Raw genomic sequence first — 129,639 nt, 5'->3', positions numbered from 1 at the left:
TACCGGTCGACCTTTAGTGTGGCGACCTACTTACCAGCTAACGATGCTATTTATTGGCACAGGAAAGGGAGTCAGAACGGAACATAATGAGGGGCTCATTTATTGCACAGAATGCTGGGAGATTAAGGCGACATTTGTGGAAGTGAAGAGTAACCTGCACAGATGAGACGGCTGAAGGCGGCCAGTCTATGCGGAGCAGCGGTCCAGGCAGAAGACTGCGCACACCAGGCGCCAAAGTAGTATAACACTACAATTCCCGGCGCTGGTAATATAGCTAGAAAGGGTTAATCAATACCTGATGCTAGTAACTGAGGATCTAGTTAGGAAGGATCTCTAGAAGATTTACAAGAAAAACAACAATCACTGCGCTGGTATATTTTGTGTTAGTAGCGGCGCAGCTCGCAGTGGCTCCGACACGTCCGCACTAGACTTTACCTAGATAAGAACACTCCAGCACAGCCCCGTTACTCCCCCTCAGACAGAAGAGCATATAATCAGCATCTCGTGTAGCGGCAAATGCTCGATGCAAGGGTGAGCGCAGTGCGAAAACACGCTACGCAGACTGGCACGCGTTCAATGGAGAGTCAGCCCCACTAGGTCTATTTTGCTGTTATCACCCAAAATAGTACACAAAAATAGATGTATATACAGACAACGGGCCTGATTCACTTCTGATCGCAATATTGTGTACGCACGAAGGTCAACTGCGATAGCAAGCTAATCCACTACGATCACAATACAAACGCAGCACTACATAAGGACGCTCACTTTACCTTATACACATCCGTAATGTTTAGCAGAATAGAGAAACCATCAGTAACATGGAGTACCATCACATCATCACACACACTTACACAGGCTCTGACCTTACTCAGGAATTACTAACCTCATCACACGCAGTGATTACACAAGACTGAGAAACCATCAGTAACATGGAGTACCATCACAGCCTCACACACACTTACACAGGCTCTGACCTTACTCAGGAATTACTAACCTCATCACACGCAGTGATTACACAAGACTGAGAAACCATCAGTAACATGGAGTACAATCACATCCTCACACACACTTACACAGGCTCTGACATTACTCAGGAATTACTAACCTCATCACACACAGTGACTACACAAGACTGAGAGACCATCAGTAACATGGAGTACCATCACATCCTCACACACACTTACACAGGCTCTGACCTTACTCAGGAATTACTAACCTCATCACACACAGTGATTACACAAGACTGAGATACCATCAGTAACATGGAGTACCATCACAGCCTCACACACACTTACACAGGCTCTGACCTTACTCAGGAATTACTAACCTCATCACACACAGTGATTACACAAGACTGAGATACCATCAGTAACATGGAGTACCATCACAGCCTCACACACACTTACACAGCTCTGACCTTACTCAGGAATTACTAACCTCATCACACGCAGTGATTACACAAGACTGAGATACCATCAGTAACATGGAGTACCATCACAGCCTCACACACACTTACACAGGCTCTGACCTTACTCAGGAATTACTAACCTCATCACACACAGTGATTACACAAGACTGAGATACCATCAATAACATGGAGTACCATCACAGCCTCACACACACTTACACAGGCTCTGACCTTACTCAGGAATTACTAACCTCATCACACACAGTGACTACACAAGGCTGAGATACCATCAGTAACATGGAGTACCATCACAGCCTCACACACACTTACACAGGCTCTGACCTTACTCAGGAATTACTAACCTCATCACACACAGTGATTACACAAGACTGAGAGACCATCAGTAACATGGAGTACCATCACGTCCTCACACACACTTACACAGGCTCTGACCTTACTCAGGAATTACTAACCTCATCACACACAGTGATTACACAAGACTGAGATACCATCAGTAACATGGAGTACCATCACATCCTCACACACTTACACAGGCTCTGACCTTACTCAGGAATTACTAACCTCATCACACACAGTGATTACACAAGACTGAGAAACCATCAGTAACATGGAGTACCATCATATCCTCACACACACTAACACAGGCTCTGACCTTACTCAGGAATTACTAACCTCATCTCACACAGTGACTACACAAGACTGAGACACCATCAGTAACATGGAGTACCATCACATCCTCACACACACTTACACAGGCTCTGACCTTACTCAGGAATTACTAACCTCATCACACACAGTGACTACACAAGACTGAGACACCATCAGTAACATGGAGTACCATCACAACCTCACACACACTTACACAGGCTCTGACCTTACTCAGGAATTACTAACCTCATCACACACAGTGACTACACAAGACTGAGACACCATCAGTAACATGGAGTACCATCACATCCTCACACACACTTACACAGGCTCTGACATTACTCAGGAATTACTAACCTCATCACACACAGTGATTACACAAGACTGAGAGACCATCAGTAACATGGAGTACCATCACATCCTCACACACATTTACACAGGCTCTGACATTACTCAGGAATTACTAACCTCATCACACACAGTGATTACACAAGACTGAGAGACCATCAGTAACATGGAGTACCATCACATCCTCACACACACTTACACAGGCTCTGACCTTACTCAGGAATTACTAACCTCATCACACGCAGTGATAACACAAGACTGAGACACCATCAGTAACATGGAGTACAATCACATCCTCACACACACTTACACAGGCTCTGACCTTACTCAGGAATTACTAACATCATCACACACAGTGATTACACAGGACTGAGACACCATCAGTAACATGGAGTACAATCACATCCTCACACACACTTACACAGGCTCTGACCTTACTCAGGAATTACTAACATCATCACACACAGTGATTACACAGTACTGAGACACCATCAGTAACATGGAGTACCATCACAGCCTCACACACACTTACACAGGCTCTGACCTTACTCAGGAATTACTAACCTCATCACACACAGTGATTACACAAGACTGAGATACCATCAGTAACATGGAGAACCATCACATCCTCACACACACTTACACAGGCTCTGACCTTACTCAGGAATTACTAATCTCATCACACACAGTGATTACACAAGACTGAGACACCATCAGTAACATGGAGTACCATCACAGCCTCACACACACTTACACAGGCTCTGACCTTACTCAGGAATTACTAACCTCATCACACGCAGTGATTACACAAGACTGAGACACCATCAGTAACATGGAGTACCATCACATCCTCACACACACTTACACAGGCTCTGACCTTACTCAGGAATTACTAACCTCATCACACACAGTGACTACACAAGTCTGAGATACCATCAGTAACATGGAGTACCATCACAACCTCACACACACTTACACAGGCTCTGACCTTACTCAGGAATTACTAACCTCATCACACACAGTGACTACACAAGTCTGAGATACCATCAGTAACATGGAGTACCATCACAGCCTCACACACACTTACACAGGCTCTGACCTTACTCAGGAATTACTAACCTCATCACACACAGTGATTACACAAGACTGAGACACCATCAGTAACATGGAGTACCATCACATCATCACACACACTTACACAGGCTCTGACCTTACTCAGGAATTACTAACCTCATCACACACAGTGACTACACAAGACTGAGAGACCATCAGTAACATGGAGTACCATCACATCCTCACACACACTTACACAGGCTCTGACATTACTCAGGAATTACTAACCTCATCACACACAGTGATTACACAAGACTGAGAGACCATCAGTAACATGGAGTACCATCACATCCTCACACACACTTACACAGGCTCTGACATTACTCAGGAATTACTAACCTCATCACACGCAGTGATTACACAAGACTGAGAGACCATCAGTAACATGGAGTACCATCACATCCTCACACACACTTACACAGGCTCTGACATTACTCAGGAATTACTAACCTCATCACACACAGTGATTACACAAGACTGAGAGACCATCAGTAACATGGAGTACCATCACATCCTCACACACACTTACACAGGCTCTGACCTTACTCAGGAATTACTAACCTCATCACACGCAGTGATTACACAAGACTGAGATACCATCAGTAACATGGAGTACCATCACAGCCTCACACACACTTACACAGGCTCTGACCTTACTCAGGAATTACTAACCTCATCACACACAGTGATTACACAAGACTGAGAAACCATCAGTAACATGGAGTACCATCACAGCCTCACACACACTTACACAGGCTCTGACCTTACTCAGGTATTACTAACCTCATCACACACAGTGATTACACAAGACTGAGACACCATCAGTAACATGGAGTACCATCACAGCCTCACACACACTTACACAGGCTCTGACCTTACTCAGGTATTACTAACATCATCACACACAGTGACTACACAAGACTGAGACACCATCAGTAACATGGAGTACCATCACATCCTCACACACACTTACACAGGCTCTGACATTACTCAGGAATTACTAACCTCATCACACACAGTGACTACACAAGACTGAGACACCATCAGTAACATGGAGTACCATCACAGCCTCACACACACTTACACAGGCTCTGACCTTACTCAGGAATTACTAACCTCATCACACACAGTGATTACACAAGACTGAGACACCATCAGTAACATGGAGTACCATCACATCCTCACACACACTTACACAGGCTCTGACATTACTCAGGAATTACTAACCTCATCACACACAGTGACTACACAAGACTGAGACACCATCAGTAACATGGAGTACCATCACATCCTCACACACACTTACACAGGCTCTGACATTACTCAGGAATTACTAACCTCATCACACACAGTGACTACACAAGACTGAGACACCATCAGTAACATGGAGTACCATCACATCCTCACACACACTTACACAGGCTCTGACATTACTCAGGAATTACTAACCTCATCACACACAGTGATTACACAAGACTGAGAGACCATCAGTAACATGGAGTACCATCACATCCTCACACACATTTACACAGGCTCTGACATTACTCAGGAATTACTAACCTCATCACACACAGTGATTACACAAGACTGAGAGACCATCAGTAACATGGAGTACCATCACATCCTCACACACACTTACACAGGCTCTGACCTTACTCAGGAATTACTAACCTCATCACACGCAGTGATTACACAAGACTGAGATACCATCAGTAACATGGAGTACCATCACATCCTCACACACACTTACACAGGCTCTGACCTTACTCAGTAATTACTAACCTCATCACACACAGTGACTACACAAGACTGAGACACCATCAGTAACATGGAGTACCATCACATCCTCACACACACTTACACAGGCTCTGACCTTACTCAGTAATTACTAACCTCATCACACACAGTGATTACACAAGACTGAGAAGCCATCAGTAACATGGAGTACAATCACATCCTCACACACACTTACACAGGCTCTGACCTTACTCAGGAATTACTAACATCATCACACACAGTGATTACACAGGACTGAGACACCATCAGTAACATGGAGTACCATCACAGCCTCACACACACTTACACAGGCTCTGACCTTACTCAGGAATTACTAATCTCATCACACACAGTGATTACACAAGACTGAGACACCATCAGTAACATGGAGTACCCTCACATCCTCACACACACTTACACAGGCTCTGACCTTACTCAGGAATTACTAACCTCATCACACACAGTGATTACACAAGACTGAGAGACCATCAGTAACATGGAGTACCATCACAGCCTCACACACACTTACACAGGCTCTGACCTTACTCAGGGATTACTAACCTCATCACACGCACTGATTACACAAGACTGAGATACCATCAGTAACATGGAGTACCATCACATCCTCACACACACTTACACAGGCTCTGACCTTACTCAGTAATTACTAACCTCATCACACACAGTAATTACACAAGACTGAGAAACCATCAGTAACATGGAGTACCATCACAGCCTCACACACACTTACACAGGCTCTGACCTTACTCTGGAATTACTAACCTCATCACACACAGTGATTACACAAGACTGAGAGACCATCAGTAACATGGAGTACCATCACATCCTCACACACTTACACAGGCTCTGACCTTACTCAGGAATTACTAACCTCATCACACACAGTGATTACACAAGACTGAGATACCATCAGTAACATGGAGTACCATCACAGCCTCACACACACTTACACAGGCTCTGACCTTACTCAGGAATTACTAACCTCATCACACACAGTGATTACACAAGACTGAGATACCATCAGTAACATGGAGTACCCTCACATCCTCACACACACTTACACAGGCTCAGACCTTACTCAGGAATTACTAACCTCATCACACACAGTGATTACACAAGACTGAGACACCATCAGTAACATGGAGTACCATCACAGCATCACACACACTTACACAGGCTCTGACCTTACTCAGGAATTACTAACCTCATCACACGCAGTGATTACACAAGACTGAGATACCATCAGTAACATGGAGTACCATCACATCCTCACACACACTTACACAGGCTCTGACCTTACTCAGGAATTACTAACCTCATCACACACAGTAATTACACAAGACTGAGAAACCATCAGTAACATGGAGTACCATCACAGCCTCACACACACTTACACAGGCTGTGACCTTACTCAGGAATTACTAACATTATCACACACAGTGATTACACAAGACTGAGATACCATCAGTAACATGGAGTACCATCACAGCCTCACACTTACACAGGCTCTGACCTTACTCAGGAATTACTAATCTCATCACACACAGTGATTACACAAGACTGAGACACCATCAGTAACATGGAGTACCATCACAGCCTCACACTTACACAGGCTCTGACCTTACTCAGGAATTACTAACCTCATCACACACAGTGATTACACAAGACTGAGATACCATCAGTAACATGGAGTACCATCACAGCCTCACACACACTTACACAGGCTCTGACCTTACTCAGGAATTACTAACCTCATCACACGCAGTGATTACACAAGACTGAGACACCATCAGTAACATGGAGTACCATCGCATCCTCACACACACTTACACAGGCTCTGACCTTACTCAGGAATTACTAACCTCATCACACACAGTGATTACACAAGACTGAGACACCATCAGTAACATGGAGTACCATCACATCCTCACACACACTTACACAGGCTCTGACCTTACTCAGGAATTACTAACCTCATCACACACAGTGACTACACAAGATTGAGATACCATCAGTAACATGGAGTACCATCAGAGCCTCACACACACTTACACAGGCTCTGACCTTACTCAGGAATTACTAACCTCATCACACGCAGTGACTACACAAGACTGAGATACCATCAGTAACATGGAGTACCATCACATCCTCACACACACTTACACAGGCTCTGACCTTACTCAGGAATTACTAACCTCATCACACACAGTGATTATACAAGACTGAGACACCATCAGTAACATGGAGTACCATCGCATCCTCACACACACTTACACAGGCTCTGACCTTACTCAGGAATTACTAACCTCATCACACACAGTGATTACACAAGACTGAGACACCATCAGTAACATGGAGTACCATCACATCCTCACACACACTTACACAGGCTCTGACCTTACTCAGGAATTACTAACCTCATCACACACAGTGACTACACAAGATTGAGATACCATCAGTAACATGGAGTACCATCAGAGCCTCACACACACTTACACAGGCTCTGACCTTACTCAGGAATTACTAACCTCATCACACGCAGTGACTACACAAGACTGAGATACCATCAGTAACATGGAGTACCATCACATCCTCACACACACTTACACAGGCTCTGACCTTACTCAGGAATTACTAACCTCATCACACACAGTGATTATACAAGACTGAGACACCATCAGTAACATGGAGTACCATCACATCCTCACACACACTTACACAGGCTCTGACCTTACTCAGGAATTACTAACCTCATCACACACAGTGATTACACAAGACTGAGACACCATCAGTAACATGGAGTACTATCACAGCCTCACACACACTTACACAGGCTCTGACCTTACTCAGGAATTACTAACCTCATCACACACAGTGATTACACAATATGAGACACCATCAGTAACATGGAGTACCATCACAGCCTCACACACACTTACACAGGCTCTGACCTTACTCAGGAATTACTAACCTCATCACACACAGTGATTACACAAGACTGAGATACCATCAGTAACATGGAGTACCATCACATCCTCACACACACTTACACAGGCTCTGACCTTACTCAGGAATTACTAACCTCATCACACACAGTGACTACACAAGACTGAGATACCATCAGTAACATGGAGTACCATCACATCCTCACACACACTTACACAGGCTCTGACCTTACTCAGGAATTACTAACCTCATCACACACAGTGACTACACAAGACTGAGAAACCACCAGTAACATGGAGTACCATCACATCCTCACACACACTTACACAGGCTCTGACCTTACCCAGGAATTACTAACCTCATCACACACAGTGACTACACAAGACTGAGACACCATCAGTAACATGGAATACCATCACATCCTCACACACACTTACACAGGCTCTGACCTTACTCAGGGATTACTAACCTCATCACACGCACTGATTACACAAGACTGAGATACCATCAGTAACATGGAGTACCATCACAGCCTCACACACACTTACACAGGCTCTGACCTTACTCAGGAATTACTAACCTCATCACACACAGTGATTACACAATACTGAGATACCATCAGTAACATGGAGTACCATCACATCCTCACACACACTTACACAGGCTCTGACCTTACTCAGGAATTACTAACCTCATCACACACAGTGATTACACAAGACTGAGACACCATCAGTAACATGGAGTACCATCACAGCATCACACACACTTACACAGGCTCTGACCTTACTCAGGAATTACTAACCTCATCACACGCAGTGATTACACAAGACTGAGATACCATCAGTAACATGGAGTACCATCACATCCTCACACACACTTACACAGGCTCTGACCTTACTCAGGAATTACTAACCTCATCACACACAGTGACTACACAAGACTGAGATACCATCAGTAACATGGAGTACCATCACATCCTCACACACACTTACACAGGCTCTGACCTTACTCAGGAATTACTAACCTCATCACACACAGTGATTACACAAGACTGAGACACCATCAGTATCATGGAGTATTATCACATCCTCACACACACTTACACAGGCTCTGACCTTACTCAGGAATTACTAACCTCATCACACACAGTGATTACACAATACTGAGAAACCATCAGTAACATGGAGTACCATCACAGCATCACACACACTTACACAGGCTCTGACCTTACTCAGGAATTACTAACCTCATCACACACAGTGACTACACAAGACTGAGATACCATCAGTAACATGGAGTACCATCACAGCCTCACACACACTTACACAGGCTCTGACCTTACTCAGGAATTACTAACCTCATCACACACAGTGACTACACAAGACTGAGTGACCATCAGTAACATGGAGTACCATCACATCCTCACACACACTTACACAGGCTCTGACCTTACTCAGGAATTACTAACCTCATCATACGCAGTGATTACACAAGACTGAGAGACCATCAGTAACATGGAGTACCATCACAGCCTCACACACACTTACACAGGCTCTGACCTTACTCAGGAATTACTAACCTCATCACACGCAGTGATTACACAGGACTGAGATACCATCAGTAACATGGAGTACCATCACATCCTCACACACACTTACACAGGCTCTGACCTTACTCAGGAATTACTAACCTCATCACACACAGTGACTACACAAGACTGAGATACCATCAGTAACATGGAGTACCATCACATCCTCACACACACTTACACAGGCTCTGACCTTACTCAGGAATTACTAACCTCATCACACACAGTAATTACACAAGACTGAGAAACCATCAGTAACATGGAGTACAATCACATCCTCACACACACTTACACAGGCTCTGACCTTACTCAGGAATTACTAACATCATCACACACAGTGATTACACAGGACTGAGACACCATCAGTAACATGGAGTACCATCACAGCCTCACACACACTTACACAGGCTCTGACCTTACTCAGGAATTACTAACCTCATCACACACAGTGATTACACAAGACTGAGACACCATCAGTAACATGGAGTACCATCACAGCCTCACACTTACACAGGCTCTGACCTTACTCAGGAATTACTAACCTCATCACACACAGTGACTACACAAGACTGAGACACCATCAGTAACATGGAGTACCATCGCATCCTCACACACACTTACACAGGCTCTGACCTTACTCAGGAATTACTAACCTCATCACACACAGTGACTACACAAGACTGAGACACCATCAGTAACATGGAGTACCATCGCATCCTCACACACACTTACACAGGCTCTGACCTTACTCAGGAATTACTAACCTCATCACACACAGTGATTACACAATACTGAGAAACCATCAGTAACATGGAGTACCATCACAGCATCACACACACTTACACAGGCTCTGACCTTACTCAGGAATTACTAACCTCATCACACACAGTGACTACACAAGACTGAGATACCATCAGTAACATGGAGTACCATCACATCCTCACACACACTTACACAGGCTCTGACCTTACTCAGGGATTACTAACCTCATCACACGCAGTGATTACACAAGACTGAGATACCATCAGTAACATGGAGTACCATCACAGCCTCACACACACTTACACAGGTTCTGACCTTACTCAGGAATTACTAACCTCATCACACACAGTGATTACACAAGACTGAGACACCATCAGTAACATGGAGTACCATCACATCCTCACACACACTTACACAGGCTCTGACCTTACTCAGGAATTACTAACCTCATCACACACAGTGATTACACAAGACTGAGAGACCATCAGTAACATGGAGTACCATCACATCCTCACACACACTTACACAGGCTCTGACCTTACTCAGGAATTACTAACCTCATCACACGCAGTGATTACACAAGACTGAGATACCATCAGTAACATGGAGTACCATCACAGCATCACACACACTTACACAGGCTCTGACCTTACTCAGGAATTACTAACCTCATCACACACAGTGACTACACAAGACTGAGACACCATCAGTAACATGGAGTACCATCACATCCTCACATACACTTACACAGGCTCTGACCTTACTCAGGAATTACTATAACCTCATCACACACAGTGATTACACAAGACTGAGATACCATCAGTAACATGGAGTACCATCACAGCCTCACACACACTTACACAGGCTCTGACCTTACTCAGGAATTACTAACCTCATCACACACAGTGATTACACAAGACTGAGACACCATCAGTAACATGGAGAACCATCACAGCCTCACACACACTTACACAGGGTCTGACCTTACTCAGGAATTACTATAACCTCATCACACACAGTGATTACACAAGACTGAGACACCATCAGTAACATGGAGTACCATCACATCCTCACACACACTTACACAGGCTCTGACCTTACTCAGGAATTACTAATCTCATCACACACAGTGATTACACAAGACTGAGATACCATCAGTAACATGGAGTAACATCACAGCATCACACACACTTACACAGGCTCTGACCTTACTCAGGAATTACTAACAACCACGCACGCCATCAGACCTCACAATGTGTATGGCATCACAGTGGCTAATTTATGAACGCCCCTGCAACGGCGTACGAACGCACTGGCGCGCCTGCTTTCCCCTCCCCCTCACCAGCCATAAATGGCACTTCCTGTCAATCACTCTGCGAGGGGTCTGAAGTCCGGATCGCAATGGCTAGTTTGCGCACTGCGACGCATACGCAAAATGCAACAATCAGCCGACTGAGTGCGTATTAGCAACTGCGTTCTTGCTGAATCAGGCCCAGTGATGGATTCCAATCTATGAATGTAACATTACAGCATGTTGGGATTACAAATTGCCGTATCTCAGTAGTAATGGACTCACATTCGCCGTCTGTGAACGATGTCTATGTAATCCTCCGACCGAGCATAGTACCCATCCGTACTCAATGCACCCCAAAAGTTAGACCACAGATCCTGAATGCGGCTCACCATGGGGGCAATGACTGACCTGGGAATCAGAAACACACCCGTCAGCATGGTCTCAGCTGTAAGTGAGGGCGTCAGACATACGTTATGTACGGGCAGAGAGGTCCGATCGCTACGTACTTGTTTTGTTCTATGAGGCTCCGTAGAATGCTGGAATTTTTCAGAACCACCTGGACATCGATGGAGAAGTAATACTCACAGTGTGGGTCCTGGCGGCACATATCCCTGGGAAGGACAGGAAATGTCAGAGACCTGCTCAACACGCTCAGGAGACGGGACCAAGACTGCAACCTCTCATTATACCAAACTTTTCTGCTCGTCTGCCAAGACACCACTGGGTCTAGGCCCATTAATGGCTCACGTGAGGGGACAGCAGGCCGTCCTTAGAAATGTGCCACAATTGTGTGTTTGACTTTTTTTTACATTGGCAGACGTGTCCTGGCGCCCAACTGGTAAGTGCAAATGCGAAGTATTAGTTGAGACCTGGGGCCAAATGTATTAGGGTGAGAGTGTAGGAAATGTGAGAGTTTAGCAGTAACCTCTCACATTGGTCCAGTTTTATCTTCAAAATGGAAAATATCTGGATGAGATTTTAAATCGTGAGAGTTTTTGGAGTCTAAAAACATGCGAGTTTGTATGTTCTGGGGATCTATTACATTGGGGGAGCTTGTATGTTCTGGGGATCTATTACATTGGGGGAGTTTGTATGTTCTCAGACTATTACATTGGACGAGTTTGTATGTTCTCAGACTATTACATTGGACGAGTTTGTATGTTCTCAGACTATTACATTGGACGAGTTTGTATGTTCTCTGACTCTATTACATTGGGCGAGTTTCCATGTTCTCTGTCTCTATTACATTGGGTGAGTTTGTATGTTCTCTGTCTCTATTACATTGGGGGAGTTTCCATGTTCTCTATCTCTATTACATTGGGGGAGTTTCCATGTTCTCGGGCTCTATTACATTGGGGGAGTTTCCATGTTCTCTATCTCTATTACATTGGGGGAGTTTCCATGTTCTCGGGCTCTATTACATTGGGCGAGTTTCCATGTTCTCTGTCTCTATTACATTGGGCGAGTTTCCATGTTCTCGGGCTCTATTACATTGGGCGAGTTTCCATGTTCTCTGTCTCTATTACATTGGGGGAGTTTCCATGTTCTCAGGCTCTATTACATTGGGCGAGTTTCCATGTTCTCTGTCTCTATTACATTGGGCGAGTTTCCATGTTCTCTGTCTCTATTACATTGGGCGAGTTTCCATGTTCTCAGGCTCTATTACATTGGGCGAGTTTAAAAAGTATGAGAGGTTACTGCTAAAGTCACATTTTCTAAACGCTCACCCTATTACATTTTTCCCCCGGTCCGCGACATCTTACACAGGCTCTGACCTTACTCAGGAATTACTAACAACCACGCACGCCATCAGACCTCACAATGTGTATGGCATCACAGTGGCTAATTTATGAACGCCCCTGCAACGGCGTACGAACGCATACAAATAATTGTGCACCAATCCACACAGAAAGGAACACCCCTAAATATGACCCCTCCATTATCTCATATCAGTAATATCAAATCACGAGATTAAATCTTATAGATGCTCTGCAAATGTAGACCCATTGATGCGTTGCCCCGTATGTCGCACCCTCGCTCCGTCCGTCTTCCCCTATTGGCCGGTACAAACGTCTGCTCCTCCGCAAATGCAGGTGCACTGCGGCCCCAGAGAGAACTTTGGGTTGTGTCTGGGCTGTACATTGCTTAGTAAGTAAGGGCCAGGGTGTGTGGAATACTTTTACAGGGGTTCCCAAAAGCAGACGACCCCCTTTAATGACCGGAAATAAAAGCAGAAAAAGGAGAACGATAAAACGATATTCTGCTAAAGAGAAATGTGCTACGTTTTATGCAACGGCGATGAGGATTCCCCCTTACTGGAATTGTGAATTCAGCAGGGCACAAATCCTGCAACACACATGTGCCCTTAGGTTAGGCATAAAATACCTATAAACATGTCAAATGTTAAAACGTACATTCCAGCATTACGGGCGTCTGCAAAATTAGAGGTCTGGTCCGTCCCCGGTGTCTTCACAGCGTTGTACTCCGAGCTGTGCTCCTGCAGGAATCTCTCCACGTGCCGCTGGTGATGAGGCTCCTGGGTGCAGAGGACACAACGGGTTATAGATTGCCCCCTCGCATCTCCACGGTACACAGACCGGGCACAGCCTATGTGCCATCTCATCACCACCTGAGCGGTGGGTCATCTCTACTGCAAGGACGTTCTACTTACATGGTTGGCGATGTAAAGCTGGACCCGGCTCTTTGGATACTGCAGGTTATGGAGTCGTTTGAAGAACTCAGAAACAAATGGAGTTGGCTGCTCGATGAAGATGCCAACTACAACCAGCGGGAAGGAGTCATCGGTCTACCAAAACCCAAGGACAGAAGCGTGTTAGGGCCGGGGTTCCTGGGCAGTCTATGGGAGTTGGTGAGATGTACGGAGAATGGAGGGGACTAAAGTGCAGAGGTGGACAGAAAAGGACTAAACTTTTATATCTAGAAAATAAGGAATATCATCAAATACTGAGGCTCAGCTGGCATCACCCAGGAATAAACCCGGATCTTCATTTCAGGATACAGTAACAGCTTTGTCTTGTACAAAGTACCACCTGAAGCCTCATGTGAATGTATATGCCTTAATGTACAGTACATATATTACCTTGTATTTGCCGTGTGTGTAAGTGCAATGCGACTCCACGAGCGCCGTGCACAGCAGTCAGCCTCCCGCGGTCATATCCTTATACATTCATTCTCTCTGACCTGTAATCACCCCTATACACTAATAGGTGACAATACAGCCGCCTCCTGCTATGCAGCACATGGAGAGGACAAGCGAAAGCTACAGCAGGACAACTGCGGCTCCACTAGAGACCAGGGGGATTTATCTCAGCAAGCAGACTTTGGTGCAAATACGCATAAAAAAAAAAATCTATATCTAAATCCACACATATAATATATAAATATATATTATATGTGTGTGTGTGTATATATATATAGATATTTATTTTTTTTAATAAAGAAATAACTATGTTACCTCTTTAGTAATAGGATATATAAAGAGCGAACAGTAGGTGACAGTAATGACAGGTAACCAGAAATCCGGCTGTTATACCTTCAGTCCTGCCAGGCTTCTCAGGCCTTCTTCACATATGACGCAGCCGGTCTCAAAGGTCCACACGCGGGGGACGTAATTTCCCAGGTAGTTCATAAGAAGCTGAGAAGAGAAGAATGAGAGCTCAGTACAGAGGGACGGGCAGAGGTCAGACAGTAACATACGCTTATCACACAGCACAATACCATTACTGTACAGAGGGACGGGCAGGGATCAGACAGTAACATACGCTTATCACACAGTACAATACTCCATTACTGTACAGAGGGACGGGCAGAGGTCAGACAGTAACATACGCTTATCACACAGCACAATACTCCATTACTGTACAGAGGGACGGGCAGGGGTCAGACAGTAACATACGCTTATCACACAGTACAATACTCCATTACTGTACAGAGGGATGGGCAGGGATCAGACAGTAACATACGCTTATCACACAGCACAATACTCCATTACTGTACAGAGGGTCAGACAGTAACATACGCTTATCACACAGTACAATACTCCATTACTGTACAGAGGGACGGGCAGGGGTCAGACAGTAACATACGCTTATCACACAGTACAATACTCCATTACTGTACAGAGGGTCAGACAGTAACATACGCTTATCACACAGTACAATACTCCATTACTGTACAGAGAGACGGGCAGGGGTCAGACAGTAACATACGCTTATCACACAGTACAATACTCCATTACTGTACAGAGGGACGGGCAGGGGTCAGACAGTAACATACGCTTATCACACAGTACAATACTCCATTACTGTACAGAGGGATGGGCAGGGATCAGACAGTAATATACGCTTATCACACAGCACAATACTCCATTACTGTACAGAGGGTCAGACAGTAACATACGCTTATCACACAGTACAATACTCCATTACTGTACAGAGGGACGGGCAGGGGTCAGACAGTAACATACGCTTATCACACAGTACAATACTCCATTACTGTACAGAGGGACGGGCAGGGGTCAGACAGTAACATACGCTTATCACACAGCACAATACTCCATTACTGTACAGAGGGACGGGCAGAGGTCAGACAGTAACATACACTTATCACACAGCACAATACTCCATTACTGTACAGAGGGACGGTCAGGGGACAGACAGTAACATACGCTTATCACACAGCACAATACTCCATTACTGTACAGAGGGACGGTCAGGGGACAGACAGTAACATACGCTTATCACACAGCACAATACTCCATTACTGTACAGAGGGACGGTCAGGGGTCAGACAGTAACATACGCTTATCACACAGCACAATACTCCATTACTGTACAGAGGGACGGGCAGGGGTCAGACAGTAACATACGCTTATCACACAGCACAATACTCCATTACTGTACAGAGGGACGGTCAGGGGTCAGACAGTAACATACGCTTATCACACAGTACAATACTCCATTACTGTACAGAGGGACGGTCAGGGGTCAGACAGTAACATACGCTTATCACACAGTACAATACTCCATTACTGTACAGAGGGACGGTCAGGGGTCAGACAGTAACATACGCTTATCACACAGTACAATACTCCATTACTGTACAGAGGGACGGGCAGGGGACAGACAGTAACATACGCTTATCACACAGCACAATACTCCATTACTATACAGAGGGACGGTCAGGGGTCAGACAGTAACATACGCTTATCACACAGTACAATACTCCATTACTGTACAGAGGGACGGGCAGAGGTCAGACAGTAACATACGCTTATCACACAGTACAATACTCCATTACTGTACAGAGGGACGGGCAGAGGTCAGACAGTAACATACGCTTATCACACAGTACAATACTCCATTACTGTACACAGGGACGGGCAGAGGTCAGACAGTAACATACGCTTATCACACAGTACAATGCTCCATTACTGTACAGAGGGACGGGCAGAGGTCAGACAGTAACATACGCTTATCACACAGCACAATACTCCATTACTGTACACAGGGACGGTCAGGGGTCAGACAGTAACATACGCTTATCACACAGTACAATGCTCCATTACTGTACAGAGGGACGGTCAGGGGTCAGACAGTAACATACGCTCATCACACAGTACAAGCCACCATTACTGTACAGAGGGACGGGCAGAGGTCAGACAGTAACATACGCTTATCACACAGTACAATACTCCATTACTGTACACAGGGACGGGCAGAGGTCAGACAGTAACATACGCTTATCACACAGTACAATGCTCCATTACTGTACAGAGGGACGGGCAGAGGTCAGACAGTAACATACGCTTATCACACAGCACAATACTCCATTACTGTACACAGGGACGGTCAGGGGTCAGACAGTAACATACGCTTATCACACAGTACAATACTCCATTACTGTACAGAGGGACGGGCAGAGGTCAGACAGTAACATACGCTTATCACACAGTACAATGCTCCATTACTGTACAGAGGGACGGGCAGAGGTCAGACAGTAACATACGCTTATCACACAGCACAATACTCCATTACTGTACACAGGGACGGTCAGGGGTCAGACAGTAACATACGCTTATCACACAGTACAATACTCCATTACTGTACACAAGGACGGGCAGAGGTCAGACAGTAACATACGCTTATCACACAGTACAATGCTCCATTACTGTACAGAGGGACGGGCAGGGGTCAGACAGTAACATACGCTTATCACACAGTACAATACTCCATTACTGTACAGAGGGATGGGCAGGGATCAGACAGTAACATACGCTTATCACACAGCACAATACTCCATTACTGTACAGAGGGTCAGACAGTAACATACGCTTATCACACAGTACAATACTCCATTACTGTACAGAGGGACGGGCAGGGGTCAGACAGTAACATACGCTTATCACACAGTACAATACTCCATTACTGTACAGAGGGTCAGACAGTAACATACGCTTATCACACAGTACAATACTCCATTACTGTACAGAGGGACGGGCAGGGGTCAGACAGTAACATACGCTTATCACACAGTACAATACTCCATTACTGTACAGAGGGACGGGCAGGGGTCAGACAGTAACATACGCTTATCACACAGTACAATACTCCATTACTGTACAGAGGGATGGGCAGGGATCAGACAGTAATATACGCTTATCACACAGCACAATACTCCATTACTGTACAGAGGGTCAGACAGTAACATACGCTTATCACACAGTACAATACTCCATTACTGTACAGAGGGACGGGCAGGGGTCAGACAGTAACATACGCTTATCACACAGTACAATACTCCATTACTGTACAGAGGGACGGGCAGGGGTCAGACAGTAACATACGCTTATCACACAGCACAATACTCCATTACTGTACAGAGGGACGGGCAGAGGTCAGACAGTAACATACACTTATCACACAGCACAATACTCCATTACTGTACAGAGGGACGGTCAGGGGACAGACAGTAACATACGCTTATCACACAGCACAATACTCCATTACTGTACAGAGGGACGGTCAGGGGACAGACAGTAACATACGCTTATCACACAGCACAATACTCCATTACTGTACAGAGGGACGGTCAGGGGTCAGACAGTAACATACGCTTATCACACAGCACAATACTCCATTACTGTACAGAGGGACGGTCAGGGGTCAGACAGTAACATACGCTTATCACACAGCACAATACTCCATTACTGTACAGAGGGACGGTCAGGGGTCAGACAGTAACATACGCTTATCACACAGTACAATACTCCATTACTGTACAGAGGGACGGTCAGGGGTCAGACAGTAACATACGCTTATCACACAGTACAATACTCCATTACTGTACAGAGGGACGGTCAGGGGTCAGACAGTAACATACGCTTATCACACAGTACAATACTCCATTACTGTACAGAGGGACGGGCAGGGGACAGACAGTAACATACGCTTATCACACAGCACAATACTCCATTACTATACAGAGGGACGGTCAGGGGTCAGACAGTAACATACGCTTATCACACAGTACAATACTCCATTACTGTACAGAGGGACGGGCAGAGGTCAGACAGTAACATACGCTTATCACACAGTACAATACTCCATTACTGTACAGAGGGACGGGCAGAGGTCAGACAGTAACATACGCTTATCACACAGTACAATACTCCATTACTGTACACAGGGACGGGCAGAGGTCAGACAGTAACATACGCTTATCACACAGTACAATGCTCCATTACTGTACAGAGGGACGGGCAGAGGTCAGACAGTAACATACGCTTATCACACAGCACAATACTCCATTACTGTACACAGGGACGGTCAGGGGTCAGACAGTAACATACGCTTATCACACAGTACAATGCTCCATTACTGTACAGAGGGACGGTCAGGGGTCAGACAGTAACATACGCTCATCACACAGTACAAGCCACCATTACTGTACAGAGGGACGGGCAGAGGTCAGACAGTAACATACGCTTATCACACAGTACAATACTCCATTACTGTACACAGGGACGGGCAGAGGTCAGACAGTAACATACGCTTATCACACAGTACAATGCTCCATTACTGTACAGAGGGACGGGCAGAGGTCAGACAGTAACATACGCTTATCACACAGCACAATACTCCATTACTGTACACAGGGACGGTCAGGGGTCAGACAGTAACATACGCTTATCACACAGTACAATACTCCATTACTGTACAGAGGGACGGGCAGAGGTCAGACAGTAACATACGCTTATCACACAGTACAATGCTCCATTACTGTACAGAGGGACGGGCAGAGGTCAGACAGTAACATACGCTTATCACACAGCACAATACTCCATTACTGTACACAGGGACGGTCAGGGGTCAGACAGTAACATACGCTTATCACACAGTACAATACTCCATTACTGTACACAGGGACGGGCAGAGGTCAGACAGTAACATACGCTTATCACACAGTACAATGCTCCATTACTGTACAGAGGGACGGGCAGAGGTCAGACAGTAACATACGCTTATCACACAGCACAATACTCCATTACTGTACACAGGGACGGTCAGGGGTCAGACAGTAACATACGCTTATCACACAGTACAATACTCCATTACTGTACAGAGGGACGGGCAGGGGACAGACAGTAACATACGCTTATCACACAGCACAATACTCCATTACTGTACAGAGGGACGGGCAGAGGTCAGACAGTAACATACGCTTATCACACAGCACAATACCATTACTGTACACAGGGACGGTCAGGGGTCAGACAGTAACATACGCTTATCACACAGTACAATGCTCCATTACTGTACAGAGGGACGGTCAGGGGTCAGACAGTAACATACGCTTATCACACAGTACAAGCCACCATTACTGTACAGAGGGACGGGCAGAGGTCAGACAGTAACATACGCTTATCACACAGTACAATACTCCATTACTGTACACAGGGACGGGCAGAGGTCAGACAGTAACATACGCTTATCACACAGTACAATACTCCATTACTGTACAGAGTGACGGGCAGAGGTCAGACAGTAACATACGCTTATCACACAGCACAATACTCCATTACTGTACACAGGGACGGTCAGGGGTCAGACAGTAACATACGCTTATCACACAGTACAATACTCCATTACTGTACAGAGGGACGGGCAGGGGACAGACAGTAACATACGCTTATCACACAGCACAATACTCCATTACTGTACAGAGGGACGGGCAGAGGTCAGACAGTAACATACGCTTATCACACAGTACAATGCTCCATGCTCTTTCTAAAGCATTTCACAGATATAAAAGGTTCTATCTGACATCCATCTAGTATCTTTCTCCTTTCTAGACCTGAGGCCAGCGGTTATTGTAGAACTACATTTCACTGCTGCTTGTATGGCAGGGCATGCTGGAACATGTAGTTCCACAACACATGGAGAGTCACTGCCTAGGGCTGGACCAGACTATTAATCAGCATTTACAAGTATTTCTCACAATAGCTGGAATATCTCTGGTGATGCCAGCAAATTGGCAGGTGGCCCTATCTGGAGGGCGATGCAGGCGTAGCCGCCGCGACGCCCCGCCCAGGCGCTGACGCCGCGACGTCCCGCCCAGGCGCTGACGCCGCGACGCCCAGTCGCTGACGGCGCGCCCAGGCGCTGGCGCCGCAATGCCCCGCCCAGGCGCTGCAGTGAAGAGTTACAGGGAGTCTGGTATACACAGAGTTCTCTATAAACCTGACCCACCAGAGATGGAGAAAAGCAGGAAATACAGGCGCTAGGTAGTCTGACAGAGGATTGGATGCATTGTCTATGTAACAAACGTAAATTCTGTCAGCGTAGTGTTAGAGCTCGGAGGCGGCTCGGTCTCCTTACCTTGGTTGGGCCATTCCCGTTTATTAGCACAGGAAGTGTGTCATAGGCCAGGTTCCGGGCTCTCACTCTCCCGTTCTCAAATTTTAATACCACATCCCCTGGGAGGGAAATAAAGGCTGTTAGGTCACAACGCTACAGGAAGGAGTGCTAGCCTCCAATCCCCAGGACAGAGACGCGCCTTGTGCCGCAGACATCTGTATTATTGCTCACTATGGAGAACGTTATACTCACCCACCGAGCCGTGGAGATTCTGGAAGATCCGGCATCGGTGATCTATGGTGATGTTAATCTTCTCCTTAATAAGAAAGAAAATATAAAACATGGCAAATCACATTATGGAATGACGTCAGAGACATTTATTAATGAGCACATTATATTCACTGGTGCAGGAACATTTTACTTTTATTACACTTAAAAATCCCCATAGATTGCGCAGTAGGGACAAAGATTGAGATTGCAGAGTTATCGGATTCGTCTTTATTCGCCATTTACCATGTGTAAGACTATACAAACGCACAATGGTACAGAATCGTAATAGCACAATAATGCGGCTATTAGTGGGGAAAATCTGTATTATCTAGAATATGGGAAAACTGGGAGAGTGGTTGAATAACTTAGCTGAAATAGTCCTCAGGAAGCACCACAAGGTATCACTATGTGACCTAGTCCTCAGGAAGCACCACATGGTATCACTAGGTGACCTAGTCCTCAGGAAGCACCACATGGTATCACTAGGTGACCTAGTCCTCAGGAAGCACCACATGGTTTCACTAGGTGATCTAGTCCTCAGGAAGCACCACATGGTCAGGAAGCACCACATGGTATCACTATGTGACCTAGTCCTCAGGAAGCACCACATGGTATCACTAGGTGACCTAGTCCTCAGGAAGCACCACATGGTATCACTAGGTGACCTAGTCCTAAGGAAGCACCACATGGTTTCACTAGGTGATCTAGTCCTCAGGAAGCACCACATGGTATCACTACGTGACATAGTCCTCAGGAAGCACCACATGGTATCACTATGTGACCTAGTCCTCAGGAAGCACCACATGGTATCACTAGGTGACCTAGTCCTAAGGATGCACCACATGGTTTCACTAGGTGATCTAGTCCTCATGAAGCACCTCATGGTATCACTATGTGACCTAGTCCTCAGGAAGCACTACATGGTATCACTATGTGACCTAGTCCTCAGGAAGCACCACATGGTATCACTAGGTGACCTAGTCCTAAGGAAGCACCACATGGTTTCACTAGGTGATCTAGTCCTCAGGAAGCACCACATGGTCAGGAAGCACCACATGGTATCACTATGTGACCTAGTCCTCAGGAAGCACCACATGGTATCACTAGGTGACCTAGTCCTCAGGAAGCACCACATGGTATCACTAGGTGACCTAGTCCTCAGGAAGCACCACATGGTATCACTAGGTGACCTAGTCCTAAGGAAGCACCACATGGTTTCACTAGGTGATCTAGTCCTCAGGAAGCACCACATGGTCAGGAAGCACCACATGGTATCACTAGGTGACCTAGTCCTCAGGAAGCACCACATGGTATCACTAGGTGACCTAGTCCTCAGGAAGGACCACATGGTATCACTAGGTGACCTAGTCCTAAGGATGCACCACATGGTTTCACTAGGTGATCTAGTCCTCAGGAAGCACCACATGGTCAGGAAGCACCACATGGTATCACTAGGTGACCTAGTCCTCAGGAAGCACCACATGGTATCACTAGGTGACATAGTCCTCAGGAAGCACCACATGGTATCACTATGTGACCTAGTCCTCAGGAAGCATCTCATGGTATCACTAGGTGACATAGTCCTCAGGAAGCACCACACGGTATCACTATGTGACCTAGTCCTCATGAAGCACTGTGGAATCCTTTTCCTATACCAAACTATCGCCCTCATTATATGACTGATACTTGTTGAACACTTAGAAATGCTGAATAAGGTTCATTCGGGACTCATCTGGATTTTTCCAAGGCCAGTGGTCACTGAATCACAGCAGCCGCGACGGGTGTAAGGATTAGCCTGGACACCTCACTTACTCTTTTTACTGGGTCTAAGAAGATGTTGGTGTAGAACAGCTGGTCGCTGTCGCCATCGGCCCCACTCCAGTCCGCTGTTAGTTTGTGCAGATGTGCAGCGTAGCCTATAAAAGCTGTGGACGGGAAGGGGAAGAAGTTATAAAATGTTCAGCACCAGAAGCGGTTTGTGAAGTTATACAGTCGTAAAGCAATAAAAATGGGGATTGCTTAAGGGCAGCTGTACACCAGTAACTCTCTAATTACCTACAGCTGCAGCATCTGTCCCTCTCCTTACTGCTGTATAACTCAGCTCTGGCCGTCTAGTATCTGTACTGGGAGCACTGGGGCAGGGAGTGGATCCATGGCAGGTACACGTTACATGTAATACAATGAGGAGGACTAGGGCTGTGTCACCAGAGTTCCCCATCAGGATCCCCGGCCATACCAGAACATTCTCCGGCAAACCCAATCACGTGTCTAATACAGCTTATAGCCATGGGGCCGAGGCGGAGCTGGAAGTAAGTAGTGTGTAATGTATGCGGCTCCCAAACTGGCATATAAATGCGTCTATTACCCTGTATACAGAGCGTCTGCAGTGCGCCCGCTTCCCATCAGTACGCTAACAGCCATCACCAACAGTGTGTACATGCACTACACAGTCAGTAAAGCACATTACTACGCTGTGGCAGTGAGTACACCGTCAGTAAAGCACATTACTACGCTGTGGCAGTGAGTACACCGTCAGTAAAGCACATTACTACGCTGTGGCAGTGAGTATACAGTCAGTAAAGCACATTACTACGCTGTGGCAGCGAGTATACAGTCAGTAAAGCACATTACTACGCTGTGGCAGTGAGTACACAGTCAGTAAAGCACATTACTACGCTGTGGCAGTGAGTACACCGTCAGTAAATCACATTACTACGCTGTGGCAGTGAGTATACAGTCAGTAAATCACATTACTATGCTGTGGCAGTGAGTACACCGTCAGTAAATCACATTACTACGCTGTGGCAGTGAGTACACCGTCAGTAAATCACATTACTACGCTGTGGCAGTGAGTACACCGTCAGTAAATCACATTACTACGCTGTGGCAGTGAGTATACAGTCAGTAAAGCACATTACTACGCTGTGGCAGTGAGTACACCGTCAGTAAATCACATTACTACGCTGTGGCAGTGAGTATACAGTCAGTAAAGCACATTACTACGCTGTGGCAGTGAGTATACAGTCAGTAAATCACATTACTACGCTGTGGCAGTGAGTACACAGTCAGTAAAGCACATTACTACGATGTGGCAGTGAGTACACAGTCAGTAAAGCACATTACTACGCTGTGGCAGTGAGTACACCGTCAGTAAATCACATTACTACGCTGTGGCAGTGAGTATACAGTCAGTAAATCACATTACTACGCTGTGGCAGTGAGTACACCGTCAGTAAATCACATTACTACGCTGTGGCAGTGAGTACACCGTCAGTAAATCACATTACTACGCTGTGGCAGTGAGTATACAGTCAGTAAAGCACATTACTACGCTGTGGCAGTGAGTATACAGTCAGTAAAGCACATTACTACGCTGTGGCAGTGAGTATACAGTCAGTAAAGCACATTACTACGCTGTGGCAGTGAGTATACAGTCAGTAAAGCACATTACTACGCTGTGGCAGTGAGTACACCATCAGTAAAGCACATTACTACGCTGTGGCAGTGAGTATACAGTCAGTAAAGCACATTACTATGCTGTGGCAGTAAGTACACAGTCAGTAAAGCACATTACTATGCTGTGGCAGTAAGTACACAGTCAGTAAAGCACATTACTACGCTGTGGCAGTGAGTATACAGTCAGTAAAGCACATTACTACGCTGTGGCAGCGAGTATACAGTCAGTAAAGCACATTACTACGTTGTGGCAGCGAGTATACAGTCAGTAAAGCACATTACTACGCTGTGGCAGTGAGTATACAGTCAGTAAAGCACATTACTACGCTGTGGCAGTGAGTATACAGTCAGTAAAGCACATTACTACGCTGTGGCAGTGAGTATACAGTCAGTAAAGCACATTACTACGCTGTGGCAGTGAGTATACAGTCAGTAAAGCACATTACTACGCTGTGGCAGTGAGTACACAGTCAGTAAAGCACATTACTACGCTGTGGCAGTGAGTATACAGTCAGTAAAGCACATTACTACGCTGTGGCAGTGAGTATACATGGAGCTGACACTAATCACCTTATCCCCAGCACTTTATTACATGATGAGGAGAAATGCTGATACAGTGTAATTGAGAGAAGTTGTTACCGGATGACATCAGCTATTTCCCATCAGGGATCATAAACAGGACGTATAATAATGAGCTCCTGACATCCATACATATAATAAATCTGATTACAGGGGGTTGTGCGTCAGCTCTGTACAAGTCAGGACCTGAACCTTTACAATGAGTTACTGTTACATCTCTGCATTTTCCCTGTGAGCTGTAATGTGCGATACCAATAAATCTGCTATTAATCAGTAGTGACAGAGAGCAGACTGCGGACAGGGCCGGACTACGGACTGTGATGGCCCCTCCGGACCAGGGTCATCCCCTACATAGGCCAACTTATTACCGACTCCGTCCTTCCAACAAGGCTGTAACGCAGGGGTATGCAACATACGGCACTCTGGTGGTGTGGAACTACACATCCCAGCATGCTCTGACAACAAGGAGAAGTGCAGAGAGCTGGGCACCACCAAGTGTCACTGTGAGACAGCGGCTCCAGATTCATGTGGGACAAGGTTACTGCCAGATACCATGAGACACTGACAGCGGGTACAGCCAGGGGCACTAATGTTACCATGCCAGAGATAAGCAGCGTACAGTAATGCCTCCTGCTGGTGGGGCCCCTAGGCTGCAGCCCCTAAATCTGGTCTGATTGTGGGAAGCTGCTCTCTTACTGATGAGAATTATCAATGTATTTCCCCCGCGCATCACTCCTAGGACACGGCTTCCAACATCTGGTAAGGCTTCAAGGTGAACACTTAGATAGAAGGCCTAATTATAATATTCATACATCATTTTTATTATAAGATGTGTTTTCATGTTAATTAAAGCTGTATTGTAGGGTATCAGGAGGTTATAATAACTGTCCTTATTATCAATCACAGCCGTACCTGAGGACCCCAGGAAGCGTTTGCCCTCTCTCACGGATGGGTACTTGGCCTCGAAGCGTCTCTCCGGATAAGCCACGGCTTCCGCAGAGAAAACCACTTTACTTTTAGCTTGCTTGAATTTCTTGAGAAGCTCAGCCGGGCCCGAGGCAAACACAGTATCATAGCTTCAATAAAGGCAAACACAGTATCACAGCTTCAATAAAGGCAAACACAGTATCATAGCTTCAATAAAGGCAAACACAGTATCACAGCTTCAATAAAGGCAAACACAGTATCATAGCTTCAATAAAGGCAAACACAGTATCATAGCTTCAATAAAGGCAAACACAGTATCACAGCTTCAATAAAGGCAAACACAGTATCACAGCTTCAATAAAGACAAACACAGTATCACAGCTTCAATAAAGGCAAACACAGTATCACAGCTTCAATAAAGGCAAACACAGTATCACAGCTTCAATAAAGACAAACACAGTATCACAGCTTCAATAAAGGCAAACACAGTATCACAGCTTCAATAAAGGCAAACACAGTATCACAGCTTCAATAAAGGCAAACACAGTATCACAGCTTCAATAAAGACAAACACAGTATCACAGCTTCAATAAAGGCAAACACAGTATCACAGCTTCAATAAAGGCAAACACAGTATCATAGCTTCAATAAAGGCAAACACAGTATCACAGCTTCAATAAAGGCAAACACAGTATCATAGCTTCAATAAAGGCAAACACAGTATCATAGCTTCAATAAAGGCAAACACAGTATCATAGCTTCAATAAAGACAAACACAGTATCACAGCTTCAATAAAGGCAAACACAGTATCACAGCTTCAATAAAGACAAACACAGTATCATAGCTTCAATAAAGGCAAACGCAGTATCACAGCTTCAATAAAGACAAACACAGTATCACAGCTTCAATAAAGGCAAACACAGTATCACAGCTTCAATACAGGCAAACGCAGTATCACAGCTTCAATAGAGGCAAACACAGTATCATAGCTTCAATAAAGACCAGTAAGAATGACTGTGCAATGTGTGATCATGTTTAATCCTTCTCAGACAGACCGGAACGCCCCAGGTCACCAGCGGTTCCTGCCCTCCCCGAGACAAATGAAGAGTGAGCTCACTATCGCCTATTCAGTGCCTACAAACCAGTGACATAACTGAGGCACACGTTTCTTACTAATAGTCACCAATCAGAGATTTGATTTCATTTACTAAATTCCTACTGAAAGAGAACAGTTCAAGTCAGATTGGTTGCTATCGGATACAGCATCATTTGCGCTGTCTGCTGCGGCGGGTCAGAGCACGGAGTGGCCGTGTGAGCGCCGCCATGAGCCGCAGCATACGCTGTAGCTATTGTGTCCCAGTGTAGTGTAAGTCACCGTGCGTTACCGATACCTGTCTGTGAAGAGGATGACGAGATCTTCGTTATCTGCGTATTGCTCCAGAGCGACCTTTAGCAGCTGCACTCTCTGCCCGTCTCCGTGCCAGTCTTCCCCGAGGCCCAGCACCTACAGTCATATGAGAGAAGAAGCCGTAAGTGACGAGTATACACTCAGGGTCTGGTGCTGAGGGTGCGCCCGTCTCTGGAGCGTATCTTGCATGTTTTCTCATAGCGCGTTTGCCGGAACCAGGCTACGCAAGTACAGGCAATGCAGAATACTGCGCTTTTCAATCGTCTCTCCATTTGCGGCTGAAGGGGCGTAGCTGGGCGGGCGTTCTTACTAAGGCAAAGCTCGGTCAGGGTGAGCCGGAGGAACTGTGGGCTCTGCAGAGATGTGCGTATGCATTCTCAGACATATTCCCTGCGCCTAGGATAGGACCGATGCACCGATGGCGATAAAGGATAACAAGCGTGCGGGTAGGGTTGGTGCAGTCGCATAGATTCGTACAACACTACACACGGGCGAATACCCACATGTGAGAATAATGTGACGGCATAATTAGTTATGTACACTGCAGTTATCACATACATAATATTCAGCTTAGTAACATACAGCCATATACAAGCATCAGCTGAACCTCACAATGCGCAACGCGAACATTATATTCATTCAAAACATAACTGATAGCGATCGTATTCTATCACCGGCAGGGAAATGACTGATAGCGATCTATCACCAGCAGGGAAATGACTGATAGCGATCTATCACCAGCAGGGAAATGACTGATAGCGATCTATCACCAGCAGGGAAATGACTGATAGCGATCTATCACCAGCAGGGAAATGACTGATAGCGATCTATCACCAGCAGGGAAATGACTGATAGCGATCTATCACCAGCAGGGAAATGACTGATAGCGATCTATCACCAGCAGGGAAATGACTGATAGCGATCTATCACCAGCAGGGAAATGACTGATAGCGATCTATCACCAGCAGGGAAATGACTGATAGCGATCTATCACCAGCAGGGAAATGACGACTGATAGCGATCTATCACCAGCAGGGAAATTACTGATAGCGATCTATCACCAGCAGGGAAATGACGACTGATAGCGATCTATCACCAGCAGGGAAATTACTGATAGCGATCTATCACCAGCAGGGAAATGACTGATAGCGATCTATCACCAGCAGGGAAATGACTGATAGCGATCTATCACCAGCAGGGAAATGACTGATAGCGATCGTATTCTATCACCAGCAGGGAAATGACTGATAGCGATCTATCACCAGCAGGGAAATGACTGATAGCGATCGTATTCTATCACCAGCAGGGAAATGACTGACAGCGATCTATCACCAGCAGGGAAATGACTGATAGCGATCGTATTCTATCACCAGCAGGGAAATGACTGAGAGCGATCTATCACCAGCAGGGAAATGACTGATAGCGATCTATCACCAGCGGGCAAATGACTGATAGCGATCTATCACCAGCAGGGAAATGACTGATAGCGATCTATCACCAGCAGGGAAATGACTGATAGCGATCTATCACCAGCAGGGAAATTACTGATAGCGATCTATCACCAGCAGGGAAATGACTGATAGCGATCGTATTCTATCACCAGCAGGGAAATGACTGATAGCGATCTATCACCAGCAGGGAAATGACTGATAGCGATCTATCACCAGCGGGCAAATGACTGATAGCGATCTATCACCAGCGGGCAAATGACTGATAGCGATCTATCACCAGCAGGGAAATGACTGATAGCGATCTATCACCAGCAGGGAAATGACTGATAGCGATCTATCACCAGCAGGGAAATGACTGATAGCGATCTATCACCAGCAGGGAAATGACTGATAGCGATCTATCACCAGCAGGGAAATGACTGATAGCGATCTATCACCAGCAGGGAAATGACTGATAGCGATCTATCACCAGCAGGGAAATGACTGATAGCGATCTATCACCAGCAGGGAAACGACTGATAGCGATCTATCACCAGCAGGGAAATGACTGATAGCGATCATATTCTATCACCAGCAGGGAAATGACTGATGGTGGGTTAATAACGTGACAGACAGAGCAGACATCCCCTAGGAATCCACAGCAACCAATCGGAAACTCGCTTTCAGCAGCACGTAAACCAAAGCGGATACTTGATTGGCTGCTGCAGTATCAATGCTATTAGCTTAGCGTTATTAAGCCCTATGTGTTATACATATCACGGAGGACGATAATGACTGCACAATAATGGACGCCTGAGCTCCGCCGTTGCGCAGTGTCACTTTGGGCTAAGAGGAATTTCTGCCCGTTTCCTCCCGGAGTATTTCCTGTGTGAGATTTGGAATTCCTGGCTGGGACGCCCTCAGGGGCCACAGGCGTCTCACACACCTTCACTTTGTAGTTGAAGCATTGCAGTGATCTGTGGAATCGTCTGAAGCCGTCAGTCTCCTCCGTGGCTGTGGTTATTACTAAGAGGTTATCTGAGCAAAGAGAGAGTAAAACAGTCGCTATTATTACGCCAAACACACAAAACACAGACACACACACACACACACACACACAAGACACACACACACACAAGATACACACACACACGATACACACAAGACACACACACAAGATACACACACACAAAAGACACACACACACACACACAAGACACACACACACACACACAAGACACACACACACACAAGACACACAAGACACACACACACACACAAGACACACAAGACACACACACACACACACACACAAGACACACACACACACACAAGACACACACACACACACACAAGACACACACACACACACACAAGACACACACACACACACAAGACACACACACACACACACAAGACACACACACACACACAAGACACACACACACACACAAGACACACACACACACAAGACACACACACACACACAAGACACACACACACACAAGACACACACACACACAAGACACACACACAAGACACACACACAAGACACACACACACACAGATACACACACACACACAGATACACACACACACACAGATACACACACACACACAGATACACACACACACAGATACACACACACACAGATACACACACACACAGATACACACACACACACAAGATACACACACACACGACGCACGCACACACACACGCACACACAAGACACACGCACACACAAGACACACAAGACACACGCACACACAAGACACACGCACACACAAGACACACGCACACACAAGACACACGCACACACAAGACACACGCACACACAAGACACACGCACACACAAGACACACGCACACACAAGACACATGCACACTGCTACAATGACGCAGCCCACGACTTGCAGGCGGCCATGTTGCGGGCTCAACAAATAAACTGATAAAGATGAGGTCATCATGTTTCAGTGCACAAGCGCCTCTCAGGTGCGCACATTACCAGTGACCTGCACACCGCGGCCATGGAAACGGGACAGAACAGGAAGTGGGTGTGTATGTATAATGGGATTGGAGGGGGCTGATGTGCATACAGCCTGCATAGAATTACTTCTGTTATTATTGTCCCTGTATAGGCCGTTATCTAGTGTTCTCTATGCAATAAGGTGTAGCCAATCGGATAACTAGAAATCTCACAGCATGACCATGGGGGAGGCCGCGACTTGTCCAATCGTATTGTGTTATACTGGGTACACACCATACGATTTAACGTCCGATATATCGTCCCAAAGCGGACGAATGATATATCGTATAGTCTGTACATCCGATCCATCGTTCAACGACACGTCCCGTCTGCTGTGCATCAGATGGGACAATTCAATGGATGACATAGTGTAGTTACTCGCAGCAATACAATAGTGTGAGGAGGAGAACAGAGACCGCAGGAAGCCACAGACAGAGTTATATAGCGGGAGGAGCAGGGACCCCAGCAGCACAGAGTATATCAGGAGATGAGGGATGTGTCAGTGAGGACAGGGCTGCATGTGCTATAGATGTACCACCGCCATATTTGTGTTATAAGGGCCATTCAGGACGATGATAACAGAAGGGTTAAACAAAATGCTTTATTCTTTATATAAAGTAATGAATTGTTTTAAATGTTGCAATTATTAATATTAAGTGATAAAGATTAATACATGATTGGGACTCCCATAAGAAATGACTTAAATATATGCAAATAGCAACATTTTACAAAATAAACCCAGAAATACATCACATCTATTACAAAAAGTATACGTCTGAGACACGGACCCTGGTGTGTGTGTGATAGAGGATTATTAGACTATGAGCTGGAATGGTGCTGGGACTGGTGTGAATGATTGAATATTCTCTGTAAGGTGCTGTATAGTTGGTTGGAGCTACACGTAAATGATTATCCCTGTGCTGCACTGTGAGAATGGACTGTGCAGTGACGGGGTAACCTGCGTGCAGGCTAGTGTCAGAGCTCCCTGCAGTGACCTGCGTGCAGGCTAGTGTCAGAGCTCCCTGCAGTGACCTGTGTGCAGGCTAGTGTCAGAGCTCCCTGCAGAGACGGGGTAACCTGCGTGCAGGCTAGTGTCAGAGCTCCCTGCAGTGACCTGCATGCAGGCTAGTGTCAGAGCTCCCTGCAGTGACGGGGTAACCTGTGTGCAGGCTAGTGTCAGAGCTCCCTGCAGTGGCCTGTGTGCAGGCTAGTGTCAGAGCTCCCTGTAGTGACCTGTGTGCAGGCTAGTGTCAGAGCTCCCTGTAGTGACCTGTCTGCAGGCTAGTGTCAGAGCTCCCTGCAGTGACGGGGTAACCTGTGTGCAGGCTAGTGTCAGAGCTCCCTGCAGTGACCTGCGTGCAGGCTACTGTCAGAGCTCCCTGCAGTGACCTGTGTGCAGGATAGTGTCAGAGCTCCCTGCAGTGACGGGGTAACCTGTGTGCAGGCTAGTGTCAGAGCTCCCTGCAGTGACCTGCGTGCAGGCTAGTGTCAGAGCTCCCTGCAGTGACCTGCGTGCAGGCTAGTGTCAGAGCTCCCTGCAGTGACCTGCGTGCAGGCTAGTGTCAGAGCTCCCTGCAGTGACCTGCGTGCAGGCTAGTGTCAGAGCTCCCTGCAGTGACCTGCGTGCAGGCTAGTGTCAGAGCTCCCTGCAGTGACGGGGTAACCTGCGTGCAGGCTAGTGTCAGAGCTCCCTGCAGTGACGGGGTAACCTGCGTGCAGGCTAGTGTCAGAGCTCCCTGCAGTGACGGGGTAACCTGCGTGCAGGCTAGTGTCAGAGCTCCCTGCAGTGACGGGGTAACCTGCGTGCAGGCTAGTGTCAGAGCTCCCTGCAGTGATGGGGTAACCTGCGTGCAGGCTAGTGTCAGAGCTCCCTGCAGTGACCTGCGTGCAGGCTAGTGTCAGAGCTCCCTGCAGTGACCTGCGTGCAGGCTAGTGTCAGAGCTCCCTGCAGTGACCTGCGTGCAGGCTAGTGTCAGAGCTCCCTGCAGTGACCTGCGTGCAGGCTAGTGTCAGAGCTCCCTGCAGTGACGGGGTAATGTGTGCAGGCTAGTGTCAGAGCTCCCTGCAGTGACCTGTGTGCAGGCTAGTGTCAGAGCTCCCTGCAGTGACGGGGTAACCTGTGTGCAGGCTAGTGTCAGAGCTCCCTGCAGTGACGGGGTAACCTGTGTGCAAGCTAGTGTCAGAGCTCCCTGCAGTGACGGGGTAACCTGTGTGCAGGCTAGTGTCAGAGCTCCCTGCAGTGACCTGCGTGCAGGCTAGTGTCAGAGCTCCCTGCAGTGACCTGCGTGCAGGCTAGTGTCAGAGCTCCCTGCAGTGACGGGGTAACCTGTGTGCAAGCTAGTGTCAGAGCTCCCTGCAGTGACGGGGTAACCTGTGTGCAGGCTAGTGTCAGAGCTCCCTGCAGTGACCTGCGTGCAGGCTAGTGTCAGAGCTCCCTGCAGTGACCTGCGTGCAGGCTAGTGTCAGAGCTCCCTGCAGTGACCTGCGTGCAGGCTAGTGTCAGAGCTCCCTGCAGTGACCTGCGTGCAGGCTAGTGTCAGAGCTCCCTGCAGTGACCTGCGTGCAGGCTAGTGTCAGAGCTCCCTGCAGTGACCTGCGTGCAGGCTAGTGTCAGAGCTCCCTGCAGTGACCTGCGTGCAGGCTAGTGTCAGAGCTCCCTGCAGTGACCTGCGTGCAGGCTAGTGTCAGAGCTCCCTGCAGTGACCTGCGTGCAGGCTAGTGTCAGAGCTCCCTGGAGTGACCTGCGTACAGGCTAGTGTCAGAGCTCCCTGCAGTGACCTGCGTGCAGGCTAGTGTCAGAGCTCCCTGCAGTGACCTGCGTGCAGGCTAGTGTCAGAGCTCCCTGCAGTGACCTGCGTGCAGGCTAGTGTCAGAGCTCCCTGCAGTGACCTGCGTGCAGGCTAGTGTCAGAGCTCCCTGCAGTGACCTGCGTGCAGGCTAGTGTCAGAGCTCCCTGCAGTGACCTGCGTGCAGGCTAGTGTCAGAGCTCCCTGCAGTGACCTGCGTGCAGGCTAGTGTCAGAGCTCCCTGCAGTGACGGGGTAATGTGTGCAGGCTAGTGTCAGAGCTCCCTGCAGTGACCTGTGTGCAGGCTAGTGTCAGAGCTCCCTGCAGTGACGGGGTAACCTGTGTGCAGGCTAGTGTCAGAGCTCCCTGCAGTGACGGGGTAACCTGTGTGCAAGCTAGTGTCAGAGCTCCCTGCAGTGACGGTGTAACCTGTGTGCAGGCTAGTGTCAGAGCTCCCTGCAGTGACCTGCGTGCAGGCTAGTGTCAGAGCTCCCTGCAGTGACCTGCGTGCAGGCTAGTGTCAGAGCTCCCTGCAGTGACCTGCGTGCAGGCTAGTGTCAGAGCTCCCTGCAGTGACCTGTGTGCAGGCTAGTGTCAGAGCTCCCTGCAGTGACGGGGTAACCTGTGTGCAAGCTAGTGTCAGAGCTCCCTGCAGTGACGGGGTAACCTGTGTGCAGGCTAGTGTCAGAGCTCCCTGCAGTGACGGGGTAACCTGCGTGCAGGCTAGTGTCAGAGCTACCTGCAGTGACCTGCGTGCAGGCTAGTGTCAGAGCTCCCTGCAGTGACCTGCGTGCAGGCTAGTGTCAGAGCTCCCTGCAGTGACCTGCGTGCAGGCTAGTGTCAGAGCTCCCTGCAGTGACGGGGTAACCTGTGTGCAGGCTAGTGTCAGAGCTCCCTGCAGTGACGGGGTAACCAGTGTGCAGGCTAGTGTCAGAGCTCCCTGCAGTGACGGGGTAACCAGTGTGCAGGCTAGTGTCAGAGCTCCCTGCAGTGACGGGGTAACCAGTGTGCAGGCTAGTGTCAGAGCTCCCTGCAGTGACGGGGTAACCAGTGTGCAGGCTAGTGTCAGAGCTCCCTGCAGTGACGGGGTAACCAGTGTGCAGGCTAGTGTCAGAGCTCCCTGCAGTGACGGGGTAACCAGTGTGCAGGCTAGTGTCAGAGCTCCCTGCAGTGACGGGGTAACCAGTGTGCAGGCTAGTGTCAGAGCTCCCTGCAGTGACGGGGTAACCAGTGTGCAGGCTAGTGTCAGAGCTCCCTGCAGTGACCTGCGTGCAGGCTAGTGTCAGAGCTCCCTGCAGTGACCTGCGTGCAGGCTAGTGTCAGAGCTCCCTGCAGTGACCTGCGTGCAGGCTAGTGTCAGAGCTCCCTGCAGTGACCTGCGTGCAGGCTAGTGTCAGAGCTCCCTGCAGTGACCTGCGTGCAGGCTAGTGTCAGAGCTCCCTGCAGTGACCTGCGTGCAGGCTAGTGTCAGAGCTCCCTGCAGTGACCTGCGTGCAGGCTAGTGTCAGAGCTCCCTGCAGTGACCTGCGTGCAGGCTAGTGTCAGAGCTCCCTGCAGTGACCTGCGTGCAGGCTAGTGTCAGAGCTCCCTGCAGTGACCTGCGTGCAGGCTAGTGTCAGAGCTCCCTGCAGTGACCTGCGTGCAGGCTAGTGTCAGAGCTCCCTGCAGTGACCTGCGTGCAGGCTAGTGTCAGAGCTCCCTGCAGTGACCTGCGTGCAGGCTAGTGTCAGAGCTCCCTGCAGTGACCTGCGTGCAGGCTAGTGTCAGAGCTCCCTGCAGTGACCTGCGTGCAGGCTAGTGTCAGAGCTCCCTGCAGTGACCTGCGTGCAGGCTAGTGTCAGAGCTCCCTGCAGTGACCTGCGTGCAGGCTAGTGTCAGAGCTCCCTGCAGTGACCTGCGTGCAGGCTAGTGTCAGAGCTCCCTGCAGTGACCTGCGTGCAGGCTAGTGTCAGAGCTCCCTGCAGTGACCTGCGTGCAGGCTAGTGTCAGAGCTCCCTGCAGTGACCTGCGTGCAGGCTAGTGTCAGAGCTCCCTGCAGTGACCTGCGTGCAGGCTAGTGTCAGAGCTCCCTGCAGTGACCTGCGTGCAGGCTAGTGTCAGAGCTCCCTGCAGTGACCTGCGTGCAGGCTAGTGTCAGAGCTCCCTGCAGTGACCTGCGTGCAGGCTAGTGTCAGAGCTCCCTGCAGTGACCTGCGTGCAGGCTAGTGTCAGAGCTCCCTGCAGTGACCTGCGTGCAGGCTAGTGTCAGAGCTCCCTGCAGTGACCTGTGTGCAGGCTAGTGTCAGAGCTCCCTGCAGTGACCTGTGTGCAGGCTAGTGTCAGAGCTCCCTGCAGTGACCTGTGTGCAGGCTAGTGTCAGAGCTCCCTGCAGTGACCTGTGTGCAGGCTAGTGTCAGAGCTCCCTGCAGTGACCTGTGTGCAGGCTAGTGTCAGAGCTCCCTGCAGTGACGGGGTAACCTGTGTGCAGGCTAGTGTCAGAGCTCCCTGCAGTGACCTGTGTGCAGGCTAGTGTCAGAGCTCCCTGCAGTGACCTGCGTGCAGGCTAGTGTCAGAGCTCCCTGCAGTGACCTGCGTGCAGGCTAGTGTCAGAGCTCCCTGCAGTGACCTGTGTGCAGGCTAGTGTCAGAGCTCCCTGCAGTGACCTGTGTGCAGGCTAGTGTCAGAGCTCCCTGCAGTGACCTGTGTGCAGGCTAGTGTCAGAGCTCCCTGCAGTGACCTGTGTGCAGGCTAGTGTCAGAGCTCCCTGCAGTGACGGGGTAACCTGTGTGCAGGCTAGTGTCAGAGCTCCCTGCAGTGACGGGGTAACCTGCGTGCAGGCTAGTGTCAGAGCTCCCTGCAGTGACGGGGTAACCTGCGTGCAGGCTAGTGTCAGAGCTCCCTGCAGTGACGGGGTAACCTGCGAGCAGGCTAGTGTCAGAGCTCCCTGCAGTGATGGGGTAACCTGCGTGCAGGCTAGTGTCAGAGTTCCCTGCAGTGACCTGCGTGCAGGCTAGTGTCAGAGCTCCCTGCAGTGACCTGCGTGCAGGCTAGTGTCAGAGCTCCCTGCAGTGACCTGCGTGCAGGCTAGTGTCAGAGCTCCCTGCAGTGACCTGCGTGCAGGCTAGTGTCAGAGCTCCCTGCAGTGACCTGCGTGCAGGCTAGTGTCAGAGCTCCCTGCAGTGACCTGCGTGCAGGCTAGTGTCAGAGCTCCCTGCAGTGACGGGGTAATGTGTGCAGGCTAGTGTCAGAGCTCCCTGCAGTGACCTGTGTGCAGGCTAGTGTCAGAGCTCCCTGCAGTGACGGGGTAACCTGTGTGCAGGCTAGTGTCAGAGCTCCCTGCAGTGACGGGGTAACCTGTGTGCAAGCTAGTGTCAGAGCTCCCTGCAGTGACGGGGTAACCTGTGTGCAGGCTAGTGTCAGAGCTCCCTGCAGTGACCTGCGTGCAGGCTAGTGTCAGAGCTCCCTGCAGTGACCTGCGTGCAGGCTAGTGTCAGAGCTCCCTGCAGTGACCTGCGTGCAGGCTAGTGTCAGAGCTCCCTGCAGTGACGGGGTAACCTGTGTGCAGGCTAGTGTCAGAGCTCCCTGCAGTGACGGGGTAACCTGTGTGCAAGCTAGTGTCAGAGCTCCCTGCAGTGACGGGGTAACCTGTGTGCAGGCTAGTGTCAGAGCTCCCTGCAGTGACGGGGTAACCTGTGTGCAGGCTAGTGTCAGAGCTCCCTGCAGTGACCTGCGTGCAGGCTAGTGTCAGAGCTCCCTGCAGTGACCTGCGTGCAGGCTAGTGTCAGAGCTCCCTGCAGTGACCTGTGTGCAGGCTAGTGTCAGAGCTCCCTGCAGTGACCTGTGTGCAGGCTAGTGTCAGAGCTCCCTGCAGTGACGGGGTAACCTGTGTGCAGGCTAGTGTCAGAGCTCCCTGCAGTGACGGGGTAACCTGTGTGCAGGCTAGCGTCAGAGCTCCCTGCAGTGACCTGCGTGCAGGCTAGTGTCAGAGCTCCCTGCAGTGACCTGCGTGCAGGCTAGTGTCAGAGCTCCCTGCAGTGACCTGCGTGCAGGCTAGTGTCAGAGCTCCCTGCAGTGACCTGCGTGCAGGCTAGTGTCAGAGCTCCCTGCAGTGACCTGCGTGCAGGCTAGTGTCAGAGCTCCCTGCAGTGACCTGCGTGCAGGCTAGTGTCAGAGCTCCCTGCAGTGACCTGCGTGCAGGCTAGTGTCAGAGCTCCCTGCAGTGACCTGCGTGCAGGCTAGTGTCAGAGCTCCCTGCAGTGACCTGCGTGCAGGCTAGTGTCAGAGCACCCTGCAGTGACCTGCGTGCAGGCTAGTGTCAGAGCTCCCTGCAGTGACCTGCGTGCAGGCTAGTGTCAGAGCTCCCTGCAGTGACCTGCGTGCAGGCTAGTGTCAGAGCTCCCTGCAGTGACCTGCGTGCAGGCTAGTGTCAGAGCTCCCTGCAGTGACCTGCGTGCAGGCTAGTGTCAGAGCTCCCTGCAGTGACCTGCGTGCAGGCTAGTGTCAGAGCTCCCTGCAGTGACCTGCGTGCAGGCTAGTGTCAGAGCTCCCTGCAGTGACCTGCGTGCAGGCTAGTGTCAGAGCTCCCTGCAGTGACCTGCGTGCAGGCTAGTGTCAGAGCTCCCTGCAGTGACCTGCGTGCAGGCTAGTGTCAGAGCTCCCTGCAGTGACCTGCGTGCAGGCTAGTGTCAGAGCTCCCTGCAGTGACCTGCGTGCAGGCTAGTGTCAGAGCTCCCTGCAGTGACCTGTGTGCAGGCTAGTGTCAGAGCTCCCTGCAGTGACCTGTGTGCAGGCTAGTGTCAGAGCTCCCTGCAGTGACCTGTGTGCAGGCTAGTGTCAGAGCTCCCTGCAGTGACCTGTGTGCAGGCTAGTGTCAGAGCTCCCTGCAGTGACCTGTGTGCAGGCTAGTGTCAGAGCTCCCTGCAGTGACCTGTGTGCAGGCTAGTGTCAGAGCTCCCTGCAGTGACCTGTGTGCAGGCTAGTGTCAGAGCTCCCTGCAGTGACCTGTGTGCAGGCTAGTGTCAGAGCTCCCTGCAGTGACCTGTGTGCAGGCTAGTGTCAGAGCTCCCTGCAGTGACGGGGTAACCTGCGTGCAGGCTAGTGTCAGAGCTCCCTGCAGTGACGGGGTAACCTGCGTGCAGGCTAGTGTCAGAGCTCCCTGCAGTGACGGGGTAACCTGCGTGCAGGCTAGTGTCAGAGCTCCCTGCAGTGACCTGTGTGCAGGCTAGTGTCAGAGCTCCCTGCAGTGACCTGTGTGCAGGCTAGTGTCAGAGCTCCCTGCAGTGACCTGTGTGCAGGCTAGTGTCAGAGCTCCCTGCAGTGACCTGTGTGCAGGCTAGTGTCAGAGCTCCCTGCAGTGACCTGTGTGCAGGCTAGTGTCAGAGCTCCCTGCAGTGACCTGTGTGCAGGCTAGTGTCAGAGCTCCCTGCAGTGACCTGTGTGCAGGCTAGTGTCAGAGCTCCCTGCAGTGACCTGTGTGCAGGCTAGTGTCAGAGCTCCCTGCAGTGACGGGGTAACCTGTGTGCAGGCTAGTGTCAGAGCTCCCTGCACTGACCTGTGTGCAGGCTAGTGTCAGAGCTCCCTGCAGTCACCTGCGTGCAGGCTAGTGTCAGAGCTCCCTGCAGTGACCTGCGTGCAGGCTAGTGTCAGAGCTCCCTGCAGTGACCTGTGTGCAGGCTAGTGTCAGAGCTCCCTGCAGTGACGGGGTAACCTGTGTGCAGGCTAGTGTCAGAGCTCCCTGCAGTGACCTGTGTGCAGGCTAGTGTCTGAGCTCCCTGCAGTGACCTGTGTGCAGGCTAGTGTCAGAGCTCCCTGCAGTGACCTGTGTGCAGGCTAGTGTCAGAGCTCCCTGCAGTGACGGGGTAACCTGTGTGCAGGCTAGTGTCAGAGCTCCCTGCAGTGACGGGGTAACCTGTGTGCAGGCTAGTGTCAGAGCTCCCTGCAGTAACCTGTGTGCAGGCTAGTTTCAGAGCTCCCTGCAGTGACGGGGTAACCTGTGTGCAGGCTAGTGTCAGAGCTCCCTGCAGTGACGGGGTAACCTGTGTGCAGGCTAGTGTCAGAGCTCCCTGCAGTGACGGGGTAACCTGTGTGCAGGCTAGTGTCAGAGCTCCCTGCAGTGACGGGGTAACCTGTGTGCAGGCTAGTGTCAGAGCTCCCTGCAGTAACCTGTGTGCAGGCTAGTGTCAGAGCTCCCTGCAGTGACCTGCGTGCAGGCTAGTGTCAGAGCTCCCTGCAGTGACCTGTGTGCAGGCTAGTGTCAGAGTTCCCTGCAGTGACCTGTGTGCAGGCTAGTGTCAGAGCTCCCTGCAGTGACGAGGTAATGTGTGCAGGCTAGTGTCAGAGCTCCCTGCAGTGACCTGTGTTCAGGCTAGTGTCAGAGCTCCCTGCAGTGACCTGTGTGCAGGCTAGTGTCAGAGCTCCCTGCAGTGACCTGTGTGCAGGCTAGTGTCAGAGCTCCCTGCAGTGACGGGGTAACCTGTGTGCAGGCTAGTGTCAGAGCTCCCTGCAGTGACCTGTGTGCAGGCTAGTGTCAGAGCTCCCTGCAGTGACCTGTGTGCAGGCTAGTGTCAGAGCTCCCTGCAGTGACTTGTCTGCAGGCTAGTGTCAGAGCTCCCTGCAGTGACGGGGTAACCGGTGTGCAGGCTAGTGTCAGAGCTCCCTGCAGTGACGGGGTAACCTGTGTGCAGGCTAGTGTCAGAGCTCCCTGCAGTGACGGGGTAACCTGTGTGCAGGCTAGTGTCAGAGCTCCCTGCAGTGACCTGTGTGCAGACTAGTGTCAGAGCTCCCTGCAGTGACCTGTGTGCAGGCTAGTGTCAGAGCTCCCTGCAGTGACCTGTGTGCAGGCTAGTGTCAGAGCTCCCTGCAGTGACGGGTAACCTGCGTGCAGGCTAGTGTCAGAGCTCCCTGCAGTGACCTGTGTGCAGGCTAGTGTCAGAGCTCCCTGCAGTGACGGGGTAACCTGCGTGCAGGCGAGTTTCAGAGCTCCCTGCAGTGCCGGGGTAACCTGTGTGCAGGCTAGTGTCAGAGCTCCCTGCATTGACGGGGTAACCTGTGTGCAGGCTAGTGTCAGAGCTCCCTGTAGTGACCTGTGTGCAGGCTAGAGTCAGAGCTCCCTGCAGTGACGGGGTAACCTGTGTGCAGGCTAGTGTCAGAGCTCCCTGTAGTGACCTGGGTGCAGGCTAGTGTCAGAGCTCCCTGCAGCGACCTGTGTGCAGGCTAGTGTCAGAGCTCCCTGCAGTGACGGGGTAACCTGTGTGCAGGCTAGTGTCAGAGCTCCCTGCAGTGACCTGTGTGCAGGCTAGAGTCAGAGCTCCCTGCAGTGACGGGGTAACCTGTGTGCAGGCTAGTGTCAGAGCTCCCTGTAGTGACCTGGGTGCAGGCTAGTGTCAGAGCTCCCTGCAGTGACCTGCGTGCAGGCTAGTGTCAGAGCTCCCTGCAGTGACCTGCGTGCAGGCTAGTGTCAGAGCTCCCTGCAGTGACCTGCGTGCAGGCTAGGGTCAGAGCTCCCTGCAGTGACCTGCGTGCAGGCTAGTGTCAGAGCTCCCTGCAGTGACCTGCGTGCAGGCTAGTGTCAGAGCTCCCTGCAGTGACCTGCGTGCAGGCTAGTGTCAGAGCTCCCTGCAGTGACCTGCGTGCAGGCTAGTGTCAGAGCTCCCTGCAGTGACCTGCGTGCAGGCTAGTGTCAGAGCTCCCTGCAGTGACCTGCGTGCAGGCTAGTGTCAGAGCTCCCTGCAGTGACCTGCGTGCAGGCTAGTGTCAGAGCTCCCTGCAGTGACCTGCGTGCAGGCTAGTGTCAGAGCTCCCTGCAGTGACCTGCGTGCAGGCTAGTGTCAGAGCTCCCTGCAGTGACCTGTGTGCAGGCTAGTGTCAGAGCTCCCTGCAGTGACCTGTGTGCAGGCTAGTGTCAGAGCTCCCTGCAGTGACCTGTGTGCAGGCTAGTGTCAGAGCTCCCTGCAGTGACCTGTGTGCAGGCTAGTGTCAGAGCTCCCTGCAGTGACCTGTGTGCAGGCTAGTGTCAGAGCTCCCTGCAGTGACCTGTGTGCAGGCTAGTGTCAGAGCTCCCTGCAGTGACCTGTGTGCAGGCTAGTGTCAGAGCTCCCTGCAGTGACCTGTGTGCAGGCTAGTGTCAGAGCTCCCTGCAGTGACCTGTGTGCAGGCTAGTGTCAGAGCTCCCTGCAGTGACCTGCGTGCAGGCTAGTGTCAGAGCTCCCTGCAGTGACCTGCGTGCAGGCTAGTGTCAGAGCTCCCTGCAGTGACCTGTGTGCAGGCTAGTGTCAGAGCTCCCTGCAGTGACCTGCGTGCAGGCTAGTGTCAGAGCTCCCTGCAGTGACCTGTGTGCAGGCTAGTGTCAGAGCTCCCTGCAGTGACGGGGTAACCTGTGTGCAGGCTAGTGTCAGAGCTCCCTGCAGTGACGGGGTAACCTGCGTGCAGGCTAGTGTCAGAGCTCCCTGCAGTGACGGGGTAACCTGCGTGCAGGCTAGTGTCAGAGCTCCCTGCAGTGACGGGGTAACCTGCGAGCAGGCTAGTGTCAGAGCTCCCTGCAGTGATGGGGTAACCTGCGTGCAGGCTAGTGTCAGAGTTCCCTGCAGTGACCTGCGTGCAGGCTAGTGTCAGAGCTCCCTGCAGTGACCTGCGTGCAGGCTAGTGTCAGAGCTCCCTGCAGTGACCTGCGTGCAGGCTAGTGTCAGAGCTCCCTGCAGTGACCTGCGTGCAGGCTAGTGTCAGAGCTCCCTGCAGTGACCTGCGTGCAGGCTAGTGTCAGAGCTCCCTGCAGTGACGGGGTAATGTGTGCAGGCTAGTGTCAGAGCTCCCTGCAGTGACCTGTGTGCAGGCTAGTGTCAGAGCTCCCTGCAGTGACGGGGTAACCTGTGTGCAGGCTAGTGTCAGAGCTCCCTGCAGTGACGGGGTAACCTGTGTGCAAGCTAGTGTCAGAGCTCCCTGCAGTGACGGGGTAACCTGTGTGCAGGCTAGTGTCAGAGCTCCCTGCAGTGACCTGCGTGCAGGCTAGTGTCAGAGCTCCCTGCAGTGACCTGCGTGCAGGCTAGTGTCAGAGCTCCCTGCAGTGACCTGCGTGCAGGCTAGTGTCAGAGCTCCCTGCAGTGACGGGGTAACCTGTGTGCAGGCTAGTGTCAGAGCTCCCTGCAGTGACGGGGTAACCTGTGTGCAAGCTAGTGTCAGAGCTCCCTGCAGTGACGGGGTAACCTGTGTGCAGGCTAGTGTCAGAGCTCCCTGCAGTGACGGGGTAACCTGTGTGCAGGCTAGTGTCAGAGCTCCCTGCAGTGACCTGCGTGCAGGCTAGTGTCAGAGCTCCCTGCAGTGACCTGCGTGCAGGCTAGTGTCAGAGCTCCCTGCAGTGACCTGCGTGCAGGCTAGTGTCAGAGCTCCCTGCAGTGACCTGTGTGCAGGCTAGTGTCAGAGCTCCCTGCAGTGACGGGGTAACCTGTGTGCAGGCTAGTGTCAGAGCTCCCTGCAGTGACGGGGTAACCTGTGTGCAGGCTAGTGTCAGAGCTCCCTGCAGTGACCTGCGTGCAGGCTAGTGTCAGAGCTCCCTGCAGTGACCTGCGTGCAGGCTAGTGTCAGAGCTCCCTGCAGTGACCTGCGTGCAGGCTAGTGTCAGAGCTCCCTGCAGTGACCTGCGTGCAGGCTAGTGTCAGAGCTCCCTGCAGTGACCTGCGTGCAGGCTAGTGTCAGAGCTCCCTGCAGTGACCTGCGTGCAGGCTAGTGTCAGAGCTCCCTGCAGTGACCTGCGTGCAGGCTAGTGTCAGAGCTCCCTGCAGTGACCTGCGTGCAGGCTAGTGTCAGAGCTCCCTGCAGTGACCTGCGTGCAGGCTAGTGTCAGAGCTCCCTGCAGTGACCTGCGTGCAGGCTAGTGTCAGAGCTCCCTGCAGTGACCTGCGTGCAGGCTAGTGTCAGAGCTCCCTGCAGTGACCTGCGTGCAGGCTAGTGTCAGAGCTCCCTGCAGTGACCTGCGTGCAGGCTAGTGTCAGAGCTCCCTGCAGTGACCTGCGTGCAGGCTAGTGTCAGAGCTCCCTGCAGTGACCTGCGTGCAGGCTAGTGTCAGAGCTCCCTGCAGTGACCTGTGTGCAGGCTAGTGTCAGAGCTCCCTGCAGTGACGGGGGTAACCTGCGTGCAGGCTAGTGTCAGAGCTCCCTGCAGTGACGGGGGTAACCTGCGTGCAGGCTAGTGTCAGAGCTCCCTGCAGTGACGGGGTAACCTGTGTGCAGGCTAGTGTCAGAGCTCCCTGCAGTGACCTGTGTGCAGGCTAGTGTCAGAGCTCCCTGCAGTGACCTGTGTGCAGGCTAGTGTCAGAGCTCCCTGCAGTGACCTGTGTGCAGGCTAGTGTCAGAGCTCCCTGCAGTGACCTGTGTGCAGGCTAGTGTCAGAGCTCCCTGCAGTGACGGGGTAACCTGCGTGCAGGCTAGTGTCAGAGCTCCCTGCAGTGACGGGGTAACCTGTGTGCAGGCTAGTGTCAGAGCTCCCTGCAGTGACGGGGTAACCTGTGTGCAGGCTAGTGTCAGAGCTCCCTGCAGTGACCTGTGTGCAGGCTAGTGTCTGAGCTCCCTGCAGTGACCTGTGTGCAGGCTAGTGTCAGAGCTCCCTGCAGTGACCTGTGTGCAGGCTAGTGTCAGAGCTCCCTGCAGTGACGGGGTAACCTGTGTGCAGGCTAGTGTCAGAGCTCCCTGCAGTGACGGGGTAACCTGTGTGCAGGCTAGTGTCAGAGCTCCCTGCAGTAACCTGTGTGCAGGCTAGTTTCAGAGCTCCCTGCAGTGACGGGGTAACCTGTGTGCAGGCTAGTGTCAGAGCTCCCTGCAGTGACGGGGTAACCTGTGTGCAGGCTAGTGTCAGAGCTCCCTGCAGTGACGGGGTAACCTGTGTGCAGGCTAGTGTCAGAGCTCCCTGCAGTGACGGGGTAACCTGTGTGCAGGCTAGTGTCAGAGCTCCCTGCAGTAACCTGTGTGCAGGCTAGTGTCAGAGCTCCCTGCAGTGACCTGCGTGCAGGCTAGTGTCAGAGCTCCCTGCAGTGACCTGTGTGCAGGCTAGTGTCAGAGTTCCCTGCAGTGACCTGTGTGCAGGCTAGTGTCAGAGCTCCCTGCAGTGACGAGGTAATGTGTGCAGGCTAGTGTCAGAGCTCCCTGCAGTGACCTGTGTTCAGGCTAGTGTCAGAGCTCCCTGCAGAGACATGTGTGCAGGCTAGTGTCAGAGCTCCCTGCAGTGACCTGTGTGCAGGCTAGTGTCAGAGCTCCCTGCAGTGACCTGCGTGCAGGCTAGTGTCAGAGCTCCCTGCAGTGACCTGCGTGCAGGCTAGTGTCAGAGCTCCCTGCAGTGACCTGCGTGCAGGCTAGTGTCAGAGCTCCCTGCAGTGACCTGCGTGCAGGCTAGTGTCAGAGCTCCCTGCAGTGACCTGCGTGCAGGCTAGTGTCAGAGCTCCCTGCAGTGACCTGCGTGCAGGCTAGTGTCAGAGCTCCCTGCAGTGACCTGCGTGCAGGCTAGTGTCAGAGCTCCCTGCAGTGACCTGCGTGCAGGCTAGTGTCAGAGCTCCCTGCAGTGACCTGCGTGCAGGCTAGTGTCAGAGCTCCCTGCAGTGACCTGTGTGCAGGCTAGTGTCAGAGCTCCCTGCAGTGACGGGGTAACCTGCGTGCAGGCTAGTGTCAGAGCTCCCTGCAGTGACGGGGTAACCTGCGTGCAGGCTAGTGTCAGAGCTCCCTGCAGTGACGGGGTAACCTGTGTGCAGGCTAGTGTCAGAGCTCCCTGCAGTGACCTGTGTGCAGGCTAGTGTCAGAGCTCCCTGCAGTGACCTGTGTGCAGGCTAGTGTCAGAGCTCCCTGCAGTGACCTGTGTGCAGGCTAGTGTCAGAGCTCCCTGCAGTGACCTGTGTGCAGGCTAGTGTCAGAGCTCCCTGCAGTGACGGGGTAACCTGCGTGCAGGCTAGTGTCAGAGCTCCCTGCAGTGACGGGGTAACCTGTGTGCAGGCTAGTGTCAGAGCTCCCTGCAGTGACGGGGTAACCTGTGTGCAGGCTAGTGTCAGAGCTCCCTGCAGTGACCTGTGTGCAGGCTAGTGTCTGAGCTCCCTGCAGTGACCTGTGTGCAGGCTAGTGTCAGAGCTCCCTGCAGTGACCTGTGTGCAGGCTAGTGTCAGAGCTCCCTGCAGTGACGGGGTAACCTGTGTGCAGGCTAGTGTCAGAGCTCCCTGCAGTGACGGGGTAACCTGTGTGCAGGCTAGTGTCAGAGCTCCCTGCAGTAACCTGTGTGCAGGCTAGTTTCAGAGCTCCCTGCAGTGACGGGGTAACCTGTGTGCAGGCTAGTGTCAGAGCTCCCTGCAGTGACGGGGTAACCTGTGTGCAGGCTAGTGTCAGAGCTCCCTGCAGTGACGGGGTAACCTGTGTGCAGGCTAGTGTCAGAGCTCCCTGCAGTGACGGGGTAACCTGTGTGCAGGCTAGTGTCAGAGCTCCCTGCAGTAACCTGTGTGCAGGCTAGTGTCAGAGCTCCCTGCAGTGACCTGCGTGCAGGCTAGTGTCAGAGCTCCCTGCAGTGACCTGTGTGCAGGCTAGTGTCAGAGTTCCCTGCAGTGACCTGTGTGCAGGCTAGTGTCAGAGCTCCCTGCAGTGACGAGGTAATGTGTGCAGGCTAGTGTCAGAGCTCCCTGCAGTGACCTGTGTTCAGGCTAGTGTCAGAGCTCCCTGCAGAGACCTGTGTGCAGGCTAGTGTCAGAGCTCCCTGCAGTGACCTGTGTGCAGGCTAGTGTCAGAGCTCCCTGCAGTGACGGGGTAACCTGTGTGCAGGCTAGTGTCAGAGCTCCCTGCAGTGACCTGTGTGCAGGCTAGTGTCAGAGCTCCCTGCAGTGACCTGTGTGCAGGCTAGTGTCAGAGCTCCCTGCAGTGCCCTGTCTGCAGGCTAGTGTCAGAGCTCCCTGCAGTGACGGGGTAACCGGTGTGCAGGCTAGTGTCAGAGCTCCCTGCAGTGACGGGGTAACCTGTGTGCAGGCTAGTGTCAGAGCTCCCTGCAGTGACGGGGTAACCTGTGTGCAGGCTAGTGTCAGAGCTCCCTGCAGTGACCTGTGTGCAGACTAGTGTCAGAGCTCCCTGCAGTGACCTGTGTGCAGGCTAGTGTCAGAGCTCCCTGCAGTGACCTGTGTGCAGGCTAGTGTCAGAGCTCCCTGCAGTGACGGGTAACCTGCGTGCAGGCTAGTGTCAGAGCTCCCTGCAGTGACCTGTGTGCAGGCTAGTGTCAGAGCTCCCTGCAGTGACGGGGTAACCTGCGTGCAGGCGAGTTTCAGAGCTCCCTGCAGTGCCGGGGTAACCTGTGTGCAGGCTAGTGTCAGAGCTCCCTGCATTGACGGGGTAACCTGTGTGCAGGCTAGTGTCAGAGCTCCCTGTAGTGACCTGTGTGCAGGCTAGAGTCAGAGCTCCCTGCAGTGACGGGGTAACCTGTGTGCAGGCTAGTGTCAGAGCTCCCTGTAGTGACCTGGGTGCAGGCTAGTGTCAGAGCTCCCTGCAGCGACCTGTGTGCAGGCTAGTGTCAGAGCTCCCTGCAGTGACGGGGTAACCTGTGTGCAGGCTAGTGTCAGAGCTCCCTGCAGTGACCTGTGTGCAGGCTAGAGTCAGAGCTCCCTGCAGTGACGGGGTAACCTGTGTGCAGGCTAGTGTCAGAGCTCCCTGTAGTGACCTGGGTGCAGGCTAGTGTCAGAGCTCCCTGCAGTGACGGGGTAACCTGTGTGCAGGCTAGTGTCAGAGCTCCCTGCAGTGACCTGTGTGCAGGCTAGTGTCAGAGCTCCCTGCAGTGACCTGCGTGCAGGCTAGTGTCAGAGCTCCCTGCAGTGACCTGCGTGCAGGCTAGTGTCAGAGCTCCCTGCAGTGACCTGCGTGCAGGCTAGTGTCAGAGCTCCCTGCAGTGACCTGCGTGCAGGCTAGTGTCAGAGCTCCCTGCAGTGACGGGGTAACCAGTGTGCAGGCTAGTGTCAGAGCTCCCTGCAGTGACCTGTGTGCAGGCTAGTGTCAGAGCTCCCTGCAGTGACCTGTGTGCAGGCTAGTGTCAGAGCTCCCTGCAGTGACCTGTGTGCAGGCTAGTGTCAGAGCTCCCTGCAGTGACCTGTGTGCAGGCTAGTGTCAGAGCTCCCTGCAGTGACCTGTGTGCAGGCTAGTGTCAGAGCTCCCTGCAGTGACGGGGTAACCTGTGTGCATGGCTAGTGTCAGAGCTCCCTGCAGTGACCTGTGTGCAGGCTAGTGTCAGAGCTCCCTGCAGTGACCTGTGTGCAGGCTAGTGTCAGAGCTCCCTGCAATGACATGTGTGCAGGCTAGTGTCAGAGCTCCCTGCAGTGACGGGGTAACCGGTGTGCAGGCTAGTGTCAGAGCTCCCTGCAGTGACGGGGTAACCTGTGTGCAGGCTAGTGTCAGAGCTCCCTGCAGTAACCTGTGTGCAGGCTAGTGTCAGAGCTCCCTGCAGTGACCTGTGTGCAGGCTAGTGTCAGAGCTCCCTGCAGTGACCTGTGTGCAGGCTAGTGTCAGAGCTCCCTGCAGTGACCTGTGTGCAGGCTAGTGTCAGAGCTCCCTGCAGTGACCTGTGTGCAGGCTAGTGTCAGAGCTCCCTGCAGTGACCTGTGTGCAGGCTAGTGTCAGAGCTCCCTGCAGTGACGGGGTAACCTGCGTGCAGGCTAGTGTCAGAGCTCCCTGCAGTGACCTGTGTGCAGGCTAGTGTCAGAGCTCCCTGCAGTGACCTGTGTGCAGGCTAGTGTCAGAGCTCCCTGCAGTGACCTGTGTGCAGGCTAGTGTCAGAGCTCCCTGCAGTGACCTGTGTGCAGGCTAGTGTCAGAGCTCCCTGCAGTGACCTGTGTGCAGGCTAGTGTCAGAGCTCCCTGCAGTGACCTGTGTGCAGGCTAGTGTCAGAGCTCCCTGCAGTGACGGGGTAACCTGCGTGCAGGCTAGTGTCAGAGCTCCCTGCAGTGACCTGTGTGCAGGCTAGTGTCAGAGCTCCCGGCAGTGACCTGTGTGCAGGCTAGTGTCAGAGCTCCCTGCAGTGACGGGGTAACCTGTGTGCAGGCTAGTGTCAGAGCTCCCTGCAGTGACGGGGTAACCTGTGTGCAGGCTAGTGTCAGAGCTCCATGCAGTGACCTGCGTGCAGGCTAGTGTCAGAGCTCCCTGCAGTGACGGGGTAACCTGTGTGCAGGCTAGTGTCAGAGCTCCCTGCAGTGACCTGTGTGCAGGCTAGTGTCAGAGCTCCCTGCAGTGACCTGCGTGCAGGTTAGTGTCAGAGCTCCCTGCAGTGACCTGTGTGCAGGCTAGTGTCAGAGCTCCCTGCAGTGACGGGGTAACCTGCGTGCAGGCTAGTTTCAGAGCTCCCTGCAGTGACGGGGTAACCTGTGTGCAGGCTAGTGTCAGAGCTCCCTGCAGTGACCTGTGTGCAGGCTGGTGTCAGAGCTCCCTGCAGTGACGGGGTAACCTGCGTGCAGGCTAGTTTCAGAGCTCCCTGCAGTGACCTGTGTGCAGGCTAGTGTCAGAGCTCCCTGCAGTGACCTGTGTGCAGGCTAGTGTCAGAGCTCCCTGCAGTGACGGGGTAACCTGCGTGCAGGCTAGTGTCAGAGCTCCCTGCAGTGACCTGTGTGCAGGCTAGTGTCAGAGCTCCCTGCAGTGACGGGGTAACCTGTGTGCAGGCTAGTGTCAGAGCTCCCTGCAGTGACCTGTGTGCAGGCTAGTGTCAGAGCTCCCTGCAGTGACCTGTGTGCAGGCTAGTGTCAGAGCTCCCTGCAGTGACGGGGTAATGTGTGCAGGCTAGTGTCAGAGCTCCCTGCAGTGACGGGGTAATGTGTGCAGGCTAGTGTCAGAGCTCCCTGCAGTGACCTGTGTGCAGGCTAGTGTCAGAGCTCCCTGCAGTGACGGGGTAACCTGTGTGCAGGCTAGTGTCAGAGCTCCCTGCAGTGACGGGGTAACCTGTGTGCAGGCTAGTGTCAGAGCTCCCTGCAGTGACCTGTGTGCAGGCTAGTGTCAGAGCTCCCAGCAGTGACCTGTGTGCAGGCTAGTGTCAGAGCTCCCTGCAGTGACCTGTGTGCAGGCTAGTGTCAGAGCTCCCTGCAGTGACCTGTGTGCAGGCTAGTGTCAGAGCTCCCTGCAGTGACCTGTGTGCAGGCTAGTGTCAGAGCTCCCTGCAGTGACCTGTGTGCAGGCTAGTGTCAGAGCTCCCTGCAGTGACCTGTGTGCAGGCTAGTGTCAGAGCTCCCTGCAGTGACCTGTGTGCAGGCTAGTGTCAGAGCTCCCTGCAGTGACGGGGTAACCTGTGTGCAGGCTAGTGTCAGAGCTCCCTGCAGTGACGGGGTAACCTGTGTGCAGGCTAGTGTCAGAGCTCCCTGCAGTGACCTGTGTGCAGGCTAGTGTCAGAGCTCCCTGCAGTGACGGGGTAACCTGTGTGCAGGCTAGTGTCAGAGCTCCCTGCAGTGACCTGTGTGCAGGCTAGTGTCAGAGCTCCCTGCAGTGACCTGTGTGCAGGCTAGAGTCAGAGCTCCCTGCAGTGACCTGTGTGCAGGCTAGTGTCAGAGCTCCCTGCAGTGACCTGTGTGCAGGCTAGTGTCAGAGCTCCCTGCAGTGACCTGTGTGCAGGCTAGTGTCAGAGCTCCCTGCAGTGACGGGGTAACCTGTGTGCAGGCTAGTATCAGAGCTCCCTGCAGTGACCTGCGTGCAGGCTAGTGTCAGAGCTCCCTGCAGTGACCTGCGTGCAGGCTAGTGTCAGAGCTCCCTGCAGTGACCTGCGTGCAGGCTAGTGTCAGAGCTCCCTGCAGTGACCTGCGTGCAGGCTAGTGTCAGAGCTCCCTGCAGTGACCTGCGTGCAGGCTAGTGTCAGAGCTCCCTGCAGTGACCTGCGTGCAGGCTAGTGTCAGAGCTCCCTGCAGTGACCTGTGTGCAGGCTAGTGTCAGAGCTCCCTGCAGTGACGGGGTAACCTGTGTGCAGGCTAGTGTCAGAGCTCCCTGCAGTGACCTGTGTGTAGGCTAGTGTCAGAGCTCCCTGCAGTGACCTGTGTGCAGGCTAGTGTCAGAGCTCCCTGCAGTGACCTGTGTGCAGGCTAGTGTCAGAGCTCCCTGCAGTGACCTGTGTGCAGGCTAGTGTCAGAGCTCCCTGCAGTGACCTGTGTGCAGGCTAGTGTCAGAGCTCCCTGCAGTGACCTGTGTGCAGGCTAGTGTCAGAGCTCCCTGCAGTGACCTGTGTGCAGGCTAGTGTCAGAGCTCCCTGCAGTGACCTGTGTGCAGGCTAGTGTCAGAGCTCCCTGCAGTGACCTGTGTGCAGGCTAGTGTCAGAGCTCCCTGCAGTGACCTGTGTGCAGGCTAGTGTCAGAGCTCCCTGCAGTGACCTGTGTGCAGGCTAGTGTCAGAGCTCCCTGCAGTGACGGGGTAATGTGTGCAGGCTAGTGTCAGAGCTCCCTGCAGTGACCTGTGTGCAGGCTAGTGTCAGAGCTCCCTGCAGTGACGGGGTAATGTGTGCAGGCTAGTGTCAGAGTTCCCTGCAGTGACCTGTGTGCAGGCTAGTGTCAGAGCTCCCTGCAGTGACGGGGTAACCTGCGTGCAGGCTAGTGTCAGAGCTCCCTGCAGTGACCTGTGTGCAGGCTAGTGTCAGAGCTCCCTGCAGTGACCTGTGTGCAGGCTAGTGTCAGAGCTCCCTGCAGTGACGGGGTAACCTATGTGCAGGCTAGTGTCAGAGCTCCCTGCAGTGACGGGGTAACCTGTGTGCAGGCTAGTGTCAGAGCTCCCTGCAGTGACCTGCGTGCAGGCTAGTGTCAGAGCTCCCTGCAGTAACGGGGTAACCTGTGTGCAGGCTAGTGTCAGAGCTCCCTGCAGTGACCTGTGTGCAGGCTAGTGTCAGAGCTCCCTGCAGTGATCTGCGTGCAGGCTAGTGTCAGAGCTCCCTGCAGTGACCTGTGTGCAGGCTAGTGTCAGAGCTCCCTGCAGTGACCTGTGTGCAGGCTAGTGTCAGAGCTCCCTGCAGTGACGGGGTAACCTGTGTGCAGGCTAGTGTCAGAGCTCCCTGCAGTGACCTGTGTGCAGGCTAGTGTCAGAGCTCCCTGCAGTGACCTGTGTGCAGGCTAGTGTCAGAGCTCCCTGCAGTGACCTGTGTGCAGGCTAGTGTCAGAGCTCCCTGCAGTGACCTGTGTGCAGGCTAGTGTCAGAGCTCCCTGCAGTGACCTGTGTGCAGGCTAGTGTCAGAGCTCCCTGCAGTGACGGGGTAACCTGTGTGCAGGCTAGTGTCAGAGCTCCCTGCAGTGACCTGCGTGCAGGCTAGTGTCAGAGCTCCCAGCAGTGACCTGAGTGCAGGCTAGTGTCAGAGCTCCCTGCAGTGACCTGAGTGCAGGCTAGTGTCAGAGCTCCCTGCAGTGACCTGAGTGCAGGCTAGTGTCAGAGCTCCCTGCAGTGACCTGTGTGCAGGCTAGTGTCAGAGCTCCCTGCAGTGACCTGTGTGCAGGCTAGTGTCAGAGCTCCCTGCAGTGACCTGTGTGCAGGCTAGTGTCAGAGCTCCCTGCAGTGACCTGTGTGCAGGCTAGTGTCAGAGCTCCCTGCAGTGACCTGTGTGCAGGCTAGTGTCAGAGCTCCCTGCAGTGACCTGTGTGCAGGCTAGTGTCAGAGCTCCCTGCAGTGACCTGTGTGCAGGCTAGTGTCAGAGCTCCCTGCAGTGACCTGTGTGCAGGCTAGTGTCAGAGCTCCCTGCAGTGACCTGTGTGCAGGCTAGTGTCAGAGCTCCCTGCAGTGACCTGTGTGCAGGCTAGTGTCAGAGCTCCCTGCAGTGACCTGTGTGCAGGCTAGTGTCAGAGCTCCCTGCAGTGACGGGGTAACCTGCGTGCAGGCTAGTTTCAGAGCTCCCTGCAGTGACGGGGTAACCTGCGTGCAGGCTAGTGTCAGAGCTCCCTGCAGTGACCTGTGTGCAGGCTGGTGTCAGAGCTCCCTGCAGTGACGGGGTAACCTGCGTGCAGGCTAGTTTCAGAGCTCCCTGCAGTGACCTGCGTGCAGGCTAGTGTCAGAGCTCCCTGCAGTGACCTGTGTGCAGGCTAGTGTCAGAGCTCCCTGCAGTGACGGGGTAACCTGCGTGCAGGCTAGTGTCAGAGCTCCCTGCAGTGACGGGGTAACCTGTGTGCAGGCTAGTGTCAGAGCTCCCTGCAGTGACCTGTGTGCAGGCTAGTGTCAGAGCTCCCTGCAGTGACGGGGTAACCTGTGTGCAGGCTAGTGTCAGAGCTCCCTGCAGTGACCTGTGTGCAGGCTAGTGCCAGAGCTCCCTGCAGTGACCTGTGTGCAGGCTAGTGTCAGAGCTCCCTGCAGTGACCTGTGTGCAGGCTAGTGTCAGAGCTCCCTGCAGTGACCTGTGTGCAGGCTAGTGTCAGAGCTCCCTGCAGTGACCTGTGTGCAGGCTAGTGTCAGAGCTCCCTGCAGTGACCTGTGTGCAGTCTAGTGTCAGAGCTCCCTGCAGTGACGGGGTAACCTGCGTGCAGGCGAGTTTCAGAGCTCCCTGCAGTGACGGGGTAACCTGTGTGCAGGCTAGTGTCAGAGCTCCCTGCAGTGACGGGGTAACCTGTGTGCAGGCTAGTGTCAGAGCTCCCTGCAGTGACCTGCGTGCAGGCTAGTGTCAGAGCTCCCTGCAGTGACCTGCGTGCAGGCTAGTGTCAGAGCTCCCTGCAGTGACCTGCGTGCAGGCTAGTGTCAGAGCTCCCTGCAGTGACCTGCGTGCAGGCTAGTGTCAGAGCTCCCTGCAGTGACGGGGTCACCTGTGTGCAGGCTAGTGTCAGAGCTCCCTGTAGTGACCTGTGTGCAGGCTAGTGTCAGAGCTCCCTGCAGTGACCTGTGTGCAGGCTAGTGTCAGAGCTCCCTGCAGTGACGGGGTAACCTGTGTGCAGGCTAGTGTCAGAGCTCCCTGCAGTGACCTGTGTGCAGGCTAGTGTCAGAGCTCCCTGCAGTGACCTGCGTGCAGGCTAGTGTCAGAGCTCCCTGCAGTGACCTGCGTGCAGGCTAGTGTCAGAGCTCCCTGCAGTGACCTGCGTGCAGGCTAGTGTCAGAGCTCCCTGCAGTGACCTGCGTGCAGGCTAGTGTCAGAGCTCCCTGCAGTGACCTGTGTGCAGGCTAGTGTCAGTGCTCCCTGCAGTGACGGGGTAACCTGTCTGCAGGCTAGTGTCAGAGCTCCCTGCAGTGACGGGGTAACCTGCGTGCAGGCTAGTGTCAGAGCTCCCTGCAGTGACGGGGTAACCTGCGTGCAGGCTAGTGTCAGAGCTCCCTGCAGTGACCTGTGTGCAGGCTAGTGTCAGAGCTCCCTGCAGTTACCTGTGTGCAGGCTAGTGTCAGAGCTCCCTGCAGTGACGAGGTAATGTGTGCAGGCTAGTGTCAGAGCTCCCTGCAGTGACCTGTGTGCAGGCTAGTGTCAGAGCTCCCTGCAGTGACGGGGTAACCTGTGTGCAGGCTAGTGTCAGAGCTCCCTGCAGTGACGGGGTAACCTGTGTGCAGGCTAGTGTCAGAGCTCCCTGCAGTGACCTGTGTGCAGGCTAGTGTCAGAGCTCCCTGCAGTGCCCTGTGTGCAGGCTAGTGTCAGAGCTCCCTGCAGTGACCTGTGTGCAGGCTAGTGTCAGAGCTCCCTGCAGTGACCTGTGTGCAGGCTAGTGTCAGAGCTCCCTGCAGTGACGGGGTAATGTGTGCAGGCTAGTGTCAGAGCTCCCTGCAGTGACGTGTGTGCAGGCTAGTGTCAGAGCTCCCTGCAGTGACGGGGTAACCTGTGTGCAGGCTAGTGTCAGAGCTCCCTGCAGTGACGGGGTAACCTGTGTGCAGGCTAGTGTCAGAGCTCCCTGCAGTGACCTGTGTGCAGGCTAGTGTCAGAGCTCCCTGCAGTGACCTGTGTGCAGGCTAGTGTCAGAGCTCCCTGCAGTGACCTGTGTGCAGGCTAGTGTCAGAGCTCCCTGCAGTGACGGGGTAACCTGCGTGCAGGCTAGTGTCAGAGCTCCCTGCAGTGACCTGTGTGCAGGCTAGAGTCAGAGCTCCCTGTAGTGACCTGTGTGCAGGCTAGTGTCAGAGCTCCCTGCAGTAACCTATGTGCAGGCTAGTGTCAGAGCTCCCTGCAGTGACGGGGTAACCTGCGTGCAGGCTAGTGTCAGAGCTCCCTGCAGTGACCTGCGTGCAGGCTAGTGTCAGAGCTCCCTGCAGTGACGGGGTAACCTGCGTGCAGGCAAGTGTCAGAGCTCCCTGCAGTGACGGGGTAACCTGCGTGCAGGCTAGTGTCAGAGCTCCCTGCAGTGACGGGGTAACCTGCGTGCAGGCTAGTGTCAGAGCTCCCTGCAGTGACGGGGTAACCTGTGTGCAAGCTAGTGTCAGAGCTCCCTGCAGGGACGGGGTAAACTGTGTGCAGGCTAGTGTCAGAGCTCCCTGCAGTGACGGGGTAACCTGTGTGCAGGCTAGTGTCAGAGCTCCCTGCAGTGACCTGTGTGCAGGCTAGTGTCAGAGCTCCCTGCAGTGACCTGTGTGCAGGCTAGTGTCAGAGCTCCCTGCAGTGACCTGTGTGCAGGCTAGTGTCAGAGCTCCCTGCAGTGACCTGTGTGCAGGCTAGTGTCAGAGCTCCCTGCAGTGACCTGTGTGCAGGCTAGTGTCAGAGCTCCCTGCAGTGACCTGTGTGCAGGCTAGTGTCAGAGCTCCCTGCAGTGACCTGTGTGCAGGCTAGTGTCAGAGCTCCCTGCAGTGACCTGCGTGCAGGCTAGTGTCAGAGCTCCCTGCAGTGAGGGGGTAACCTGCGTGCAGGCTAGTGTCAGAGCTCCCTGCAGTGACGGGGTAACCTGTGTGCAGGCTAGTGTCAGAGCTCCCTGCAGGGACGGGGTAACCTGTGTGCAGGCTAGTGTCAGAGCTCCCTGCAGTGACCTGCGTGCAGGCTAGTGTCAGAGCTCCCTGCAGTGACCTGTGTGCAGGCTAGTGTCAGAGCTCCCTGCAGTGACCTGTGTGCAGGCTAGTGTCAGAGCTCCCTGCAGTGACCTGTGTGCAGGCTAGTGTCAGAGCTCCCTGCAGTGACCTGTGTGCAGGCTAGTGTCAGAGCTCCCTGCAGTGACGAGGTAATGTGTGCAGGCTAGTGTCAGAGCTCCCTGCAGTGACCTGTGTGCAGGCTAGTGTCAGAGCTCCCTGCAGTGACGGGGTAACCTGTGTGCAGGCTAGTGTCAGAGCTCCCTGCAGTGACGGGGTAACCTGTGTGCAGACTAGTGTCAGAGCTCCCTGCAGTGACCTGTGTGCAGGCTAGTGTCAGAGCTCCCTGCAGTGACCTGTGTGCAGGCTAGTGTCAGAGCTCCCTGCAGTGACCTGTGTGCAGGCTAGTGTCAGAGCTCCCTGCAGTGACCTGTGTGCAGGCTAGTGTCAGAGCTCCCTGCAGTGACCTGTGTGCAGGCTAGTGTCAGAGCTCCCTGTAGTGACCTGTGTGCAGGCTAGTGTCAGAGCTCCCTGCAGTGACCTGTGTGCAGGCTAGTGTCAGAGCTCCCTGCAGTGACCTGCGTGCAGGCTAGTGTCAGAGCTCCCTGCAGTGACCTGTATGCAGGCTAGTGTCAGAGCTCCCTGCAGTGACGGGGTAACCTGTGTGCAAGCTAGTGTCAGAGCTCCCTGCAGTGACGGGGTAACCTATGTGCAGGCTAGAGTCAGAGCTCCCTGCAGTGACGGGGTAACCTGTGTGCAGGCTAGTGTCAGAGCTCCCTGCAGTGACCTGTGTGTAGGCTAGTGTCAGAGCTCCCTGCAGTGACGGGGTAACCTGCGTGCAGGCGAGTTTCAGAGCTCCCTGCAGTGACGGGGTAACCTGTGTGCAGGCTAGTGTCAGAGCTCCCTGCAGTGACCTGTGTGCAGGCTAGTGTCAGAGCTCCCTGCAGTGACGGGGTAACCTGCGTGCAGGCTAGTGTCAGAGCTCCCTGCAGTGACGGGGTAACCTGTGTGCAGGCTAGTGTCAGAGCTCCCTGCAGTGACGGGGTAACCTGTGTGCAGGCTAGTGTCAGAGCTCCCTGCAGTGACCTGTGTGCAGGCTAGTGCCAGAGCTCCCTGCAGTGACCTGTGTGCAGGCTAGTGTCAGAGCTCCCTGCAGTGACCTGCGTGCAGGCTAGTGTCAGAGCTCCCTGCAGTGACCTGCGTGCAGGCTAGTGTCAGAGCTCCCTGCAGTGACGGGGTAACCTGTGTGCAGGCTAGTGTCAGAGCTCCCTGCAGTGACGGGGTAACCTGTGTGCAGGCTAGTGTCAGAGCTCCCTGCAGTGACGGGGTAACCTGTGTGCAGGCTAGTGTCAGAGCTCCCTGCAGTGACCTGTGTGCAGGCTAGTGTCAGAGCTCCCTGCAGTGACCTGTGTGCAGGCTAGTGTCAGAGCTCCCTGCAGTGACATGCGTGCAGGCTAGTGTCAGAGCTCCCTGCAGTGACATGCGTGCAGGCTAGTGTCAGAGCTCCCTGCAGTGACCTGTGTGCAGGCTAGTGTCAGAGCTCCCTGCAGTGACCTGTGTGCAGGCTAGTGTCAGAGCTCCCTGCAGTGACGGGGTAACCTGTGTGCAGGCTAGTGTCAGAGCTCCCTGTAGTGACCTGGGTGCAGGCTAGTGTCAGAGCTCCCTGCAGTGACCTGTGTGCAGGCTAGTGTCAGAGCTCCCTGCAGTGACGGGGTAACCTGTGTGCAGGCTAGTGTCAGAGCTCCCTGCAGTGACGGGGTAACCTGCGTGCAGGCTAGTGTCAGAGCTCCCTGCAGTGACGGGGTAACCTGCTTGCAGGCTAGTGTCAGAGCTCCCTGCAGTGACCTGTGTGCAGGCTAGTGTCAGAGCTCCCTGCAGTGACATGCGTGCAGGCTAGTGTCAGAGCTCCCTGCAGTGACCTGTGTGCAGGCTAGTGTCAGAGCTCCCTGTAGTAACCTGTGTGCAGGCTAGTGTCAGAGCTCCCTGTAGTAACCTGTGTGCAGGCTAGTGTCAGAGCTCCCTGCAGTGACCTGTGTGCAGGCTAGTGTCAGAGCTCCCTGTAATGACCTGTGTGCAGGCTAGTGTCAGAGCTCCCTGCAGTGACCTGTGTGCAGGCTAGTGTCAGAGCTCCCTGCAGTGACCTGTGTGCAGGCTAGTGTCAGAGCTCCCTGCAGTGACGGGGTAACCTATGTGCAGGCTACTGTCAGAGCTCCCTGCAGTGACGGGGTAATGTGTGCAGGCTAGTGTCAGAGCTCCCTGCAGTGACCTGTGTGCAGGCTAGTGTCAGAGCTCCCTGCAGTGACCTGTGTGCAGGCTAGTGTCAGAGCTCCCTGCAGTGACCTGTGTGCAGGCTAGTGTCAGAGCTCCCTGCAGTGACGGGGTAACCTATGTGCAGGCTAGTGTCAGAGCTCCCTGCAGTGACGGGGTAATGTGTGCAGGCTAGTGTCAGAGCTCCCTGCAGTGACCTGTGTGCAGGCTAGTGTCAGAGCTCCCTGCAGTGACCTGTGTGCAGGCTAGTGTCAGAGCTCCCGGCAGTGACCTGTGTGCAGGCTAGTGTCAGAGTTCCCTGCAGTGACGGGGTAACCTGTGTGCAGGCTAGTGTCAGAGCTCCCGGCAGTGACCTGTGTGCAGGCTAGTGTCAGAGCTCCCTGCAGTGACCTGTGTGCAGGCTAGTGTCAGAGCTCCCTGCAGTGACCTGTGTGCAGGCTAGTGTCAGAGCTCCCTGCAGTGACATGCGTGCAGGCTAGTGTCAGAGCTCCCTGCAGTGACGGGGTAACCTGTGTGCAGGCGAGTTTCAGAGCTCCCTGCAGTGACGGGGTAACCTGTGTGCAGGCTAGTGTCAGAGCTCCCTGCAGTGACGGGGTAACCTGTGTGCAGGCTAGTGTCAGAGCTCCCTGCAGTGACCTGTGTGCAGGCTAGTGTCAGAGCTCCCTGCAGTGACATGCGTGCAGGCTAGTGTCAGAGCTCCCTGCAGTGACATGCGTGCAGGCTAGTGTCAGAGCTCCCTGCAGTGACCTGTGTGCAGGCTAGTGTCAGAGCTCCCTGCAGTGACCTGTGTGCAGGCTAGTGTCAGAGCTCCCTGCAGTGACGGGGTAACCTGTGTGCAGGCTAGTGTCAGAGCTCCCTGTAGTGACCTGGGTGCAGGCTAGTGTCAGAGCTCCCTGCAGTGACCTGTGTGCAGGCTAGTGTCAGAGCTCCCTGCAGTGACGGGGTAACCTGTGTGCAGGCTAGTGTCAGAGCTCCCTGCAGTGACCTGTGTGCAGGCTAGTGTCAGAGCTCCCTGCAGTGACGGGGTAACCTGTGTGCAGGCTAGTGTCAGAGCTCCCTGCAGTGACCTGTGTGCAGGCTAGTGTCAGAACTCCCTGCAGTGACCTGTGTGCAGGCTAGTGTCAGAGCTCCCTGCAGTGACCTGCGAGCAGGCTAGTGTCAGAGCTCCCTGCAGTGACCTGTGTGCAGGCTAGTGTCAGAGCTCCCTGCAGTGACGGGGTAACCTGTGTGCAGGCTAGTGTCAGAGCTCCCTGCAGTGACGGGGTAACCTGTGTGCAGGCTAGTGTCAGAGCTCCCTGCAGTGACGGGGTAACCTGCGTGCAGGCTAGTGTCAGAGCTCCCTGCAGTGACCTGTGTGCAGGCTAGTGTCAGAGCTCCCTGCAGTGACCTGTGTGCAGGCTAGTGTCAGAGCTCCCTGCAGTGACATGCGTGCAGGCTAGTGTCAGAGCTCCCTGCAGTGACCTGTGTGCAGGCTAGTGTCAGAGCTCCCTGTAGTAACCTGTGTGCAGGCTAGTGTCAGAGCTCCCTGTAGTAACCTGTGTGCAGGCTAGTGTCAGAGCTCCCTGCAGTGACCTGTGTGCAGGCTAGTGTCAGAGCTCCCTGTAGTGACCTGTGTGCAGGCTAGTGTCAGAGCTCCCTGCAGTGACCTGTGTGCAGGCTAGTGTCAGAGCTCCCTGCAGTGACCTGTGTGCAGGCTAGTGTCAGAGCTCCCTGCAGTGACGGGGTAACCTATGTGCAGGCTAGTGTCAGAGCTCCCTGCAGTGAAGGGGTAATGTGTGCAGGCTAGTGTCAGAGCTCCCTGCAGTGACCTGTGTGCAGGCTAGTGTCAGAGCGCCCTGCAGTGACCTGTGTGCAGGCTAGTGTCAGAGCGCCCGGCAGTGACCTGTGTGCAGGCTAGTGTCAGAGCTCCCTGCAGTGACGGGGTAACCTGTGTGCAGGCTAGTGTCAGAGCTCCCGGCAGTGACCTGTGTGCAGGCTAGTGTCAGAGCTCCCTGCAGTGACCTGTGTGCAGGCTAGTGTCAGAGCTCCCTGTAGTGACCTGTGTGCAGGCTAGTGTCAGAGCTCCCTGCAGTGACCTGTGTGCAGGCTAGTGTCAGAGCTCCCTGCAGTGACCTGTGTGCAGGCTAGTGTCAGAGCTCCCTGCAGTGACGGGGTAACCTATGTGCAGGCTAGTGTCAGAGCTCCCTGCAGTGACGGGGTAATGTGTGCAGGCTAGTGTCAGAGCTCCCTGCAGTGACCTGTGTGCAGGCTAGTGTCAGAACTCCCTGCAGTGACCTGTGTGCAGGCTAGTGTCAGAACTCCCTGCAGTGACCTGTGTGCAGGCTAGTGTCAGAGCTCCCTGCAGTGACCTGCGTGCAGGCTAGTGTCAGAGCTCCCTGCAGTGACCTGTGTGCAGGCAAGTGTCAGAGCTCCCTGCAGTGACGGGGTAACCTGTGTGCAGGCTAGTGTCAGAGCTCCCTGCAGTGACGGGGTAACCTGTGTGCAGGCTAGTGTCAGAGCTCCCTGCAGTGACGGGGTAACCTGCGTGCAGGCTAGTGTCAGAGCTCCCTGCAGTGACCTGTGTGCAGGCTAGTGTCAGAGCTCCCGGCAGTGACATGCGTGCAGGCTAGTGTCAGAGCTCCCTGCAGTGACATGCGTGCAGGCTAGTGTCAGAGCTCCCTGCAGTGACCTGTGTGCAGGCTAGTGTCAGAGCTCCCTGCAGTGACCTGTGTGCAGGCTAGTGTCAGAGCTCCCTGTAGTAACCTGTGTGCAGGCTAGTGTCAGAGCTCCCTGTAATGACCTGTGTGCAGGCTAGTGTCAGAGCTCCCTGCAGTGACCTGTGTGCAGGCTAGTGTCAGAGCTCCCTGCAGTGACCTGTGTGCAGGCTAGTGTCGGAGCTCCCTGCAGTGACGGGGTAACCTATGTGCAGGCTAGTGTCAGAGCTCCCTGCAGTGACGGGGTAATGTGTGCAGGCTAGTGTCAGAGCTCCCTGTAGTGACATGCGTGCAGGCTAGTGTCAGAGCTCCCTGCAGTGACGGGGTAACCTGTGTGCAGGTGAGTTTCAGAGCTCCCTGCAGTGACGGGGTAACCTGTGTGCAGGCTAGTGTCAGAGCTCCCTGCAGTGACGGGGTAACCTGTGTGCAGGCTAGTGTCAGAGCTCCCTGCAGTGACCTGTGTGCAGGCTAGTGTCAGAGCTCCCTGCAGTGACATGCGTGCAGGCTAGTGTCAGAGCTCCCTGCAGTGACATGCGTGCAGGCTAGTGTCAGAGCTCCCTGCAGTGACATGCGTGCAGGCTAGTGTCAGAGCTCCCTGCAGTGACCTGTGTGCAGGCTAGTGTCAGAGCTCCCTGCAGTGACCTGTGTGCAGGCTAGTGTCAGAACTCCCTGCAGTGACGGGGTAACCTGTGTGCAGGCTAGTGTCAGAGCTCCCTGCAGTGACCTGTGTGCAGGCTAGTGTCAGAGCTCCCTGCAGTGACGGGGTAACCTGTGTGCAGGCTAGTGTCAGAGCTCCCTGCAGTGACCTGTGTGCAGGCTAGTGTCAGAACTCCCTGCAGTGACCTGTGTGCAGGCTAGTATCAGAGCTCCCTGCAGTGACCTGCGAGCAGGCTAGTGTCAGAGCTCCCTGCAGTGACCTGTGTGCAGGCTAGTGTCAGAGCTCCCTGCAGTGACGGGGTAACCTGTGTGCAGGCTAGTGTCAGAGCTCCCTGCAGTGACGGGGTAACCTGTGTGCAGGCTAGTGTCAGAGCTCCCTGCAGTGACCTGTGTGCAGGCTAGTGTCAGAGCTCCCTGCAGTGACGGGGTAACCTGCGTGCAGGCTAGTGTCAGAGCTCCCTGCAGTGACCTGTGTGCAGGCTAGTGTCAGAGCTCCCTGCAGTGACCTGTGTGCAGGCTAGTGTCAGAGCTCCCTGCAGTGACATGCGTGCAGGCTAGTGTCAGAGCTCCCTGCAGTGACCTGTGTGCAGGCTAGTGTCAGAGCTCCCTGTAGTGACCTGTGTGCAGGCTAGTGTCAGAGCTCCCTGTAGTGACCTGTGTGCAGGCTAGTGTCAGAGCTCCCTGCAGTGACCTGTGTGCAGGCTAGTGTCAGAGCTCCCTGCAGTGACATGCGTGCAGGCTAGTGTCAGAGCTCCCTGCAGTGACCTGTGTGCAGGCTAGTGTCAGAGCTCCCTGTAGTAACCTGTGTGCAGGCTAGTGTCAGAGCTCCCTGTAGTAACCTGTGTGCAGGCTAGTGTCAGAGCTCCCTGCAGTGACCTGTGTGCAGGCTAGTGTCAGAGCTCCCTGCAGTGACCTGTGTGCAGGCTAGTGTCAGAGCTCCCTGCAGTGACCTGTGTGCAGGCTAGTGTCAGAGCTCCCTGCAGTGACCTGTGTGCAGGCTAGTGTCAGAGCTCCCTGCAGTGACCTGTGTGCAGGCTAGTGTCAGAGCTCCCTGCAGTGACCTGTGTGCAGGCTAGTGTCAGAGCTCCCTGCAGTGACGAGGTAACCTATGTGCAGGCTAGTGTCAGAGCTCCCTGCAGTGACGGGGTAATGTGTGCAGGCTAGTGTCAGAGCTCCCTGCAGTGACCTGTGTGCAGGCTAGTGTCAGAGCTCCCTGCAGTGACCTGTGTGCAGGCTAGTGTCAGAGCGCCCGGCAGTGACGGGGTAACCTGTGTGCAGGCTAGTGTCAGAGCTCCCGGCAGTGACCTGTGTGCAGGCTAGTGTCAGAGCTCCCTGCAGTGACCTGTGTGCAGGCTAGTGTCAGAGCTCCCTGTAGTGACCTGTGTGCAGGCTAGTGTCAGAGCTCCCTGCAGTGACCTGTGTGCAGGCTAGTGTCAGAGCTCCCTGCAGTGACCTGTGTGCAGGCTAGTGTCAGAGCTCCCTGCAGTGACCTGTGTGCAGGCTAGTGTCAGAGCTCCCTGCAGTGACGGGGTAACCTATGTGCAGGCTAGTGTCAGAGCTCCCTGCAGTGACGGGGTAATGTGTGCAGGCTAGTGTCAGAGCTCCCTGCAGTGACCTGTGTGCAGGCTAGTGTCAGAGCTCCCTGCAGTGACCTGTGTGCAGGCTAGTGTCAGAGCTCCCGGCAGTGACCTGTGTGCAGGCTAGTGTCAGAGCTCCCGGCAGTGACCTGTGTGCAGGCTAGTGTCAGAGCTCCCGGCAGTGACGGGGTAACCTGTGTGCAGGCTAGTGTCAGAGCTCCCTGCAGTGACCTGTGTGCAGGCTAGTGTCAGAGCTCCCTGCAGTGACCTGTGTGCAGGCTAGTGTCAGAGCTCCCTGTAGTGACCTGTGTGCAGGCTAGTGTCAGAGCTCCCTGCAGTGACCTGCGTGCAGGCTAGTGTCAGAGCTCCCTGCAGTGACCTGCGTGCAGGCTAGTGTCAGAGCTCCCTGCAGTGACCTGCGTGCAGGCTAGTGTCAGAGCTCCCTGCAGTGACCTGCGTGCAGGCTAGTGTCAGAGCTCCCTGCAGTGACCTGTGTGCAGGCTAGTGTCAGAGCTCCCTGTAGTGACCTGTGTGCAGGCTAGTGTCAGCGCTCCCTGCAGTGACCTGTGTGCAGGCTAGTGTCAGAGCTCCCTGCAGTGACCTGTGTGCAGGCTAGTGTCAGAGCTCCCTGCAGTGACCTGTGTGCAGGCTAGTGTCAGAGCTCCCTGCAGTGACCTGTGTGCAGGCTAGTGTCAGAGCTCCCTGCAGTGACCTGTGTGCAGGCTAGTGTCAGAGCTCCCGGCAGTGACCTGTGTGCAGGCTAGTGTCAGAGCTCCCTGCAGTGACGGGGTAACCTGTGTGCAGGCTAGTGTCAGAGCTCCCTGCAGTGACCTGTGTGCAGGCTAGTGTCAGAGCTCCCGGCAGTGACCTGTGTGCAGGCTAGTGTCAGAGCTCCCTGCAGTGACGGGGTAACCTGTGTGCAGGCTAGTGTCAGAGATCCCGGCAGTGACCTGTGTGCAGGCTAGTGTCAGAGCTCCCTGCAGTGACCTGTGTGCAGGCTAGTGTCAGAGCTCCCTGTAGTGACCTGTGTGCAGGCTAGTGTCAGAGCTCCCTGCAGTGACCTGCGTGCAGGCTAGTGTCAGAGTTCCCTGCAGTGACCTGTGTGCAGGCTAGTGTCAGAGCTCCCTGCAGTGACCTGCGTGCAGGCTAGTGTCAGAGCTCCCTGCAGTGACCTGTGTGCAGGCTAGTGTCAGAGCTCCCTGCAGTGACCTGTGTGCAGGCTAGTGTCAGAGCTCCCTGCAGTGACGGGGTAACCTATGTGCAGGCTAGTGTCAGAGCTCCCTGCAGTGACGGGGTAACCTGTGTGCAGGCTAGTGTCAGAGCTCCCTGCAGTGACCTGCGTGCAGGCTAGTGTCAGAGCTCCCTGCAGTGACGGGGTAACCTGTGTGCAGGCTAGTGTCAGAGCTCCCTGCAGTGACCTGTGTGCAGGCTAGTGTCAGAGCTCCCTGCAGTGACGGGGTAACCTGTGTGCAGGCTAGTGTCAGAGCTCCCTGCAGTGACGGGGTAATGTGTGCAGGCTAGTGTCAGAGCTCCCTGCAGTGACCTGTGTGCAGGCTGGTGTCAGAGCTCCCTGCAGTGACGGGGTAACCTGCGTGCAGGCTAGTTTCAGAGCTCCCTGCAGTGACCTGCGTGCAGGCTAGTGTCAGAGCTCGCTGCAGTGACCTGCATGCAGGCTAGTGTCAGAGCTCCCAGCAGTGACCTGAGTGCAGGCTAGTGTCAGAGCTCCCAGCAGTGACCTGAGTTCAGGCTAGTGTCAGAGCTCCCTGCAGTGACCTGTGTGCAGGCTAGTGTCAGAGCTCCCTGCAGTGACGGGGTAACCTGCGTGCAGGCTAGTTTCAGAGCTCCCTGCAGTGACGGGGTAACCTGTGTGCAGGCTAGTTTCAGAGCTCCCTGCAGTGACCTGTGTGCAGGCTGGTGTCAGAGCTCCCTGCAGTGACGGGGTAACCTGCTTGCAGGCTAGTGTCAGAGCTCCCTGCAGTGACGGGGTAACCTGTGTGCAGGCTAGTGTCAGAGCTCCCTGCAGTGACCTGTGTGCAGGCTAGTGTCAGAGCTCCCTGCAGTGACGGGGTAACCTGTGTGCAGGCTAGTGTCAGAGCTCCCTGCAGTGACCTGTGTGTAGGCTAGTGTCAGAGCTCCCTGCAGTGACGGGGTAACCTGCGTGCAGGCGAGTTTCAGAGCTCCCTGCAGTGACGGGGTAACCTGTGTGCAGGCTAGTGTCAGAGCTCCCTGCAGTGACCTGTGTGCAGGCTAGTGTCAGAGCTCCCTGCAGTGACCTGTGTGCAGGCTAGTGTCAGAGCTCCCTGCAGTGACCTGTGTGCAGGCTAGTGTCAGAGCTCCCTGCAGTGACCTGCGTGCAGGCTAGTGTCAGAGCTCCCGGCAGTGACCTGTGTGCAGGCTAGTGTCAGAGCTCCCTGCAGTGACCTGAGTGCAGGCTAGTGTCAGAGCTCCCTGCAGTGGCCTGTGTGCAGGCTAGTGTCAGAGCTCCCTGCAGTGACGGGGTAACCTGTGTGCAGGCTAGTGTCAGAGCTCCCTGCAGTGACCTGTGTGCAGGCTAGTGTCAGAGCTCCCTGCAGTGACGGGGTAACCTGCGTGCAGGCTAGTGTCAGAGCTCCCTGCAGTGACGGGGTAACCTGTGTGCAGGCTAGTGTCAGAGCTCCCTGCAGTGACCTGTGTGCAGGCTAGTGTCAGAGCTCCCTGCAGTGACGGGGTAACCTGTGTGCAGGCTAGTGTCAGAGCTCCCTGCAGTGACCTGTGTGCAGGCTAGTGCCAGAGCTCCCTGCAGTGACCTGTGTGCAGGCTAGTGTCAGAGCTCCCTGCAGTGACCTGTGTGTAGGCTAGTGTCAGAGCTCCCTGCAGTGACGGGGTAACCTGCGTGCAGGCGAGTTTCAGAGCTCCCTGCAGTGACGGGGTAACCTGTGTGCAGGCTAGTGTCAGAGCTCCCTGCAGTGACCTGTGTGCAGGCTAGTGTCAGAGCTCCCTGCAGTGACCTGTGTGCAGGCTAGTGTCAGAGCTCCCTGCAGTGACCTGCGTGCAGGCTAGTGTCAGAGCTCCCTGCAGTGACCTGTGTGCAGGCTAGTGTCAGAGCTCCCTGCAGTGACGGGGTAACCTGTGTGCAGGCTAGTGTCAGAGCTCCCTGTAGTGACCTGGGTGCAGGCTAGTGTCAGAGCTCCCTGTAGTGACCTGTGTGCAGGCTAGTGTCAGAGCTCCCTGCAGTGACCTGTGTGCAGGCTAGTGTCAGAGCTCCCTGCAGTGACCTGCGTGCAGGCTAGTGTCAGAGCTCCCTGCAGTGACGGGGTAACCTGTGTGCAGGCGAGTTTCAGAGCTCCCTGCAGTGACAGGGTAACCTGTGTGCAGGCTAGTGTCAGAGCTCCCTGCAGTGACCTGTGTGCAGGCTAGTGTCAGAGCTCCCAGCAAGTGACCTGTGTGCAGGCTAGTGTCAGAGCTCCCTGCAGTGACCTGCGTGCAGGCTAGTGTCAGAGCTCCTGCAGTGACCTGTGTGCAGGCTAGTGTCAGAGCTCCCTGCAGTGACGGGGTAACCTGTGTGCAGGCTAGTGTCAGAGCTCCCTGCAGTGACGGGGTAACCTGCGTGCAGGCTAGTGTCAGAGCTCCCTGCAGTGACGGGGTAACCTGTGTGCAGGCTAGTGTCAGAGCTCCCTGCAGTGACCTGTGTGCAGGCTAGTGTCAGAGCTCCCTGCAGTGACCTGTGTGCAGGCTAGTGTCAGAGCTCCCTGCAGTGACGGGGTAACCTGTCTGCAGGCTAGTGTCAGAGCTCCCTGCAGTGACGGGGTAACCTGCGTGCAGGCTAGTGTCAGAGCTCCCTGCAGTGACGGGGTAACCTGCGTGCAGGCTAGTGTCAGAGCTCCCTGCAGTGACCTGTGTGCAGGCTAGTGTCAGAGCTCCCTGCAGTGACCTGTGTGCAGGCTAGTGTCAGAGCTCCCTGCAGTGACTAGGTAATGTGTGCAGGCTAGTGTCAGAGCTCCCTGCAGTGACCTGTGTGCAGGCTAGTGTCAGAGCTCCCTGCAGTGACGGGGTAACCTGTGTGCAGGCTAGTGTCAGAGCTCCCTGCAGTGACGGGGTAACCAGTGTGCAGGCTAGTGTCAGAGCTCCCTGCAGTGACCTGTGTGCAGGCTAGTGTCAGAGCTCCCTGCAGTGCCCTGTGTGCAGGCTAGTGTCAGAGCTCCCTGCAGTGCCCTGTGTGCAGGCTAGTGTCATAGCTCCCTGCAGTGCCCTGTGTGCAGGCTAGTGTCAGAGCTCCCTGCAGTGACCAGTGTGCAGGCTAGTGTCAGAGCTCCCTGCAGTGACCTGTGTGCAGGCTAGTGTCAGAGCTCCCTGCAGTGACGGGGTAACCTGTGTGCAGGCTAGTGTCAGAGCTCCCTGCAGTGACCTGTGTGCAGGCTAGTGTCAGAGCTCCCTGCAGTGACCTGTGTGCAGGCTAGTGTCAGAGCTCCCTGCAGTGACCTGTGTGCAGGCTAGTGTCAGAGCTCCCTGCAGTGACCTGTGTGCAGGCTAGTGTCAGAGCTCCCTGCAGTGACCTGTGTGCAGGCTAGTGTCAGAGCTCCCTGCAGTGACCTGTGTGCAGGCTAGTGTCAGAGCTCCCTGCAGTGACCTGTGTGCAGGCTAGTGTCAGAGCTCCCTGCAGTGACGGGGTAACCTGTGTGCAGGCTAGTGTCAGAGCTCCCTGCAGTGACCTGTGTGCAGGCTAGTGTCAGAGCTCCCGGCAGTGACCTGTGTGCAGGCTAGTGTCAGAGCTCCCTGCAGTGACGGGGTAACCTGTGTGCAGGCTAGTGTCAGAGATCCCGGCAGTGACCTGTGTGCAGGCTAGTGTCAGAGCTCCCTGCAGTGACCTGTGTGCAGGCTAGTGTCAGAGCTCCCTGTAGTGACCTGTGTGCAGGCTAGTGTCAGAGCTCCCTGCAGTGACCTGCGTGCAGGCTAGTGTCAGAGTTCCCTGCAGTGACCTGTGTGCAGGCTAGTGTCAGAGCTCCCTGCAGTGACCTGCGTGCAGGCTAGTGTCAGAGCTCCCTGCAGTGACCTGTGTGCAGGCTAGTGTCAGAGCTCCCTGCAGTGACCTGTGTGCAGGCTAGTGTCAGAGCTCCCTGCAGTGACGGGGTAACCTATGTGCAGGCTAGTGTCAGAGCTCCCTGCAGTGACGGGGTAACCTGTGTGCAGGCTAGTGTCAGAGCTCCCTGCAGTGACCTGCGTGCAGGCTAGTGTCAGAGCTCCCTGCAGTGACGGGGTAACCTGTGTGCAGGCTAGTGTCAGAGCTCCCTGCAGTGACCTGTGTGCAGGCTAGTGTCAGAGCTCCCTGCAGTGACGGGGTAACCTGTGTGCAGGCTAGTGTCAGAGCTCCCTGCAGTGACGGGGTAATGTGTGCAGGCTAGTGTCAGAGCTCCCTGCAGTGACCTGTGTGCAGGCTGGTGTCAGAGCTCCCTGCAGTGACGGGGTAACCTGCGTGCAGGCTAGTTTCAGAGCTCCCTGCAGTGACCTGCGTGCAGGCTAGTGTCAGAGCTCGCTGCAGTGACCTGCATGCAGGCTAGTGTCAGAGCTCCCAGCAGTGACCTGAGTGCAGGCTAGTGTCAGAGCTCCCAGCAGTGACCTGAGTTCAGGCTAGTGTCAGAGCTCCCTGCAGTGACCTGTGTGCAGGCTAGTGTCAGAGCTCCCTGCAGTGACGGGGTAACCTGCGTGCAGGCTAGTTTCAGAGCTCCCTGCAGTGACGGGGTAACCTGTGTGCAGGCTAGTTTCAGAGCTCCCTGCAGTGACCTGTGTGCAGGCTGGTGTCAGAGCTCCCTGCAGTGACGGGGTAACCTGCGTGCAGGCTAGTGTCAGAGCTCCCTGCAGTGACGGGGTAACCTGTGTGCAGGCTAGTGTCAGAGCTCCCTGCAGTGACCTGTGTGCAGGCTAGTGTCAGAGCTCCCTGCAGTGACGGGGTAACCTGTGTGCAGGCTAGTGTCAGAGCTCCCTGCAGTGACCTGTGTGTAGGCTAGTGTCAGAGCTCCCTGCAGTGACGGGGTAACCTGCGTGCAGGCGAGTTTCAGAGCTCCCTGCAGTGACGGGGTAACCTGTGTGCAGGCTAGTGTCAGAGCTCCCTGCAGTGACCTGTGTGCAGGCTAGTGTCAGAGCTCCCTGCAGTGACCTGTGTGCAGGCTAGTGTCAGAGCTCCCTGCAGTGACCTGTGTGCAGGCTAGTGTCAGAGCTCCCTGCAGTGACCTGCGTGCAGGCTAGTGTCAGAGCTCCCGGCAGTGACCTGTGTGCAGGCTAGTGTCAGAGCTCCCTGCAGTGACCTGAGTGCAGGCTAGTGTCAGAGCTCCCTGCAGTGGCCTGTGTGCAGGCTAGTGTCAGAGCTCCCTGCAGTGACGGGGTAACCTGTGTGCAGGCTAGTGTCAGAGCTCCCTGCAGTGACCTGTGTGCAGGCTAGTGTCAGAGCTCCCTGCAGTGACGGGGTAACCTGCGTGCAGGCTAGTGTCAGAGCTCCCTGCAGTGACGGGGTAACCTGTGTGCAGGCTAGTGTCAGAGCTCCCTGCAGTGACCTGTGTGCAGGCTAGTGTCAGAGCTCCCTGCAGTGACGGGGTAACCTGTGTGCAGGCTAGTGTCAGAGCTCCCTGCAGTGACCTGTGTGCAGGCTAGTGCCAGAGCTCCCTGCAGTGACCTGTGTGCAGGCTAGTGTCAGAGCTCCCTGCAGTGACCTGTGTGTAGGCTAGTGTCAGAGCTCCCTGCAGTGACGGGGTAACCTGCGTGCAGGCGAGTTTCAGAGCTCCCTGCAGTGACGGGGTAACCTGTGTGCAGGCTAGTGTCAGAGCTCCCTGCAGTGACCTGTGTGCAGGCTAGTGTCAGAGCTCCCTGCAGTGACCTGTGTGCAGGCTAGTGTCAGAGCTCCCTGCAGTGACCTGCGTGCAGGCTAGTGTCAGAGCTCCCTGCAGTGACCTGTGTGCAGGCTAGTGTCAGAGCTCCCTGCAGTGACGGGGTAACCTGTGTGCAGGCTAGTGTCAGAGCTCCCTGTAGTGACCTGGGTGCAGGCTAGTGTCAGAGCTCCCTGCAGTGACCTGTGTGCAGGCTAGTGTCAGAGCTCCCTGCAGTGACCTGTGTGCAGGCTAGTGTCAGAGCTCCCTGCAGTGACCTGCGTGCAGGCTAGTGTCAGAGCTCCCTGCAGTGACGGGGTAACCTGTGTGCAGGCGAGTTTCAGAGCTCCCTGCAGTGACAGGGTAACCTGTGTGCAGGCTAGTGTCAGAGCTCCCTGCAGTGACCTGTGTGCAGGCTAGTGTCAGAGCTCCCTGCAGTGACCTGTGTGCAGGCTAGTGTCAGAGCTCCCTGCAGTGACCTGCGTGCAGGCTAGTGTCAGAGCTCCTGCAGTGACCTGTGTGCAGGCTAGTGTCAGAGCTCCCTGCAGTGACGGGGTAACCTGTGTGCAGGCTAGTGTCAGAGCTCCCTGCAGTGACGGGGTAACCTGCGTGCAGGCTAGTGTCAGAGCTCCCTGCAGTGACGGGGTAACCTGTGTGCAGGCTAGTGTCAGAGCTCCCTGCAGTGACCTGTGTGCAGGCTAGTGTCAGAGCTCCCTGCAGTGACCTGTGTGCAGGCTAGTGTCAGAGCTCCCTGCAGTGACGGGGTAACCTGTCTGCAGGCTAGTGTCAGAGCTCCCTGCAGTGACGGGGTAACCTGCGTGCAGGCTAGTGTCAGAGCTCCCTGCAGTGACGGGGTAACCTGCGTGCAGGCTAGTGTCAGAGCTCCCTGCAGTGACCTGTGTGCAGGCTAGTGTCAGAGCTCCCTGCAGTGACCTGTGTGCAGGCTAGTGTCAGAGCTCCCTGCAGTGACTAGGTAATGTGTGCAGGCTAGTGTCAGAGCTCCCTGCAGTGACCTGTGTGCAGGCTAGTGTCAGAGCTCCCTGCAGTGACGGGGTAACCTGTGTGCAGGCTAGTGTCAGAGCTCCCTGCAGTGACGGGGTAACCAGTGTGCAGGCTAGTGTCAGAGCTCCCTGCAGTGACCTGTGTGCAGGCTAGTGTCAGAGCTCCCTGCAGTGCCCTGTGTGCAGGCTAGTGTCAGAGCTCCCTGCAGTGCCCTGTGTGCAGGCTAGTGTCATAGCTCCCTGCAGTGCCCTGTGTGCAGGCTAGTGTCAGAGCTCCCTGCAGTGACCAGTGTGCAGGCTAGTGTCAGAGCTCCCTGCAGTGACCTGTGTGCAGGCTAGTGTCAGAGCTCCCTGCAGTGACGGGGTAACCTGTGTGCAGGCTAGTGTCAGAGCTCCCTGCAGTGACCTGTGTGCAGGCTAGTGTCAGAGCTCCCTGCAGTGACCTGTGTGCAGGCTAGTGTCAGAGCTCCCTGCAGTGACCTGTGTGCAGGCTAGTGTCAGAGCTCCCTGCAGTGACCTGTGTGCAGGCTAGTGTCAGAGCTCCCTGCAGTGACCTGTGTGCAGGCTAGTGTCAGAGCTCCCTGCAGTGACCTGTGTGCAGGCTAGTGTCAGAGCTCCCTGCAGTGACCTGTGTGCAGGCTAGTGTCAGAGCTCCCTGCAGTGACCTGTGTGCAGGCTAGTGTCAGAGCTCCCTGCAGTGACGGGGTAACCTGCGTGCAGGCTAGTGTCAGAGCTCCCTGCAGTGACCTGTGTGCAGGCTAGAGTCAGAGCTCCCTGTAGTGACCTGTGTGCAGGCTAGTGTCAGAGCTCCCTGCAGTGACCTGTGTGCAGGCTAGTGTCAGAGCTCCCTGCAGTGACCTGCGTGCAGGCTAGTGTCAGAGCTCCCTGCAGTGACGGGGTAACCTATGTGCAGGCTAGTGTCAGAGCTCCCTGCAGTGACCTGTGTGCAGGCTAGTGTCAGAGCTCCCTGCAGTGACCTGCGTGCAGGCTAGTGTCAGAGCTCCCTGCAGTGACGGGGTAACCTGTGTGCAGGCTAGTGTCAGAGCTCCCTGCAGTGACCTGTGTGCAGGCTAGTGTCAGAGCTCCCTGCAGTGACCTGTGTGCAGGCTAGTGTCAGAGCTCCCTGCAGTGACCTGTGTGCAGGCTAGTGTCAGAGCTCCCTGCAGTGACCTGTGTGCAGGCTAGTGTCAGAGCTCCCTGCAGTGACGGGGTAACCTGTCTGCAGGCTAGTGTCAGAGCTCCCTGCAGTGACGGGGTAACCTGCGTGCAGGCTACTGTCAGAGCTCCCTGCAGTGACGGGGTAACCTGCGTGCAGGCTAGTGTCAGAGCTCCCTGCAGTGACCTGTGTGCAGGCTAGTGTCAGAGCTCCCTGCAGTGACCTGTGTGCAGGCTAGTGTCAGAGCTCCCTGCAGTGACCTGTGTGCAGGCTAGTGTCAGAGCTCCCTGCAGTGACTAGGTAATGTGTGCAGGCTAGTGTCAGAGCTCCCTGCAGTGACCTGTGTGCAGGCTAGTGTCAGAGCTCCCTGCAGTGACGGGGTAACCTGTGTGCAGGCTAGTGTCAGAGCTCCCTGCAGTGACGGGGTAACCAGTGTGCAGGCTACTGTCAGAGCTCCCTGCAGTGACCTGTGTGCAGGCTAGTGTCAGAGCTCCCTGCAGTGCCCTGTGTGCAGGCTAGTGTCAGAGCTCCCTGCAGTGCCCTGTGTGCAGGCTAGTGTCAGAGCTCCCTGCAGTGCCCTGTGTGCAGGCTAGTGTCAGAGCTCCCTGCAGTGACCAGTGTGCAGGCTAGTGTCAGAGCTCCCTGCAGTGACGGGGTAATGTGTGCAGGCTAGTGTCAGAGCTCCCTGCAGTGACCTGTGTGCAGGCTAGTGTCAGAGCTCCCTGCAGTGACGGGGTAACCTGTGTGCAGGCTAGTGTCAGAGCTCCCTGCAGTGACCTGTGTGCAGGCTAGTGTCAGAGCTCCCTGCAGTGACCTGTGTGCAGGCTAGTGTCAGAGCTCCCTGCAGTGACCTGTGTGCAGGCTAGTGTCAGAGCTCCCTGCAGTGACCTGTGTGCAGGCTAGTGTCAGAGCTCCCTGCAGTGACCTGTGTGCAGGCTAGTGTCAGAGCTCCCTGCAGTGACCTGTGTGCAGGCTAGTGTCAGAGCTCCCTGCAGTGACGGGGTAACCTGCGTGCAGGCTAGTGTCAGAGCTCCCTGCAGTGACCTGTGTGCAGGCTAGAGTCAGAGCTCCCTGTAGTGACCTGTGTGCAGGCTAGTGTCAGAGCTCCCTGCAGTGACGGGGTAACCTGTGTGCAGGCTAGTGTCAGAGCTCCCTGCAGTGACCTGCGTGCAGGCTAGTGTCAGAGCTCCCTGCAGTGACCTGCGTGCAGGCTAGTGTCAGAGCTCCCTGCAGTGACCTGCGTGCAGGCTAGTGTCAGAGCTCCCTGCAGTGACCTGTGTGCAGGCTAGTGTCAGAGCTCCCTGCAGTGACGGGGTAACCTGCGTGCAGGCTAGTGTCAGAGCTCCCTGCAGTGACGGGGTAACCTGCGTGCAGGCTAGTGTCAGAGCTCCCTGCAGTGACGGGGTAACCTGCGTGCAGGCTAGTGTCAGAGCTCCCTGCAGTGACGGGGTAACCTGCGTGCAGGCTAGTGTCAGAGCTCCCTGCAGTGACGGGGTAACCTGCGTGCAGGCTAGTGTCAGAGCTCCCTGCAGTGACGGGGTAACCTGTGTGCAAGCTAGTGTCAGAGCTCCCTGCAGTGACGGGGTAAACTGTGTGCAGGCTAGTGTCAGAGCTCCCTGCAGTGACGGGGTAACCTATGTGCAGGCTAGTGTCAGAGCTCCCTGCAGTGACGGGGTAACCTGTGTGCAGGCTAGTGTCAGAGCTCCCTGCAGTGACCTGTGTGCAGGCTAGTGTCAGAGCTCCCTGCAGTGACCTGTGTGCAGGCTAGTGTCAGAGCTCCCTGTAGTGACCTGTGTGCAGGCTAGTGTCAGAGCTCCCTGCAGTGACCTGTGTGCAGGCTAGTGTCAGAGCTCCCTGCAGTGACCTGTGTGCAGGCTAGTGTCAGAGCTCCCTGCAGTGACCTGCGTGCAGGCTAGTGTCAGAGCTCCCTGCAGTGACGGGGTAACCTGTGTGCAGGCTAGTGTCAGAGCTCCCTGCAGTGACGGGGTAACCTGTGTGCAGGCTAGTGTCAGAGCTCCCTGCAGTGACCTGCGTGCAGGCTAGTGTCAGAGCTCCCTGCAGTGACCTGCGTGCAGGCTAGTGTCAGAGCTCCCTGCAGTTACCTGTGTGCAGGCTAGTGTCAGAGCTCCCTGCAGTGACCTGTGTGCAGGCTGGTGTCAGAGCTCCCAGCAGTGACCTGTGTGCAGGCTAGTGTCAGAGCTCCCTGCAGTGACCTGCGTGCAGGCTAGTGTCAGAGCTCCCTGCAGTGACGGGGTAACCTGCGTGCAGGCTAGTGTCAGAGCTCCCTGCAGTGACGGGGTAACCTGCGTGCAGGCTAGTGTCAGAGCTCCCTGCAGTGACGGGGTAACCTGCGTGCAGGCTAGTGTCAGAGCTCCCTGCAGTGACGAGGTAATGTGTGCAGGCTAGTGTCAGAGCTCCCTGCAGTGACCTGTGTGCAGGCTAGTGTCAGAGCTCCCTGCAGTGACGGGGTAACGTGTGTGCAGGCTAGTGTCAGAGCTCCCTGCAGTGACCTGTGTGCAGGCTAGTGTCAGGGCTCCCTGCAGTGACCTGTGTGCAGGCTAGTGTCAGAGTTCCCTGCAGTGACCTGTGTGCAGGCTAGTGTCAGAGCTCCCTGCAGTGACCTGTGTGCAGGCTAGTGTCAGAGCTCCCTGCAGTGACGGGGTAACCTGTGTGCAAGCTAGTGTCAGAGCTCCCTGCAGTGACGGGGTAACCTGCGTGCAGGCTAGTGTCAGAGCTCCCTGCAGTGACGGGGTAACCTGTGTGCAGGCTAGTGTCAGAGCTCCCTGCAGTGACCTGTGTGCAGGCTAGTGTCAGAGCTCCCTGTAGTGACCTGTGTGCAGGCTAGTGTCAGAGCTCCCTGCAGTGACGGGGTAACCTGTGTGCAGGCTAGTGTCAGAGCTCCCGGCAGTGACCTGTGTGCAGGCTAGTGTCAGAGCTCCCTGCAGTAACCTGTGTGCAGGCTAGTGTCAGAGCTCCCTGTATTGACCTGTGTGCAGGCTAGTGTCAGAGCTCCCTGCAGTGACCTGTGTGCAGGCTAGTGTCAGAGCTCCCTGCAGTGACCTGTGTGCAGGCTAGTGTCAGAGCTCCCTGTAGTGACCTGTGTGCAGGCTAGTGTCAGAGCTCCCTGTAGTGACCTGTGTGCAGGCTAGTGTCAGAGCTCCCTGCAGTGACGGGGTAACGTGTGTGCAGGCTAGTGTCAGAGCTCCCTGCAGTGACCTGTGTGCAGGCTAGTGTCAGAGCTCCCTGCAGTGACCTGTGTGCAGGCTAGTGTCAGAGCTCCCTGCAGTGACGGGGTAACGTGTGTGCAGGCTAGTGTCAGAGCTCCCTGCAGTGACCTGTGTGCAGGCTAGTGTCAGGGCTCCCTGCAGTGACCTGTGTGCAGGCTAGTGTCAGAGTTCCCTGCAGTGACCTGTGTGCAGGCTAGTGTCAGAGCTCCCTGCAGTGACCTGTGTGCAGGCTAGTGTCAGAGCTCCCTGCAGTGACGGGGTAACCTGTGTGCAAGCTAGTGTCAGAGCTCCCTGCAGTGACGGGGTAACCTGCGTGCAGGCTAGTGTCAGAGCTCCCTGCAGTGACGGGGTAACCTGTGTGCAGGCTAGTGTCAGAGCTCCCTGCAGTGACCTGTGTGCAGGCTAGTGTCAGAGCTCCCTGTAGTGACCTGTGTGCAGGCTAGTGTCAGAGCTCCCTGCAGTGACGGGGTAACCTGTGTGCAGGCTAGTGTCAGAGCTCCCGGCAGTGACCTGTGTGCAGGCTAGTGTCAGAGCTCCCTGCAGTAACCTGTGTGCAGGCTAGTGTCAGAGCTCCCTGTATTGACCTGTGTGCAGGCTAGTGTCAGAGCTCCCTGCAGTGACCTGTGTGCAGGCTAGTGTCAGAGCTCCCTGCAGTGACCTGTGTGCAGGCTAGTGTCAGAGCTCCCTGTAGTGACCTGTGTGCAGGCTAGTGTCAGAGCTCCCTGTAGTGACCTGTGTGCAGGCTAGTGTCAGAGCTCCCTGCAGTGACCTGTGTGCAGGCTAGTGTCAGAGCTCCCTGCAGTGACCTGTGTGCAGGCTAGTGTCAGAGCTCCCTGCAGTGACCTGTGTGCAGGCTAGTGTCAGAGCTCCCTGCAGTGACCTGTGTGCAGGCTAGTGTCAGAGCTCCCTGCAGTGACGGGGTAACCTATGTGCAGGCTAGTGTCAGAGCTCCTTGCAGTGACGGGGTAATGTGTGCAGGCTAGTGTCAGAGCTCCCTGCAGTGACCTGTGCGCAGGCTAGTGTCAGAACTCCCTGTAGTGACCTGTGTGCAGGCTAGTGTCAGAGCTCCCGGCAGTGACCTGTGTGCAGGCTAGTGTCAGAGCTCCCTGCAGTGACGGGGTAACCTGTGTGCAGGCTAGTGTCAGAGCTCCCGGCAGTGACCTGTGTGCAGGCTAGTGTCAGAGCTCCCTGCAGTGACCTGTGTGCAGGCTAGTGTCAGAGCTCCCTGCAGTGACCTGTGTGCAGGCTAGTGTCAGAGCTCCCTGCAGTTACCTGTGTGCAGGCTAGTGTCAGAGCTCCCTGCAGTGACCTGTGTGCAGGCTAGTGTCAGAACTCCCTGCAGTAATGGGGAAAGAATAGGCCCATTTACTCTCCTGTACCGTCCGTCTATGTAAACATTCCTAGAGCACATCCGCCTCACATACTGCGCACATTGTCTGAGCCCTCCAGAGAGCGGCTGATACCAGCTACACGTCTAATGTGCAGCACAGGCATCGCTTACACATCACTCATTATCCTGCAGGATAAATCATACAGAGAACACGCAGTAACAGAAGTAATGTGTATAATGTAATGGGCTGTATTCATTTATTATTCTTTTCCATGTACTTGTTGGTATTTTATTATACTGACTGTAGACCAGTTTAATTAAGCACAAACACTTTACACCATGTATATATTATATCTGTCACTTCACTGCATGAGCAGATTACTACAGAGAATAGCGTTACTGTATGCTGCCGTGTACACTAGTACTGAGTATCATAACCCGCTGACACTGTGGCCAGGAGAGTACCAGGCTGCTCCTGGGATGCCAGTCACATAACATTATATCTTATACCCGTGTAACATTATACATATACCCGTGTTACATTATATATACCCGTGTTACATTATATATACCCATGTTACATTATACATATACCCGTGTTACATTATATATACCCATGTTACATTATACATATACCCGTGTTACATTATATATACCCATGTTACATTATACATATACCCATGTTACATTATATATACCCATGTTACATTATACATATACCCGTGTTACATTATATATACCCATGTTACATTATACATATACCCGTGTTACATTATATATACCCATGTTACATTATACATATACCCATGTTACATTATACATATACCCATGTTACATTATATATATACCCGTGTTACATTATATATATACCCATGTTACATTATACATATACCCGTGTTACATTATATATATACCTGTACTCTGAGCGAGTTCTGGAAGTGTTTCCCAGTATCAGGACCTGACCAGTATAAATGTCAGTGGAACATACTGGAGCTGAGAGCTGTCGATCATGTATCAGTGACCACAGAGTAGGGGAAGATGATTATTACTGAAGCTGCGCATACATCATACCAACTCTACTACAACTAGTGCTCTGGTGTACGGGCAGCCCTACCACCCTCAGAGGTTCCGCAGCAGCAGCGGCCAGTACCAGAGACTGGGCTAACCTGTTACATATATATACCTTGCCAGAGATACAGGAACAGAGCTATGTGTACATACACAACTAATATATATATATATATATATATATACATATATACACACACTAGACATACTGTACAGAGAGACATACTACATACACACACACACACACTATAGACAAACTACATACACACACATTATACACACACTGTATATATACACACACATACTATAGACAAACTACATACACACATTATACACATACACACTATAGACATACTGTACAGAGACACACACTACATACACAAACTGTATATACACACACACACACTATAGACATAAACTACATACACACATTATACACACACTGTATATATACACACACACACTATAGACAAACTACATACACACTATATACACACACTATATATACACACACACTATAGACATACACACTATACACACACTGTATATATACACACACTATAGACATACACACACTACATACACACACTGTATATATACACACACTATAGACATACACAATATAGACATACACACACTACACACACTGTATATATACACACACTATAGACGTACACACACACTGTACACACACTGTATATATACGCACACTATAGACATACACATTATACACACACTGTATATATACACACATTATACACACACTGTATATATACGCACACTATAGACATACACACTATACACACTGTATATATACACACACTATAGACATACACACTATATATACACACACACACACTACATACACACACTATAGACGTACACACACTACATACACACACTATAGACATACACACACTGTATATATACATACACACACTATAGACGTACACACACTATAGACATACACATACTACATGCACACACTGTATATATATATATATATATATATATATATATACACATACACACTATAAACATACACACACTACATACACACTATACACACACTGTATATATACGCACACTATAGACATACACACACTGTATATATACGCACACATTATACACACACTGTATATATACACACACATACATACACTATATACACACTATAGACATACACACACTACATACACTATATATACACACACATTATACATACACTATATACACACTATAGGCGTACACACATTGTATATATACGCACACTATAGACATACACACTATACACACACTGTATATATACACACACTATAGACATACACACTACATACACTACATACACACACTGTATATATACACACTATAGACATACACACTACATATATACACACACTATAGACATACACACTATACACACACTGTATATATACACACTATAGACATACACACACTGTATATATACACACTATAGACATACACATTACATACACACTGTATATATACACACTACATACACACACTGTATATATACACACTATAGACATACACACACTGTATATATATATACACACACTATAGACATACACACTATACACACACTGTATATATACACACTAGACATACACACTACATACACACACTGTATATATATACACACTATAGACATACACACTGTATATATACACACTATAGACATACACACACTGTATATATACACACTATAGACATACACACTACATACACACTGTATATATACACACTATAGACATACACACTACATACACACACTGTATATATACACACTATAGACATACACACTACATACACACACTGTATATATACACACTATAGACATACACACTACATACACACACTGTATATATACACACTATAGACATACACACTGTATATATACACACTATAGACATACACACTACATACACACTGTATATATACACACTATAGACATACACACTACATACACACTGTATATATACACACACTATAGACATACACACTATACACACACTGTATATATACACACTAGACATACACACTACATACACACACTGTATATATACACACTATAGACATACACACTACATACACACACTACATACACACACTACATACACACACTGTATATATACACACTGTATATATACACACTATAGACATACACACACTATAGACATACACACTATACACACACTGTATATATACACACTATAGACATACACATTACATACACACTGTATATATACACACTACATACACACACTGTATATATACACACTATAGACATACACACTACATACACACACTGTATATATATATACACACACTATAGACATACACTATACACACACTGTATATATACACACTAGACATACACACTACATACACACACTGTATATATACACATTATAGACATACACACTATACACACACTGTATATATACACACTATAGACATACACACACTGTATATATACACACTATAGACATACACACTACATACACACTGTATATATACACACTATACACACACTGTATATATACACACTATAGACATACACACTATACACACACTGTATATATACACACTATAGACATACACACTACATACACACACTGTATATATATACAAACACTACATACACACACTGTATATATACACACTATAGACATACACTATATACACACACTGTATATATATACACACTATAGACATACACACTACATACACACACTGTATATATATATACAAACACTACATACACACACTGTATATACACACTATAGACATACACACTATACACACACTGTATATATACACACACTATAGACATACACACTATACACACACTGTATATATACACACACTGTATATACACACACTATAGACATACACACTACATACACACACTGTATATATATACAAACACTACATACACACACTGTATATATACACACTATAGACATACACACTATACACACACTGTATATATACACACACTATAGACATACACACTACATACACACACTGTATATATACACACTATAGACACACACACTACATACACACACTATATATATACACTATAGACATACACACACTATACACACACTGTATATATACACTATAGACATACACACTATACACACACTGTATATATACACACACTACATACACACACTACATATACACACACTATAGACATACACACTATACACACACTGTATATATACACACTATAGACATACACACTATACACACACTGTATATATACACACACTATAGACATACACACTACATACACACACTGTATATATACACACTATAGACATACACACTACATACACACACTGTATATATATACAAACACTACATACACACACTGTATATATACACACTATAGACATACACACTATACACACACTGTATATATACACACACTATAGACATACACACTACATACACGCACTGTATATACACACACTATAGACATACACACTACATACACACACTGTATATATATATACAAACACTACATACACACACTGTATATATACACACTATAGACATACACACTATACACACACTGTATATATACACACACTATAGACATACACACACTGTATATATACACACTAGACATACACACACTGTATATATACACACACTACATACACACACTGTATATATATACACTATAGACATACACACACTATACACACACTGTATATATACACTATAGACATACACACTATACACACACTGTATATATACACACACTACATACACACACTATAGACATACACACTATACACACACTGTATATATACACACTATAGACATACACACTACATACACACTGTATATATACACACACTATAGACATACACACTACATACACACACTGTATATATACACACTATAGACATACACACTACATACACACACTGTATATATATACAAACACTACATACACACACTGTATATATACACACACTACATACACACACTGTATATATACACACACTACATACACACACTACATATACACACACTATAGACATACACACTATACACACACTGTATATATACACACTATAGACATACACACTATACACACACTGTATATATACACACTATAGACATACACACTATACACACACTGTATATATACACACTATAGACATACACACTATACACACACTGTATATATACACACACTATAGACATACACACTATACACACACTGTATATATACACACTAGACATACACACTACATACACACACTGTATATATACACACACTACATACACACACTGTATATATATATACACTATAGACATACACACACTATACACACACTGTATATATACACTATAGACATACACACTATACACACACTGTATATATACACACACTACATACACACACTACATATACACACACTATAGACATACACACTATACACACACTGTATATATACACACTATAGACATACACACTACATACACACTGTATATATACACACATTATAGACATACACACTACATACACACACTGTATATATACACACTATAGACATACACACTACATACACACACTGTATATATATATACAAACACTACATACACACACTGTATATATACACACACTACATACACACACTGTATATATACACACTATAGACATACACACTATACACACACTGTATATATACACACACTATAGACATACACACTACATACACACACTGTATATATACACACTATAGACACACACACTACATACACACACTATATATATACACTATAGACATACACACACTATACACACACTGTATATATACACTATAGACATACACACTATACACACACTGTATATATACACACACTACATACACACACTACATATACACACACTATAGACATACACACTATACACACACTGTATATATACACACTATAGACATACACACTATACACACACTGTATATATACACACACTATAGACATACACACTACATACACACACTGTATATATACACACTATAGACATACACACTACATACACACACTGTATATATATACAAACACTACATACACACACTGTATATATACACACTATAGACATACACACTATACACACACTGTATATATACACACACTATAGACATACACACTACATACACGCACTGTATATACACACACTATAGACATACACACTACATACACACACTGTATATATATATACAAACACTACATACACACACTGTATATATACACACTATAGACATACACACTATACACACACTGTATATATACACACACTATAGACATACACACACTGTATATATACACACTAGACATACACACACTGTATATATACACACACTACATACACACACTGTATATATATACACTATAGACATACACACACTATACACACACTGTATATATACACTATAGACATACACACTATACACACACTGTATATATACACACACTACATACACACACTATAGACATACACACTATACACACACTGTATATATACACACTATAGACATACACACTACATACACACTGTATATATACACACACTATAGACATACACACTACATACACACACTGTATATATACACACTATAGACATACACACTACATACACACACTGTATATATATACAAACACTACATACACACACTGTATATATACACACACTACATACACACACTGTATATATACACACACTACATACACACACTACATATACACACACTATAGACATACACACTATACACACACTGTATATATACACACTATAGACATACACACTATACACACACTGTATATATACACACTATAGACATACACACTATACACACACTGTATATATACACACTATAGACATACACACTATACACACACTGTATATATACACACACTATAGACATACACACTATACACACACTGTATATATACACACTAGACATACACACTACATACACACACTGTATATATACACACACTACATACACACACTGTATATATATATACACTATAGACATACACACACTATACACACACTGTATATATACACTATAGACATACACACTATACACACACTGTATATATACACACACTACATACACACACTACATATACACACACTATAGACATACACACTATACACACACTGTATATATACACACTATAGACATACACACTACATACACACTGTATATATACACACATTATAGACATACACACTACATACACACACTGTATATATACACACTATAGACATACACACTACATACACACACTGTATATATATATACAAACACTACATACACACACTGTATATATACACACACTACATACACACACTGTATATATACACACACTACATATACACACACTATAGACATACACACTATACACACACTGTATATATACACACTATAGACATACACACACTGTATATATACACACTATAGACATACACACTATACACACACTGTATATATACACACTATAGACATACACACTACATACACTACATACACACACTGTATATATACACACACTATACACACACTGTATATATACACACACTACATACACACACTGTATATATACACACACTACATACACACACTGTATATATATATACACACTACATACACACACTACATATACACACACTATAGACATACACACTATACACACACTGTATATATACACACACCATAGACATACACACTGTATATATACACACACTATACACACTACATATACACACTACATATACACACACTACATACACACACTGTATATATATACAGAGCAGCAGATTATGCCCGGGGGCAGCAGTGTGTGAGCACTGACCTTCTGTGCTGGGGCCCGGGGCCCCCCGGGGCAGCCCGGAGAGCAGGAGCAGGGGGAGCAGCGGGAACATGTCTCCCAGTGTCAGCAGCTCAGGCTCCGTCTCCGGCCGCCCAGGGATCCCGGGACTCTGCCACGCACTGACCACGCCCCCGGCACGCCCTCACAGCCACGCCAACTCCTCATTGGCCAGGCTACAGACCTGGGAGCCCGCCCACCTCTCAGCCACCCTTTCCCTGCCTCATACCTCCCTCATATACCGCCTCATACCTCCCTCATATAGATCCCTCATATACCGCCACATACCTCCCTCATATACCGCCTCATACCTCCCTCATATACCGCCTCATACCTCCCTCATATGCCGCCACATACCTCCCTCATATACCACCTCATACCTCCCTCATATACCGCCTCATACATCAGCTCCCAGAGATCAGGCCAGGCCCTGCCAGGTGCTGCTGTGCATGCAGTATTCTCAGCCTGGTCTGTGCCACACTGCACCCACCTGCACTGCCACACTGACTGCTCTCACCTGCACTGCCACCTCCTGCCATACTGACTGCACCCACCTGCACTGCCACCTCCTGCCATACTGACTGCACCCACCTGCACTGCCACCTCCTGCCATACTGACTGCACCCACCTGCACTGCCACCTCCTGCCACACTGACTGCTCTCACCTGCACTGCCACCTCCTGCCACACTGACTGCACCCAGCTGCACTGCCACCTCCTGCCATACTGACTACACCCACCTGCACTGCCACCTCCTGCCACACTGACTGCACCCAGCTGCACTGCCACCTCCTGCCACACTGACTGCACCCAGCTGCACTGCCACCTCCTGCCATACTGACTACACCCACCTGCACTGCCACCTCCTGCCACACTGACTGCACCCAGCTGCACTGCCACCTCCTGCCACACTGACTGCTCTCAACTGCACTGCCACCTCCTGCCACACTGACTGCACCCACCTGCACTGCCACCTCCTGCCACACTGACTGCACCCACCTGCACTGCCACCTCCTGCCACACTGACTGCTCTAACCTGCACTGCCACCTCCTGCCACACTGACTGCACCCACCTGCACTGCCACCTCCTGCCACACTGACTGCTCTCACCTGCACTGCCACCTCCTGCCATACTGACTGCACCCACCTGCACTGCCACCTCCTGCCACACTGACTGCACCCAGCTGCACTGCCACCTACTGCCACACTGACTGCACCCAGCTGCACTGCCACCTCCTGCCACACTGACTGCTCTCACCAGCACTGCCACCTCCTGCCATACTGACTGCACCCACCTGCACTGCCACCTCCTGCCACACTGACTGCACCCACCTGCACTGCCACCTCCTGCCACACTGACTGCACCCAGCTGCACTGTCACCTCCTGCCACACTGCCCCCATCCTCCCAGGCTGTGTCCCGGCCAGATGTGCAGAGTACGTGCAGTACGTGAGCTCCGTGCTGAGCCCCTGCAGGAGCCTCTCCCTCCTCACACCCCGGCTCTGTGTGCTGCTCCTGCTCATCCCCTATGTAACACAGCATCCAGCATCCCCTATGTATCACAGCATCCCCTATGTAACACAGCATCCCCTATGTATGACAGCATCCCCTATGTAACACAGCATCCCCTATGTAACACAGCATCCCCTATGTATCACAGCTTCCCCTATGTATGACAGCATCCTCTATGTATCACAGCATCCAGCATCCCCTATGTATCACTGCATCCCCTATGTATCACAGCATCCCCTATATATCACAGCATCCCCTATGTATCACAGCATCCCCTATGTATCACAGCATCCCCTATGTATCACAGCATCCCCTATGTATCACAGCATCCTCTATGTATCACAGCATCCCCTATGTAACACAGCATCCCCTATGTATCACAGCATCCCCTATGTATGACAGCATCCCCTATGTATCACAGCATCCCCTATGTATGACAGCATCCCCTATGTATCACAGTATCCCCTATGTATCACAGCATCCCCTATGTAACACAGCATCCAGCATCCTCTATGTATCACAGCATCCCCTATGTAACACAGCATCCCCTATGTAACACAGCATCCCCTATGTATCACAGCATCCTCTATGTATCACAGCATCCCCTATGTATCACAGCATCCCCTATGTAACACAGCATCCCCTATGTAACACAGCATCCAGCATCCTCTATGTATCACAGCATCCCCTATGTATCACAGCATCCCCTATGTAACACAGCATCCAGCATCCTCTATGTATCACAGCATCCCCTATGTAACACAGCATCCCCTATGTATCACAGCATCCTCTATGTATCACAGCATCCCCTATGTATCACAGCATCCCCTATGTAACACAGCATCCTCTATGTATGACAGCATCCCCTATGTATCACAGCATCACCTATATATCACATTATCCCCTATGTATGACAGCATCTCCTGTGTATCACAGCATCCCCTATGTAACACAGCTTCCCCTATGTATCACAGCATCCCCTATGTAACACAGCTTCCCCTATGTATCACAGCATCCCCTATGTATCACTGCATCCCCTATGTATGAAAGCATCCCCTATGTATGACAGCATCCCCTATGTTTCACAGCATCCTCTATGTATCACTGCATCCCCTATGTATGACAGCATCCCCTATGTAACACAGCATCTCCTATGTATCACTGCATCCCCTATGTATGACAGCATCCCCTATGTATCACTGCATCCCCTATGTATGAAAGCATCCCCTATGTATCACTGCATCCCCTATATATCACAGCATCCCCTATGTATGACAGCATCCCCTATGTATCACTGCATCCCCTATGTATGACAGCATCCCCTATGTATCACTGCATCCCCTATGTATCACAGCATCCCCTATGTATCACTACATCCCCTATATATCACTGCATCCCCTATGTATCACAGCATCCCCTATGTATCACAGCATCCCCTATGTATGACAGCATCTCCTATGTATCACTGCATCCCCTATGTATGAAAGCATCCCCTATGTATCACTGCATCCCCTATGTATGACAGCATCCCCTATGTTTCACAGCATCCCCTATGTATGACAGCATCCCCTATGTATCACTGCATCCCCTATATATCACTGCATCCCCTATGTATCACAGCATCCCCTATGTATCACTGCATCCCCTATGTATCACAGCATCCCCTATGTATCACAGCATCTCCTGTGTATCACAGCATCCCCTATGTATCACAGTATCCCCTATATATCACAGTATCCCCTATATATCACTGCATCCCCTATATATCACTGCATCCCCTATGTATGACAGCATCCCCTATGTATCACAGTATCCCTTATGTATCACAGTATCCCCTATATATCACTGCATCCCCTATGTATGAAAGCATCCCCTATGTATGACAGCATCCCCTATATATCACTGCATCCCCTATGTATGACAGCATCCCCTATGTATCACAGCATCCCCTATGTATGACAGCATCCTCTATGTATCACAGCATCCCCTATCTACGAGAACATCCCCTATGTAACACAGCATCCCCTATGTATCACCGCATCCCCAATGTATCACCGCATCCCCTATGTATGACAGCATCCCCTATATAACAGCAGCCCCTATGTATGACAGCATCCCCTATGTATCACAGCATCCCCTATGTATGACAGCATCCCCTACGTAACACAGCATCCCCTACGTATCACAACATCCCCTATGTAACACAGCATCCCCTATGTAACACAGCTTCCCCTATGTATGACAGCATCCCCTATGTATCACAGCATCCCCTATGTATGACAGCATCCCCTATGTATGACTGCATCCCCTATGTATCACAGCATCCCCTATGTATGACAGCTTCCCCCATGTATCACAGCATCCCCTATGTATGACAGCATCCCCTATGTATCACAGCATCCCCTATGTATGACAGCATCCCCTATGTAACACTGCATCCCCTATGTAACACAGCATCCCCTATGTATCACAGCATCCCCTATGTACAGTGTCACAGCATCCCCTATGTATCACAGCATCCCCTATGTACAGTATCACACCATCCCCTATGTATCACAACATCCCCTATGTTAAGTATCACAACATCCCCTATGTATCACTGCATCCCCTATGTATCACTGCATCCCCTATGTATCACTGCATCCCCTATGTATGACAGCATCCCCTACGTATCACAGCACCCCCTATGTATCACAGCATCCCCTATGTATGACAGCATCCCCTATGTATCACAGCATCCTCTATGTATGACAGCATCCCCTATGTAACACAGCATCCCCTATGTATGACAGCATCCCCTATGTATGACAGCATCCCCTATGTAACACAGCATCCCCTATGTATCACAGCATCCCCTATATATCACTGCATCCCCTATGTAACACTGCATCCCCTAGGTATGACAGCATCCCCTATGTAACACAGCATCCCCTATGTAACACAGCATCCCCTATGTATGACAGAATCCCCTATGTATCACAGCATCCCCTATGTATCACAGCATCCCCTATGTAACACAGCATCCCCTATGTATGACAGCATCCCCTATGTATGACAGCATCCCCTATATATCACTGCATCCCCTATGTAACACAGCACCCCGTATGTATCACAGCATCCTCTGTGTATGACAGCATCCCCTATGTATCACAGCATCCCCTATATATCACAGCATCCCCTATGTATGACAGCATCCCCTATGTATCACAGCATCCCCTATATATCACAGCATCCCCTATGTAACACAGCATCCCCTATGTATGACAGCGCTGAGCCTGACAGACTATACAATATATATAGAGACACTGTATACTGTATACTGAGAGCATGCACTATAGGGGGATGCTGTACAGGAAAAGCTATTGCTATCTGTTGTCATACGTCCATGATGAGGCTATGGACTGCGATGTGTATAAGCTTCGGGGCCTGTTATACCTATAATTGTGACTATTTGTGCCGTGATGCTTTAGGCTAACATGTCCCATGTACCAGGTCTTATTCTTACACATGGGATCGTGTAATGATAGATACTCTCATATGTATCCGGTGCTTCTATTCTAGTCAGCTCTTTTTAGCCAGTGACTGAATGGCAGGTATAGTGGGGACAGAATCAGGGGTCCCCGGCTGTATAACCACCTCTCCATTGCCAGCACCAGCTCCTCCAATGCCAGTGACTGAATGGCAGGTATAGTGGGGACAGAATCAGGGGTCCCCGGCTGTATACCCACCTCCATTGCCAGCACCAGCTCCTCCAATGCCAGTGACTGAATGGCAGGTATAAGGGGGACAGAATCAGGGGTCCCCGGCTGTATACCCACCTCTCCATTGCCAGCACCAGCTCCTCCAATGCCAGTGACTGAATGGCAGGTATAGTGGGGACAGAATCAGGGGTCCCCGGCTGTATACCCACCTCTCCATTGCCAGCACCAGCTCCTCCAATGCCAGTGACTGAATGGCAGGTATAGTGCCGACAGAATCAGGGGTCCCCGGCTGTATACCCACCTCTCCACTGCCAGCACCAGTTCCTCCAATGCCAGTGACTGAATGGCAGGTATAGTGGGGACAGAATCGGGGGTCCCCGGCTGTATACCCACCTCTCCATTGCCAGCACCAGCTCCTCCAATGCCAGTGACTGAATGGCAGGTATAGTGGGGACAGAATCAGGGGTCCCCGGCTGTATACCCACCTCTACATTACCAGCACCAGCTCCTCCAATGCCAGTGACTGAATGGCAGGTATAGGGGGGGACAGAATCAGGGGTCCCCGGCCGTATACCCACCTCTCCATTGCCAGCACCAGCTCCTGCAATGTCAGTGACTGAATGGCAGGTATAGTGGGGATAGAATCAGGGGTCCCTGGCTGTATACCCACCTCTACATTGCCAGCACCAGCTCCTCCAATGCCAGTGACTGAATGGCAGGTATAGTGAGGACAGAATCAGGGGTCCCCAGCTGTATACCCACCTCTCCATTGCCAGCACCAGCTCCTCCAATGCCAGTGACTGAATGGCAGGTATAGGGGGGACAGAATCAGGGGTCCCTGGCTGTATACCCACCTCTCCATTGCCAGCACCAGCTCCTCCAATGCCAGTGACTGAATGGCAGGTATAGTGGGGACAGAATCTGGGGTCCTCGGCTGTATACCCACCTCTCCATTGCCAGTACCACCTCCTCCAATGCCAGTGACTGATGGGAGGTATAGTGGGGACAGAATCAGGGGTCCCCGGCTGTATACCCACCTCTCCATTGCCAGCACCAGCTCCACTAATGCCAGTGACTGAATGGCAGGTATAGTGGGACAGAATCAGGGGTCCCCGGCTGTATAACCACCTCTCCATTGCCAGCACCAGCTCCTCCAATGCCAGTGACTGAATGGCAGGTATAGTGGGGACAGAATCAGGGGTCCCCGGCTGTATACCCACCTCCATTGCCAGCACCAGCTCCTCCAATGCCAGTGACTGAATGGCAGGTATAAGGGGGACAGAATCAGGGGTCCCCGGCTGTATACCCACCTCTCCATTGCCAGCACCAGCTCCTCCAATGCCAGTGACTGAATGGCAGGTATAGTGGGGACAGAATCAGGGGTCCCCGGCTGTATACCCACCTCTCCATTGCCAGCACCAGCTCCTCCAATGCCAGTGACTGAATGGCAGGTATAGTGCCGACAGAATCAGGGGTCCCCGGCTGTATACCCACCTCTCCACTGCCAGCACCAGTTCCTCCAATGCCAGTGACTGAATGGCAGGTATAGTGGGGACAGAATCAGGGGTCCCTGGCTGTATACCCACCTCTCCATTGCCAGCACCAGCTCCTCCAATGCCAGTGACTGAATGGCAGGTATAGTGGGGACAGAATCAGGGGTCCCCGGCTGTATACCCACCTCTACATTACCAGCACCAGCTCCTCCAATGCCAGTGACTGAATGGCAGGTATAGGGGGGGACAGAATCAGGGGTCCCCGGCCGTATACCCACCTCTCCATTGCCAGCACCAGCTCCTGCAATGTCAGTGACTGAATGGCAGGTATAGTGGGGATAGAATCAGGGGTCCCTGGCTGTATACCCACCTCTACATTGCCAGCACCAGCTCCTCCAATGCCAGTGACTGAATGGCAGGTATAGTGAGGACAGAATCAGGGATCCCCAGCTGTATACCCACCTCTCCATTGCCAGCACCAGCTCCTCCAATGCCAGTGACTGAATGGCAGGTATAGGGGGGACAGAATCAGGGGTCCCTGGCTGTATACCCACCTCTCCATTGCCAGCACCAGCTCCTCCAATGCCAGTGACTGAACGGCAGGTATAGGGGAGACAGAATCAGGGGTCCCCGGCTGTATACCCACCTCTCCATTGCCAGCACCAGCTCCTCCAATGCCAGTGACTGAATGGCAGGTATAGTGCCGACAGAATCAGGGGTCCCCGGCTGTATACCCACCTCTCCACTGCCAGCACCAGTTCCTCCAATGCCAGTGACTGAATGGCAGGTATAGTGGGGACAGAATCAGGGGTCCCTGGCTGTATACCCACCTCTCCATTGCCAGCACCAGCTCCTCAAATGCCAGTGACTGAATGGCAGGTATAGTGGGGACAGAATCAGGGGTCCCCGGCTGTATACCCACCTCTACATTACCAGCACCAGCTCCTCCAATGCCAGTGACTGAATGGCAGGTATAGGGGGGGACAGAATCAGGGGTCCCCGGCCGTATACCCACCTCTCCATTGCCAGCACCAGCTCCTCCAATGCCAGTGACTGAATGGCAGGTATAGGGGGGACAGAATCAGGGGTCCCTGGCTGTATACCCACCTCTCCATTGCCAGCACCAGCTCCTCCAATGCCAGTGACTGAATGGCAGGTATAGTGGGGACAGAATCTGGGGTCCTCGGCTGTATACCCACCTCTCCATTGCCAGTACCACCTCCTCCAATGCCAGTGACTGATGGGAGGTATAGTGGGGACAGAATCAGGGGTCCCCGGCTGTATACCCACCTCTCCATTGCCAGCACCAGCTCCACCAATGCTAGTGACTGAATGGCAGGTATAGTGGGACAGAATCAGGGGTCCCCGGCTGTATAACCACCTCTCCATTGCCAGCACCAGCTCCTCCAATGCCAGTGACTGAATGGCAGGTATAGTGGGGACAGAATCAGGGGTCCCCGGCTGTATACCCACCTCCATTGCCAGCACCAGCTCCTCCAATGCCAGTGACTGAATGGCAGGTATAAGGGGGACAGAATCAGGGGTCCCCGGCTGTATACCCACCTCTCCATTGCCAGCACCAGCTCCTCCAATGCCAGTGACTGAATGGCAGGTATAGTGGGGACAGAATCAGGGGTCCCCGGCTGTATACCCACCTCTCCATTGCCAGCACCAGCTCCTCCAATGCCAGTGACTGAATGGCAGGTATAGTGCCGACAGAATCAGGGGTCCCCGGCTGTATACCCACCTCTCCACTGCCAGCACCAGTTCCTCCAATGCCAGTGACTGAATGGCAGGTATAGGGGGGGACAGAATCAGGGGTTCCCGGCCGTATACCCACCTCTGCATTGCCAGCACCAGCTCCTGCAATGTCAGTGACTGAATGGCAGGTATAGTGGGGATAGAATCAGGGGTCCCTGGCTGTATACCCACCTCTACATTGCCAGCACCAGCTCCTCCAATGCCAGTGACTGAATGGCAGGTATAGTGAGGACAGAATCAGGGGTCCCCAGCTGTATACCCACCTCTCCATTGCCAGCACCAGCTCCTCCAATGCCAGTGACTGAATGGCAGGTATAGTGGGGACAGAATCAGGGGTCCCTGGCTGTATACCCACCTCTCCATTGCCAGCACCAGCTCCTCCAATGCCAGTGACTGAATGGCAGGTATAGTGGGGACAGAATCTGGGGTCCTCGGCTGTATACCCACCTCTCCATTGCCAGTACCACCTCCTCCAATGCCAGTGACTGATGGGAGGTATAGTGGGGACAGAATCAGGGGTCCCCGGCTGTATACCCACCTCTCCATTGCCAGCACCAGCTCCACTAATGCCAGTGACTGAATGGCAGGTATAGTGGGACAGAATCAGGGGTCCCCGGCTGTATAACCACCTCTCCATTGCCAGCACCAGCTCCTCCAATGCCAGTGACTGAATGGCAGGTATAGTGGGGACAGAATCAGGGGTCCCCGGCTGTATACCCACCTCCATTGCCAGCACCAGCTCCTCCAATGCCAGTGACTGAATGGCAGGTATAAGGGGGACAGAATCAGGGGTCCCCGGCTGTATACCCACCTCTCCATTGCCAGCACCAGCTCCTCCAATGCCAGTGACTGAATGGCAGGTATAGTGGGGACAGAATCAGGGGTCCCCGGCTGTATACCCACCTCTCCATTGCCAGCACCAGCTCCTCCAATGCCAGTGACTGAATGGCAGGTATAGTGCCGACAGAATCAGGGGTCCCCGGCTGTATACCCACCTCTCCACTGCCAGCACCAGTTCCTCCAATGCCAGTGACTGAATGGCAGGTATAGTGGGGACAGAATCAGGGGTCCCTGGCTGTATACCCACCTCTCCATTGCCAGCACCAGCTCCTCCAATGCCAGTGACTGAATGGCAGGTATAGTGGGGACAGAATCAGGGGTCCCCGGCTGTATACCCACCTCTACATTACCAGCACCAGCTCCTCCAATGCCAGTGACTGAATGGCAGGTATAGGGGGGGACAGAATCAGGGGTCCCCGGCCGTATACCCACCTCTCCATTGCCAGCACCAGCTCCTGCAATGTCAGTGACTGAATGGCAGGTATAGTGGGGATAGAATCAGGGGTCCCTGGCTGTATACCCACCTCTACATTGCCAGCACCAGCTCCTCCAATGCCAGTGACTGAATGGCAGGTATAGTGAGGACAGAATCAGGGATCCCCAGCTGTATACCCACCTCTCCATTGCCAGCACCAGCTCCTCCAATGCCAGTGACTGAATGGCAGGTATAGGGGGGACAGAATCAGGGGTCCCTGGCTGTATACCCACCTCTCCATTGCCAGCACCAGCTCCTCCAATGCCAGTGACTGAACGGCAGGTATAGGGGAGACAGAATCAGGGGTCCCCGGCTGTATACCCACCTCTCCATTGCCAGCACCAGCTCCTCCAATGCCAGTGACTGAATGGCAGGTATAGTGCCGACAGAATCAGGGGTCCCCGGCTGTATACCCACCTCTCCACTGCCAGCACCAGTTCCTCCAATGCCAGTGACTGAATGGCAGGTATAGTGGGGACAGAATCAGGGGTCCCTGGCTGTATACCCACCTCTCCATTGCCAGCACCAGCTCCTCAAATGCCAGTGACTGAATGGCAGGTATAGTGGGGACAGAATCAGGGGTCCCCGGCTGTATACCCACCTCTACATTACCAGCACCAGCTCCTCCAATGCCAGTGACTGAATGGCAGGTATAGGGGGGGACAGAATCAGGGGTCCCCGGCCGTATACCCACCTCTCCATTGCCAGCACCAGCTCCTCCAATGCCAGTGACTGAATGGCAGGTATAGGGGGGACAGAATCAGGGGTCCCTGGCTGTATACCCACCTCTCCATTGCCAGCACCAGCTCCTCCAATGCCAGTGACTGAATGGCAGGTATAGTGGGGACAGAATCTGGGGTCCTCGGCTGTATACCCACCTCTCCATTGCCAGTACCACCTCCTCCAATGCCAGTGACTGATGGGAGGTATAGTGGGGACAGAATCAGGGGTCCCCGGCTGTATACCCACCTCTCCATTGCCAGCACCAGCTCCACCAATGCCAGTGACTGAATGGCAGGTATAGTGGGACAGAATCAGGGGTCCCCGGCTGTATAACCACCTCTCCATTGCCAGCACCAGCTCCTCCAATGCCAGTGACTGAATGGCAGGTATAGTGGGGACAGAATCAGGGGTCCCCGGCTGTATACCCACCTCCATTGCCAGCACCAGCTCCTCCAATGCCAGTGACTGAATGGCAGGTATAAGGGGGACAGAATCAGGGGTCCCCGGCTGTATACCCACCTCTCCATTGCCAGCACCAGCTCCTCCAATGCCAGTGACTGAATGGCAGGTATAGTGGGGACAGAATCAGGGGTCCCCGGCTGTATACCCACCTCTCCATTGCCAGCACCAGCTCCTCCAATGCCAGTGACTGAATGGCAGGTATAGTGCCGACAGAATCAGGGGTCCCCGGCTGTATACCCACCTCTCCACTGCCAGCACCAGTTCCTCCAATGCCAGTGACTGAATGGCAGGTATAGGGGGGGACAGAATCAGGGGTTCCCGGCCGTATACCCACCTCTGCATTGCCAGCACCAGCTCCTGCAATGTCAGTGACTGAATGGCAGGTATAGTGGGGATAGAATCAGGGGTCCCTGGCTGTATACCCACCTCTACATTGCCAGCACCAGCTCCTCCAATGCCAGTGACTGAATGGCAGGTATAGTGAGGACAGAATCAGGGGTCCCCAGCTGTATACCCACCTCTCCATTGCCAGCACCAGCTCCTCCAATGCCAGTGACTGAATGGCAGGTATAGTGGGGACAGAATCAGGGGTCCCTGGCTGTATACCCACCTCTCCATTGCCAGCACCAGCTCCTCCAATGCCAGTGACTGAATGGCAGGTATAGTGGGGACAGAATCTGGGGTCCTCGGCTGTATACCCACCTCTCCATTGCCAGTACCACCTCCTCCAATGCCAGTGACTGATGGGAGGTATAGTGGGGACAGAATCAGGGGTCCCCGGCTGTATACCCACCTCTCCATTGCCAGCACCAGCTCCACTAATGCCAGTGACTGAATGGCAGGTATAGTGGGACAGAATCAGGGGTCCCCGGCTGTATAACCACCTCTCCATTGCCAGCACCAGCTCCTCCAATGCCAGTGACTGAATGGCAGGTATAGTGGGGACAGAATCAGGGGTCCCCGGCTGTATACCCACCTCCATTGCCAGCACCAGCTCCTCCAATGCCAGTGACTGAATGGCAGGTATAAGGGGGACAGAATCAGGGGTCCCCGGCTGTATACCCACCTCTCCATTGCCAGCACCAGCTCCTCCAATGCCAGTGACTGAATGGCAGGTATAGTGGGGACAGAATCAGGGGTCCCCGGCTGTATACCCACCTCTCCATTGCCAGCACCAGCTCCTCCAATGCCAGTGACTGAATGGCAGGTATAGTGCCGACAGAATCAGGGGTCCCCGGCTGTATACCCACCTCTCCACTGCCAGCACCAGTTCCTCCAATGCCAGTGACTGAATGGCAGGTATAGTGGGGACAGAATCAGGGGTCCCTGGCTGTATACCCACCTCTCCATTGCCAGCACCAGCTCCTCCAATGCCAGTGACTGAATGGCAGGTATAGTGGGGACAGAATCAGGGGTCCCCGGCTGTATACCCACCTCTACATTACCAGCACCAGCTCCTCCAATGCCAGTGACTGAATGGCAGGTATAGGGGGGGACAGAATCAGGGGTCCCCGGCCGTATACCCACCTCTCCATTGCCAGCACCAGCTCCTGCAATGTCAGTGACTGAATGGCAGGTATAGTGGGGATAGAATCAGGGGTCCCTGGCTGTATACCCACCTCTACATTGCCAGCACCAGCTCCTCCAATGCCAGTGACTGAATGGCAGGTATAGTGAGGACAGAATCAGGGATCCCCAGCTGTATACCCACCTCTCCATTGCCAGCACCAGCTCCTCCAATGCCAGTGACTGAATGGCAGGTATAGGGGGGACAGAATCAGGGGTCCCTGGCTGTATACCCACCTCTCCATTGCCAGCACCAGCTCCTCCAATGCCAGTGACTGAACGGCAGGTATAGGGGAGACAGAATCAGGGGTCCCCGGCTGTATACCCACCTCTCCATTGCCAGCACCAGCTCCTCCAATGCCAGTGACTGAATGGCAGGTATAGTGCCGACAGAATCAGGGGTCCCCGGCTGTATACCCACCTCTCCACTGCCAGCACCAGTTTCTCCAATGCCAGTGACTGAATGGCAGGTATAGTGGGGACAGAATCAGGGGTCCCTGGCTGTATACCCACCTCTCCATTGCCAGCACCAGCTCCTCAAATGCCAGTGACTGAATGGCAGGTATAGTGGGGACAGAATCAGGGGTCCCCGGCTGTATACCCACCTCTACATTACCAGCACCAGCTCCTCCAATGCCAGTGACTGAATGGCAGGTATAGGGGGGGACAGAATCAGGGGTCCCCGGCCGTATACCCACCTCTCCATTGCCAGCACCAGCTGCTGCAATGTCAGTGACTGAATGGCAGGTATAGTGGGGATAGAATCAGGGGTCCCTGGCTGTATACCCACCTCTACATTGCCAGCACCAGCTCCTCCAATGCCAGTGACTGAATGGCAGGTATAGTGAGGACAGAATCAGGGATCCCCAGCTGTATACCCACCTCTCCATTGCCAGCACCAGCTCCTCCAATGCCAGTGACTGAATGGCAGGTATAGGGGGGACAGAATCAGGGGTCCCTGGCTGTATACCCACCTCTCCATTGCCAGCACCAGCTCCTCCAATGCCAGTGACTGAACGGCAGGTATAGGGGAGACAGAATCAGGGGTCCCCGGCTGTATACCCACCTCTCCATTGCCAGCACCAGCTCCTCCAATGCCAGTGACTGAATGGCAGGTATAGTGCCGACAGAATCAGGGGTCCCCGGCTGTATACCCACCTCTCCACTGCCAGCACCAGTTCCTCCAATGCCAGTGACTGAATGGCAGGTATAGTGGGGACAGAATCAGGGGTCCCTGGCTGTATACCCACCTCTCCATTGCCAGCACCAGCTCCTCAAATGCCAGTGACTGAATGGCAGGTATAGTGGGGACAGAATCAGGGGTCCCCGGCTGTATACCCACCTCTACATTACCAGCACCAGCTCCTCCAATGCCAGTGACTGAATGGCAGGTATAGGGGGGGACAGAATCAGGGGTCCCCGGCCGTATACCCACCTCTCCATTGCCAGCACCAGCTCCTGCAATGTCAGTGACTGAATGGCAGGTATAGTGGGGATAGAATCAGGGGTCCCTGGCTGTATACCCACCTCTACATTGCCAGCACCAGCTCCTCCAATGCCAGTGACTGAATGGCAGGTATAGTGAGGACAGAATCAGGGATCCCCAGCTGTATACCCACCTCTCCATTGCCAGCACCAGCTCCTCCAATGCCAGTGACTGAATGGCAGGTATAGTGAGGACAGAATCAGGGGTCCCCAGCTGTATACCCACCTCTCCATTGCCAGCACCAGCTCCTCCAATGCCAGTGACTGAATGGCAGGTATAGTGGGGACAGAATCAGGGGTCCCTGGCTGTATACCCACCTCTCCATTGCCAGCACCAGCTCCTCCAATGCCAGTGACTGAATGGCAGGTATAGTGGGGACAGAATCTGGGGTCCTCGGCTGTATACCCACCTCTCCATTGCCAGTACCACCTCCTCCAATGCCAGTGACTGATGGGAGGTATAGTGGGGACAGAATCAGGGGTCCCCGGCTGTATACCCACCTCTCCATTGCCAGCACCAGCTCCACTAATGCCAGTGACTGAATGGCAGGTATAGTGGGACAGAATCAGGGGTCCCCGGCTGTATAACCACCTCTCCATTGCCAGCACCAGCTCCTCCAATGCCAGTGACTGAATGGCAGGTATAGTGGGGACAGAATCAGGGGTCCCCGGCTGTATACCCACCTCCATTGCCAGCACCAGCTCCTCCAATGCCAGTGACTGAATGGCAGGTATAAGGGGGACAGAATCAGGGGTCCCCGGCTGTATACCCACCTCTCCATTGCCAGCACCAGCTCCTCCAATGCCAGTGACTGAATGGCAGGTATAGTGGGGACAGAATCAGGGGTCCCCGGCTGTATACCCACCTCTCCATTGCCAGCACCAGCTCCTCCAATGCCAGTGACTGAATGGCAGGTATAGTGCCGACAGAATCAGGGGTCCCCGGCTGTATACCCACCTCTCCACTGCCAGCACCAGTTCCTCCAATGCCAGTGACTGAATGGCAGGTATAGTGGGGACAGAATCAGGGGTCCCTGGCTGTATACCCACCTCTCCATTGCCAGCACCAGCTCCTCCAATGCCAGTGACTGAATGGCAGGTATAGTGGGGACAGAATCAGGGGTCCCCGGCTGTATACCCACCTCTACATTACCAGCACCAGCTCCTCCAATGCCAGTGACTGAATGGCAGGTATAGGGGGGGACAGAATCAGGGGTCCCCGGCCGTATACCCACCTCTCCATTGCCAGCACCAGCTCCTGCAATGTCAGTGACTGAATGGCAGGTATAGTGGGGATAGAATCAGGGGTCCCTGTCTGTATACCCACCTCTACATTGCCAGCACCAGCTCCTCCAATGCCAGTGACTGAATGGCAGGTATAGTGAGGACAGAATCAGGGATCCCCAGCTGTATACCCACCTCTCCATTGCCAGCACCAGCTCCTCCAATGCCAGTGACTGAATGGCAGGTATAGGGGGGACAGAATCAGGGGTCCCTGGCTGTATACCCACCTCTCCATTGCCAGCACCAGCTCCTCCAATGCCAGTGACTGAACGGCAGGTATAGGGGAGACAGAATCAGGGGTCCCCGGCTGTATACCCACCTCTCCATTGCCAGCACCAGCTCCTCCAATGCCAGTGACTGAATGGCAGGTATAGTGCCGACAGAATCAGGGGTCCCCGGCTGTATACCCACCTCTCCACTGCCAGCACCAGTTCCTCCAATGCCAGTGACTGAATGGCAGGTATAGTGGGGACAGAATCAGGGGTCCCTGGCTGTATACCCACCTCTCCATTGCCAGCACCAGCTCCTCAAATGCCAGTGACTGAATGGCAGGTATAGTGGGGACAGAATCAGGGGTCCCCGGCTGTATACCCACCTCTACATTACCAACACCAGCTCCTCCAATGCCAGTGACTGAATGGCAGGTATAGGGGGGGACAGAATCAGGGGTCCCCGGCCGTATACCCACCTCTCCATTGCCAGCACCAGCTCCTCCAATGCCAGTGACTGAATGGCAGGTATAGGGGGGACAGAATCAGGGGTCCCTGGCTGTATACCCACCTCTCCATTGCCAGCACCAGCTCCTCCAATGCCAGTGACTGAATGGCAGGTATAGTGGGGACAGAATCTGGGGTCCTCGGCTGTATACCCACCTCTCCATTGCCAGTACCACCTCCTCCAATGCCAGTGACTGATGGGAGGTATAGTGGGGACAGAATCAGGGGTCCCCGGCTGTATACCCACCTCTCCATTGCCAGCACCAGCTCCACCAATGCCAGTGACTGAATGGCAGGTATAGTGGGACAGAATCAGGGGTCCCCGGCTGTATAACCACCTCTCCATTGCCAGCACCAGCTCCTCCAATGCCAGTGACTGAATGGCAGGTATAGTGGGGACAGAATCAGGGGTCCCCGGCTGTATACCCACCTCCATTGCCAGCACCAGCTCCTCCAATGCCAGTGACTGAATGGCAGGTATAAGGGGGACAGAATCAGGGGTCCCCGGCTGTATACCCACCTCTCCATTGCCAGCACCAGCTCCTCCAATGCCAGTGACTGAATGGCAGGTATAGTGGGGACAGAATCAGGGGTCCCCGGCTGTATACCCACCTCTCCATTGCCAGCACCAGCTCCTCCAATGCCAGTGACTGAATGGCAGGTATAGTGCCGACAGAATCAGGGGTCCCCGGCTGTATACCCACCTCTCCACTGCCAGCACCAGTTCCTCCAATGCCAGTGACTGAATGGCAGGTATAGGGGGGGACAGAATCAGGGGTTCCCGGCCGTATACCCACCTCTGCATTGCCAGCACCAGCTCCTGCAATGTCAGTGACTGAATGGCAGGTATAGTGGGGATAGAATCAGGGGTCCCTGGCTGTATACCCACCTCTACATTGCCAGCACCAGCTCCTCCAATGCCAGTGACTGAATGGCAGGTATAGTGAGGACAGAATCAGGGGTCCCCAGCTGTATACCCACCTCTCCATTGCCAGCACCAGCTCCTCCAATGCCAGTGACTGAATGGCAGGTATAGTGGGGACAGAATCAGGGGTCCCTGGCTGTATACCCACCTCTCCATTGCCAGCACCAGCTCCTCCAATGCCAGTGACTGAATGGCAGGTATAGTGGGGACAGAATCTGGGGTCCTCGGCTGTATACCCACCTCTCCATTGCCAGTACCACCTCCTCCAATGCCAGTGACTGATGGGAGGTATAGTGGGGACAGAATCAGGGGTCCCCGGCTGTATACCCACCTCTCCATTGCCAGCACCAGCTCCACTAATGCCAGTGACTGAATGGCAGGTATAGTGGGACAGAATCAGGGGTCCCCGGCTGTATAACCACCTCTCCATTGCCAGCACCAGCTCCTCCAATGCCAGTGACTGAATGGCAGGTATAGTGGGGACAGAATCAGGGGTCCCCGGCTGTATACCCACCTCCATTGCCAGCACCAGCTCCTCCAATGCCAGTGACTGAATGGCAGGTATAAGGGGGACAGAATCAGGGGTCCCCGGCTGTATACCCACCTCTCCATTGCCAGCACCAGCTCCTCCAATGCCAGTGACTGAATGGCAGGTATAGTGGGGACAGAATCAGGGGTCCCCGGCTGTATACCCACCTCTCCATTGCCAGCACCAGCTCCTCCAATGCCAGTGACTGAATGGCAGGTATAGTGCCGACAGAATCAGGGGTCCCCGGCTGTATACCCACCTCTCCACTGCCAGCACCAGTTCCTCCAATGCCAGTGACTGAATGGCAGGTATAGTGGGGACAGAATCAGGGGTCCCTGGCTGTATACCCACCTCTCCATTGCCAGCACCAGCTCCTCCAATGCCAGTGACTGAATGGCAGGTATAGTGGGGACAGAATCAGGGGTCCCCGGCTGTATACCCACCTCTACATTACCAGCACCAGCTCCTCCAATGCCAGTGACTGAATGGCAGGTATAGGGGGGGACAGAATCAGGGGTCCCCGGCCGTATACCCACCTCTCCATTGCCAGCACCAGCTCCTGCAATGTCAGTGACTGAATGGCAGGTATAGTGGGGATAGAATCAGGGGTCCCTGGCTGTATACCCACCTCTACATTGCCAGCACCAGCTCCTCCAATGCCAGTGACTGAATGGCAGGTATAGTGAGGACAGAATCAGGGATCCCCAGCTGTATACCCACCTCTCCATTGCCAGCACCAGCTCCTCCAATGCCAGTGACTGAATGGCAGGTATAGGGGGGACAGAATCAGGGGTCCCTGGCTGTATACCCACCTCTCCATTGCCAGCACCAGCTCCTCCAATGCCAGTGACTGAACGGCAGGTATAGGGGAGACAGAATCAGGGGTCCCCGGCTGTATACCCACCTCTCCATTGCCAGCACCAGCTCCTCCAATGCCAGTGACTGAATGGCAGGTATAGTGCCGACAGAATCAGGGGTCCCCGGCTGTATACCCACCTCTCCACTGCCAGCACCAGTTTCTCCAATGCCAGTGACTGAATGGCAGGTATAGTGGGGACAGAATCAGGGGTCCCTGGCTGTATACCCACCTCTCCATTGCCAGCACCAGCTCCTCAAATGCCAGTGACTGAATGGCAGGTATAGTGGGGACAGAATCAGGGGTCCCCGGCTGTATACCCACCTCTACATTACCAGCACCAGCTCCTCCAATGCCAGTGACTGAATGGCAGGTATAGGGGGGGACAGAATCAGGGGTCCCCGGCCGTATACCCACCTCTCCATTGCCAGCACCAGCTCCTGCAATGTCAGTGACTGAATGGCAGGTATAGTGGGGATAGAATCAGGGGTCCCTGGCTGTATACCCACCTCTACATTGCCAGCACCAGCTCCTCCAATGCCAGTGACTGAATGGCAGGTATAGTGAGGACAGAATCAGGGATCCCCAGCTGTATACCCACCTCTCCATTGCCAGCACCAGCTCCTCCAATGCCAGTGACTGAATGGCAGGTATAGGGGGGACAGAATCAGGGGTCCCTGGCTGTATACCCACCTCTCCATTGCCAGCACCAGCTCCTCCAATGCCAGTGACTGAACGGCAGGTATAGGGGAGACAGAATCAGGGGTCCCCGGCTGTATACCCACCTCTCCATTGCCAGCACCAGCTCCTCCAATGCCAGTGACTGAATGGCAGGTATAGTGCCGACAGAATCAGGGGTCCCCGGCTGTATACCCACCTCTCCACTGCCAGCACCAGTTCCTCCAATGCCAGTGACTGAATGGCAGGTATAGTGGGGACAGAATCAGGGGTCCCTGGCTGTATACCCACCTCTCCATTGCCAGCACCAGCTCCTCAAATGCCAGTGACTGAATGGCAGGTATAGTGGGGACAGAATCAGGGGTCCCCGGCTGAATACCCACCTCTACATTACCAGCACCAGCTCCTCCAATGCCAGTGACTGAATGGCAGGTATAGGGGGGGACAGAATCAGGGGTCCCCGGCCGTATACCCACCTCTCCATTGCCAGCACCAGCTCCTGCAATGTCAGTGACTGAATGGCAGGTATAGTGGGGATAGAATCAGGGGTCCCTGGCTGTATACCCACCTCTACATTGCCAGCACCAGCTCCTCCAATGCCAGTGACTGAATGGCAGGTATAGTGAGGACAGAATCAGGGATCCCCAGCTGTATACCCACCTCTCCATTGCCAGCACCAGCTCCTCCAATGCCAGTGACTGAATGGCAGGTATAGTGAGGACAGAATCAGGGGTCCCCAGCTGTATACCCACCTCTCCATTGCCAGCACCAGCTCCTCCAATGCCAGTGACTGAATGGCAGGTATAGGGGGGACAGAATCAGGGGTCCCTGGCTGTATACCCACCTCTCCATTGCCAGCACCAGCTCCTCCAATGCCAGTGACTGAATGGCAGGTATAGTGGGGACAGAATCTGGGGTCCTCGGCTGTATACCCACCTCTCCATTGCCAGTACCACCTCCTCCAATGCCAGTGACTGATGGGAGGTATAGTGGGGACAGAATCAGGGGTCCCCGGCTGTATACCCACCTCTCCATTGCCAGCACCAGCTCCACCAATGCCAGTGACTGAATGGCAGGTATAGTGGGACAGAATCAGGGGTCCCCGGCTGTATAACCACCTCTCCATTGCCAGCACCAGCTCCTCCAATGCCAGTGACTGAATGGCAGGTATAGTGGGGACAGAATCAGGGGTCCCCGGCTGTATACCCACCTCCATTGCCAGCACCAGCTCCTCCAATGCCAGTGACTGAATGGCAGGTATAAGGGGGACAGAATCAGGGGTCCCCGGCTGTATACCCACCTCTCCATTGCCAGCACCAGCTCCTCCAATGCCAGTGACTGAATGGCAGGTATAGTGGGGACAGAATCAGGGGTCCCCGGCTGTATACCCACCTCTCCATTGCCAGCACCAGCTCCTCCAATGCCAGTGACTGAATGGCAGGTATAGTGCCGACAGAATCAGGGGTCCCCGGCTGTATACCCACCTCTCCACTGCCAGCACCAGTTCCTCCAATGCCAGTGACTGAATGGCAGGTATAGGGGGGGACAGAATCAGGGGTTCCCGGCCGTATACCCACCTCTGCATTGCCAGCACCAGCTCCTGCAATGTCAGTGACTGAATGGCAGGTATAGTGGGGATAGAATCAGGGGTCCCTGGCTGTATACCCACCTCTACATTGCCAGCACCAGCTCCTCCAATGCCAGTGACTGAATGGCAGGTATAGTGAGGACAGAATCAGGGGTCCCCAGCTGTATACCCACCTCTCCATTGCCAGCACCAGCTCCTCCAATGCCAGTGACTGAATGGCAGGTATAGTGGGGACAGAATCAGGGGTCCCTGGCTGTATACCCACCTCTCCATTGCCAGCACCAGCTCCTCCAATGCCAGTGACTGAATGGCAGGTATAGTGGGGACAGAATCTGGGGTCCTCGGCTGTATACCCACCTCTCCATTGCCAGTACCACCTCCTCCAATGCCAGTGACTGATGGGAGGTATAGTGGGGACAGAATCAGGGGTCCCCGGCTGTATACCCACCTCTCCATTGCCAGCACCAGCTCCACTAATGCCAGTGACTGAATGGCAGGTATAGTGGGACAGAATCAGGGGTCCCCGGCTGTATAACCACCTCTCCATTGCCAGCACCAGCTCCTCCAATGCCAGTGACTGAATGGCAGGTATAGTGGGGACAGAATCAGGGGTCCCCGGCTGTATACCCACCTCCATTGCCAGCACCAGCTCCTCCAATGCCAGTGACTGAATGGCAGGTATAAGGGGGACAGAATCAGGGGTCCCCGGCTGTATACCCACCTCTCCATTGCCAGCACCAGCTCCTCCAATGCCAGTGACTGAATGGCAGGTATAGTGGGGACAGAATCAGGGGTCCCCGGCTGTATACCCACCTCTCCATTGCCAGCACCAGCTCCTCCAATGCCAGTGACTGAATGGCAGGTATAGTGCCGACAGAATCAGGGGTCCCCGGCTGTATACCCACCTCTCCACTGCCAGCACCAGTTCCTCCAATGCCAGTGACTGAATGGCAGGTATAGTGGGGACAGAATCAGGGGTCCCTGGCTGTATACCCACCTCTCCATTGCCAGCACCAGCTCCTCCAATGCCAGTGACTGAATGGCAGGTATAGTGGGGACAGAATCAGGGGTCCCCGGCTGTATACCCACCTCTACATTACCAGCACCAGCTCCTCCAATGCCAGTGACTGAATGGCAGGTATAGGGGGGGACAGAATCAGGGGTCCCCGGCCGTATACCCACCTCTCCATTGCCAGCACCAGCTCCTGCAATGTCAGTGACTGAATGGCAGGTATAGTGGGGATAGAATCAGGGGTCCCTGGCTGTATACCCACCTCTACATTGCCAGCACCAGCTCCTCCAATGCCAGTGACTGAATGGCAGGTATAGTGAGGACAGAATCAGGGATCCCCAGCTGTATACCCACCTCTCCATTGCCAGCACCAGCTCCTCCAATGCCAGTGACTGAATGGCAGGTATAGGGGGGACAGAATCAGGGGTCCCTGGCTGTATACCCACCTCTCCATTGCCAGCACCAGCTCCTCCAATGCCAGTGACTGAACGGCAGGTATAGGGGAGACAGAATCAGGGGTCCCCGGCTGTATACCCACCTCTCCATTGCCAGCACCAGCTCCTCCAATGCCAGTGACTGAATGGCAGGTATAGTGCCGACAGAATCAGGGGTCCCCGGCTGTATACCCACCTCTCCACTGCCAGCACCAGTTCCTCCAATGCCAGTGACTGAATGGCAGGTATAGTGGGGACAGAATCAGGGGTCCCTGGCTGTATACCCACCTCTCCATTGCCAGCACCAGCTCCTCAAATGCCAGTGACTGAATGGCAGGTATAGTGGGGACAGAATCAGGGGTCCCCGGCTGTATACCCACCTCTACATTACCAGCACCAGCTCCTCCAATGCCAGTGACTGAATGGCAGGTATAGGGGGGGACAGAATCAGGGGTCCCCGGCCGTATACCCACCTCTCCATTGCCAGCACCAGCTCCTGCAATGTCAGTGACTGAATGGCAGGTATAGTGGGGATAGAATCAGGGGTCCCTGGCTGTATACCCACCTCTACATTGCCAGCACCAGCTCCTCCAATGCCAGTGACTGAATGGCAGGTATAGTGAGGACAGAATCAGGGATCCCCAGCTGTATACCCACCTCTCCATTGCCAGCACCAGCTCCTCCAATGCCAGTGACTGAATGGCAGGTATAGGGGGGACAGAATCAGGGGTCCCTGGCTGTATACCCACCTCTCCATTGCCAGCACCAGCTCCTCCAATGCCAGTGACTGAACGGCAGGTATAGGGGAGACAGAATCAGGGGTCCCCGGCTGTATACCCACCTCTCCATTGCCAGCACCAGCTCCTCCAATGCCAGTGACTGAATGGCAGGTATAGTGCCGACAGAATCAGGGGTCCCCGGCTGTATACCCACCTCTCCACTGCCAGCACCAGTTCCTCCAATGCCAGTGACTGAATGGCAGGTATAGTGGGGACAGAATCAGGGGTCCCTGGCTGTATACCCACCTCTCCATTGCCAGCACCAGCTCCTCAAATGCCAGTGACTGAATGGCAGGTATAGTGGGGACAGAATCAGGGGTCCCCGGCTGTATACCCACCTCTACATTACCAGCACCAGCTCCTCCAATGCCAGTGACTGAATGGCAGGTATAGGGGGGGACAGAATCAGGGGTCCCCGGCCGTATACCCACCTCTCCATTGCCAGCACCAGCTCCTGCAATGTCAGTGACTGAATGGCAGGTATAGTGGGGATAGAATCAGGGGTCCCTGGCTGTATACCCACCTCTACATTGCCAGCACCAGCTCCTCCAATGCCAGTGACTGAATGGCAGGTATAGTGAGGACAGAATCAGGGATCCCCAGCTGTATACCCACCTCTCCATTGCCAGCACCAGCTCCTCAAATGCCAGTGACTGAATGGCAGGTATAGTGGGGACAGAATCAGGGGTCCCTGGCTGTATACCCACCTCTCCATTGCCAGCACCAGCTCCTCCAATGCCAGTGACTGAACGGCAGGTATAGGGGAGACAGAATCAGGGGTCCCCGGCTGTATACCCACCTCTCCATTGCCAGCACCAGCTCCTCCAATGCCAGTGACTGAATGGCAGGTATAGTGCCGACAGAATCAGGGGTCCCCGGCTGTATACCCACCTCTCCACTGCCAGCACCAGTTCCTCCAATGCCAGTGACTGAATGGCAGGTATAGTGGGGACAGAATCAGGGGTCCCTGGCTGTATACCCACCTCTCCATTGCCAGCACCAGCTCCTCAAATGCCAGTGACTGAATGGCAGGTATAGTGGGGACAGAATCAGGGGTCCCCGGCTGTATACCCACCTCTACATTACCAGCACCAGCTCCTCCAATGCCAGTGACTGAATGGCAGGTATAGGGGGGGACAGAATCAGGGGTCCCCGGCCGTATACCCACCTCTCCATTGCCAGCACCAGCTCCTGCAATGTCAGTGACTGAATGGCAGGTATAGTGGGGATAGAATCAGGGGTCCCTGGCTGTATACCCACCTCTACATTGCCAGCACCAGCTCCTCCAATGCCAGTGACTGAATGGCAGGTATAGTGAGGACAGAATCAGGGATCCCCAGCTGTATACCCACCTCTCCATTGCCAGCACCAGCTCCTCCAATGCCAGTGACTGAATGGCAGGTATAGGGGGGACAGAATCAGGGGTCCCTGGCTGTATACCCACCTCTCCATTGCCAGCACCAGCTCCTCCAATGCCAGTGACTGAACGGCAGGTATAGGGGAGACAGAATCAGGGGTCCCCGGCTGCTATGTAACCATTACATTCACAGATGCTTGGCAATTTCAAACTGGTTCAAAATGTGATTCAATTTAACATGTTCATTAAGAAATCTGAGTCAGGTCTACAGAAAACACAGATTCACTTTTGCACTTAAGATTTTCCAGTTTGCAAATGTGTATTTTTTCTTTTTATGAATAGTGTCAAATTAATATATTTAGGGGTCTATTTACTAAGCAGTGTTAGAAGAAGTGAAAAGTGAAGAGTGAAAAGTGATAAGGTGCCAGCCAATCAGCTCCCAGCTGCCATCTCACAGGCTGTGTTTGAAAAATGACAGTTGGGAGCTGATTGGCTGGTACCTTATCACTCTTCACTTTTTACTTCTCCTAACACTGCTTAGTAACTAGACCCGTTAATCACTGAAGTGAGTTTTGACATTTTTAAAATTTGTAAATCGAATGTTACTGTATTAGATCATGTGTGAGCGACTCGTCGCGTTTATACTGGTCTCCTGGCGAGAATTTAGCACAGTCTTTTAAACTCAGGGCCTGATTCAGAGCTGGACGCAAGTGGCCGTTCGCTCGTCCGCCGTACGAGCCGAAATAATAAAATTCAAGCGCTCGCTCGTATGTTCGTTCGCAGCTAATTTTCCACCCCATAGTCTCCCAACCCCTCCTCTAGCTAGCGAACGTTCTAAATAGCGACCGTCCGTCTCCTCTTTGGTTGCAGGGAACGCTCGCACAAGTCAATTCCGGAAGTGGCCCTGTCAGTTTTCGATTGCCTGCTATTTCATTCAGCAAACATACATGAATCGATTAATGGCAATCACTATATTAATTAGCTTAATTGTTATTCACATGTTTACAATCCTTTTTTTTTTTTCAATGTCAATAAACTTTATTATTGTTAGTGTGTGTCATTTCATCCAAAGAATACGTACGGTTGTATCAAGGGGATGGTTCTTCAAAATTAAAAGTTGGTTTGAATGCTACTCTTGTTTAGCGTTTTTTTATAGGCCGATTTATCAGCTTTTTTTAAAAAATTTAAATTAGCTTACGCATGTCACTGCATCAAGCCTATCATAACTCACATTATATTTGTGAGGGTGTAGGTCACATGACTCATACAATAACCAATAGAATGGTTTCTGTTAATTTACAAAGTACATTAGCCAAGCAAAATTTTTCTAGAACCTTTATTAAAACTGTTTTGTGTAAAAAAAATCATTGCCATCATGAGAGCCGCCGATTTTTGTTGCCGTGAACTCCTGGTCCTCACTGAAGTGATGGACCAGAGAATCACAAATTACACACGCCCCATCACTAACCTCCGCAAGCGGCTGGCCTACGCAGAGGTGCAGCGCCGCCTGCGTGCGATCGGCTACCGCAGAAATATCGGCCAACTTGAAAGAAGGTGGTCCGATCTGAGGCGCAGATCCCCACCCCTGTTGGCCAATATGCGACAGCAGATCCAGGAAAGTAAGTGTTTTTTTTATTTTATTTAAAATGTAAGCATACCTGCGTGTGCATGTTTACCGTATAGCCCTGTTTCTTTATTTTGTACATACCTGCGTGTGCATGTTTACCGTATAGCCCTGTTTCTTTATTTTGTACATACCTGCGTGTGCATGTTTACCGTATAGCCCTGTTTCTTTATTTTGTACATACCTGCGTCTGCATGTTTACCGTATAGCCCTGTTTCTTTATTTTGGACATACCTGCGTGTGCATGTTTACCGTATAGCCCTGTTTCTTTATTTTGTACATACCTGCGTCTGCATGTTTACCGTATAGCCCTGTTTCTTTATTTTGGACATACCTGCGTGTGCATGTTTACCGTATAACCCTGTTTCTTTATTTTGGACATACCTGCGTGTGCATGTTTACCGTATAGCCCTGTTTCTTTATTTTGGACATACCTGTGTGTGCATGTTTACTGTATAGCCCTGTTTCTTTATTTTGGACATACCTGCGTGTGCATGTTTACCGTATAGCCCTGTTTCTTTATTTTGGACATACCTGTGTGTGCATGTTTACTGTATAGCCCTGTTTCTTTATTTTGGACATACCTGCGTGTGCATGTTTACCGTATAGCCCTGTTTCTTTATTTTGGACATACCTGCATGTGCATGTTTACAGTATAGCCCTGTTTCTTTATTTTGGACATACCTGCGTATGCATGTTTACCGTATAGCCCTGCTTCTTTATTTTGGACATACCTGCGTGTGCATGTTTACTGTATAGCCCTGTTTCTTTATTTTGGACATAACTGTGTGTGCATGTATACCGTATAGCCCTGATTTTTTTTTAGGTTTTTTTTGGTGTGTAAATTTTTCCCCCAAAAAATGAAATATGTAATAATATTAATTTTTCTACATCATTTAGGGGCTGAGCGCAGACTCCAATGCCAGCGACGTCGGGCTCGTCCCCTATCCCCCATTCCCACCCAAACATCCTTGGCCCACTCTTCCCCAAATTCCCCCTCCAACCCAGACCTGGCCGACAGTGAGGCCCCTCCCTCTCCTCACATTCCCATCCCTCCAAATTCACACTCCCCTCCACCCCCCTCTCTTTTCCTCACCCTCAACTTCCTGCCAAATAACCCCTCCACCATCCGTGCTGCACTAGACCACCTCAGATGAGGATGATTTTGGGGCTCCAGGCCCAGTCAGCATTATGACCGGTATGTTTCCCTTTTAAACTATGGTTGTTTTTTCATTATTTTGTTTTTGGTTGATGTTGTCCTTTTGCCTGTGCAGTTCAAAATTGTAAAGTATTTCTAATGTTTTTGATATATATCTTTGTGAAACAATGTCTAGGATGTTTTCCCCTTACACATATGACACATGTCCAAACACTCATACTTGTGTCTTTCTTGTTTATGGTACAGTACCAACAAATGTTGTATTTTTGCGTAGTTGTAACTCTCTTTTGTGTTATTTTTGAAGAATATTTTTTGTCTTTTTTTTTCAACAATCTTTTCGTTTGGCATTCCTTTTGTTTTGGAGATGTTTTTTTTCACCTTTTTTGTATAGTCTGATTTTTTACTTGTTTTGTAAAATATAAATTAAGGTCTCATTTTAGTAATCAGCACATTTTTTTTACCCACAGAGGACCAGAGGCGTAACGCAGAAATTTATGCTGGCTTGCAGATCTTGAGGGGCCATGTCGTTGCCATGCTTGTGGCCTTGGATCAGATTTTGGCACGCCTGCGCCACTAATTTTTTTATTTTTCGCTCAAAAAATGTTGTAAAAAATAAAATTTATTTGGATTTATTTAAGTCTCATTCCTTGTGTGTAAATCTTAGATTGTTGAACCTTACATAAGTCTACTATTTGTCCCTGATTTTTAAAGAAATGTAAATTTGTTTGTCGAAAGCTCAAGTAAGTATGTAAGCTGGCACATTAAACACATAACAATACCAATAGGTTTGGAGAAGTAACCTCAAAATGTGATTATTTTTTGGTGTGGGTAATGTTACATTTAAAGCTACCTGCTTAGGCCTACAATTGCAAACATACTGATTCACCATAATACCTTTGGTGTTTGTTTTTAGCAACAAAGCAGGGTACTAAACTTTTCCAAATAAGAACTTACAGTATTAGGCATTAAGCAACTTTGCATTTTTATAAACAGGTTACACTTGGTTGTAATTTACGATGGAAATGGTTGGTGAACGTAAAATTAAATTTTAATGCACACAAATAATAAACACCAAGTGAATACACACAATAAATTCCAAAATTCACAACACACACACAAGTCAAAAACATACCAAAACCCCCAAAAAAACACAATCAGGAACTGTTTGAAGAAGTAGCATGCCAACATGAATCCACAAATGAGGAGAAGAAATCATTGTTCCCGAAGTTATATCCAATGTGTCCACATAAAGTCATTTGTGTTGATCAGGTAGTAGGCATGGATTTTTATGGTCATTTTAGGGATTAAAAACAACAACAAAAAAACCCAGTTAAAAGTGTACTTTAAAATATTACATGTCTACATTGTGGCATTTTTAAACATTATGAGGAAATAATTACCTAAAAAATCTGGCCACAACTTGATCGCGTATGGCCCCCCCAAATACTGACCTCCGACCAACCTCGGGGGGGCCGTCCTCAGGCAAGGCATCCTCTGGCTGCATTGGGACACCACTCCTTATGGCGATGTTGTGAAATATCCCACACAGGACCACAATTTTCGAAACCACAGCTGGCAAATACATGAGGTCGCCACCAGAGCAGTGGAGGCATCTGAATCGGCCTTTTAAAAGACCAATACAGTGCTCCACCACCTGCCTGGTGGCTGTAAGTGTGGAATTATACTCACTTTGTGACCCTGGTGTGGGAGCCAAATAAGGAGTGAGCAGCCAGGGCGTGCAAGTGTAACCACTGTCTCCCGTGAAAAAATAAAAAAAAACATCAGGACCATTGTGTCACAAGCTTTGCATTGGTTTCAACAGAAGGTGTCAACTTACCCAGAAGCCATGCATCACCAGCTTGTAGGTTGTTTAATTTGTGCCAAATCCCTGATTGCCGGATGACGAAGGAATCATGTGCACTGCCGGGGAATTTGGCATTCAGGGACAGGATCTGGAGGGAGGCATCACATACCACCATTACATTCATGTGAAAGTGCTTTCAGTTCCTAAATATAGCCTCCAGCCTTGCTGGAGGCTGAAGTGGTATGTGAGTGCCATTCACAGCCCCTATGATGTGTGGGAAGCCAGCAATTTGGTAAAAATTAGCCTTCACCACATTAAGGGAACCCATATCCAATGGCATTTTAATAAAATGATGGAGGTGTTTAAAAAGTGCATCCATCACTGCCCTCAGGATCCTTGAAAAGGAGGATTGGGATATTCCAGTGACTATTCCCACAGTGGTTTGAAAGGATCCTGAGGCACAAAAATGTAACACCGACATTAATTGCGTGAGTGGTGGTATTGCTGTAGGACTGTCAGTTTGCCATTCAAGATCACTCTCTATTAATGAGAGAGTGTCTATGATGAGTTGTGGCGGAAGACGGTAGCGCCTTAACACCTCATCATCTGGCATTCCAAAAAGGGTGACACGTGTTCTATATATCTGGGGCCTTGCACGCCTACGAGGCCTATGCCTGGGACGAAGTTGAGGTTGGTCGGGTTCTGGAACCATGGCCAATATAATACGACCAACATCAACCTGAAATGTTAAGCAAGGTAGTTATTGGTTTAGACAAATATGTTAAGAAAATTATACTTATCTTTTCCAAGAAAACCAAAGATGCTTACAGGCATGGGACGTGTCATGTGCAAATCAACCTACATTTCAAAATTAGAACATTTTTAAGATATTAATTTTAAAAACTATGATTGAAAACCAATTTCGTATTCTAAAAAATAGAAAAGGGAGCACACATTACTTCTCAAAATAGTACGCTACATTTAGTGGTAAGACATGATTTTACACAGAAAAATTGAAAACACATTATTACGCAAAATAGTACGTTAATTTTACATTTAAAATAAAAAAAACATTAGTTCGCTAAATAGTACGCTACTTTTACAGTTAAATAAGGGCACATTAGTTCGCTAAATAGTATGCTACTTTTACAGTTAAAACCACTAAAACATTAGTTTGCTAAATAGTACGCTACTTTTACAGTTAAATAAGGGCACATTAGTTCGCTAAATAGTACGCTACTTTTACAGTTAAAACCACTAAAACATTAGTTCGATAAATAGTACGCTACTTTTACAGTTAAATAAGGGCACATTAGTTCACTAAATAGTACGCTACTTTTACAGTTAAAACCACTAAAACATTAGTTCGCTAAATAGTACGCTACTTTTACAGTTAAATAAGGGCACATTAGTTCGCTAAATAGTACGCTACTTTTACAGTTAAAACCACTAAAACATTAGTTCGCTAAATAGTACGCTACTTTTACAGTTAAATAAGGGCACATTAGTTCGCTATATAGTACGCTACTTTTACAGTTAAATAAGGACACATTAGTTCGCTAAATAGTACGCTACATTTAGTGTTGAGACATGATTGTTCCCAGAAAATAAACAACATTACTTAGCGAAACATATGCTAAGACCAACACATCAAATTTGTAAATTCATGAAACCAAAAACACTTACCAAAAACAGACAAATATCCCAAAGTTCAAAAACATCACTGGGTCACTGCCAAGATAACTGTAAAAAAAAAAAATATTACAAAAAATTGTAAACTATTTACTATTATTTTTTACGGTGGTTTTTTAAAATACTTACTCAAAAATTTAAATAAAACAATTAAAAAAAAGCGAACGGAGAAGAAAGAAGTAAGAAAAAAAACCAAACGATCCAAAAAAACAAGTCCTCCTTCTACTCAACAATCAGCCAACAATCCACTCCAATGCAAAACCTCCAACAATCATAACATGCCACCTCGACTCGAGTCACACCAAGCCATAAATAGGCTTTATTTTTCCGCTCAAATTAAGGACGGACAGTAGGAGCGCACAAGGAATGATGCGGCCGAATAATGCTGACGCATGTATAAAAACGTCACTGAAGGCCAAAATCGGTCTGCTACATTGCCAAAAAAAAATTAGTACAGAGCAGCAAAGTACTAGCCAACAGGCACCATGTAAGTGTTTTTTTTTTTTAGGGGAAAATGCGTATGTTTAACATTACATTTTAAAACATTTTACTAAAAATCTTTTTTAACATTTTAAAAGAAAGGTGTGGAGGATGCCATGGAAGAAGCCGCTGGCCCTAGTAGGCAAACTAGGGCCAAACAAAAAGGCAGCCACAATTCACAAGGAAGGAGATGGAGGTTTTGGTGCAAATGTGCAATGACAACCTGGCATAGGCACCAAGGAATATGGGTGCAACCCAGAGATGGAAACTGTGGGACGACATAGCCAGTGGTGTCAATGGTGTGGGTGAGTTTGAACGTTCAACCCGAGAGGTCAAACGCCGGTACGTAAAAACTACATTTTATTAAAAAGTGTTTACAGGTCAAAATACTGCAGGAATAATGCCAAATTTTAAACCAACAGATGGAGCGACTTCAAATATCGGCTTAAACAAAAACTGGCTGATAGGGCTAGGCATGCAGGGGGGACAGGTGGGGGTTCCACCCCTGTGTCACTTGAGCTCACAGATTTGGAGGAGCTGGCCCAGTGGTGTGTGCAGGATGAGGAGGTGTCTGGCATGGATACCGACATGCCAGACTTTGCGGCTCCTCATGTTGCCCCAGGTAAATGTTGTAATGTTACCAAATCAGAAATGTGTTTTTGACAATATCTAGATTTAAATTTCACTCTTTTCTCTTTTTTCTCACAGAGACACAGGCGGATGAGTCTGCTCCAGAGGGGAGCCTTGGCCGCAGAATTTCTTCTGGCTCTGCAGGGGAGGAAGCAGTAGATCTGGCTGGGGACCCTGTGGCAGACAGTCCAGGGCATTCCCCCTCGCAGGCAATGGCCCTCCTCACTGATCTCAGTGGTAAAACGGATGAGCAGACCGAGATTCTGCTGAGGCTGGACGCCAATCTGCTACAGGTGGCGGACGCCCTGGAGCAAAGTGCTGTGGCCAACGTGACCATTGCTAAGGCCCTTGCAGAAAATACTGGGGCCAACGTGCGAATAGCAAATGCCCTGGAGCAGCTCGTTTGCCAGCACATGTTGGAGCCGGCCTCCCTTCCTGCCGGAACATCAGGACCCTCCACCTCTGGCACAACAACAGCCATCCCTCCAAATGTGCCTAGCCCTAGGCCTAGTCCAGAGGCCACAACATCTGCCTCTGGCCAGGGCAGCCGAAGGACTTCCCGGACCCGTTCAGGCTCCCTCCAACCCCCGGCCAAACGGCCTAAAAGGTGATGACAGCACTGGCTAATTTCCCCACAATCCATCTATGTGTTTGCCCCATATTCCTGCATTGCAAAAACCTCCCTCTCCTTTCTTGTGAATTGTTTTAATTTGTTTTATTTCTGTTCAAATGCCACTTATTTTGTGGGTGTGTGGGCAAAATGATTTCTAGATTTTGTCCCATGAAAAAAAATATGTTTACTTTAATAAAAACTTGAAACAAAAATAACAAAAAAATTATTACACTTTGGAAACAAAATTGCAAAAATCTATTCTTGATTTATTCACAAACTGGTTAAAAGGTAATCCCTCTAACAAACTTCCAAACAGTACAACGGAAATAGAAACATTTCATATTTTGCCTAAAAAATAAGGGTTAAAATCAATTTATGAGTTTTAATTAACAATTATCCAAAAAAAAAAGGACGATTGGTTTCTTGGTCCAAAAAAAAACAAAAAACCATGAGTACAATATTGTTTGTCTACAAAATAAACACTTACAAATATGTAAAAAGCACTCAAAAAACCCAAACATTTGTTAGCTAATTGATTGTATGCCCCAGAAATTAGCAGCTGAGTAGTTCACCTGCGTTCGGTTTTTAGCTACTAAAAAAGGTCTATTTGCTAAACACCTTACAAGCTGTTTAGCAATTAAAAGTTAATAGTTTTTTTTGCCTCACTTGATTAATCGCAACACCATCGATGAGTCCGGGGAAGTACGAGGAGACCATCGTCATTGCGGTAGACTATACCAGACCCCAAGCTGAGCGGGCAGTCTTAATGGAAATTGGATCACACAGTGATGTGGATAAAATAGCGTCCACATTGGACGTTCGCACAAGATAATACATGTACGCCCAAAAAAACGCCTTGCCACGCCTGCGTTTTCTCATCTCCACCCATAAACGGAACATTCTGTCAATCAAATGACATAGGTCACTTCCTGTTTGCTGTGTATACGAGCGAACGAGAAATTACCGCAATGATCCAGCCGCACATGCGCAATGAGAACCGGACGCATGCGTGGTTTTAAACAATCGAATGCGTACGAGCGAACGACTGATAGCGTCCGGCTCTGAATGAGGTCCTCAGTTCCATAAACATGTTTTCTTTTTTAGGGGTCTATTCATAAAGCAGAGAAAATCTCTGTTTTGCGGTAAACTGGGCTTTTCTCTGCTACTGCTTGCTGCAGCTCACAGAGATGGTTTCCGTGGCACCCCCGCTTCGTGGATGAATCGCACCCCATACTTTAGTAGTGTGGGACTGTGATTCATAAAAGAATGGAAAGCTCAGCTATCTGTTCCTCTGCAGTGTACAGATTACGCCATCTCAGGATGGCGTAATCTGTGCTGCGAAATGAAAAGAGCAGGGAAGTCGAACACTCAGCCTGGCACCCGGCGCTGGCTCCGCCCCCTATAGCCCAGCGTCATTTGCTGCAGGTCTGACGTGACCAGCTGCTCTCAGACACTGGCGCATGTGCAGTGGGAAGCAGACATATTGGACTCTCACTGCTTTCAGGCAGGGCCAGCTCTAGGGATGTTCGGCCAATGCGGTCGAACAAGAGCGCCACTCCCAACCGTCCCAATTTCAGCGGGACAGTCCCATTTTGGGGCACTGGTGTGCTGTTCCACTCACAGACAGAAGTATCCCGCGGGTGATTGGGAGGGACACACCCCGCCCGCAGCTCTGCTTTTAGGCAGAGAGCAGCGGTGCTCGTAAAGCTGAATGTATGCCGTATCCATTCAGTGCAGGGGGACGGCTGGGGGCAGCCCAGCTGTTGATGTAGTGCTGGGCTCGTTCCCAGGATGACGTAAACAGGAGGCGTGTCATAAGGACAGTCGCCCAAAACGGCATCATCTAGGGGCCTGATCTATGGACATTAGGCCACGTCCCCTTTTCAGTCGCGCGCGGCACCACTGGGGGGTAGGGTTGCCAAACATTAGTCTATTAGGGGCCAGTTACTGCAGGAATACTCCAGACAGGTAAGAGTACTTAAATGGCTACAAAACATCACAATATATTGCATAGATGTGATGCGATATATAGTGATATATTTCAGTAGCCAGTTCATGTTCTACAAGAATAGATCCCTTAATCTGATTATTTTGTACAACAGCGGTGGGAAAGAGAGGAGAGGAAAAGAGGACGAGGGAGAAAAAAGAGGAAACAAAGAGAGAAGAGACCAAGGGGTCTATTTGTCATCGGAGGTCTGGTGGCCCCCAATAATTAAGTATCCAACTTCCTGCGAGTTACTGTGGTGGATACTTCATTCACGGAGCTATTCATTATGGCTCCGGTGTGAGGACAGCTGCCCCTGAAAGCACCTGCCCCCCTGCAAGCCCCTAACATCTGCTACTTACCCGTGCTGTGCGGCCCTTCACACACGCGTGACCTGACGTTACACATGCACACGGCGCAGGGTCACCGTACGGAGGGGGTGACCCTCTGTCCTATAGGAAAGATATTTCTGGATTTCTAGTCAGCGTTAATAATGTGTCTCACTGGAGGATAACTATCTGCCGCTGCGGCACTCATCACAGTGACAAGATAACGCTGAGCACGCACAGTACTTGGGTTGGTGGCCATCTTGGAAGAGGGAATGAAGCCTCCTGGAGGATCAACATGGAGTCTCTGTGCAGTACCGCTCTCCATTCTCAACACCATTAACGTCACTGAAGTGTATGATACACAGTCTGTGGCCCCTTAATCCCTCATGTCCAGCACCAGTCCCTACCTTTTATTAGGGTGCGATCCCGCACATGCGCACAAATCAACAACCAGGCTTCCAGGGACTGCATCGGCTGCAGCCAATAGAAGCCAGATAGGGCTGCCGTTATAGCAGGGGACTGGCTGCCCATGGGAAGTGCTTCCTGCTAATTGCAGTCCTGACTGGCAGATCCGGGGGGAGGAATCACTTCCCCTGAGACTGCCTGTCCAGGTGCGATCAGCAGGGAGCGCTGCCCGTGGGAAACCATTGTCAGGCAGTCCCTGCAGATGCAGATAATACTGGGGGGTAGGGATGGCCATAAGAGGGGTGTCCATCGACGGGTCCATCAGTGGTTACCACCGATAGCACAAAAAACCATATATGGTGAACCATCAATGGTTTGCACCCCTCGATGGACACCGCTGCTGTGGGGAACGGCGGGCCACAGGCTTATCAAAAACAGGGGCAGGGCTTAGCCTGTGCAGGGGGGCAGGCTAGACTCTGTCCTGTCCAGACAAAAAAAATATCGTCTCCCACTCGTCTACCGATGGCAGAGAACCATTGGTTCTCTGCCATCGATGGTAAAAGTATTCGACATCGGCCATAAACCATTGATGATTTTGAATCATCGATGGTCGATGGCCATCCCTACCGGTGGGGGGGGGGGCTTCAGTCCTGTATCCCTTAGATAAAATCCACCACTGCTCATGTCCGATAAATGTCCCTGGTTCCTGGTGAAATGATATTTAGCATTTTCCTCAATATTGGTTCTGTCACAGAATGTCTGCCTCCCGCACACAGTAACTGTCCCCCGTCTGAGGTAATAACCCCTTCCCCTCACTGTGTATTACACACAGCTGTATAAACAGTCTCCTATACTTGTGTTTTCACTTCACACTGAGGTGCCTGTACTATATCTCCTGGGAAACAGTCCGGTTACTGCAATTCAAACAATCAGTCACTGAGACAGAGAAACATTATCTGTTATTGTTATAAAATACATTTTACATTCTGAAGGTGAAATAAATACATCACAGTGTAAATCTATAGTGATAAGGACACTGTGGGCATAAATAGCTTATTCTTGCTGTACTGTACACCACATACTTTGCTTATACAGCAGATATTTACATGACGTGCATTCTTTACCATGGCTCGTTCATTTAATGTAACAGCTCTGGAAAGCCTCTGCCTAATTAACAGGCAGAGGCATTTAAGAGGTGTGTGGGGGCGGGGGCGGCCTGCGTTCCCGGAAATTGGTCGTGTCCGCCCTGTTTTCCGGGAGTCGCCAGCCCAGGGACTGTGTGGACGTATGCAGTCTGCTGGGCTCGCAAGCCGGACAGCCTGAGTAAGCTGAGGCTTACTAACCTGGCCGGCCATCCGACGCCGTCCACCGATAGTCGTTATGGTGAATGCAGCAGGGGGTGTCATACAGGGGGTGTCATACAGGGGGCATCATACAGGGGGTGTCATACACCTCCTGCTGCATTTGCATTATTACAAGGACGCAATTGCAAAGCTGCCTGCATGCATATATCATATATCTATAGCCTGCATGTATACATCATATATCTATAGCCTGCGTGCATATATCATATATCTATAGCCTGCGTGCATACATCATATATCTATAGCCTGCATGCATACATCATATATCTATAGCCTGCATGTATACATCATATATCTATAGCCTGCATGTATACATCATATATCTATAGCTTGAGTGCATACATCATATATCTATAGCCTGCATGTATACATCATATATCTATAGCCTGCATGTATACATCATATATCTATAGCCTGCGTGCATATAACATGTATCTATAGCCTGCGTGCATACATCATATATCTATAGCCTGCGTGAATAAATCATATATCTATAGCCTGCATGCATACATCATATATCTATAGCCTGCGTGCATATAACATATATCTATAGCCTGCGTGCATACATCATATATCTATAGCCTGTATGTATACATCATATATCTATAGCCTGCGTGCATATAACATATATCTATAGCCTGCATGCATACATCATATATCTATAGCCTGTATGTATACATCATATATCTATAGCCTGCGTGAATAAATCATATATCTATAGCCTGCGTGCATACATCATATATCTATGGCCTGCGTGCATATAACATATATCTATAGCCTGCGTGCAGTTTTACAATTGCGATCCTTGCTGAATGAGGCCCTCAGTTACATATCTGCAAACAGCAGTGTCATGTGCCAGCTTCCAGCAGGACAGCACAAGGCCTACAGAGAGGAAAACAATGTGCTTTCTACAGAGATTATAGAATAAGATCTCATTGTTAATGGCACCCACCGTCTCCCAGCCATTAAAGGGAACATTCAGTTATGATAAAACTTTATGCTCTATGAAATGACATTTTCTATGCAGTGGCGTACTAACGTGGGTTAGTAGGTTAAATAATTGGCTATAAATCATTTAATATGGACTTATAATTCCTGTATATATCTATAATTAGATTTATTTACTTCCCAATCTCACTATAATTATAAGTGCATGAGATACAGAAGCGATCAACAGATCAATCTTAATTAGGTATAATAATATTAGATCCGGATGTAAAAGTCACTGAGAAGATTAACTCAGTCAGTGTTATGAGACTAATTAAATCAGCGTCAAGTTTTCCCAAATAATATCCATCCAGGTAGAATCTTTATATCATTCATATAGGAGAAGTAGGAGGTTTTATTAACGCTGCATCATACACGTGAATGTTGCAAAATGTGTTGCTATTTTAAAGTGTTTACTAATATTGGATGACAACAGTATTATATGTAACTGCTGCTGATAATATTGGATGGGAACAGTATCATATGTAACTGCTGCTGATAATATTGGATGGGAACAGTATTATATGTAACTGCTGCTGATAATATTGGATGACAACAGTATTATATGTAACTGCTGCTGATAATATTGGATGGGAACAGTATCATATGTAACTGCTGCTGATAATATTGGATGGGAACAGTATTATATGTAACTGCTGCTGATAATATTGGATGACAACAGTATTATATGTAACTGCTGCTGATAATATTGGATGGGAACAGTATCATATGTAACTGCTGCTGATAATATTGGATGGGAACAGTATTATATGTAACTGCTGCTGATAATATTGGATGGGAACAGTATCATATGTAACTGCTGCTGATAATATTGGATGGGAACAGTATTATATGTAACTGCTGCTGATAATATTGGATGACAACAGTATTATATGTAACTGCTGCTGATAATATTGGATGGGAACAGTATCATATGTAACTGCTGCTGATAATATTGGATGGGAACAGTATTATATGTAAATGCTGCTGATAATATTGGATGGGAACAGTATCATATGTAACTGCTGCTGATAATATTGGATGGGAACAGTATCATATGTAACTGCTGCTGATAATATTGGATGAGAACAGTATCATATGTAACTGCTGCTGATAATATTGGATGGGAACAGTATCATATGTAACTGCTGCTGATAATATTGGATGGGAACAGTATCATATGTAACTGCTGCTGATAATATTGGATGGGAACAGTATCATATGTAACTGCTGCTGATAATATTGGATGGGAACAGTATCATATGTAACTGCTGCTGATAATATTGGATGGGAACAGTATTATATGTAACTGCTGCTGATAATATTGGATGGGAACAGTATCATATGTAACTGCTGCTGATAATATTGGATGGGAACAGTATCATATGTAACTGCTGCTGATAATATTGGATGAGAACAGTATCATATGTAACTGCTGCTGATAATATTGGATGGGAACAGTATCATATGTAACTGCTGCTGATAATATTAGATGGGAACAGTATCATATGTAACTGCTGCTGATAATATTGGATGGGAACAGTATCATATGTAACTGCTGCTGATAATATTGGATGGGAACAGTATCATATGTAACTGCTGCTGATAATATTGGATGGGAACAGTATTATATGTAACTGCTGCTGATAATATTGGATGGGAACAGTATCATATGTAACTGCTGCTGATAATATTGGATGGGAACAGTATCATATGTAACTGCTGCTGATAATATTGGATGAGAACAGTATCATATGTAACTGCTGCTGATAATATTGGATGGGAACAGTATCATATGTAACTGCTGCTGATAATATTGGATGGGAACAGTATCATATGTAACTGCTGCTGATAATATTGGATGGGAACAGTATCATATGTAACTGCTGCTGATAATATTGGATGGGAACAGTATCATATGTAACTGCTGCTGATAATATTGGATGGGAACAGTATCATATGTAACTGCTGCTGATAATATTGGATGGGAACAGTATCATATGTAACTGCTGCTGATAATATTGGATGGGAACAGTATTATATGTAACTGCTGCTGATAATATTGGATGACAACAGTATCATATGTAACTGCTGCTGATAATATTGGATGGGAACAGTATCATATGTAACTGCTGCTGATAATATTGGATGGGAACAGTATCATATGTAACTGCTGCTGATAATATTGGATGGGAACAGTATTATATGTAACTGCTGCTGATAATATTGGATGACAACAGTATCATATGTAACTGCTGCTGATAATATTGGATGGGAACAGTATCATATGTAACTGCTGCTGATAATATTGGATGGGAACAGTATCATATGTAACTGCTGCTGATAATATTGGATGAGAACAGTATCATATGTAACTGCTGCTGATAATATTGGATGGGAACAGTATCATATGTAACTGCTGCTGATAATATTGGATGGGAACAGTATCATATGTAACTGCTGCTGATAATATTGGATGGGAACAGTATCATATGTAACTGCTGCTGATAATATTGGATGGGAACAGTATCATATGTAACTGCTGCTGATAATATTGGATGACAACAGTATCATATGTAACTGCTGCTGATAATATTGGATGACAACAGTATCATATGTAACTGCTGCTGATAATATTGGATGGGAACAGTATCATATGTAACTGCTGCTGATAATATTGGATGACAACAGTTATCATATGTAACTGCTGCTGATAATATTGGATGGGAACAGTATTATATGTAACTGCTGCTGATAATATTGGATGGGAACAGTATCATATGTAACTGCTGCTGATAATATTGGATGGGAACAGTATCATATGTAACTGCTGCTGATAATATTGGATGGCAACAGTATCATTTGTAACTGCTTCTGATAATATTGGATGGCAACAGTATCATATGTAACTGCTGCTGATAATATTGGATGACAACAGTATCATATGTAACTGCTGCTGATAATATTGGATGACAACAGTATCATATGTAACTGCTGCTGATAATATTGGATGGGAACAGTATTATATGTAACTGCTGCTGATAATATTGGATGGCAACAGTATCATATGTAACTGCTGCTGATAATATTGGATGACAACAGTATTATATGTAACTGCTGCTGATAATATTGGATGACAACAGTATTATATGTAACTGCTGCTGATAATATTGGATGGGAACAGTATTATATGTAACTGCTGCTGATAATATTGGATGACAACAGTATCATATGTAACTGCTGCTGATAATATTGGATGGGAACAGTATCATATGTAACTGCTGCTGATAATATTGGATGGGAACAGTATCATATGTAACTGCTGCTGATAATATTGGATGGGAACAGTATTATATGTAACTGCTGCTGATAATATTGGATGGCAACAGTATCATTTGTAACTGCTTCTGATAATATTGGATGGCAACAGTATCATATGTAACTGCTGCTGATAATATTGGATGACAACAGTATCATATGTAACTGCTGCTGATAATATTGGATGGGAACAGTATTATATGTAACTGCTTCTGATAATATTGGATGGCAACAGTATCATATGTAACTGCTGCTGATAATATTGGATGGGAACAGTATCATTTGTAACTGCTTCTGATAATATTGGATGGCAACAGTATCATATGTAACTGCTGCTGATAATATTGGATGACAACAGTATCATATGTAGCTGCTGCTGATAATATTGGATGACAACAGTATCATATGTAACTGCTGCTGATAATATTGGATGGCAACAGTATCATTTGTAACTGCTTCTGATAATATTGGATGGCAACAGTATCATATGTAACTGCTGCTGATAATATTGGATGGGAACAGTATTATATGTAACTGCTGCTGATAATATTGGATGGGAACAGTATTATATGTAACTGCTGCTGATAATATTGGATGGGAACAGTATTATATGTAACTGCTGCTGATAATATTGGATGGGAACAGTATTATATGTAACTGCTGTTGATAATATTGGATGGGAACAATATTATATGTAACTGCTGCTGATAATATTGGATGGGAACAGTATCATATGTAACTGCTGCTGATAATATTGGATGACAACAGTATCATATGAAACTGCTGCTGATAATATTGGATGACAACAGTATCATATGTAACTGCTGCTGATAATATTGGATGACAACAGTATCATATGTAACTGCTGCTGATAATATTGGATGACAACAGTATCATATGTAACTGCTGCTGATAATATTGGATGACAACAGTATTATATGTAACTGCTGCTGATAATATTGGATGGCAACAGTATCATATGTAACTGCTGCTGATAATATTGGATGGGAACAGTATCATATGTAACTGCTGCTGATAATATTGGATGGGAACAGTATTATATGTAACTGCTGCTGATAATATTGGATGACAACAGTATTATATGTAACTGCTGCTGATAATATTGGATGGGAACAGTATCATATGTAACTGCTGCTGATAATATTGGATGGGAACAGGATTATATGTAACTGCTGCTGATAATATTGGATGACAACAGTATTATATGTAACTGCTGCTGATAATATTGGATGGGAACAGTATCATATGTAACTGCTGCTGATAATATTGGATGGGAACAGTATTATATGTAACTGCTGCTGATAATATTGGATGGGAACAGTATCATATGTAACTGCTGCTGATAATATTGGATGGGAACAGTATTATATGTAACTGCTGCTGATAATATTGGATGACAACAGTATTATATGTAACTGCTGCTGAAAATATTGGATGGGAACAGTATCATATGTAACTGCTGCTGATAATATTGGATGGGAACAGTATTATATGTAACTGCTGCTGATAATATTGGATGGGAACAGTATCATATGTAACTGCTGCTGATAATATTGGATGGGAACAGTATCATATGTAACTGCTGCTGATAATATTGGATGAGAACAGTATCATATGTAACTGCTGCTGATAATATTGGATGGGAACAGTATCATATGTAACTGCTGCTGATAACATTGGATGGGAACAGTATCATATGTAACTGCTGCTGATAATATTGGATGGGAACAGTATCATATGTAACTGCTGCTGATAATATTGGATGGGAACAGTATCATATGTAACTGCTGCTGATAATATTGGATGGGAACAGTATTATATGTAACTGCTGCTGATAATATTGGATGGGAACAGTATCATATGTAACTGCTGCTGATAATATTGGATGGGAACAGTATCATATGTAACTGCTGCTGATAATATTGGATGAGAACAGTATCATATGTAACTGCTGCTGATAATATTGGATGGGAACAGTATCATATGTAACTGCTGCTGATAATATTGGATGGGAACAGTATCATATGTAACTGCTGCTGATAATATTGGATGGGAACAGTATCATATGTAACTGCTGCTGATAATATTGGATGGGAACAGTATCATATGTAACTGCTGCTGATAATATTGGATGGGAACAGTATTATATGTAACTGCTGCTGATAATATTGGATGGGAACAGTATCATATGTAACTGCTGCTGATAATATTGGATGGGAACAGTATCATCTGTAACTGCTGCTGATAATATTGGATGAGAACAGTATCATATGTAACTGCTGCTGATAATATTGGATGGGAACAGTATCATATGTAACTGCTGCTGATAATATTGGATGGGAACAGTATCATATGTAACTGCTGCTGATAATATTGGATGGGAACAGTATCATATGTAACTGCTGCTGATAATATTGGATGGGAACAGTATCATATGTAACTGCTGCTGATAATATTGGATGGGAACAGTATCATATGTAACTGCTGCTGATAATATTGGATGGGAACAGTATCATATGTAACTGCTGCTGATAATATTGGATGGGAACAGTATTATATGTAACTGCTGCTGATAATATTGGATGACAACAGTATCATATGTAACTGCTGCTGATAATATTGGATGGGAACAGTATCATATGTAACTGCTGCTGATAATATTGGATGGGAACAGTATCATATGTAACTGCTGCTGATAATATTGGATGGGAACAGTATTATATGTAACTGCTGCTGATAATATTGGATGACAACAGTATCATATGTAACTGCTGCTGATAATATTGGATGGGAACAGTATCATATGTAACTGCTGCTGATAATATTGGATGGGAACAGTATCATATGTAACTGCTGCTGATAATATTGGATGAGAACAGTATCATATGTAACTGCTGCTGATAATATTGGATGGGAACAGTATCATATGTAACTGCTGCTGATAATATTGGATGGGAACAGTATCATATGTAACTGCTGCTGATAATATTGGATGGGAACAGTATCATATGTAACTGCTGCTGATAATATTGGATGGGAACAGTATCATATGTAACTGCTGCTGATAATATTGGATGACAACAGTATCATATGTAACTGCTGCTGATAATATTGGATGACAACAGTATCATATGTAACTGCTGCTGATAATATTGGATGGGAACAGTATCATATGTAACTGCTGCTGATAATATTGGATGACAACAGTTATCATATGTAACTGCTGCTGATAATATTGGATGGGAACAGTATTATATGTAACTGCTGCTGATAATATTGGATGGGAACAGTATCATATGTAACTGCTGCTAATAATATTGGATGGGAACAGTATCATATGTAACTGCTGCTGATAATATTGGATGGGAACAGTATCATATGTAACTGCTGCTGATAATATTGGATGGGAACAGTATCATATGTAACTGCTGCTGATAATATTGGATGGCAACAGTATCATTTGTAACTGCTTCTGATAATATTGGATGGCAACAGTATCATATGTAACTGCTGCTGATAATATTGGATGACAACAGTATCATATGTAACTGCTGCTGATAATATTGGATGACAACAGTATCATATGTAACTGCTGCTGATAATATTGGATGGGAACAGTATTATATGTAACTGCTGCTGATAATATTGGATGGCAACAGTATCATATGTAACTGCTGCTGATAATATTGGATGGGAACAGTATTATATGTAACTGCTGCCGATAATATTGGATGGGAACAGTATCATATGTAACTGCTGC

General features: G+C 50.8%; 1 protein-coding gene across 1 annotated transcript; it reads right to left on the bottom strand.

Annotated features, from left to right (window-relative positions):
- Positions 1-12,206: 12,206 nt before the first annotated feature.
- Positions 12,207-85,481, bottom strand: LOC148474217 (procollagen-lysine,2-oxoglutarate 5-dioxygenase 1-like). The gene is made up of 12 exons (XM_088458922.1): positions 85,281-85,481; positions 30,824-30,915; positions 28,431-28,543; positions 27,024-27,187; positions 23,889-24,001; positions 22,059-22,122; positions 21,828-21,925; positions 15,482-15,583; positions 14,600-14,734; positions 14,343-14,464; positions 12,435-12,539; positions 12,207-12,336 (listed from the first exon to the last, which is right to left on the bottom strand). Exons 1-12 carry the CDS (start codon positions 85,348-85,350, stop codon positions 12,207-12,209), a joined length of 1,308 nt encoding a protein of 435 aa, XP_088315048.1. The 5' UTR covers positions 85,351-85,481.
- Between the last annotated feature and the right edge of the window lie 44,158 nt (positions 85,482-129,639).

This window comes from Taudactylus pleione, unplaced genomic scaffold (assembly GCF_031769625.1).
Source record: "Taudactylus pleione unplaced genomic scaffold, aTauple2 ptg000872l, whole genome shotgun sequence".
Lineage (NCBI taxonomy): Eukaryota > Metazoa > Chordata > Amphibia > Anura > Myobatrachidae > Taudactylus > Taudactylus pleione.
Note: the sequence above shows the minus strand (reverse complement) of the source record. Positions and strands in the feature narration are given on the sequence as shown.

Bases quoted from the DNA above. Each gene is read 5' to 3' on its own strand.
- LOC148474217 (XM_088458922.1), bottom strand. From the start codon at position 85,350: ATGTTCCCGCTGCTCCCCCTGCTCCTGCTCTCCGGGCTGCCCCGGGGG. The intron at 14,735-15,481 runs GTATAACAGCCG...GGGTTTTGGTAG, and splicing joins GAAGCCTGGCAGGACTGAAG to ACCGATGACTCCTTCCCGCT. The intron at 12,337-12,434 runs GTACGTAGCGAT...TCTGATTCCCAG, and splicing joins AGCCTCATAGAACAAAACAA to GTCAGTCATTGCCCCCATGG.